General features: G+C 39.4%; 4 protein-coding genes and 1 long non-coding RNA gene across 6 annotated transcripts; 2 read left to right on the top strand and 3 right to left on the bottom strand.

The window, feature by feature from the left end:
• Nucleotides 1-7,346: 7,346 nt before the first annotated feature.
• Nucleotides 7,347-63,315, top strand: LOC124277333 (monocarboxylate transporter 2-like). Its single transcript, XM_046712986.1, has 7 exons — nt 7,347-7,413; nt 18,953-19,049; nt 21,957-22,181; nt 57,133-57,276; nt 57,787-58,575; nt 59,497-59,547; nt 62,450-63,315. The coding sequence occupies exons 3-7, from the start codon at nt 21,977-21,979 to the stop codon at nt 62,596-62,598; spliced, it is 1,338 nt and encodes a 445-aa protein (XP_046568942.1). The 5' UTR covers nt 7,347-7,413; nt 18,953-19,049; nt 21,957-21,976; the 3' UTR covers nt 62,599-63,315.
• Nucleotides 63,316-66,765: 3,450 nt separating this feature from the next.
• LOC124277331 (solute carrier family 22 member 15-like) lies at nt 66,766-77,843 on the bottom strand. Its single transcript, XM_046712985.1, has 9 exons — nt 77,760-77,843; nt 76,241-76,536; nt 74,624-75,045; nt 73,923-74,162; nt 71,769-71,903; nt 70,379-70,461; nt 69,810-69,930; nt 68,723-68,795; nt 66,766-67,520 (listed from the first exon to the last, which is right to left on the bottom strand). The coding sequence occupies exons 2-9, from the start codon at nt 76,517-76,519 to the stop codon at nt 67,338-67,340; spliced, it is 1,536 nt and encodes a 511-aa protein (XP_046568941.1). The 5' UTR covers nt 76,520-76,536; nt 77,760-77,843; the 3' UTR covers nt 66,766-67,337.
• Nucleotides 68,802-69,709, top strand: LOC124277332. Its single transcript, XR_006898800.1, has 2 exons — nt 68,802-68,983; nt 69,072-69,709. It is a non-coding gene; the product is annotated as an uncharacterized LOC124277332 (long non-coding RNA).
• A 7,254-nt stretch (nt 77,844-85,097) lies between the features above and the next one.
• Nucleotides 85,098-95,427, bottom strand: LOC124277329 (solute carrier family 22 member 15-like). Its single transcript, XM_046712984.1, has 9 exons — nt 95,329-95,427; nt 94,115-94,416; nt 93,162-93,583; nt 91,361-91,600; nt 90,869-91,003; nt 87,770-87,852; nt 87,315-87,435; nt 86,709-86,781; nt 85,098-85,684 (listed from the first exon to the last, which is right to left on the bottom strand). The coding sequence occupies exons 2-9, from the start codon at nt 94,391-94,393 to the stop codon at nt 85,496-85,498; spliced, it is 1,542 nt and encodes a 513-aa protein (XP_046568940.1). The 5' UTR covers nt 94,394-94,416; nt 95,329-95,427; the 3' UTR covers nt 85,098-85,495.
• An 11,543-nt stretch (nt 95,428-106,970) lies between these two features.
• Nucleotides 106,971-114,512, bottom strand: LOC124277235 (organic cation transporter protein-like). 2 transcript variants are annotated; one of them, XM_046712884.1, is made up of 9 exons: nt 114,369-114,512; nt 113,929-114,233; nt 113,079-113,500; nt 112,451-112,690; nt 111,013-111,147; nt 110,626-110,709; nt 109,106-109,226; nt 108,374-108,446; nt 106,971-107,304 (listed from the first exon to the last, which is right to left on the bottom strand). In XM_046712884.1, exons 2-7 carry the CDS (start codon nt 114,211-114,213, stop codon nt 109,196-109,198), a joined length of 1,197 nt encoding a protein of 398 aa, XP_046568840.1. In that variant the 5' UTR covers nt 114,214-114,233; nt 114,369-114,512; the 3' UTR covers nt 106,971-107,304; nt 108,374-108,446; nt 109,106-109,195. The 2 variants fall into 2 exon arrangements, with proteins under 2 accessions (XP_046568840.1, XP_046568841.1); XM_046712885.1 differs by having other exon boundaries at nt 113,929-114,239; nt 114,373-114,512.
• Between the last annotated feature and the right edge of the window lie 7,725 nt (nt 114,513-122,237).

The following is a 122,237-nucleotide window of genomic DNA, read 5'->3' as shown; positions in this document are numbered from 1 at the left end:
GCCACCCCTAAACACAACGCATGGGATGCACGTGCATTAACGTAGTAGCCCCATACACGTGCATGGGGTATCATATTTTCGATATTTCACTGCAGACCATTGATTTTGACAATCATCTTGCTGTTGATCACACAGTCGTTAGTGTTTGTTTCCTAGGTATTTTTGAATTTGCAATGCGGCCTATGCAACGTGGCATTGTTACGTTACCAAATACCGGCCTCCCCTCCGACATCAGCTATGACATACTCATGAAGCACTGCCTGTGAGGCCCGTTGCATGTCAGACAGATATCACCTGGGCTACAACAGACAAGCATGCAGTCATTACATCAGCTTTAACTGTTAACAGGAATCAGTCAACATCAGGATGTCAGACTGAACTAACACAAACAATATCTCCTGCCATGAAAATTCCATGCCATAATGTAGATCACAGCCTAAAGTCTGAAAGACTACCAAAGTATTTCCGACTCCTATAACATGAATCATAACTTCCTAATTTAGTGGAATTGCAGAGGACCTAGGAACAATTTTAATGAAGTACAATTACTAGCACAAGACTTCAGACCATCAACATTCAGTTTACAAGAAGCAGATTTGAAACGAAGTGATAAGTTTGAATTGCGTCAATACCATTCATATCGTTCCTTTTCACATGCAGATGATAAAGCCCCTGGTGGATCTTCTACTTTGGTGAGACATAGCACTATCCACAGACCTGTCCCTCTTAAATGCAACCATTCAAGATGTGGCTATCTGTCTTACTTTACATAAAGCAATCACTCTCTGTTCTTTGCATATTTCTCCATCTCTATACATACATACTCGACGATGGTCCCAACACATATTTACATCCTGCAACGGGAACATATTCTGCAGCAGACCAGTCAATCACTGATTCTAACGTAAAGAATGGTCAGTCCATGATGACGTTTGTGGAAATAACCATTTTCCCTCAGCAAAATACATCGCATGTGATCCACCTTCAACTAGATTAAATTTGTCTAAGACCACTTACAAGTGCGTTATTTCAGGCCCCTGCCTCTACAAATTGCAATTAGACCTTTTTATGGATGTTCCTGACCAATTCAGATGTCTTCTGAAAAACTGAAACATATACCCGATGAAACCATTCTTAGGTCCTCTGTAAACCCTAACATACGTAAACCACGGTTTAACGACGAATGCAAACAGGCTAGGAAAAGTAGGAAGAAGGCAGTAAAATATTTCGCCGCCATCCTACTGCCATTCAACTTAGTATGTAACACGAGTTCTGATTGGCCAATGCTATAGAATTTCCGACCGCATAATCAGCATATGCGGTCGCAATTTGAAAACCGATTCACCAAAACCTTTGAATGTATCCCTACACTATTTGGGGTAACGTTGTTTTTTAGGGCATTGTCATTTACAGAAGCCCTAGATCAGTTTAACTCCCCTATCCCGCTAAAATGGATGGAATTTGTGTTAAAAAAGGCAAAACAGTATCATAAATTGAGTTGCTTGTTCAAAAAACTTACTCGCAACGGGCTGTTGACCCAACACTGTTAGATCATGAAACAAGATTTATGACGTCATTAGGGAGCGTGACGTCACCTGCTGTGATTTGACAACAGAACAGATAGTGGCCCGTAGTTGAGGAATCACCGGGCCATTATCATTTCTGATAACTAGAGGGCGATTTCATGATAATTCCGTCCATTTAAGCCATAACAACAATAATTTATTCATCATTGTCAGATATAGTCAGTGTACACATAATAAACGTGTTGAAGTTTGAAAAGGGAACTACTTTTTCTGGCGATGGTGTAAGTTCAAGAAGTGATATGATTGACATAGAGGATCTTTGACCTGGTTTAAATAATGAATTTCTTTCACGAAAAAACAGCGTAAAACGAGTTGAATTATAATGGGGATAACTGTACTGTGTTTGACTATATAACCACTATATATCCCCAATTCGTCAAACGCAGTAGTTATCCACTAAATGTAAACATCAGTTTTGCTAAGGCTAGACGAACGATTGGCCACGTTAAACGTCTTACATGGAAACATTATGTTTCCCAAAGAATTTCACGTACGCCTATGTCAATATGATACAGGATCTAAACAATTAAAGACCAGGGTTTCTAGATCTTGTTGTACTCAGCATCTTAAAGATGAAAATAATTAACTGACTAAAAAAAATCTGGTATTGCAAAGAAGCTTGCAAATTCTAGCTAAACGTCTAATTCGTCTTCCTCAACTTAGAATCCATAATTTCAGGGTTAAACAAATAACAAGACAATAAGAAGAGTGAATTTTTATTATGATAATGGTGAAGATTATAATCGGGAATTTTCATTGCATGAACTTTGCACTGACTTATCACAAGTCCTTGATACTGCAATGGGAGCTGATGATATTCACTATCAACACTTGCCTAAATATCGTCTATTGTAAGTCCCCATGATTCCCAGTCAGGTGGTCTAGCTTGGTAGCTGGTGGTCTATAGCCCGCATTTTAATCATATTAAATGTCATATGTAATCTTTGTGCTGAATAGAATATTTAATTATTTTATTATATTTTATTATAATTTTTCAAATATTTAACAGAACTCTTCTCCTCACTATATGGCTGAACTATTGCAAATATGACATAAACGTGTAACTCACCCATTCACACAGACACACGCACTCACACACAGACTTTCACTCTCAAACACGTGTTTTTCACGTTTTTTACGCATACACAGACATATGATCAGAAACAGACTTGCAAATACAGAACCAGGCATATGCACAGACACAGAGAGAAATACAGGCACAGACAGACACAGACGTAGATACCTGACATACGTATAGACACAGACGCGGCTACCTGACATGCGTACAGACACACACGCTCATACCTGACATGTGTACAGACACAGACGCGCATACCTGACAACGGTACAGACACAGACGCGGCTACCTGACATGTGTACAGACACAGACGGTGATACCTGACATACGAAGAGACACAGACACGGCTACATGGCATATGTACAGACACAGACGCGGCTACATGGCATATGTACAGACACAGACGCGGGTACATGGCATATGTACAGACACAGACGCGGCTACATGACATACGAACACACACAGACGCGGCTAGGTGGAAAAAGTACAGACACAGGCGCGGCTACATGGCATACGAACAGACACAGACGCGGCTACATGACATACGAACACACACAGACGCGGCTACATGGCATAAGTATAGACACAGACGCGGCTACATGGCATACGAACACACACAGACGCGGCTACATGGCATAAGTATAGACACAGACGCGGATACATGACATACGTACAGACACAGACACGGATACCTGACATACGTACAGACACAGACGCGGCTACATGACATACGAACACACACAGACGCGGCTACATGACATACGTACCGACACAGACGCGGCTACACAACATATTACAGACATGTACGCAGACGCGGCTACATGGCATACGAACAGACACAGACGCGGCTACATGACATACGAACAGACACAGACGCGGCTACATGACATACGAACACACACAGACGCGGCTACATGGCATACGAAAAGACACAGACGCGGCTACATGACATACGTACAGACACAGACGCTGATACCTGACATAAATACAGACACAGACACGGCTACATGACATACGAACACACACAGACGCGGCTACATGACATATGTACAGACACAGACGCGGCTACATGACATATGTACAGACACAGACACGGCTACATGGCATACGAACAGACACACACGCGGCTACATGGCATATGTACAGACACAGACGGCTTCATGACATACGAACACACACAGACGCGGCTACATGGCATAAGTACAGACAGAGACGCGGCTACATGACATACGAACAGACACAGACGCGGCTACATGGCATATGTACAGACACAGACACGGCTACATGACATACGTACCGACACAGACACGGATACCTGACATACGTACAGACACAGACGCGGTTACATGACATACGAACACACAGCGTCGCGGCTACATGGCATACGTACAGACACAGACGCGGCTACATGGCATACGAACAGAAACAGACGCGGCTACATGGCATATGTACAGACACAGACGCGGCTACATGACATATGTACACACACAGACGCGGCTACATGGCATACGAACAGACACAGACGCGGCTACATGACATACGAACACACACAGACGCGGCTACATGGCATACGTACAGACACAGACGCGGCTACATGATATATGTCCAGACACAGATGCGGCTACACAACATATTACAGACATGTACACAGACGCGGCTACATGGCATACGAACAGACACAGACGCGGCTACATGGCATACGAACAGACACAGACGTGCCTACATGACATATGAATAGACACAGACGCGGCTACATGACATAAATACAGATACAGACGCGACTACATGACATGCGTATAGACACAGACGCTGATACCTGACATACATACAGACACAGACACGGCAACATGACATACGAACACACACAGACGCGGCTACATGACATATGTACAGACACAGACGCGTCTACATGACATATGTACAGACACAGACACGGCTACATGGCATACGAACAGACACAGACGCGGCTACATGGCATATGTACAGACACAGACGGCTTCATGACATACGAACACACACAGACGCGGCTACATGGCATAAGTACAGACACAGACGCGGCTACATGACATACGAACACACACAGACGCGGCTACATGGCATATGTACAGACACAGACGCGGCTACATGACATACGTACAGACACAGACACGGATACCTGACATACGTACAGACACAGACGCGGCTACATGACATACGAACACACACAGACGCGGCTACATGGCATACGTACAGACACAGACGCGGCTACATGACATACGAAAAGACACAGACGCGGATACCTGACATACGTACAGACACAGACGCGGCTACATGACATACGAACACACACAGACGCGGCTACATGGCATACGTACAGACACAGACGCGGCTACATGGCATACGAACAGAAACAGACGCGTCTACATGGCATATGTACAGACACAGACGCGGCTACATGACATATGTACACACACAGATGCGGCTACATGGCATACGAACAGACACAGACGCGGCTACATGACATTCGAACACACACAGACGCGGCTACATGGCATACGTACAGACACAGGCGCGGCTATATGGCATACGAACAGACACAGACGCGGCTACATGGCATATGTACAGACACAGACGCGGCTACATGACATACGAACAGACACAGACGCGGCTACATGACATACGAACACACACAGACGCGTCTACATGGCATACGTCCAGACACAGACGCGGCTACATGACATACGTACAGACACAGACGCTGATACCTGACACACATACAGACACAGACGCGGCTACATGGCATACGAACACACACAGACGCGGCTACATGATATATGTACAGACACAGACGCGGCTACACAACATATTACAGACATGTACACAGACGCGGCTACATGGCATACGAACAGACACAGACGCGGCTACATGGCATACGAACAGACACAGACGCGGCTACATGACATATGAACAGACACAGACGCGGCTACATGACATATGTACAGACACAGACGCGACTACATGACATGCGTACAGACACAGACGCTGATACCTGACATGCATACAGACACAGACACGGCTACATGACATACGAACACACACAGACGCGGCTACATGATATATGTACAGACACAGATGCGGCTACACAACATATTACAGACATGTACACACACGCGGCTACATGGCATACGAACAGACACAGACGCGGCTACATGGCATACGAACAGACACAGACGTGGCTACATGACATATGAATAGACACAGACGCGGCTACATGACATAAATACAGATACAGACGCGACTACATGACATGCGTATAGACACAGACGCTGATACCTGACATACATACAGACACAGACACGGCTACATGACATACGAACACACACAGACGCGGCTATATGATATATGTACAGACACAGACGCGGCTACATGACATATGTACAGACACAGACACGGCTACATGGCATACGAACAGACACAGACGCGGCTACATGGCATATGTACAGACACAGACGGCTTCATGACATACGAACACACACAGACGCGGCTACATGGCATAAGTACAGACACAGACGCGGCTACATGACATACGAACACACACAGACGCGGCTACATGGCATATGTACAGACACAGACGCGGCTACATGACATACGTACCGACACAGACACGGATACCTGACATACGTACAGACACAGACGCGGCTACATGACATACGAACACACACAGACGCGGCTACATGGCATACGTACAGACACAGACGCGGCTACATGACATACGAAAAGACACAGACGCGGATACCTGACATACGTACAGACACAGACGCGGCTACATGACATACGAACACACACAGACGCGGCTACATGGCATACGTACAGACACAGACGCGGCTACATGACATATGTACAGACACAGACGCGGCTACATGGCATACGAACAGACACAGACGCGGCTACATGGCATACGTACACACACAGACACGGCAAAATGACCTGCGTACAAACACAGTCGCGGCTACATGGCATACGAACACACACAGACGCGGCTACATGTGATATGAACAGACACAGACACGGCTACATGACAGATGTACAGAAAGAGACGCGGATACCTGACATACATACAGACACAGACGCGGCTACATGGCATATGTACAGACACAGACGCGGATACATGACATATGTACAGACACAGACACGGCTACATGACATACGAACACACACAGACGCGGCTACATGACATACGTACAGACACAGACGCGGATACATGACATACGTACAGACACAGACGAGGCTACATGACATACGAACAAACACAGACGCGGATACTTGATATACGCACAGACACAGACACGGACGCAGATGCATGACATATGCTGACACCGATAAGGACATACACAGATAGACACACATACAAAGCAAAAGACAAGAACAGACTCAGACACAGACAAGTTTTCTACATAGAAACAGACACACACGCAGACACAAGCGTACCTTACACGCCACTGTCACAAGACAACATATTCACACTACTGCGCATGTACACGATCATTTGTATTAAGTGCAAGTATGCGCGGCACAAAGCCCGCAGAAAACAATCAAACTATAGCTCCGCACTGTCTATTAACGGTTTACCTGGGAACTGTTCTCACCATGCGACACAGCTGAAGCTGCCCATGTTTTGGAATGAACATTGACGTTTTGCGTGCTACGAGGAACCCGTATTCGGGGGCCACTGTGAAAACAAATTCTCACACTCCTTATGGTATACGTGAGGTACGTAAACAAATCTATATTCACTACCGCATGTAATATACGATTCACACACTATGCCTGAGGGACAGAGAAGGAGAGTGAGAGAGAGATGAGTGGACAGAGAGTGTACAGGTGTTCATTTATCAGAGCTGACTATATATGTGTCTAACAGAGGTAACTATACAGGTGTTTATCTACCAGAGCTGACTATATAGGTCTAACAGAGGTAACTATACATGTGTCTATCTACCAGAGGTGACAATATAGGTGTCTAACAGAGGTAACTATACAGGTGTCTATCTACCACAGCTGACTATATAGGTCTAACAGAGGTAACTACACAGGTGTCTATCTACCAGAGCTGACTATATGTCTATCTACCAGGGTGTCATAGGTGTCTAACAGTGGTAACTATACAGGTGTCTGTCTGCCAGAGCTGACTATATAGGTGTCTAACAGAGGTAACCATACAGGTGTCTATCTACCACAGCTGACTATATAGGTCTAACAGAGGTAACTATACAGGTGTCTATCTACCAGAGCTGACTATATAGGTGTCTAACAGAGGTAACTACACAGGTGTCTATCTACCCGAGGTGACAATGTAGGTGTCTAACAGAGGTAACTACACAGGTGTCTATCTACCACAGCTGACTATATAGGTGTCTAACAGAGGTAACTATACAGGTGTCTATCTACCAGAGCTGACTATATAGGTGTCTAACAGAGGTAACTATACAGGTGTCTATCTACCACAGCTGACTATATAGGTCTAACAGAGGTAACTATACAGGTGTCTATCTACCAGAGCTGACTATATATAGGTGTCTAACAGAGGTAACAGAGGTACTACACAGGTGTCTATCTACCAGAGCTGACTATATAGGTGTCTAACAGAGGTAACTATACAGGTGTCTATCTACCAGAGCTGACTATATAGGTCTAACAGAGGTAACTATACAGGTGTCTATCTACCAGAGCTGACTATATAGGTGTCTAACAGAGGTAACTATACAGGTGTCTATCTACCAGAGTTGACTATATAGGTGTCTAACAGAGGTAACTATACAGGTGTCTATCTACCCGAGGTGACATTGTAGGTGTCTAACAGAGGTAACTACACAGGTGTCTATCTACCAGAGCTGACTATATAGATGTCTAACAGAGGTAACTATACAGGTGTATATCTACGAGAGCTGACTATTTTTCTGTTAAAAGTTATTTAAACATCCAAACGGAAACCTGACTGGAATCCTTGAATCTGAATTCTAACACTTATGTTCAGTTTTAAGAATTATTCATGAACTATCGCAGGTCATATCGACTGGCATTTTGTACTTACATCAACACAAGAGACATACATTCGGTAGCCATATCATGCAGCTGCCTCTTTGCATTACACTTGAATTACGGTACTGACTGTATATACACTTGCATTGATATTTTGGTTGTTGAGGCAACCAAACGGAAATTTCATATGAATCCCTAACTCGGGACACTGAATAGAATACAGATGTGCAGTTTATAAACATCGTCTTGACATATCACTATCGCGGATGACATCGATTGACACTCCCCTCATTTACGTCAATACATTCTCATATTCAGTGTTAGTTTTGTGATTAGTAACTCCTTGGTTTTGTTGTAGAGCAGTATGTTTCTACTTCCACGTAGATAATGAATAATATACTTAGATGAAAATATTACGCATCCAGATGTGAATTGTATTATTTACATTGGCGAAAGAATCATGTACAAAGAGGCACTGGGATATGTACTGTTTGCTATTGGTTTATTGTCCCTTGCCCATCGTGCAAGTGACGATATGTGCAGTACGGTGCGGCAACCGAGTGAAACAACAGCTGTGATAAGCATCAGTCGTTTTTTCTGTGTTGCGATGAGGCAAACCATACCGTTGCGTGTACATTTACATGACTGCTTACACTCTTCACGAACATCCCAGATTTTCAATCTTCCATTATACTTTTTACTGCTATTACCAACACTTTTTCCTATTTTCAAATTTATGTATAAATAATGAAGCACACACTAACAACGCCATGCTGTTATAGAGAGAGACGTTTCGATGTAAAAGTGTTTGATAACGGTGTAAGAATGTACATGGAATTGCCGCTCTATACGATAAACCAGAAAGACGTTTGGTCCACACGGTCGTATGTTACTATTGGAGATTTTCTTTCCAATTTCCAACAACATAATCCGTGAACAATATTTCTAAACTGCGTTCATTTTCCCCATGTTAATAGTATCCCCTTGTTTTTATAAAATTTCGCCTCGACACATGAAGCATGAAAGTGTATAAAAACAACGTATCACCAATTAAGCTACACATGTTCCTTAATTCCATTAACTCTTCAGGCACACCAAATTTTACCTGACTAAGTACTTATACCTGTGTTCATTTGATAGATTTAAATACAAGAACAACTACAAAATACACCAATTTGTTTTCACCATACTTCTGTGCTTCTGTTTAGCATGAAGTTGTTAACTTGTATGATAATGCATATCATTTTCTGACTTACTATTTGTATTATATGATGTATGAGAGCAGTGTTGATATAAACTATAACATCTTGTTCACCAATCCCTATTCATTATTAAAATGCACATTTGTATTTTCCGGAGCAGAACTTTAAAACCGTTCAATATTTCTTCACCAAACCTGGCACATAGATAGGTCTGGTGGTGTACTGGTGCCTTTTGGTAGTTTCGGAATTCTGAATAAAATAGTTTTTTTGCGTTTCCATGGCAACAAGTTTGACTTTGACTGACATTGGTGATGGTGCTCTTTTCCGGAGCTGAACTTTAAAACCGTTCAATAGTTCTTCACCAAACCTGGCACCTAGATAGGTCTGGTGCTGTACTGGTGCCTTTTGGTAGGTATGGATTTCTAAATAAAACATACTTTGCGTTTCCATGGCAACAGGTTTGACTTGATGGTAGTGCTCTTTTCCGGAACAGAACTTAAAAACCTTTCAGTACTCTCCTTCAACTTTGCAATATAGTCACTGACTTGGTTGACACATACCAATAGTGTAGATCGATGCTCATGCTGTTGATCATAGGATTATCTGGTCCAGATTCTATTATCTACAGACCGCTGCCATATAGCTGGAATATTGCTGAGTGCGGCATACAACTAAACTCACTCACTGCTATATACTCTCCAAAAGATTTGACATAATCATAACTAACTGACATATTTATGAAGAGTATTTTGCCATTGCTGGGTACATTGATGCCTTTGTCTTCTTGTTTCTGTTTAATTGGCATTTTAGAAGTTGATGAATAACCTATCCATAAAGTATCATACCGGTCCCTATTCAGTTTTTTATTCAAATACGATTAAACCATAAATGATTTTTACAGGGTACACAGCCCCTAGAGTTTTCCGAGATAGACGCGTACGGTATATAAAACTTCCAAAGCAATTTACCATCGGGTACAATACGTTCTTCAATATGTTTATTCCTAAGATTCCCGTTGTAATGATCAAACTTAAATGTTTGTGGCATTTAACTCATGTTATATCAGCAACTTTCATTTGTAAAGCAGGTTTTGTACTGGGGTTTATAATTCCTTTGAAAACAAGATTGTTTCCGGGGATATTTTTGTAGATTAAAACGAACTTGGCATGTATCTACCCATTTCGAAATCTTTTTTAATACAAGGTTTAAGTCAGATTTGGAGCCTTCGGTTACTACCCAGTTTACGGTTTTGTGGGTAATTGTTAAACCATTTCATGTACATTTCCACTTATACCATACGCCTTAAGTTCAACTAAACATCCTTTATGCCATACTTTATCAAGGGTTTAACCTACATCACAGAATACCATATTTACCTTTTATCGAGCGTACTTGCAATAAAACATATAAGTATGTCAATTGATAAACAGTATAATTACCTGGCATAAAACCAGACTGTAAAATTTTATGAAAGTCTTTTGTTATCACTAAGATAATTCAAAACGTGCTTAAAAAGACACTTTTCAAAAAGTTAGAAATACAGCTTGTAAGTGCGACAGGTCTAGTTTTTGCAGCCATTGATACTACATCTCTAATGGGTAGAAATGACGGAAGCCTCTTTCAACATGTCAGAAATAGTATGACGCTTAAAAGCTCCTTCACGCTTATTTCGAATTGACAGGAATCAAGGAGAATCACCCAGAATTTTTTTTAAAAAATTCGAACCGCATTCAGGAGAGAATGTCAAAATAAACACTTTTTTCAAGCTTTGTTAGAATGCTGTTGGAATACTTAGAACGCACTTCGAACAAGCCTCGAATGTTTCTTATTCATTCCAAATGTCACGAATGCGGCCCGAATGAATCGGAATACTGTAGGAATAATTAGGATGCCGTTAGAATATACTAAGAATACTTAAAATGAATTTCGACTGCCGTACGAGTCCGGTTCGATTGCTGCGTGAATAGCACTCGAATTTCAGTTGGAACGTACCCCGATTGCTGTACGAATTTACATAGAATGCATTCAGAACGCTCTTGTAATGAACCCTGAATATGGATCCAAAGTTAAAGAATTAAAACAGAATGCAGTTCGAATATTTCTGATGTTCTTCAAATGCACTTAGAATGTAACACGATTGTCCGAAACGCATCAAGAATGCTGCCGGAATGTTCCACGAAGGGGTATAAAAACCTGTTGAATCTGTACTATTCATCAGTTTCTACCCAACTTCTATACAGTATGGACCCCTGGACCAGATTGCTGTCCTCAAGCAAGATCTGATTGAAAGAAATGTGGAGAAGACCAGGAGGAGATCCCGGAGATTCCAGACCAGACCATGGCTGACAGAGGAAAGGAGGAGGCTGTATGGACATTACACAAGACTAATGGAGGAGCTCAGAGTTGAGGACACGCAGTCATTCTTTAACTACCTTAGCATGGAACCTGCCATGTTTGATGAGTTTGTGCAGAGCGTGGGACCAAGAATACAGAAGCAGAATACATATTATATGAGACAGGCGCTACCTCCAGGCTTGAAGCTAGCCATCACATTGAGGTTCCTGGCTCCAGGTGATAGATACCCCAGCATCATGTACAGCTTCCGCGTGGCAAGGAACGCAATCAGCCGGATCATCCGAGAAGTATGTCAGGTCATTGTAGAGGAATACAAGGATGAGGTTACCATCATCCCTCCCACTCCAGAAGAATGGGCACCCATTAAAGAGCTATTCAGAAACAGGTGGAATATTCCTCATGCCGTAGGAGCTATTCGGCTAGGTATGTTTCTGTCACACATATTCCTTAGGCATGCAGAACTAAAGTACTGTCGGAAATAGAAAACAACTGAATTTTGGCTGTTACTCTGTATACCTAAAATTTACACACTTGCATAGCATATGTCAAAATAACCCACATCGGCCTAACTGGGCGTTCAGTGGGATGCGTAATGGGATATCCAGAGAAACGTGTTTACTCGTAAAATCGGGCAATTAGGTCGCTCAGCCAGGTATGACGGAACGTCGACACACCTTCGATGAAATGTTCGTGCTACCTACAGGCACAAGGGGTCATCTCAAAGATATTATAAGCGTTTTCTTGTGTGTTGAATATGTCTCACATGTTGATTAACATCTAACGTTCCCTCTTTCATAAAGTTGATGTTGAGATATGTAAAATAGTGTATGTCTCAAAATATATAGGTAGCATGGCCAGTGGCGGATCCAGTAGGGGGTTCGAACCCCCCCTTTTGAAAATAACTAAAGACCACGGAACATTGAAGTTAATGCTTTGCAATGGCGGAGCCAAGGTGGCGTTCAGGGTTGGAACCCCCTGAACGCCCCCCTTTGAAAATTTCTAGATCCGCCTACGATGGCCACCCGAAGATCGACAGGACTGGATTTTATTTGTAAATTGTTACTTGCCCAGTTTAATTCCCCTAAAGGATTATCTTATCTTAGCTGATATCTCAATCCCCCAGCCCGACCCCAACCACCTTCTGCGACACCCGACCTGGTTTTAATTTTGAGACGACCCCCATGTCTGTTTGTTTTGATAGTGGTAGTGAGACTCCATGGCAGCTACATCCTTAAGAGTTTCACAAATAAAAATATGTTTTTGTACGTCAGCTAACGTTTATAATGAAGCTAAGTCTAACTTCAAAATGGGGATTTAAAAAGTGTCTTTTGTAATACAATATCATCGCACACTAATTTGCATAAAGCCAAGGTCTGTTCCAAATAAGTCGACTTGGACTTAGAAAAAAACACATTGTTCATTTCTGCACTAATCTCTCCTCAGTAAAGTCCTGTTTTAACGTTTCCTACCTCCCTACCACTGAGACTGTAATTAGGCCGAACTTGGTTTAACAGATATTTCACACTTTCCCATATTACCTACATAAATTGTGGATATAAATGTGACAAAAACTTCTTTTTTTTCTATTTCCGACAGTCATTTTAATTTGTCTACATCACCGTTATCAATAATACTATTCCAGTTTATACCTGATACGTCATCCTTGTTTTTCGCATATATATGTCCCAGGGTGTTTTTGTGTGCTTTGTTTGTTGGTTTTCTGTTGTTTTCTTTGATTAGGAGGGTGGGGGTGTGGGTTGGAAAGAGATGAGTATGACATCTTTTATAGCATAGAGTGGTAAATTGTCACTACAAAACGATATCTATATCGGAAACCCGTAGTGGGTCAGTGTACTTGAACGTAGCGATATCAAACCATATTTCGCCATCAACTGATCTATTATTTGTCTGTTGTCATTTGTCATATCATATCAAGTCACCAACAATAACAGTGCTTACATGCATATTCAATCAACCTTTATTCAGTACTTATATAGGTCGCAGGCATGTAGTACATTATAGGTTTACATGAGTAGTTAGATGTCATTTCCAATTCTTTTCTATAACAATCCTTTTTCTTAAACTCATAACGAAATAGCTGTACATTGCCAGATTCTGTAATAATATTGTGGTAGTATCTGTTAACAAGGACATTAATGTTCTTACATTTGGATGCTTATAATAGTATGGCTTTAGGTATTTCGTTCGAAGAGTTATATGCATATCAATAGCATTGCCAACCGACGGTTCAATAACATGGCAGTACGGCTGGATTTTATCAGCCGCACAGTAGAAAGTACCTTTTACATGTTGTCTGTGTTTGCAACTGATATGGACCCATATTGCCGCAAGCTCAACTATATCTAATTGATCCATTTGGTGTACACATAGTATATCCGTGACATAATTGAAAACGCCTCCGCTCCTCCTACCCTATCTTTCCTGGAAGGTAGGAGGAACCATGCATAGAACTAGTATTGTTAAAGCACCATTATGTTACCATATTACATCATATGAACAATCTTAATGTCAACATCATTTGAGTCTAGTTCTGCTTTTCCTAAGTCTACTTTATCTTTTATGCTGCGCACGTTGAACAATCTTAATGTCAACATCATATGAGTCTAGTTTTGCTTTACCTAGGTCTACTTTATCTTTTATACTGCGCATGTTGAACGATCTTAATGTCAACATCATATGAGTCTAGTTCTGCTTTACCTAAGTCTACTTTATCTTTTATACTGCGCACGTTGAACGATCTTAATGTCAACATCATATGAGTCTAGTTCTGCTTTACCTAAGTCTACTTTATCTTTTATACTGCGCATGTTGAACGATCTTAATGTCAACATCATATGAGTCTAGTTCTGCTTTACCTAAGTCTACTTTATCTTTTATACTGCGCACATTGAACAATCTTAATGTCAACATCATATGAGTCTAGTTCTGATTTTTAGTCAAAGTCTACTTTATCTTTTATCTTTTATACTGCGCACGTTGAACAATCTTAATGTCAACATCATATGAGTCTAGTTCTGCTTTACCTAAGTCGACTTTATCTTTTATACTGCGCACGTTGAACAATCTTAATGTCAACATCATATGACCCTAGTTCTGCTTTACCTAAGTCTACTTTATCTTAAACTGCGCACATTCAACAATCTTAATGTCAACATCATATGAGTCTATTTTTGCTTTAACTAAGTCGACTTTATTTTTTAAACTGCGCACAATCTTAATCTCAACTGTGCCTGGATTTGGCACAACACCACAGCATAATAGCAGAACAAGAAAAGTTATTTGCATATCATAATATACACAGTTTCTGAAGAGCGTATGTAACCAGCAGTATATTTAGTAGACAATCTAGCTATAAACAGTCAGGCTATATTGTGTCACATCAACCGGCATCAAAGATCAATATAGAAGAGATATAAATGAAGCTGACGGTAGTCCACTAGGAAAGGGGCAGCACGCCGACACTCGTGACTGCGCCCATGTGAGTGAGTGAAGTTTTGTTACCATTATTCCAGAAATATCACGGTTGGCGGACATCAGAAATGGGCTGCACACATTGTACCCATATTGGGAATCGAACCCGGATCTTCGGAGTGACAAGTGAACGCTTTAACCATTAGGCTACCCAACCGTCCCTCGCAAAGTGAAGACGCTGGTTTATCTTTTGTTATCCTGTACAGTAGGCATGATTAAAAAGAGAAACAAATGTTAAATAAATTAACCCTCTGTTTTGTATCTTCTTTGACTCAGAGGCATATAATTTAGTGAAAAATTCTGGAATGGTTTCTGGATTGAACCCCCTTGACTATATAGGCATTGGTTTCAAGGTCTGCTGTAGGAGTCAGAGTTGTTTTACAATTGAAAGGATGTTTTCCTTTATCAGAATACGATAATATTAGCTCCCGACAGATTAATCATCTTGACCCATATATAAATTATTGTCATGAACTCTTTGAATTAATAACTAAAGATCTACTTTGAATGGCATTTTACATGTTAAAGACACAAAGATGGTGATAAATCAAGATATTTTATGAATGACAGCTTCCTTGTCCTGTAATGAGGCGACCTTTTGGAATCCCTGTTGTCAAGACTGAAGTAAGGCATGGCAGACTTGTACACATCTAAAAAAGGATCAACAAAAACAACATGCACGAAAGGCATTTTCAACACCAACAAAGTATCTGGTAGACTGAATATCAACGGAAAAAAGTCAGCTGAACATGACGAGTTACAAACATGTAGTGATTATAGGATTGATTTAAGATGATAGCTGGAGTCTTTTTGTTGTTTCATCGATTCAAGACATGTGAGCGTATCCTGTTCCACCACTGGCATCCGTTACAAACATACGCAAAGGCAAATTAATTGTTCGTCTGAAAAAGGCACACGGGAACATATGGTACAAGTCAAAATAAGGTATTTTGTCACTGGACATGACCTCAATGTCTCTGCAATAAAATCATTAGAAAGCCCCCTCAAGACCTTGGGTGTTTTCACTTTGATCAAGCAGCGTTTCAGCAAGGGTAGAAGAAAGAGCATGCTCTCGTGTACCAATGGCGACATAAAGGGGAGGTGGAGAATAGGGACCTGAAGCATAGCCAATCATATTGCGCATTATGACTTATTGATTTATGACTTATTAATTGTCGTTTTCATTTTTTGTCAACCCACTTCGCCTTATCTTCTTGTCTATAAGTTACAGATAATATACTAGTATATTATATTAACATGTCACATAGGATGCATAAAACAATGTTGCATTCAGGGGCGTAGCTACCATTATAAAAAAGCCCGGGCTTACACATGAATGTTGAACAAGCCCTCACCATTATCTAAATACAAACCTTACACGAAGTAAATGGCTTGCTACGCGCCTGGTATTGTACAAAACGTTTACTATCAAAATGCAATTGCATTCTAGGCTATAAGGCCGAATTACTGAATAAATATATCTCTCTATCTCTAAAATATGAGTCATTATATGAGCTACGGAATAAAATATACTGGCTTATGAGACAATATGTTTTAAGTACACGTATGTGAGAATACGTTTTAGTGAGTGAGTGAGTTTAGTTTTACACCGCACTCAGCAATATTCCAGCTATATGGCGGCGGTCTGTAAATAATCGAGTCTGGACCAGACAATCAAGTGATCAACAGCATGAGCATCGATCTGCGCAATTGGGAATCGATGACATGTGTCAACCAAGTCAGCAAGCCTGACCACCCGATCCCCTTAGTCGCCTCATACGACAAGCAGGGATTACTGAAGGCACATTCTAACCCGGACCTTCACGGGTGAGAATACGTTTTACATATTTGTATTCATAAAAAACCGTCTGTGTATCTAAGTATCTATAGTAATATGAATTTGATTGGACAGTTAAAGTATAAAACAGGGGCGGATACAGCTTTTTGAGAAAGGGGGTGGGTGCACATTTTCACGGGTCATATAATAAACTTTCAGGACAAAAGACACACACACACACACACACACACACACACACACACACACACACTGGATCCGACTATGTTTTATAGTATGTTAGTTATACTGTTGAACGTATGCAGCTGATGGTTGACATGAATCCTCAGTTCACATATAGATGTTAACCATTCAATAGGAAACATCGAAGTGAATAGGGGAAATCTAAGCCAAATAGACACAGCCTCTAGTCTGAATGACGCTCACGTGAATTAAGAACATTGCTATTCTTCCTCATTAACAGAGCAGGGGAAGATACGTATCTAAAGGAGTTTTTCGGACCAGAGGAGCTGTCTAGTTCTACTTTGGAGGACGTGGGCCATATCTGAATTCTGCCAGTAGACTTTGTTTTAATCTCTCCCTAATAGCTAGTGCGTACTCGGGGACACTTTAATAATCTATATGTTCTATCTTTATTTAATTAACCATTTGTGAGTACAGTATCCGTAAACAACTGATTGAACCAACACGATCTCTGAATTCAAGCGTACTTTTAACGATTAAAGGTAGCAAATTTACCTAAAACCTATTGTACCAATCCAAGTAAAGCCAAATTCAAACTCTTCAATCATCATCACATTGTAACCTTATCAATATTTTAGCAAGCTCTATTTATTATGCAATGTATCTAAGCTGTTAATATTATTAATTTGTACTGTACACACCATGTACAATGTAACCTCTGTAGTTATGAGCCGATGGTCTACACGTCTGTAATAAGGAATTGAATCGAAACAAATGTTGAAATGGTAACTGTAAATCATTTAAGCCTCTACAGGGAGTAGTATCCAAGACTATGATATTCTACCTGGCTCAGACCAATGTCATCTTTTCAAAAATTGTGCAACCTCAATCATAAGTCAAATTCTAATGATACTAGGTGTTTGCGAAAATATGAGCGTATCCTGCCACTGACTGACTGACTGAGTATGGTTTTACGCCGCTTTTAGCAATATTCCAGCAACATCACGGCGGGGGACACCAGAAATGGGCTTCACACATTGTACCCATGTGGGGATTCGAACCCGGGTGTTCGGCGTGACGAGCCAACGCTCGTTTCCTGCCAACAAGTGGAACGATCAGAAAAAATGTCAAAACAACTTTCGAACCCACTGTATATTGTACAGATGTATAACACATAAAATCTGACATAAAATCGAAAACAGATTATTGCAGTCATAACTTAATCGATCTGCCCCATATTCAGATACACACGCACGCTGAACCAGCGGTTACCCTTGGCGATCACGTGACGTATTACATCCGATGTGAGACTTCCCTGTCAATCGAAACCTTCTCTCGAGGTAAGCAACTCTATCTGTCTTCTGAATAGAAGATGAGAGAGCCATATATATATTAGAAGCGTAGAACACACGTTTGACAATCTGCCAACAGCAGGGTTCACTGAAACAAACGGTTCCTTTTGGAATGCGGCCTGTACATGATAACATATATGAGCTGTCTGGACGGGCCGAGGAAGAACATTAAGGGCTGCTAGCCCAACGTTTGTGTGTACTTCACACTGCTCGATGAACCATAGTCGCTGGGATCTGTGGTCTGCCTTCCACACATCCATATAGTTCCGTGTTCGATCAATTCCTTCGCTTGTGCTAAATATAGGAATTTTCTCTATTTTCCATTCAATGGTATAACACGAAATATTCTTTTTCCCTAGGCCTTGTAGCCGAATTTGCCGATAGCAGGTGATCGAAATGTATTAAGTCGTTAAGAAAATGTAACATAAATATTCAAAATATATGTGTAACACCTTTCCCTTGACGAACACACTAAATTAGGTCATGAGTGCTGGCTTGCCGCCATACATGACCTGGCGCTATGGTGAATTCGCATAAGTCTGAGGCGTTCAGGACAATAAGCCTCAAAGGTGTAACACATATGTGCTTTATGAATGTAACATTTAATCCAGCGAAGAAGGGCTTATTTCGCCATGGCGTTACAGCGATATAAATATACATGCTGCCAATCTGTTTGTCACTACGGAATTCGTCACAGGATATGCTTTCATGATGAAGGTATAAACTAAGGCTGTATATGCCAATGTTTGTATTTATATATGTTATGGATTATTTCATATTATTGCTAAATATCAATTTCATTATATTCATAGACCCATTCATATAAATTCCATTGCTTGTTAGCCTTTCACATCCAATAAATTTGTTCTGTATGATAATAATATAAATATATTTATATTTGTTTAAACTGACGCTCTATTTATATTTACTGAAATTATTTTGTCGCTTTTGTTTATATTAACTGACCTGTGAGGGATATCAGTCAAATCTGTAAATATTAAATTTACTATAGATTGTGTCAGGATACATGTCCCTATTCTGGTCAGGGGGAGTTTATAAACACTCCCCCCGTCTTCAACTCCACACACGCAAACAAAGTAACCCAATATTCGCGACCCACAAAAATACTCAATGACGACCTCAAACTTCTCTGTAAACATATTTTTGCAGTGGCTAAGCAAATACTGTGTTGTGTGGAAGTGCGATTGTGTAAGTAGCCTCTCTCCGTATATTGACAAGGTACCGAGATCGCTGACCTCGGCAGGTCGAATAAAGGGAATGGGTTAAGCATCCCTCCATACGTGATGTCGTTGCCACAGACAACCATTTCTGTAACTTAAAGCAATTTTATTGTATACGGTACTCCTCACAGATGCATTTCTAAAGGTGTATCCGATATCGCCTTTAGAATCTCTCCGACACTTTTTCAGATAGCTCTGGTGTGTGTACATACAGATGAATTAATATTTTATAATGTACTGTTCAACCACGAGCTCGTGTGGCGCGCGCTGGGGTGACGACCCACTTGACGGGGTAAGTTGCCAACTCTCGTCACACTCTGTTAACTGAATCACAGCAACACGCTACAGGCAATATCGGGGTGCCTTACAGTGGCTTCCTACTGTAATAAAAGAGACAGAACATTCTTTCATATCCATTACAAAACATTAACCCAACTCAGTGAGGCGAGTAAAAGTAGAGGGTCGACGAAGATAATCAGTGAAGGGAGTTCTTACGCATCTCGCAGTGGCTGTTTGTAACCCTATACTGCCCCTATTAAATCAATTGTTCTTACTCCCTCTATTGCTAATGTAAATTTGTGTGATGTGACAGTTATATAAAATTATGAATAGCAGCTTTATATGGACAATCTAGGGATTGAAACCGTAATTAAGAGCAAAGTTTCTTTTCCAGAAAAATTCAAACTTACCCTATGTTATGCTTTTGATAATGTCAATCATAGTTGTGTTTTTTAATTTAAGCAAGGAAAGAAAGAAATCATGTAATTGTATTATTTCCGAAATATATCATCAAGAACTAATTAACTTATTTGCTTAAATTAAATATTAACAAAACTTTTGCTATACATATAAATCGACATTACGTTTGTATAAAACAAGATGAAACAATACAATTCCATTACTTATTGACTACATTTAGACAAAGCAATGTGTTTTACCCACAGTCAATGCTATATCTTTGTCAAGATACTGTAAATACTCCTGATTTGGCTATAGGCTTTATAAAACACGGAGTGATGATAATATTTCAATGAAATCAACGATCATGGGTATGTTACTGGTTCAAGAATTGATCTTCAGTAACCCATGCTTGTCATAAGAGGCGACTAACGGGATCAGGTGGTCAGGCTCGCTGACTTGGTGAACACATGTCATCGTATCCCAGCTGCGTAGATCGATGATCATGATGTCAATCCCTGGATTGTCTGGTCTAGACTCGATTATTTACAGACCGCCGCCATATAGCTGGAATACTGATGAGTGCGGTGTTGACAAACAAACAAACAAATGGTACTAATAATAAAAATATAATTAATCAGAGTAAATTTGTGATTCGAATAACTGATGATCTGATCTGATATGAATGCCAGACACACTACACTACGAGCACCGAATAGCCCCGGCTCACAGAATGTCCCGTCTATGACCGGATCAGCTTCTAATACCAGGTAGAGTAAGTGGATAGTAACGACTGGGGGATGCTCGATCGATACCGCCACATCACGCAGCGTCGCGATATTCTCATTTCATGTTTGGCTATTTCAGGATGTCACTGTAGATGTGGGCGTATCTGTGGTGGAGGTAAGGGTTGCATTCAATTAGGTTGTTATCTCGCCCACGGGCCCATATTCTACTTGGCAATGTGCTGTTTCAGGGGTGGTCGTTGTGGTCAAGATGATGGAAAAGGATGGCGATGTCCAGAAACAAGGCTGGTATTCCTACTTCATTATCGCCCTGTCGTTCATGACGTTGTTCTTCAACTCAAGTCTCAGTTATGCCTCTGGAGTGTTCCATGTAGCGTTACTGGAGGCGTACCGCGCTGATGTTGACGCTACGGTCTGGCTTGGTTCGTTATTCTTCAGCATGTCCTCTCTTGCAGGTTTGTTTGTTTGTTTGAGTTCATTACATGTTTTTTTTATATCTGGTTCTTTAACGTTAGCTTTATTCTGGCCATACGATGGCTGATTGTAAGCAGACAATCCACTATTTGACAACACGAGCAACGATCTGCGCCACTGGAATATGATGATCTGACTCATTAACCAAGTCCACCCGATCCCGTCGGTCGCCATACGCGACAAGGAACATCAACTCTAACCAGATCCTCACGAGGATGCAGATTTGGAATAATCTTTTTTAACTTCCGTTGGGTTGAGTTTGCTGTGGAAGGTTGCGTCCGTTGGTCACACCCAAAATGCCTCGATTATGATTTCCAGGTTTGTCTTCACGGGCCGTGCTCATGGTGTTCATGCTGTAAACATCTGAGACTTCCATCACACTCGTTCAGTTAGCACCCGCCTTTTTAACCGGAATACGTTCACAAACCCGTTAAACCCCACTTACTAATACGTTTGGAGCGTGTGTGTTCGCGTAAATAGTGCGTTCTACATGTGACTGCCCAGATGTTAAAGCTGAAAACTCGTTCTAGCATAAACAGAACAGAATTAACAGGTGTTCCTTTTTCGTTATGGATGTTGACGTCGATGAATAATTTATTCGTTAGAATTCCAAGCTAAATAATGAATACAGAGACAATTTTGATTGTGAAAATCTCGTGACTTGAAGCCATGTTCGGCTGAATACAACACTACAAACAGGCGAATGTTCGTAGGCGCTAAAAACCAACTAAAACCTTATTGTAACATATTTGAATATTTGCTACTACCATTCTTAGAAAAGGTTATAAATTAATTAATACTGATAATTCTAAACATTTCCACATGACTGAGTTAGGAATACTGATAATTTTAACTGTAAGAATAACAGAACCATTAGTTAGCATTACAGTATGAAGTGGCGACAGCACTGAAACGTCAGTGCTTCCAGTAGATAGAGATGCATTCCTGACAACATATTATTGTTTAAACACACTGTTATGGCCTTCTATTGAATGATAACAATACCAATAAAATACAATCAGGTAACCATCTTCAGAAATATTACACTGCAATAAACACTCTCCTTCAGACAAAGGAAGTGTGAACGTTTGCTGCTAATGTCTGGTCAAAATCTGATAAGTATGTTATATACTAGGAAACATTCCACGTTCTAAACATAAGGGTTGTATGTATCAGCGCGAATCATATTTGCGGTCACAACACATCACATTCAAGCGAAGTACGGTAAACAGAAATAAACATTAAACGTGATCATTATGAGATAGTCATAAACATATCTAGTCACGTTTGCAGTTGGCACTGATCATATTCAAACTACTCGTACCAATGATGAGTGAGTGAGTGAGTGAGTTCAGTTTTACGCCGCTTTTAGCAATATTCCAGCAATATCACGGTGGGGGACACCAGAAATGGGCTTCACATATTGTACCGATGTGGGGAATCGAACCCGGGTCTTCGGCGTGACGAGCGAACGCTTTAACTACTAGGCTACCCCACCGCCCCTGCCATTGATGAACCAGTGATGTTTTTGCATTAAATATGATTGTATGGGTCCAATTTCCGTGAATACTGACTCCAGCGCATTAGGCGCTGTATATTATCTTCATTTTATGCAAGAGTAAGTTTCTTTATTATTGTAATAACTTATCTGACAATGTCAAATGTTGGTGAAATATAACAAACATGATGAGAAAGGCCTGATTCACTTTCTCCTGTACCAATGTCACTGCCAATCGGCCAAACTTTTTACCCTGTTGCCAAGGTAACTTGTGGAGAGGTTGCTAAATGACATATATTGATTTAAAAACGTTTGAGCGTTCCTGATCCCAAATGGCAAAACTTTGTTTTGTAAATTCCATCTGAAAGCCCGTTGGCACGCTCTGTAAGTGGGATGTGCCGAGGCCTCTTCATTAGTCCACACTTGTCACTTGATCTATTCTGTCTGTATAGGATCAACAACTACCGGTACCACCACACAAAATGACTATATTACCCAAATTTACTAACGTTAGGAAATATACGTTTCATCCGGCGTCCATATGAACAAACGTTTGAAATCTACGTATCATCTGGCTGTCAGATTTACACACGTTTAAAGGGATGTTAAAATAAACGAACACTCAATTCTGTCTTTACATGTATTTCACAGGTGTGTAAATCTGCCCATTGTTTTCATGTGTTTTCTAGCATGTGTAACATATGTAAATGCTGTGATTGTAGGACATTCAATTTAATACCTTTGAAATCCCGTATGACCAGGGTTGGGTTTGTCATATATTTAGTACACGCGTAAATGGTTGGTAATTGGTAAATATAGTTTTACAAGATTAACACTACTTTAACATGTATTTCAATGCTTCTGTAATGTAACTGTCACATCGGGTTCGTTAGCGCGTTGGACTACGCCATAATGCACGGAGATCATTAGCAACACATGGCGAAGTGATAGCCATCACTGAGCACCACTATTAACGTGCCTGCCTTTCTTGACACATGATGTCTGTTTAAAAGGTTCCAATATTGGGTCTATGGACCAGAGCGATATGTATGTTAGGGAGTGTGTGCACGTGTGTGCATGTGTGTGGGTGGGAGAGGGTGTGGGATAGGGTAGGCATAGGGTGGTGTGGTGGCAGTGGGGTACTGATAAGCCTTTCTGATCGGTAGGTAATACCGTTTATACTTTTTGCAATGGAAATTACATTATAGTTTAAATTTATCTGACCTTAGGTACACTTCCTATATATGACATACAAGGAGAGACTGCTTATTGCAATAAAACACAGACAGGTGTGTTCACACATACATGAACCGGTAGGTCCCTTATTTTAGTGCACACTTGTCATACTCATGATCATAACTATCTATACTTTCAAAAAGGATGATTACAATGCATTACTGATTCCCGATGTAAATTTCTGTAACAGTTGTAAATGTGTTAATATGCACATACTTGGTATTAGAGCTGTGTTTCGTAGCCTAAGCGGGGAGACGATATATCCTGATACCAGTTTAATGAGGCGAGACGATATATCATGAGTGAGTGAGTGAGTGAGTGAGTTAAAGTTTATAGTCATAGTGGCAATATTTCAGCCATATCGTGACTTAAAATAGTTATAAATTCATTAAAACCTGTGTTACACTCACACACACACACACACTTAAAAAGTTGTTGAGCTAATATAATTTCAGCATTTCATGTTGAAGAAGGTTCAGTCAAACATGGTCAGCACTCCTGAAAATGAATTTGAAACTGAAGTTTCCTTTGGGAAGTTGTGTTTCTACACCAATTCTTTCACAAACAATTCAATGTAATTTATATCAGAATCACTGAAAAAAACTCTTTAGTCTGCTGTCTAAATTGTATCTTATCTTTGTTCTCTTTCTTAACAAAGGTAAGACACCATTCATAGTTGTGAATAGATGGTGTTATGTGTCAAACAACTAAAACATATTTCAATTACATGAAGACAAGTATTGTACAGTTCTCAGAGTTTGAAACATGTTCACACTCTTTCACTTCTACACCAACTCCTTTGTTCATGTAACAGATACAAACAAATTCCTATAAGGTTCAATTTGTTTTTAAATTTCAGAAGGATTTCAAAGAGACTCCCTTCCTATTCCTAATGCAATACTCCTTACAACTTTAAGTAGTACTTAAGTAGTATCGGGATATATCGTCTCTTGTGGCGATACATCGATGTATCATGAACCCTCGCGATATAAATATCCTGATGTATTGCCTAAATGTGTTTTGTATTGATGCATTCGTATCGCATAGCTGACTATGCAAACATCGATACTATCGATGAATCGTTACACCACTACTTGGGATGGCCTCTTTTTGATTCGGAATACAGATATTGTCCCATACGGACGTTTTCTCAAATTTCAGTTACCCGACGGAATATACTGTACACCTATTTTGAGTCCATCTCTGGGGTAGATTATAGAAAACTTTAGTGACTGCAATTAGTTCATAAAGTTAGATAGCTAAGCAGTTTCTGTAATTATTGAAAGCTTACTACCTGACATCATTTATGTTGCTCATGCGTTTTTAATTTTTGCTTTTTGCTGTCTGATTTGTTATACATTATATACTAATGTTAATCATTTTGACATCCCAATATCATGAAATGTAATGTAAACTTATTAACCTATCAAAGTACCGAAACGTATTATCTGTATGCTTTACTGTTATTGGGTGAAACTGTTAAATGCACCTCCGTACAAAATTTCCAGAAAATAGTAGAAACTGAAAATTGCTAAATAAATGGAAAACTAAACTGGGTAAAGATTGCAAACAGTTAGTATTTATATACCTGTTTTAAATTATAAGTGTGCAGATCATGTCACAAACATAAAAACCGAAGGATGGGTGTGGAAAGAGTGGGGGAAAAAACGTGCAAAGTCTCTGAGTCAACTGAGATTATGCTTCAAAAACATCATATGCACATTTAACAATCACTTATCATTAAGTGCAACCAAAGCATTACAAAAACGCTATATTTCCAGACAGTATAACATCACCTTGGGCCGGAGTTCCAAATATTTGATACCGAAAGCCTGTCAGTTAACTCAAAGAAAATAACCTTAATCATAGTCACAATGAAGGATAGGTTGCCATGTGTTTTCCAATATGATTAAGTCAGTGAAATGCTAATATTTACCAAACAAAATTCTAAAGGAGCCTTTCTTCAAGCAGTGACTTGAAGCCATACATAGCTAGACTTGCTTAGATTATAGACTTCATATAAGGCATCATAGATATTTCACAATCATGGTATAGAACCCTTAGCCTCATTAGCGTATTGCCTCACCACTTGCGAATTAAGCGTTGGCAGATGTAAATGTTACTGAAGATGTTGGTCCCCGCCGGCCATGGGTGTTTGGTATGTTTACTCTGTAACCCGAACCCTGCAGTGAGTTTTCCTGCAGATTATAACAAACGTTGAACCTGGGAATATGTAGATATGCCTCATTTAGGGTGTAAGCATTACAGTAAGGGCTGGGCGGAAGGGGAAATAATATCGTTCTGTGACTATGATACAGCAGAGACCATATAATAAACTATTATATGGTCTCTGGATACAGATTGTGACAAGATATGGAAAACAAAATATTTTGACAACAGACTATTGTTTGGGTCTTCTAATTGTAAATATGATTCAAATAACTTAACCTAGATTTAAATATCCTTCAAATGTACATTTGGTTGAAACTGGAAAGTATACATTTATAAGAACAAATGTTTACGTATAATTCAAAAGTATAACGGCACGAGTATCCATTTTGTCTTTTGTCTTCTACCCGTCCCTACATACGCTCAATCACATGTGTCTCCAGGTCACGGAGCATCAGTGGTTTAGGGGCCCCGTATTGTAATTCTCGTGCGTTTGCATGTGTTGTTGACGCGGCATGGACGCCTTGTAACATCACTATTTCATTATGATTCACAAACACATGCCCATGATATGGTTGGAATCGTGCCACGGATTAGCAGATATTTATCATGAAGGTTTTTTTTATGTGAGTGGCCTGAAATTCGCTTTTACAAAGGCCTATAGGTTCGATCACATAAATGTTCGTTTTACAGCTTCTTTTCTCTTGACATGCTCACGTCAAAACTGATTTAAATTCTGATCGCAGATAAAAGAATAAGACAATAAATGGTATGCCAAATTATCGTTACCATGACAACCCTGTGATATTTCACCATATGTAAGAGAGTAATAAATACGATGCTAGGTATGGCAGTACTACTGCAGATGATAGTGTATGTCGTAAATTTCATTACGTTGCTGCAGTGCTATCCCTAATCACTGGGTATCTATACAATTATATGTGGGATGGTGGAGAACATGCGGTGCTACTTTTCTCAATAATCTGAATACATGGATGTAGCGTGAAACCGGCAGATGCCTATAGGAGAAGGTGTTTGCCCTACCTGTAACAACCATGTACTGTGTCTATGAAGGGGATATAATGTGGGAATGAATGACACGTACTTTTATCTGGGCCCGTTTATGATCATACATATTGCGATCTTTCACAATAATCTCACTGGCTATCAGATGGAGGGTACTTTTCAAACATAACCGGTATTTCTATTATTGTATTTATACAGCAACATTCTTCGAACTTTCTCCATGTACGTCTGCCAGATACATCGCACAGTACCCCTTTTGTCTCTTGATCTTCTCAAACGACTGTTGCAAGTTCGAAGAATCCTGGTCAAAGTAGAAAAAGTCTTAAGACTATCCCCTACAAATCTGTAGCATACACATTGTACCCTAAATGGGTAGAGCTTCCGTTCGGGGGAATATCAGACAGACAGACAGACAGACAGACAGACAGACAGACAGTTTTATTCAGTAAAAGGCCACTGGCCCATAATACAGTCAAATGCGTGATCACACATCACATGAATGGTACACAATGATTTGTAAAAATGTTCTGCTCTTCATTCTAATTTGTACATTATATAAGAATAAAGAAACTTTCTTAATCATATCGACATTTGCAGATTGCATAATATGGATAAAGTTGTTTATCGTCGGCGGCTTACTTAAATATTTCCCAATATATTTCCCTCGAATATCAGAGAAACATTCACAAATATTCAAAATATGCCACTCATCTTCAACAACATTAATACCTTTGGATTTACAAAATAAACAATATCAGAAGGACAGCGATACCATTCTCTCCAACGTTGTAGAAAGCACTCAACTTACTTACCCACTGAGATATTGCATTCTTGTTGGAATCACAATTTTCGGCACCTGTCAGATCTGAACTTGAACATGCGAGGTGTACGTCTATGTCAGGCTAAAGGTCTGCAAGATGTTTAGCAACACTGAGGCGTAATAGTCATAGGCCTGCTCCAAACAACGGAATATATATCTTGTTAGAAGGACTCCTCCGACAGGGAAAATTACAGCAGTGCAACATCACATTTACTTGTGTGACATTTGCTTTCGGAATCTGGGTTTATGGATCGTCAAGTTAAACAGGACAATCAAGACGAATTTCACAAAAGGTACAGGGGTCCAACATGCCAATGGTATACTCAGAGAACGCACCCGCCTGTGCTATCCGGTCATAATCGCTACACGATAAAAGCTATTTTTCATTCCATGTCTCACAGAATATATAATTTGATATGGCAATGTTTGTTATGATATGCGTTTGTGTTAATGAAACAAATGTGGACAACTTTAAGTTCATGTATGGCGTTATTACAGCAAAGGCTGAGCGGAAGGAGAAAAAAACATGGTTCAGGCACTGTGAGAGTAATAAGACAGGTCACATGCAGTGCAATAATATTCCAATTATGTACTGCCAAAAACGAATTTACAGTACTGATACGCGAGCTGAAGAGACTTAAGAAATTTCGAGTTGGTTCGTGTAGCGTATTTGGCCGCGCTCCAAGAGAGATAAAGTGCTATTCTGTTGGGACAGCTAGGGACACCTGTAAGGACAAAGGGACAGCTCATCGCCCTTTTGTTCACCACTCACAAGATTTGCCAACACCGCAGACAAAGCGTAACTGATACTGGTAGCAAGAGCGAGTGCAGCTAAATAAGCCACGTTAGCTTGCGTAATATTCCTTTCTTAGACAGGCTCTTTTGATGATAAGAATAATGAGGTCACGTGAACGTTGATTTCAAACGTACTAAAACGTGTGAAAATGAAATTACATGAACAAAGTAATTCACATGATGGAAACAAATGGTCATCTTGCTTGAGCACAGGTAACATGAAGGTGTATGAACCGTTCATATACATACCCCTGAAATCCGGTATGATGCATAAATATCTAAGGTGTGTAAACATTTGCAAATTTGAAAAGGACAAGGTATGATAAGGGTGGTTTTTGGCCCACAAACAGAATTGACTGAACACATGTTATTTGTTTAGAGACAGGATTGCTTTGCATAAAAATGCTATTTTTTAGATGATCTGAGGCGTAATTTCAATGCAGAGGGGCCAAAAATGGGTTTTATCAGTTCCCATGAAAAATAACAAGAAGTCTGAAATATCAGTGAACCATAATGACTTAGTTACAACTATCATTTTATTTACATACAAATAACATCAGTTTTACAACAGGTATTCATGATGAAAAACATGTCAACATCAATCACAAGGTTTTAACTTCAAGGGGCCCAATTACGGTTGCAATACATTGTGGACAGTAATTCAATTACTTGCCAGTTGTTGACCAAAACACTCATTATTCACAACTTTCTTTGCAAATATAAACTATAGGTCAATTTTACAACATGAACTAATGATAACCAATCATGTCGCACTAAAATCACAGGGGCCCGTTTAGGGTCTAATTACATTTTGGGCATAGCTTCATTTTAACAAGAAAGTGTTAAAAGTCAGTATTTACAACTAGTTTTAGCAAATATACAGTAAACATCTCATTCAGAACATGTTATTACAATAACAAGTCATGTTGCACTAAAATCACAAGTCTTGACCTCAAAGGGGCCTATTTCAGGTGAAATTACATTCTTGGCAAACCTTGATTTTAACACCAAGTAAGTGTTAAAAGTCAGTATTGACAACCATTCTTGCAAATATACAGTACACATCTCATTTACAACATGTTGCTACAATGTAATAACCAGTCATGTTGCACTAAAAATCACAAGTCTTGACCTCAAAGTGGCCTATTTCAGGTGAAATTACATTCTTGGCACAGCTTGATTTTAACACCAAGTAAGTATTAAAAGTCAGTATTCACAACCAGTTTTAGCATACAGTAAACATTTCATTCACAACATGTTATTACAATAATCAGTCATGTTGCACTGAAAATCACAAGTCTTCACCTCAAAGGGGGCCACTTTGGGTGAAATTACATTCTTGGCACAGCTTGATTTTAACACCATGTAAGTGCTAAAAGTCAGTATTTACAACCATTCTTCCAAATATACAGTACACATCTCATTCACAACATGTTCTTACAATAACCAGTCATGTTGCACTAAAAATCACAAGTCTTGACCTCAAAGAGGCCTATTTCAGGTGAAATTACATTCTTCGCACAGCTTGATTTTAACACCAACTAAGTATTAAAAGTCAGTATTCACAACCAGTTTTAGCGTACAGTAAACATTTCATTCACAACATGTTGTTACAATAACCAGTCATGTTGCACTAAAAGTCACAAGTCTTGACCTCTAAGAGGCCTATTTCAGGTGAAATTACATTCTTGGCACAGCTTGATTTTAACACGAAGTAAGTGTTAAATGTCAGTATTGACAACCATTCTTTCAAATATACAGTACACATCTCATTCACAACATGTTGTTACAATAACCAGTCATGGCACCTATTTGACCTGAAATTCGGGTGAAATTACATTCTTGGCACAGTTTGATTTTAACACCACGTAAGTGTTAAAAGTCAGTATTCACAACCAGTTTTAGCGTACAGTAAACATTTCATTCACAACATGTCGTTACAATAACCAGTCATGTTGCACTAAAAATCACAAGTTTTGACCTCAAAGAGGCCTATTTCGGGTGAAATTACATTCTTGGCACAGTTTGATTTTAACACCACGTAAGTGTTAAAAGTCAGTATTCACAACCAGTTTTAGCGTACAGTAAACATCTCATTCACAACATGTTATTACAATAACCAGTCATGTTGCACTGAAAATCACAAGTCTTCACCTCAAACGGGCCACACTGGGTGAAATTACATTCTTGCCACAGCTTGATTTTAACACCATGTAAGTGCTAAAAGTCAGTATTTACAACCAATTCTTCCAAATATACAGTACACATCTCATTCACAACATGTTGTTACAATAACCAGTCATGTTGCACTAAAAATCACAAGTCTTGACCTCAAAGAGGCCTATTTCAGGTGAAATTACATTCTTGGCACAGCTTGATTTTAACACCAAGTAAGTGTTAAATGTCAGTATTCACAACCAGTTTTAGCGTACAGTAAACATTTCATTCACAACATGTCGTTACAATAACCAGTCATGTTGCACTAAAATCACAAGTCTTGACCTCTAAGAGGCCTATTTCAGGTGAAATTACATTCTTGGCACAGCTTGATTTTAACACCAAGTAAGTGTTAAATGTCAGTATTGACAACCATTCTTTCAAATATACAGTACACATCTCATTCACAACATGTTGTTACAATAACCAGTCATGTTGCACTAAAAATCACAAGTTTTGACCTCAAAGAGGCCTATTTCGGGTGAAATTGCATTCTTGGCACAGTTTGATTTTAACACCATGTAAGTGTTAAAAGTCAGTATTCACAACCAGTTTTAGCGTACAGTAAACATCTCATTCACAACATGTTATTACAATCACCAGTCATGTTGCACTGAAAATCACAAGTCTTCACCTCAAAGGGGGCCACATTGGGTGAAAATACATTCTTGGCACAGCTTGATTTTAACACCATGTAAGTATTAAAAGTCAGTATTCACAACCAGTTTTAGCGTACAGTAAACATTTCATTCACATTATGTCGTTACAATAACCAGTCATGTTGCACTAATAATCACAATTCTTCACCCCAGAGGGGCCTATTTCAGGTGAAATTACATTCTTGGCACAGCTTGATTTTAACACCAAGTAAGTGTTAAAAGTCAGTATTCACAACCAGTTTTAGCATACAGTAAACATCTCATTCACAACATGTCGTTACAATAACCAATCATGTTGCACTAAAAATCAAAGGTTTTGACCTCGAAGTGGCCTAATTCAGGTGAAATTGCATTCTTCGCACAGCTTGATTTTAACACCATGTAAGTGTTAAAAGTCAGCATTCACAACCAGTTTTAGCGTACAGTAAACATTTCATTCACAACATGTTATAACAATAACCAGTCATGTTGCACTAAAAATAACAAGTCTTCACCTCAAAGTGGGCCACTTTGGGTGAAATTACATTCTTGGCACAGCTTGATTTTAACACTATGTAAGTGCTAAAAGTCAGTGTTCACAACCATTCTTCCAAATATACAGTACACATCTCATTCACAACATGTCGTTACAATAACCAGTGATGTTGCACTAAAAATCAAAGGTCTTGACCTCAAAGTGGCTTATTTCAGGTGAAATTACATTCTTGGCACAGCTTGATTTTAACACCATGTAAGTGTTAAAAGTCAGTGTTTACAACCACTCTTGCAAATATACAGTACACATCTCATTCACAACAAGTTCTTACAATAACCAGTCATGTTGCACTAAAAATCACAAGTCTTGACCTCAAAGGGGCATATTTCGGGTGAAATTACATTCTTCGCACAGCTTGATTTTAACACCAAGTAAGAATTGAAAGTCAGTATTCACAACCAGTTTTAGCATACAGTAAACAACGTATTCGCAACATGTTATTACAATAACCAATCATGTTGCACTAATAATCACAATTCTTGACCTCAAAGGGGCATATTTTGGTGAAATTACATTCTTGGCACAGCTTGATTTTAACACCATGTAAGTGTTAAAAGTCAGTATTTACAACCACTCTTTCAAATATACAGTACACATCTCATTCACAACATGTTCTTACAATAACCAGTCATGTTGCACTAAAAGTCACAAATATTGACCTCAAAGGGGCCTATTTTGGGTGAAATTACATTCTTGGCACAGCTTGATTTTAACACCAAATAAGTATTAAAAGTAAGTATTCACAACCAGTTTTAGCATACAGTAGACATCTCATTCACAACATGTCGTTACAATAACCAGTCATGTTGCACTAAAAATCACAAGTCTTCACCTCAAAGTGGCTTATTTTGGGTGAAATAACATTCTTGGCACAGCTTGATTTTAACACCATGTAAGTGTTAAAAGTCAGTATTCACAACCAGTTTTAACATACAGTAAACAACTCATTTGCAACATGTTATTACAATAACCAATCATGTTGCACTAAAAATCACAAGTCTTGACCTCAAAGGGGCATATTTTGGGTGAAATGACATGCTTGGCACAGCTTGATTTTAACACCAGGTAAGTATTAAAAGTCAGTACTCATAACCAGTTTTAGCATACAGTAAACATGTCATTCACAACATGTTATTACAATAACCAGTCATGTTGCACTAAAAATCACAAGTATGGACCTCAAAGGGGCATATTTTGGGTGAAATTACATTCTTGGCACAGCTTGATTTTAACACCATGTAAGTGTTAAAAGTCAGTATTTACAACCACTCTTGTAAATATACAGTACACATCTCATTCACATTATGTCGTTACAATAACCAGTCATGTTGCACTAAAAATCACAACTCTTAACCTCATAGTGGCATATTTTGGTGAAATTACATTCTTGGCACAGCTTGATTTTAACACCATGTAAGTGTTAAAAGTCAGTATTTACAACCACTCTTGCAAAAATACAGTACACATCCTATTCACAACATGTTCCTACAATAACCAGTCATGTTGCACTAAAAATCACAAGTCTTGACCTCAAAGGGGCCTATTTCAGGTGAAATTACATTCTTGGCACAGCTTGATTTTAACACCATGTAAGTATTAAAGGTCAGTATTTACAACCACTCTTGCAAATATACAGTACACATCTCATTCACAACATGTTGTTACAATAACCAGTCATGTTGCACTAAAAATCACAAGTCTTGACCTCAAAGGGGCATATTTTTGGTGAAATTACATTCTTGGCACAGCTTGATTTTAACACCAAGTAAGTATTAAAAGCCAGTATTCACAACCAGTTTTAGCATACAGTAAACATCTCATTCACAACATGTCGTTACAATAACCAATCATGTTGCACTAAAAATCACAAGTCTTGACCTCAAAGTGGCTCATTTCGGGTGAAATTACATTCTTGGCACAGCTTGATTTTAACACCATGTAAGTGTTAAAAGTCAGTATTCACAACCAGTTTTAGCATACAGTAAACATCTCATTCACAACATGTTATTACAATAACCAGTCATGTTGCGCTAATAATCACAATTCTTGACCTCAAAGGGGCATATTTTGGTGAAATTACATTCTTGGCACAGCTTGATTTTAACACCATGTAAGTGTTAAAAGTCAGCATTCACAACCAGTTTTAGCGTACAGTAAACATTTCATTCACAACATGTTATAACAATAACCAGTCATGTTGCACTAAGAGTCACAAGTCTTGACCTCAAAGGGGCAAATTTCAGTTGAAATTACATTCTTGGCACAGCTTGATTTTAGCACCAAGTAAGTATTAAAAGCCAGTATTCACAACCAGTTTTAGCATACAGTAAACATCTCATTCACAACATGTCGTTACAATAACCAGTCATGTTGCACTAAAAATCAAAGGTCTTGACCTCAAAGTGGCTTATTTCAGGTGAAATTACATTCTTGGCACAGCTTGATTTTAACACCATGTAAGTGTTAAAAGTCAGTATTTACAACCACTCTTGCAAAAATACAGTACACATCTCATTCACAACATGTTCTTACAATAACCAGTCATGTTGCACTAAAAGTCACAAGTCTTGACCTCAAAGGGACATATTTTGGTTGAAATTACATTCTTGGCACAGCTTGATTTTAGCACCAAGTAAGTATTAAAAGCCAGTATTCACAACCAGTTTTAGTATACAGTAAACATTTCATTCACAACATGTCGTTACAATAACCAGTCATGTTGCACTAAAAATCAAAGGTCTTCACCTCAAAGTGGTTTATTTCAGGTGAAATTACATTCTTGGCACAGCTTGATTTTAACACCATGTAAGTGTTAAAAGTCAGTATTCACAACCAGTTTTAGCATACAGTAAACAACTCATTCGCAACATGTTGTTACAATAAGTCAATCATGTTGCACTAAAAGTCACAAGTCTTGACCTGAAAGGGCCACATTTTTGGTGAAATTACATTCTTGGCACAGTTGATTTTAACACCAAGTAAGTATTAAAAGTCAGTATTCACAACCAGTTTTAGGGGTTATAGCTGAAACGGCCCCACAGCAGAACGGCCCCAAGACGAAACGGCCCCAAATTGGCTATAACGGCCCCAAATGCTTTGGCTGAAATGGCCCCGTGACTAAACGGCCCCAAGTAAAAACGGCCCCATATTTCCCAAAACGGCCCCAAAATAATCAGTTTTATTTCAATGTGTGTCCTTAGTCATAAATGATAGATCAAAACGCATATTTTTCAATTACTTATTAAATTAATTAACTTTGACATTTTCATCATGATTTTATTCTGTTTAAATGGCCATGAGGCCAGTAATACATGTGAATCAAACTGAATATTGTACAGATCATCTAACAATATTCACTAAAATTTAAGTTTGACAAATAAAACATTACATTTCAGAATCAGAATTCAAATTGTTAAAACCACATCCATACCATGAAGTCACACATACAGTCATTAAAACAACATTGAAGTAGCAGTTGCTCTGTGTCGAGTTAATCCTGACAGAGCTGGTGTTTTGACAAATATTAGCAATAGTACTTTAATGAATCTGTGTTGTTATTTTGTTTAATACCCATTATGTAACTTCAGATTACACTAAAATTGAAAACAAATACATCGTCAAGCACGTTAGTGGTACTGCTGTGTGTGCTGCAAGGAGTGTATTACGATTTTTTTTCTGGTTTCAATATATGTTACATGTCAATATAAATGCTGAAATATATTTCACGTCTTTTTTTTTTTTGCAATTGTATGGAGTCATTTCAAGCAACATAGTTGATAGCAACATCGGGGCCGTTTTACGTCGGGGCCGTTTTAGCCAATTTGGGGCCGTTTTAGCCAAGCAAAATTGGGGCCGTTTTGTCATGGGGCCGTTTTTGCCTGATCCCAGTTTTAGCATACAGTAAACATCTCATTCACAACATGTCGTTACAATAACCAGTCATGTTGCACTAAAAATCACAAGTCTTGACCTCAAAATGGCTTATTTCAGGTGAAATTACATTCTTGGCACAGCTTGATTTTAACACCATGTAAGTGTTAAAAGTCAGTATTCACAACCAGTTTTAGCATACAGTAAACATCTCATTCACAACATGTCGTTACAATAACCAGTCATGTTGCACTAAAAGTCACAAGTCATGACCTCAAAGTGGCATATTTTGGTGAAATTACATTCTTGGCACAGCTTGATTTTAACACCATGTAAGTGTTAAAAGTCAGTATTTACAAGCACTCTTGCAAATATACAGTACACATGTCATTCACAACATGTTCTTACAATAACCAGTCATGTTGCACTAAAAGTCACAAGTCTTGACCTCAAAGGGGCCTATTTCAGGTGAAATTACATTCTTGGCACAGCTTAATTTTAACACCAAGTAAGTGTTAAAAGACAGTATTGACAACCATTCTTTCAAATATACCGTACACATCTCATTCACAACATGTTATTACAATAACCAGTCATGTTGCTCTAAAAATCACAAGTCTTGACCTCAAAGGGCCATATTTCTCGTGAAATTACATTCTTGGCACAGCTTGATTTTAACACCATGTAAGTATTAAAAGTCAGTACTCACAACCAGTTTTAGCATACAGTAAACATGTCATTCACAACATGTTGTTACAATAACCAGTCATGTTGCACTAAAAATCACAAGTCTGGACCTCAAAGGGGCATATTTTTGGTGAAATTACATTCTTGGCACAGCTTGATTTTAACACCAAGTAAGTATTAAAAGTCAGTATTCACAACCAGTTTTAGCATACAGTAAACATCTCATTCACAACATGTTCACAACATGTTACAATAACCAGTCATGTTGCACTTAAAATCACAAGTCTTGACCTCAAAGGGGCCTATTTCAGGTGAAATTACATTCTTGGCACAGCTTGATTTTAACACCATGTAAGTGTTAAAAGTCAGTATTCACAACCACTCTTGTAAATATACAGTACACATCTCATTCACATTATGTCGTTACAATAACCAGTCATGTTGCACTAAAAATCACAACTCTTAACCTCATAGTGGCATATTTTGGTGAAATTACATTCTTGGCACAGCTTGATTTTAACACCATGTAAGTGTTAAAAGTCAGTATTTACAACCACTCTTGCAAAAATACAGTACACATCTCATTCACAACATGTTATTACAATAACCAGTCATGTTGCACTAAAAGTCACAAGTCTTGACCTCAAAGGGGCCTATTTCAGTTGAAATTGCATTCTTGGCACAGCTTGATTTTAACACCAAGTAAGTATTAAAAGCCAGTATTCACAACCAGTTTTAGTATACAGTAAACATTTCATTCACAACATGTCGTTACAATAACCAGTCATGTTGCACTAAAAATCAAAGGTCTTGACCTCAAAGTGGTTTATTTCAGGTGAAATTACATTCTTGGCACAGCTTGATTTTAACACCATGTCAGTGTTAAAAGTCAGTATTCACAACCAGTTTTAGCATACAGTAAACAACTCATTCTCAACATGTTGTTACAATAAGCCAATCATGTTGCACTAAAAGTCACAAGTCTTGACCTCAAAGGGGCCTATTTCGGGTGCAATTACATTCTTGGCACAGCTTGATTTTAACACCATGTAAGTGCTAAAAGTCAGTATTTACAACCATTCTTCCAAATATACAGTAAACATCTCATTCACAACATGTTATTACAATAACCAGTCATGTTGCACTAAAAATCACAAGTCTTGACCTCAAAGAGGCCTATTTCAGGTGAAATTACATTCTTGGCACAGCTTGATTTTAACACCATGTAAGTGTTAAAAGTCAGTATTCACAACCAGTTTTAGCATACAGTAAACATCTCATTCACAACATGTTGTTACAATAACCAGTCATGTTGCACTAAAAGTCACAAGTCTTGACCTCAAAGGGGCATATTTTGGGTGAAATTACATTCTTGGCACAGCTTGATTTTAACACCATGTAAGTGTTAAAAGTCAGTATTCACAACCAGTTTTAGCATACAGTAAGCAACTCATTCGCAACATGTTATTACAATAACCAGTCATGTTGCACTTAAAATCACAAGTCTTGACCTCAAAGGGGCCTATTTCAGGTGAAATTACATTCTTGGCACAGCTTGATTTTAACACCATGTAAGTGTTAAAAGTCAGTATTCACAACCAGTTTTAGCGTACAGTAAACATTTCATTCACAATATGTCGTTACAATAACCAGTCATGTTGCACTAAAAGTCACAAGTCTTGACCTCAAAGGGGCCTATTTCGGGTGAAATTACATTCTTGGCACAGCTTGATTTTAACACCATGTAAGTGTTAAAAGACAGTATTGACAACCATTCTTTCAAATATACAGTACACATCTCATTCACAACATGTTATTACAATAACCAGTCATGTTGCACTAAAAATCACAAGTCTTGACCTCAAAGGGCCATATTTCTCGTGAAATTACATTCTTGGCACAGCTTGATTTTAACACCAAGTAAGTATTAAAAGTCAGTATTCACAACCAGTTTTAGCATACAGTAAACATCTCATTCACAACATGTTGTTACAATAACCAGTCATGTTGCACTAAAAATCACAAGTCTTGACCTCAAAGGGGCATATTTTGGGTGAAATTACATTCTTCGCACAGCTTGATTTTAACACCAAGTAAGTATTAAAAGTCAGTATTCACAACCAGTTTTAGCATACAGTAAACATCTCATTCACAACATGTCGTTACAATAACCAGTCATGTTGCACTAAAAATCACAAGTCTTGACCTCAAAGTGGCTTATTTCAGGTGAAATTACATTCTTGGCACAGCTTGATTTTAACACCATGTAAGTGTTAAAAGTCAGTATTCACAACCAGTTTTAGCATACAGTAAACATCTCATTCACAACATGTTATTACAATAACCAGTCATGTTGCACTAAAAATCACAAGTCTTGACCTCAAAGGGGCCTATTTCGGGTGAAATTACATTCTTGGCACAGCTTGATTTTAACACCATGTAAGTGTTAAAAGTCAGTATTGACAACCATTCTTTCAAATATACAGTACACATCTCATTCACAACATGTTATTACAATAACCAGTCATGTTGCACTAAAAATCACAAGTCTTGACCTCAAAGGGGCATATTTTTGGGTGAAATTACATTCTTGGCACAGCTTGATTTTAACACCAAGTAAGTATTAAAAGTCAGTATTCACAACCAGTTTTAGCATACAGTAAACATCTCATTCACAACATGTCGTTACAATAACCAGTCATGTTGCACTAAAAATCACAAGTCTTGACCTCAAAGGGGCATATTTTGGGTGAAATTACATTCTTGGCACAGCTTGATTTTAACACCATGTAAGTGTTAAAAGTCAGTATTCACAACCAGTTTTAGCATACAGTAAACATCTCATTCACAACATGTCGTTACAATAACCAGTCATGTTGCACTAAAAATCACAAGTCTGGACCTCAAAGGGGCCTATTTCAGGTGAAATTACATTCTTGGCACAGCTTGATTTTAACACCATGTAAGTGGTAAAGGTCAGTATTCACAACCAGTTTTAGCATACAGTAAACATCTCATTCACAACATCTTATTATAATAACCAATCATGTTGCACTAAAAATCACAAGTCTTGACCTCAAAGGGGTCTATTTCAGGTGAAATTACATTCTTGGTACAGCTTGAGTTTAACACCATGTAAGTGTTAAAAGTCAGTATTCACAAACAGTTTTAGCATACAGTAAACATCTCATTCACAACATGTTGTTACAATAACCAATCATGTTGCACTGAAAATCACAAGTCTTGACCTCAAAGGGGCATATTTCGGGTGAAATTACATTCTTGGCACAGATTGATTTTAACACCATGTAAGTGTTAAAAGTCAGTATTTACAACCACTCTTCCAAATATACAGTACACATCTCATTCACAACATGTTGTTACAATAACCAGTCATGTTGCACTAAAATCACAAGTCTTGACCTCAAAGGGGCATATTTTGGGTGAAATTACATTCTTGGCACAGCTTGATTTTAACACCATGTAAGTGTTAAAAGTCAGTATTCACAACCAGTTTTAGCATACAGTAAACATCTCATTCACAACATGTTATTACAATAACCAGTCATGTTGCACTGAAAATCACAAGTCTTGACCTCAAAGGGGCCTATTTTGGGTGAAATTACATTCTTGGCACAGCTTGATTTTAACACCATGTAAGTGTTAAAAGTCAGTATTTACAACCATTCTTCCAAATATACAGTAAACATCTCATTCACAACATGTTGTTACAATAACCAGTCATGTTGCACTAAAAATCACAAGTCTTGACCTCAAAGGGGCCTATTTCAGGTGAAATTACATTCTTGGCACAGCTTGATTTTAACACCATGTAAGTGTTAAAAGTCAGTATTCACAACCAGTTTTGCAAATATACAGTAAACATCTCATTCACAACATGTCGTTACAATAACCAGTCATGTTGCACTAAAAATCACAAGTCTTGACCTCAAAGGGGCTTATTTCAGGTGAAATTACATTCTTGGCACAGCTTGATTTTAACACCATGTAAGTGTTAAAAGTCAGTATTCACAACCATTCTTTCAAAGCATACAGTAAACATCTCATTCACAACATGTTATTACAATAACCAGTCATGTTGCACTAAAAATCACAAGTCTTGACCTCAAAGGGGCCTATTTCAGGTGAAATTACATTCTTGGCACAGCTTGATTTTAACACCATGTAAGTGTTAAAAGTCAGTATTCACAACCAGTTTTAATATACAGTAAACATCTCATTCACAACATGTCGTTACAATAACCAGTCATGTTGCACTAAAAATCACAAGTCTTGACCTCAAAGGGGGCCTATTTCAGGTGAAATTACATTCTTGGCACAGCTTGATTTTAACACCATGTAAGTGTTAAAAGTCAGTATTCACAACCAGTTTCAAGCATACAGTAAACATCTCATTCACAACATGTCGTTACAATAACCAGTCATGTTGCACTAAAAATCACAAGTCTTGACCTCAAAGGGGCCTATTTCGGGTGAAATTACATTCTTGGCACAGCTTGATTTTAACACCATGTAAGTGTTAAAAGTCAGTATTCACAACCAGTTTTAGCATACAGTAAACATCTCATTCACAACATGTTCGTTACAATAACCAGTCATGTTGCACTAAAAAATCACAAGTCTTGACCTCAAAGGGGCATATTTTGGGTGAAATTACATTCTTGGCACAGCTTGATTTTAACACCATGTAAGTGTTAAAAGTCAGTATTGACAACCATTCTTTCAAATATACAGTACACATCTCATTCACAACATGTTGTTACAATAACCAGTCATGTTGCACTAAAAATCACAAGTCTTGACCTCAAAGGGGCATATTTTGGGTGAAATTACATTCTTGGCACAGCTTGATTTTAACACCAAGTAAGTATTAAAAGTCAGTATTCACAACCAGTTTTAGCATACAGTAAACATCTCATTCACAACATGTCGTTACAATAACCAGTCATGTTGCACTAAAAATCACAAGTCTTGACCTCAAAGGGGCCTATTTCAGGTGAAATTACATTCTTGGCACAGCTTGATTTTAACACCATGTAAGTGTTAAAAGTCAGTATTCACAACCAGTTTTAGCATACAGTAAACATCTCATTCACAACATGTCGTTACAATAACCAGTCATGTTGCACTAAAAATCACAAGTCTTGACCTCAAAGGGGCCTATTTCAGGTGAAATTACATTCTTGGCACAGCTTGATTTTAACACCATGTAAGTGTTAAAAGTCAGTATTCACAACCAGTTTTAGCATACAGTAAACATCTCATTCACAACATGTTATTACAATAACCAATCATGTTGCACTGAAAATCACAAGTCTTGACCTCAAAGGGGCATATTTCGGGTGAAATTACATTCTTGGCACAGCTTGATTTTAACACCATGTAAGTGTTAAAAGTCAGTATTTACAACCACTCTTCCAAATATACAGTACACATCTCATTCACAACATGTTGTTACAATAACCAGTCATGTTGCACTAAAAGTCACAAGTCTTGACCTCAAAGGGGCATATTTTGGGTGAAATTACATTCTTGGCACAGCTTGATTTTAACACCATGTAAGTGTTAAAAGTCAGTATTCACAACCAGTTTTAGCGTTAAGCAAACATTTCATTCACAACATGTTATTACAATAACCAGTCATGTTGCAATGAAAATCACAGGTCTTCACCTCAAAGGGGGCCACTTTGGGGGAAATTACATTCTTGGTACAGCTTGATTTTAACACCATGTAAGTGTTAAAAGTCAGTATTTACTACCATTCTTCCAAATATACCTTAAACATCTCATTCGCAACATGTTGTTACAATAACCAGTCATGTTGCACTAAAAATCACAAGTCTGGACCTCAAAGGGGCATATTTTGGGTGAAATTACATTCTTGGCACAGCTTGATTTTAACACCATGTACGTGTTAAAAGTCAGTATTCACAACCAGTTTTAGCGTACAGTAAACATTTCATTCACATTATGTCGTTACAATAACCAGTCATGTTGCACTAAAAATCACAAGTCATGACCTCAAAGAGGCCTATTTCAGGTGAAATTACATTCTTGGCACAGCTTGATTTTAACACCATGTAAGTGTTAAAAGTCAGTATTCACAACCAGTTTTAGCATTACAGTAAACATCTCATTCACAACATGTTATTACAATAACCAGTCATGTTGCACTAAAAATCACAAGTCTTGACCTCAAAGAGGCCTATTTCGGGTGAAATTACATTCTTGGCACAGCTTAATTTTAACACCATGTAAGTGTTAAAAGTCAGTATTCACAACCAGTTTTAGCGTTAAGCAAACATTTGATTCACAACATGTTATTACAATAACCAGTCATGTTGCACTGAAAATCACAGGTCTTCACCTCAAAGGGGGCCACTTTGGAGGAAATTACATTCTTGGCACAGCTTGATTTTAACACCGTGTAAGTGCTAAAAGTCAGTATTTACAACCACTCTTACACATATACAGTACACATCTCATTAACAACATGTTGTCACAATAACCAGTCATGTTGCACTAAAAGTCACAAGTCTTGACCTCACAGGGGCATATTTTGGGTGAAATTACATTCTTCACACAGCTTGATTTTAAGACCAAGTAAGTATTAAAAGTCAGTATTCACAACCAGTTTTCGCATACAGTAAACATCTCATTCACAACATGTTGTTGCAATAACCAGTCATCTTGCACTAAAAATCTCAAGTCTTGACCTCAAAGTGGCTTATTTCAGGTGAAATTACATTATTGGCACAGCTTGATTTTAAAACCATGTAAGTGTTAAAAGTCAGTATTCACAACCAGTTTTAGCATACAGTAAACATCTCATTCACAACATGCTATTACAATAACCAGTCATGTTGCACTAAAAATCACAAGTCTTGACCTCAAAGTGGCCTAATTCGGGTGAAATTACATTCTTGGCACAGCTTGATTTTAACACCATGTAAGTGTTAAAAGTCAGTATTGACAACCATTCTTTCAAATATAGAGTACACATCTCATTCACAACATGTTGTTACAATAACCAGGCATGTTGCACTAAAAATCACAAGTCTTGACCTCAAATTGGCCTATTTCAGATGAAATTACATTCTTGGCACAGTTTGATTTTAACACCATGTAAGTGTTAAATGTCAGTATTGACAACCATTCTTTCAAACATACAGTCAACATCTCATTCACAACATGTTGTTACAATAACCAGTCACGTTGTTCTAAAAATCACAAGTCTTGACCTCAAAGAGACCTATTTCAGGTGAAATTACATTCTCGGCACAGCTTGATTTTAACACCAGGTAAGTGTTAAAAGTCAGTATTCACAACCAGTTTTAGCGTACAGTAAACATTTCATTCACATTATGTCGTTACAATATCCAGTCATGCTGCACTAAAAATAACAAGTCATGACCTCAAAGAGGCCTATTTCAGGTGAAATTACATTCTTGGCACAGCTTGATTTTAACACCATGTAAGTATTAAAAGTCAGTATTCACAACCAGTTTTAACGTACAGTAAACATTTCATTCACATTATGTCGTTACAATAACCAGTCATGTTGCACTAAAAATCACAAGTCTTGACCTTAAAGTGGCCTATTTCGGGTGAAATTACATTCTTGACTCAGCTTGATTTGAACAGCAAGTAAGTATTAAAAGTCAGTATTCACATCCTGTTTTAGCATACAGTAAACATCTCATTCACAACATGTTGTTGCAATAACCAGTCATGTTGCACTAAAAATCTCAAGTCTTGAACTCAAAGTGGCTTATTTCAGGTGAAATTACATTATTGGCACAGCTTGATTTTAACACCATGTAAGTGGTAAAAGTCAGTATTCACAACTAGTTTTAGCATACAGTAAACATCTCATTCACAACATCTTATTACAATAACCAATCACGTTGCACTAATAATCTCAAGTCTTGACCTCAAAGGGACTTTTTCAGGTGAAATTGCATTCTTGACACAGCTTGATTTTAACACCATGTAAGTGTTAAAAGTCAGTGTTTACAAACACTCTTGCAAATATACAGTACACATCTCATTCACAGCATGTTTTTACAATAACCAATCATGTTGCAATGAAAATCACAAGTTTTGACATCAAAGTGGCCTATTTCAGGTGAAATTACATTCTTGGCACAGCTTGATTTTAACACCAAGTAAGTATTAAAAGTCAGTATTGACAACCAGTTTTAGCATACAGTAAACACCTCATTCACAACATGTCGTTACAATAACCTATCATGTTGTACTAAAAATCACAAGTCTTGACCTCAAAGTGGCTTATTTCAGGTGAAATTACATTCTTGGCACAGCTTGATTTTAACACCATGTAAGTGTTAAAAGTCAGTATTTACAACCAGTTTTAGCATACAGTAAACATTTCATTCGCAACATATTATTACAATAACCAATCATGCTGCTCTAAAAATCACAAGTCTTGTCCTAAAAGGGGCCTATTTCAGGTGAAATTACATTCTTGGCACAGCTTGATTTTAACACCATGTAAGTGTTAACAGTCAGTATTTACAACCACTCCTGCAAATATACAGTACACATCTCATTCACAACATGTTGTTACAATAACCAGTCATGTTGCACTAAAAATCACAAGTCTTGACCTCAAAGGGGCCTATTTCGGGTGAAATTACATTCTTCGCACAGCTTGATTTTAACACCATGTAAGTCTTAAATGTCAGTATTGACAACCATTCTTTCAAATATACAGTACAAATCTCATTCAAAAGATGTTGTTACAATAACCAGTCATGTTGCACTAAAAATCACAAGTCTTGAACTCAAAGTGGCCTATTTCAGGTGAAATTACATTCTTGGCACAGCTTGATTTTAACACCATGTAAGTGTTAAAAGTCAGTATTTACAACCAGTTTTAGCATACAGTAAACATCTCATTCACAACATGTTATTACAATAACCAATCATGCTGCTCTAAAAATCACAAGTCTTGTCCTAAAAGGGGCCTATTTCAGGTGAAATTACATTCTTGGCACAGCTTGATTTTAACACCATGTAAGTGTTAAAAGTCAGTATTTACAACCACTCCTGCAAATATACAGTACACATCTCATTCAAAACATGTTGTTACAGTAACCAGTCATGTTGCACTAAAAATCACAAGTCTTGAACTCAAAGTGGCCTATTTCAGGTGAAATTACATTCTTGGCACAGCTTGATTTTAACACCATGTAAGTGTTAAAGGTCAGTATTGACAACCATTCTTTCAAATATACAGTACAAATCTCATTCAAAACATGTTGTTACAATAACCAGTCATGTTGCACTAAAAATCACAAGTCTTGAACTCAAAGGGGCCTATTTCGGGTGAAATTACATTCTTGGCACAGCTTGATTTTAACACCATGTAAGTGTTAAAAGTTAGTATTCACAACCAGGTTTAACGTACAGTAAACATTTCATTCACATTATGTTGTTACAATAACCAGTCATGTTGCACTAAAAATCACAAGTCTTGACCTCAAAGTGGTCTATTTCAGGTGAAATTACATTCTTGGCACAGCTTGATTTTAACACCATGTAAGTGTTAAAAGTCAGTATTCACAACCAGTTTCAACGTACAGTAAACATTTCATTCACATTATGTCGTTACAATAACCAGTCATGTTGCAATGAAAATCACAAGTCTTGACCTCAAAGGGGCCTATTTCAGGTGAAACTACATTCTTCGCACAGCTTGATTTTAACACCATGTAAGTGTTAAATGTCAGTATTGACAACCACTCTTGCAAATATACAGTACACATCTAAATCACAACATCTAATTACAATAACCAGTCATGTTGCACTAAAAATCACAAGTCTTGACCTCAAAGGGGCCTATTTCAGGTGAAATTACATTCTTGGCACAGCTTGATTTTAACACCATGTAAGTGGTAAAAGTCAGTATTTACAACCAGTTTCAGCGTACAGTAACCATTTCATTTACAACATGTTATTACAATAACCAGTCATGTTGCAATGAAAAACACAAGTCTTGACCTCAAAGGGGCAGTATTTTGGGTGAAATTACATTCTTGGCACAGCAGATTTTAACACCCAATCACCAAAGTGTTAAAAGTCAGTATTCACAACCAGTTTTAGCGTACAGTAAACATTTCATTCACATTATGTCGTTACAATAACCAGTCATGTTGCACTAAAATCACAAGTCTTGACCTCAAAGGGGGCCACTTTGGGGGAAATTACATTCTTGGCACAGCTTGATTTTAACACCATGTAAGTGTTAAAAGTCAGTATTCACAACCAGTTTTAACGTACAGTAAACATTTCATTCACATTATGTCGTTACAATAACCAGTCATGTTGCACTAAAAATCACAAGTCTTGACCTCAAAGTGGTCTATTTCAGGTGAAATTACATTCTTGGCACAGCTTGATTTTAACACCATGTAAGTGTTAAATGTCAGTATTGACAACCACTCTTGCAAATATACAGTACACATCTCAATCACAACATCTAATTACAATAACCAGTCATGTTGCACTAAAAATCACAAGTCTTGACCTCAAAGGGGCCTATTTCAGGTGAAATTACATTCTTGGTACAGCTTGATTTTAACACCATGTAAGTGTTAAAACTCAGTATTTACAACCACTCTTGCAAATATACAGTAGAGATCTCATTCACAACATGTTGTTACAATAACCTGTCATGTTGCACTAAAAAAAACAAGTTTTAACCTCAAAGAGGCCTATTTCGGGTGAAATTACATTTCTTGGCACAGCTTGATTTTAACACCATGTAAGTGTTAAAAGTGAGTATTCACAACCAGTTTTAGCGTACAGTAAACATTTCATTCACAACATGTTATTACAATAACCAATCATGTTGCACTGAAAATCACAGGTCTTCACCTCAAAGGGGGCCACTTTGGGGGAAATTACATTCTTGGCACAGCTTGATTTTAACACCATGTAAGTATTAAAAGTCAGTATTTAGAACCATTCTTTCAAATATACAGTAAACATCTCATTCACAACATGTTATTACAATAACCAGTCATGTTGCACTAAAAATCACAAGTCTTGACCTCAAAGGGGCATATTTTGAGTGAAATTACATTCTTGGCACAGCTTGATTTTAAAACCATGTAAGTATTAAAAGTCAGTATTCACAACCAGTTTTAGAGTACAGTAAACATTTCATTCACATTATGTCGTTACAATAACCAATCATGTTGCACTAAAAATCACAAGTCTTGATCTAAAAGGGGCCTATTTCAGGTGAAATTACATTCTTGGCACAGCTTGATTTTAACACCAAATAAGTGTTAAATGTCAGTATGGACAACCATTCTTTCAAATATACAGTACACATCTCATTCACAACATGTTATTACAATAACCAGTCATGTTGCACTAAAAATCACAAGTCTTGACCTCAAAGGGGCATATTTTGGGTGAAATTACATTCTTGGCACAGCTTGATTTTAACACCAAGTAAGTATTAAAAGTCAGTATTCACAACCAGTTTTAGCATACAGTAAACATCTCATTCACAACATGTTATTACAATAACCACTCATGTTGCACTAAAAATCACAAGTCTTGACCTCAAAGTGGCCTATTTCAGGTGAAATTACATTCTTGGCACAGCTTGATTTTAACACCATGTAAGTGTTAAAAGTCAGTGTTTACAACCACTCTTCCAAATATACAGTACACATCTCATTCACAACATGTTGTTACAATAACCTGTCATGTTGCACTAAAGATCACAAGTTTTGACCTCAAAGAGGCCTATTTCAGGTGAAATTACATTCTTGGCACAGCTTGATTTTAAAACCATGTAAGTGTTAAATGTCAGTATTGACAGCCATTCTTTCAAATATACAGTACACATCTCATTCACAACATATTATTACAATAACCAATCATGTTGCACTAAAAATCACAAGTCTTGACCTAAAAGGGGCCTATTTCAGGTGAAATTACATTCTTGGCACAGCTTGATTTTAACACCATGTAAGTGTTAAAAGTCAGTATTTACAACCACTCTTGCAAATATACAGTACACATCTCATTCACAACATGTTGTTACAATAACCTGTCATGTTGCACTAAAAATCACAGGTCTTCACCTCAAAGGGGGCTACTTTGGGGGAAATTTCATTCTTGGCACAGCTTGATTTTAACACCAAGTAAGTGTTAAATGTCAGTATTTACAACCATTCTTCCAAATATACAGTAAACATCTCATTCACAACATGTTATTACAATAACCAGTCATGTTGCAATACTTAGTAAAAATCAAGGTCTTGACCTCAAAGGGGCCTATTTCAGGTGAAATTTCATTCTTGGCACAGCTTGATTTTAACACCATGTAAGTGTTAAAGGTGAGTATTCACAACCAGTTTTAGCATACAGTAAACATCTCATTCACAACATGTTATTACAATAACCAATCATGTTGCACTAATAATCACAAGTCTTGACCTCAAAGGGGCCTATTTCAGGTGAAATTACATTCTTGGCACAGCTTGATTTTAACACCAAGTAAGTGTTAAATATCAGTATTGATAGCCATTCTTTCAAATATACAGTACACATCTTATTCACAACATGTTGTTACAATAACAACTCATGTTGCACTAAAAATCACAAGTCTTGACCTCAAAGGGGCATATTTCAGGTGAAATTACATTCTTGGCACAGTTTGATTTTAACACCATGTAAGTGTTAAATGTCAGTATTGACAACCATTCTTTCAAATATACAGTAAACATCTCATTCACAACATGATGTTACAATAACCAGTCATGTTGCACTAAAAATCACAAGTCTTGACCTCAAAGTGGCTTATTTCAGGTGAAATTACATTCTTGGCACAGCTTGATTTTAACACCATGTAAGTGTTAAAAGTCAGTATTTACAACCAGTTTTCGCATACGGTAAACATCTCATTCACAACATATTATTACAATTACCAATCATGTTGCACTAAAAATCACAAGTCTTGACCTAAAAGGAGCCTATTTCAGGTGAAATTACATTCTTGGCACAGCTTGATTTTAACACCATGTAAGTGTTAAAAGTCAGTATTTACAACCACTCTTGCAAATATACAGTACACATCTCATTCACAACATGTTGTTACAATAACCAGTCATGTTGCACTAAACATCACAGGTCTTGACCTCAAAGGGGCTACTTTAGGTGAAATTACATTCTTGGCACAGCTTGATTTTAACACCATGTAAGTGCTAAAAGTCAGTATTTACAACCATTCTTCCAAATATACAGTAAACATCTCATTCACAACATGTTATTACAGTAACCAGTCATGTTGCAATACTTAGTAAAAATCAAAGGTCTTGACCTCAAAGGGGCCCATTGCAGGTGAAATTTCACTCTTGGCACAGCTTGATTTTAACACCATGTAAGTGTTAAAAGTCAGTATTCAAAAATCTTAACAAAGTAATTATTTACAACTCATTCACTGCAAAGATATAAAACATACACTTTTACTCTTCACCCACAAAATCATCAATCTCAGTTTCTGAATCACTGTCAAGAACTGCAGCATTCAAGAGTGTATCACTAGTTTTGCTGGAAACTCGCATCTTGTCTTGGTGTCTGACATACCCAAGGTACCAAATGACACTTGCTATGTGTGCACAGCATCCAACAACTCTAGCACCCACTTTGCAAGTGCAGTACCATCCTGTCACCTTAACCTCAGTGAACTGAACCCACAAAGTGTGCAAGAGTGAGCCGACATGCCGAGACATTCCTTACACAGGAAAAGCTGATAGGCATTGTCACTATCGACATGATTTGCAACATATGCTGGTGCCAACTTTAGTTGATAAACACCCATTGTTATATCCCTAAGTTCATCCAGTGAAAGCACTGGAAAGCTTACATCATCAGCTTCAGTTATTGGAATGTATACATTCCTCCTTCTAAGAAGGTTTTCTCTTTCAACCAGTTCTTTGACTGGGTTGCCCTGCCGACTCCTCTCTAGCATCAACGATGCAACTCTCTCGCCTTCTGGATCCTGGGATGCCAGTGCTGGCGGGTACTTGTTGCATAGCGCACACACAATACACACAAAATCCCCGATATGGGGTACATAATGATTTGAAACAACTTTATCCAAAAATCGCCTCTGCTTAATTCTTCCGTTGCACGATTCGACAACCCACCGCACTTTAGTAATTAGTCTTGAAACGTTAGCATCTTCTACTTCATGTTGTCTTTCCCCTTTTCCGGGTAAGCTGGCATTTCTACATGAAACCATGATTTTCACGAAAATTTATTGAGTCTCTAAAGCCTCTATCCACAATGAAAACATCATCTTCTTCCAACCAATTATTAATATCATCAGAATTTGTTGAAAGCATATGTTTAGTAATGGATGCATATTATTCTTCCCATTAGCTGCATGTGGACCAAGCACACTAAGAATATATCCATCGGTGCCAACTACCATCATGGGTTTAACTAAAGGTCTATGCTTATGCATGCTGTAGGATAGCTTCTGAAATTGGTGGTCAGCCCCTTTCTGAAAGTAGATATATGTCCCATCCAAAACAAGAATAGCAACACTGACTTTGTCATTGGTGAAAAGTTTTTTGGCAACTGGAGTGGTATGATTTTGCACAAACTCATCATCTTGAATATGCCCAAAACCTAAATTATTGGGTACAAAATGTAACATGAGACATTCCCTTGCACAATGAATTGCTCGCTGTACCTGTGACTTTGTAAGTTTAAACAAGGTACCAAGAAGGTTGTTCGACAGTCCAGTCCTGAGTTTACAAGAATTAGTGCAACACATGTTCTGACTGATCTAACACTTAAGCCACGCAAAGACTGTGTATGTGACACAACATCATCAAATTGATCTCTTGTGATGCCTGTAAGTTTAATATATTCATCATCACTAAGAAATGCAGGGTCATCAAAATTCAAAGTCCCATATCTAGTGAGGGTACTTCTGGCAGTAGCAAGGAGGTTAATAATTTCTGTTCTGTTGAAACATGTTTAATCTTTCTTTCCTTCAACCTGAATGAGTGCTTCCCTGGTAAAAAGTCTACATGATAAATGCTTTACACAACATCGATTTCCAGCAGGAATAATGACACCTTGAAAGATAAAAACTTGATTTCTTGCATCATTCGGAATGACAATAAATGGATTTCGTGCTGAACTCACTTTCTTACAAACAGTACAAACTCGATGAATTGATGAAGTTGATGATATTTTTAGTTCAATATTTTTAGGACTCGTATATATTAATGACTGATCAGAGTTTTCCGGTTCTGTTGATTTTATCTTCCTCCTGACATGAGTTCTACATTTTTCACATATAATACAATCTTTAGTAATTGTCTGTTTTATTTCTTTCTCTAAATGCTGTCTGAAAGTGTCATCTGTTAACTTTCTTCTCAAATGTGGCTTGATATTACACTTTTTACACCACACACATTGTGAAAATTTCATCTTCAATCTGAAAAAACAAAACAAAGCTAAATGTTATTTGGACTTAAATTAGTAACACAATAGGTTTTGTGTCGGAAGGGCAGAATCACAAAATCATTGGACATTTTGGTATTTATTATACCAGCAGCATATAATGTTGATGATATGCCATTATGGATGTTGTACAGTGTGTTTAAAAACTTAAAAGCTATCAGGAAATTGTGTTTACTCAGTTTAGTCAATCATTTTCTTCAATTATTATCTACCCAGGTTGAATTCCTTTGTCAAAGTAAATGAGTTTTAACCATATTGGTATTTTAACTCTGTGAATGATTAATCTTTGTAGAAATATACATGAATTACCCAGATCTGAATGTTATTTGAATAGATTTGTAACATTTACAAGGTGTATGAAGTTTACCTTCAGCATGCTGTTAAAGTACTTGTTTATGATCTTCACAAAACCTATCTCAATATCACTCTTGGGCAGTCTTGTCTCAGTCCCAGATCTTCTCTCAACTGAAATACAGATGACTTTATATCAATAGAAAATTCTGTTTTAAAAAGCCGTGATAATCTATTCAAGGGTAACATTTCTTTTTTCAAATGTCATTAGTCTAGCTTTGAAGGTTTATGCAGATTTAATCACCCCTGAAGCATCAGGTTTTCTGATTTTCTGTCACATTAAATTCGAAAATTAAATTAAAAAACATTTAGAAACATATCTTTTAACTCATATTATGCTTACCTTCAACCTCAAGTTTTAAGTTGTCATCTTCATGAAATGACACTCCTGAAATCAATCCAAGACTATTTCTCTTATCTGAAACCAAATATTTGAAATTATAGAAGGATTATCATAATGTTCAAGAAATTGGTGCTTCCTAACTTTTCTAATGCTAAATATGTCAATAGAATAGTTATATATGGAAGGGAATTGACCTCCAACAGCATAATCAATTATTGAGGCCACTTTTCGATCAATTATAGATATAAGATAAAAACAACTGTCAGAGCACATGAAAACACAGGTAATCAATCCTCAGTTTCCATATGACTTTTGAAACCCATAGTCAATGATTCTGTGAACACATTTTTAAGAAAATCTAGTGAATGCTTCAATTGGTTATGTGGTTTGGATATCGGTAATTGACTGGCAGCCCACAAAAAATCCATAAACCAATTATTTGATTGATCAGTACACCACTGATTAAGAGCTATGGGCAATTTGTAAATATTTACTTAAAGAAGGTACCACAATAACATTTTGAAACAATGCTTACCTTCTCAATGTTCTTTATTGTGTTGGGAACAAAGGCAACGAGACAGTGTTGAAAGGTCAGTGTCTTCAGGCTTAAAAAAGATTTACATGATGTTAATTAAAGTTTGTTTGAACAGTGTAACATAGATTACCAAACTTAAGAAAAAAATTATAATATTTGGATTTGATGTGAACAAGTTAAGCTAAACATTGTAAATTGGATGACCAAACTTTGTAAAAAAAAGAAGAAAGAAATAAAAAATACAGGAATTGAACCTGCATGTCTGATAATAGAGAAAAACGACAGGCCAGCACAGTAACCACTAGGCTACATATTCTTCAGATCCTTGCGGTTTATTTAAGGTTATATATTACACCTTACAACAATGTGTCACTTGACGTCTGCTTGTGTTCATCATCTGCTGCACCTTGATACAATATTCTTATTCTAAGAAGAAAATTTTCATACAGTTAAGTATAGTCATTTTGGTTAAATGTAATATAATATATCATAGAAAACATCAAGGTACATTGTTTCTTGGAAAATGTGTATGTTTATACATGGCAACATCCTGTTGAATGACAGTGTTATTTTGACAGTGACAGGTGACTCAGAGGTGTTTGATAAACAGATGCTATAACAACTATGATAAAATTCTAACATAATTACAAAGATTCTCACCGTTAGAATGCTGCCAGGTCATATTCTGAAAACTCTTCTGATGTCTTCTTATTTTGCCAGCAGTGATCAACAGGGTCTCCAAAAATCTATCCCTGGCTTACATCAAAGTCATCCGCCTTGCGAGTCCCTTATGATATAGAACATTTTAATAAAGATGTTTGATAAGTTCATTTTAGAGCCCAAAAACATTCCAAATAATAATGAATCATGATATAGTCGTGTAAATGTGATGGATAGTTTTTAAAGATATTACTTTACGTCAATGTTTATTTTTGAGATATTGCATGGGGCAATTTCATATAACAGAAAAAAATTACATTTTTTAACATTTTGATATGAGCAAAAGCGTGACCAACAACAATTTTTTAGGTGTGCATTCTAATTTACTCTCTTTACGTGTGGTGAAAAAATTGGGATGGGTCATGATTTTGCTCATACTTTTTTATCACTCAGAAAATGTAGGTTTTTAGAAGATATTGTAAAATAGGTTAACTTTGAGGTCTTCAAAGAGGAAAAATAACAGCACTAAAAACATAAAAAAGCAATTGGAGGTAACTTCAACAATTAATTTAGCCTTTTTTATGCTAAAATTATCATTTTGTACAATTTTGAATATCATTAAATTTTGTGGTCCAATAAGGGCCTTTATCATACCTTGTCCTTTACATGTGTTTCCCCACCTACGTAAATTTACATGTTTCCAACCTGAGTAAACTTAAAACGAACTCGGAAATGTCAGCACCCATTGCAATTCAAAGGAATGCATCGGAAATACTGTATGATCATGTATTTACTGGGGTATCTGTTTTGCAATTCATGTTTGGAAATACTTGACAATCCGGTCATGGCATACATGAACGAGGTCCTTGTGCATACGAAAATTTACGATGAGCATATGTTTCAAAGGTATAGATTCATATGAAATATATGCCCGAAGTTGGGAAATCCCTGGAAACATACGTAAATCCGGTCATGGCATATATTTCCTACTGTATTTACGTTTATTTCAATGGTTTACTATCCGGTGTTTAGTCCTGTGTACCATCCAGGTCCGGCACAGGAATCCAAAATAGGCCTAGGATGGAAAATTCAGGGAGAAAAGAAGTATGTTCGTGGAACCGCTGGTGGTGACGTAATGCGAGATGAGAGATGTTTGCCCACTTATATGGTCTGAATAATTCAATATAATGCTAGATTAAATCTACAGTGTTCTGGATAATTTCGGATTACATGTGCATGCCTGCCAACTCTCACACCTTTGGCTTGTGACTCACGATGTTTTTATTCATCTCACGACAAAACTGAAAAGTCTCACGCCAAACTGGGTTACAAAGATCGGAATATATCTGAGAAAGAAATATATGAAGCACCTACCAGGGCCCACCCCACCCACCAGGGCCTGCACCCCTTGGACCACGGCATCTGAACCTTTCGTCTCTCTTCACGTTGGAAGCCCTGCATTTAACTCCAACAGCACCATACCCGTGAAGATCCGGGTTAGAATTGATATTCAGTAACCCATGCTTGTCGTTAGAGGCGACTAACGGGATCAGGTGGTCAGGCTCATATGTCATCGTATCCCAGTTGTGTAGATAGATGCTCATGTTGTTTATCACTTCATTGTCTTGTCCAGACTCGTTTATATACAGACCGCCGCCATATATGTGGAATATTGCTGGGTGCGGCGTAAATCTATACTCCAAAATATAACTTCCCGCAACTGCTTACATAAACAGTAATACATCCCTAACAACTAATTATGGTTATGAACTATTTACGTTAGAAAGGTTTCCAGACTCTCACTACCATTCATGTAATATATTTACTACAACAATACATTGGCATAAAACAAATATTAGAAATTTGACAGACAATATACACTGATAAATTTCAATATTATCAGTATTAGAACTATGACACAGTAAGGGAGAAATGCAATGTTTAAGACTATTTCTAATTTGGTATATTCCTTTTTTTCGCAGGTCCAGTGGCAAGCTTCGTCATCAACATGACAGACTGTCGCACCTGTGTGGTCATATCTGGGATACTAGGCCTTGTAGGTTTCTCTGCAAATATGTTCATAAACGACATCAAGTGGCTTTTTGTAACCTATGCCCTACTTGCAGGTAGGTATAGCAAGGGGAATGGGTGTTGTATAACGCTAACGCTGGTGCTATATTCCATATATTGTCATCCCAACATAGTCAGTTGTGAGTTAGAATTTAGAGTTGCATAGCTGTCATTTCAGCCTAACAGCGACGAGACCACGTTTCACTAAAAAAAAACATTTTAACATTAAAATATTTTCAATTCCAAACACGGACAATAACTGCAGTCTACACAGTCAAGCGAAATAGGGCCCCTACATAACCTAATTCTAATTCTGGACAACTGAAACCATAACCAGACAGTCGAACACCGTTGTGTCAAAGTTGAACGTAAATACTTCGAGTTATTCAAGGTTCGATACAACCGTAAACTGGTGTCTTCAGAAGGAAAAGACAAGCACTCAGCTCTTACTTCGAGACAATCGTAGGTTCGACTCATCAAAGTTGGGTGTTTCACTGTATATTTCATCACTGCAAAATATGTTTCAGAAATTTTCGTATATGACGTGAAACCTTTATCTTTTTCAGGACTCGCAACCAGCTTGTCTCACACGAGTGCTGTAGTTGTTCTCGGTTACCATTTCAAACACAACATGAGCCTGGTGTGCGGAATAGCGGTGTGTGGGATGGCCATTGGGGTGTTTGTCCATCCGCCCTTATGCCAGTTCCTCATAGATACGTACGGACTGCGCCAAGCCTTCCTCATCGTTGGAGCAATAGCATTCAATTCGTGTGTTTTTGGGATGCTTATGAAGCCGACCAGATTCGAAAGGGAACGCCGTGCCAAGATATTCAGTGGTCGACCAACATGTCTTACATTGTTGATGGCGTTGTGTGGTGATTGTTCTGGTTATGCCAAGGTTTTCAGGAACAAATCATTTGTGTTCTTTCTTTTGTGTGGTTGTTCATTCGGCATGGGCACATCGGCCATGTATTTGTACCTCCCAGACTTTTTAAGGAAACAAGGAATATCTCTTCAAGCAGCATCTTTCAGTGTCTCTACTTCCGGCATAGGTGGCGTACTGTCGCGTTTTCTCACAGGATTTGCAGCACAAGATCCAGGCGTAGGCAGTGGACTGATATTTGCGTCCCTGAACGGCCTTATGGGGGTGTTATCGTTCCTGATCCCCCTATTTACATCTACCTCAGTGACAGTGTGTGTGTATGGCTTCTTTGTTGGTATCTACACTGGTAGCAGCTGGGCTCTGTTCAATCCAATTACATTTGAAATTCTTGGAGTGGAACTCATGGCAACCGGCTTTGGAGCTCTGATGGGTTCTTGTGGTATCGGATTTCTTATTGGCCCGCCTTTAGCAGGTACAACATTATAATCGTTTGATAAATAACAAACGAAAAGTTGTTTTAAAACCATGTTTAAGTTACATCATGGGTAGAATATTTTGACGGTAAATCAGTACTTGATTGACTGCCCAGGCACCAATGTACTGTAAACTGCACTGTAAACTGCACTATAAAAGGTACCCGTTTATAACGAACTGACTGATAAAACGAGCTAGGTTTTCTGTTCTACTTACTGTATATGTTAACCGAAATGACAAACTACGATTATAACGAACTAACATTTGTGCTACCTTTGAGTTCGTAGTTTATTGTACAGCACACAGGCCTAATAACGAAATCCTCAACAGTTAGCCCTTGGGGTAAGCAAGGGCTTCTGAGGATTACTCTATGAGTATGTCTTGAATGACTTCGATCCTCAGGAGTTAGCCCTTGGGGTAAGCACGGGCTTCTGAGGATTACTCTATGAGTATGTCTTGAATGACTTCGATCCTCAACAGTCAGCCCCTGGGGTAAGCACGGGCTTCTAAGGATTACTCTATGAGTATGTCTTGAATGACTTCGATCCTCTGAAGTTAGCCCTTGGGGTAAGCACTGGCTACAGAGGATTATTCTGTGAGTATAACTTGAATGGCCAATACGACATCGTCGCATTATGACCTTTTCAAATCTGGACTGACGACCCAAATAAGTGAAACCGATAGTATAATCCTTAGTCGGTTTAATTTCATGTAACGGACCGATACCTACTTGGGTGTAACACTTCATTTGTATTGTATCTCAATTGTAACATCTAACATCTATTGGTTTATAGCTCGTGTAGGGGATTAGACGTGGTTTCACATACTTGTTGAGTGCTGCTTAGCATCAGCAGCAACCGTGATACACCATTCCTTAACGTCCGCACCAATACATTACATTCATTTTTCTGTCTTCCAGGATATGTCTTCAAAATATTCCAGGAATATTATGGTGTCTACATATTTGCAGGTACGTTGTGTAGTGGAGATAAACCATAGACCAAGACTATTGAACTGTTTTAAAACTTTTCAGATTGATCAACTGTTGTCAATCAGGTACATGTGAGTAAACCGGAAGTGATGTTTAGAAATCCCAGTTAGACCAGTGAAGATCCGGGTTAGAATTGGTCTTCAACAACCCATGCTTGTCGTTAGGGGATCGGGTGATCAGGCTCGCTGACTTGGTTGACACATGTCATCGTATCCCAGTTGCATAGATCGATGCTGATAATGCCACTCACTGGATTGTCTGTTCCAGACACGACAATGTACAGATCAATGTTGTTCTGTCCCTGAGAGCGACAAAAGGTCACCGAGAAGGTCACGTGTTCAGTGGGGTTAAAGTTATGAGTGCTGGCCATGCAAAGACATGTCATAGCATATGGCATGGCATGGCATGTGATGTGATGAGTACATACATATTAAGAGATGACGTGCTGCCCAACACGATGTAACCGCATCCGTGGTGTAGTGGTTAGACTGTGGTTTAAAACAACAAACTGACTGACTGAGTTTGGTTTTACGCCGCTTTTAGCAATATTACAGCAACATCAGGGCGGGGGACACCAAAAATGGGCTTCACTCATTGTGCCCATGTGGGGATTCGAACCCGGGTCTTCGGCGTGACGAGCCAACGCTTTAACCATTGGGCTACCCCACGGCCCCTGTAGTGGTTAGAGCGTCCGCCCGGAGAGCGGAAGGTCGCGGGTTCGATCCCCGATCGCGTCATACCAAAAAACGTTAAAATATGGTACTTTTTGGTCCCTGCCTGGCGCTCGGCATTAATGGGTACAAGGACTGGTCGGCTCGGAGTCAGTACAATGTGTCTGAGTGGGGTATTCATGCTTCACTGCGGCATGGTATCTCAGTGGGCTAGCACTATAAAACCAGCTTAAGTCTGGGCTAGTACAAACAGCCGCACATACACATACACACGCATGCACGTCGTCATATGAGCGAAATATTCTAAAGCACGACGATAAACCCAATTTTACCTCACCTCACCCAACACGATGTGCACTGGCGTTGTATCGGTAGTAATAGCCAGTTACTCTGCCAATGGAAAGTTTTGAGCGCAGTTCGGCCAGTCATTGGGATGCCGCCCCATACTATAACTGACCCAAACCTGAAACGATTATGTTGTACAACGTTAACGCCCATGAAAACGTCCCGAAACCCCAAAACGATTCCTTAGGTCAAAGGAGTCGTAAGTCGATTCTTCAGAATACGTGAAATTAGCAAAACGTCTAAGTGTTATCCCAGTGTTGAAGTTCCCTACACCACATGTGCTTCAAAGTTGAAGGATGCATTGTAAAACAAATTCGTAACGTTGAAAAGATTATTATCATGAGTTCAATAAATGATGAAACTCGGTGAAAATTGGCAAATTCTTAACAAAACTTAACGCAGATGTTCACATGTACGATATGTGCACATGCTTTTCAGCAATTTGATGGATGATCCTCGTGCAATTCATCTGCATAAGGTCTGCAGTTGGTTCCCCAAGTTAGTGGCGAAATACATCTTCGATGTAACCATATGTTTATACATAACATATAGTGACTGCTTTAAGTGAGTCTAAACTTTTGATGGGTAGTATATTTGTGCTGCCTTTTACACGTCTGATGCTGTATATGGGAGTAGCCCAACTAATGGTCATTTACCATGACGCCCTCTGCACATTGTGGGTTGTGCATCTGGGCCAAATCCACAAGCATGGCAAAGACGGTAATACAAGGAACCAGCCACTGGTTTCAGGTCACTTAAGATGACTTGGTGAAGACACTGGGTATTCACTGACAAGGTGTTGCACAGTCTCGGTACATTCATCACATAATCTACATTTCATATTAACGTTTTTATGCCAAATCATACACTGACAGCTACGACACCGGACCTGAACAGCAAACAGAAAACGTTTTGTTTCACTTTTCAGGCCAGCCGTCTTAACCCAAACGAAGTATAGTGCATGGTCGCTCTGCTTTTCACCACACTGCATATAAACTCGTGTGCCCTACATTTCCTGTTTGATAAAATCAACAACGCCAAAAGAATGAGAGAGAATGGGCACAACATAACTATTTGTGGCTTTGACTTTATTGCGTGTTGTCAGCTCTTGTTCAAGAGTTTCACTTTGTAATCTGCCCACGCTTGTCCTATATAAGGACATTTTGTAACCTGTGTGTGTCCCTCAGTCAGGTCTGACCATCCAAGAAATGGTCAATGACTCCTCTCCCAAGTAAACTAAATGATCCTCCCTATTAATGTTGCATTTGTCTGGCTCGTGTGACGTGTGATACCGTTGCAATGATTCACTCACTCACTCACCTTTCTGACAATGCTTTCATCAAATTGATAAACGCCCGCATCATGTCGGAATGTCACCATTCATAACGGTGACACGCCGTGATAGAACTGGAATACTGTTCACTCACACACTCACACTCACTCACTCACCCACCCACTTACACCCTCCCTCACTCACTCACTCACCCACCGGCCCACTCACTCACTTACCCACCCACTCACACCCTCACTCACTCACCCACCCACCGACCTACTCACTCACTTACACACCCACTCACTCACTCACCCACTCACACCCTCACTCACTCACTCACTCACCCACCGACCCACTCACCCAACCACCCACTCACTCACTCACCCACCCACTCACACCCTCACTCACTCACTCACCCAGCCACCGACCTACTCCCTCACTCACTCACCCAGCCACCGGCGCACTCACTCACTCACCCACTCACACCCTCACTCACTCACTCACCCACCCACTCACACCCTCACTCACTCACCCATCGACGCACTCACCCACCGACCCACTCACTCACTCACTGTGCCTCTTGTTCCATCAGGTGTGATGTTCCTCTCTTGCACCGTCTGTGGATTCCTCTCTACAACCTTCAGAAAGTCACCGAAGACTCTCCATGACACTGCGGACCCAAGTGAAGTTGAAGCCATTGCCCTAGAAGAGCGCAAATCAAAGGACGACATCATGCTGTGATAGTTTGTTACCATTGTTATTGTTTTGTTAGAAGACAGTTAAAACAGACGGGCCTTAATCACTTGGACCTTAAATGACTGTGACCAACTCATGCATAAATATTATTGGTCAAAAGTCTGCCCTTTGAGGCAAATAGTGAACTATCTTCTCTTGGCATTGATAAATCTACCAAACCATCCCAACCAGTGATTGTTATTGTGATCAAGAATCGGGACGTGGGGCTTCCTCAAGTTAAGCTTGCACTGCATAACACTGATGACACGACGTCTCCCATCTAAGCTATTTATGCCATCTGTAATTCTTACAAAAAGAAATCAAAGTTTACTATTAGTTAGTAAGTATAATATTTTAGTAAGACCTGGTGTCAATGAACTGTTGCCAATCTTAATAACATATCGGTATCTTTACAACCATTAAGTAATATAGTACTTGTTGACGACCGTGCTGTAGATTAAGTATACTTTTACGAACACTCCTCTCCCGTCAGTGCTGACGTCTGTATACGCTTGCATTTATAGTACGCTTCATACAATAAGACTACTTACCTACGTCTACCATCCTTATTGTTTAAAACTTGCAACTAAAGATTACCAATTGAGAGGGATAAGACGTATTACTGTCGGGTATATAGTAAAACCCGATGTTAATGAGTTGAAATCTATTTGAACAGATGTGTATTAGAATGAAATATTATAACAAACCACAATACTTCGAAATCCAATGAAAACATATATTGTGGTGGCATATAAATAGCACCTGTTGATGTTGATCAAGTAGACTATTGTGTACACACCTTCACATCCAATACAATCGTTGATGAAAATGTGTATTTATTGTAAAGTATACCAAATTAAGGAAAGAAGACATTGTAATGCTTCAGCTATAATGGTATATCATCTGTAAAGTTTTGAACAAATATAATCAAAAACTGCTATTTCGGAGGAGTAGATGGATGAGGCACATTCATGATAAGTACGTACATGTATTAAGGCCCTTTATATATTAGCCAGACATCATCTTGAACATTAATATTACATACACAAATTGTAAGTGAAAGTATTGTTGTACTGCTATTACTTTAAAAAATATTATTTGACATCACTCTCTAATAACCAGTGCCTAATAACCTGATTAAATAGGCTCACCAGTGAGGTGAGGTGAGGTGAATTGGGTTTAACGTCGTGCTTTAGAATATTTCGCTCATATGACGACGTGCATGTGCGGCTGCTTGTACTAGCCCAGACTTAAGCTGGTTTTATAGTGCTAGCCCACTGAGATACCATGCCGCAGTGAAGCATGAATACCCCACTCAGACACATTATACTGATTCCGAGCCGACCAGTACCGATTAATGTCGAGCGCCGGGTAGGGACCAACAAGTACCATATTTTAACGTTTTTTTTTAATGACGCGGCCGGGGATCGAACCCGCGACCTTCCGCTCTCCAGGCGGACGCTGTACCCACTACACCACGGAGGCGGTCTCTCACCAGTGAGTGCCATCCTCAATATTAATCAGTGCCATGTGTAAGGTTCATATATCTTTGTATGATCTGAAGCTGTAATAGTGCGAATGTGATTTAAGCTGAGTTGCCATTCATAGCCTGTCGGAGACCTTCCCGCTGTCTCTTTGGGGCTTACGAACTGAAAGATTAAAATGAATTTGTAATAAAATTAAATAAACCCTTTGTCAGATTTCATTATGAATACATTCAGGCGTCAGATCAATGTTCCACAATTCATCTAAAATAGTAAACATACGAATACGGACAGTTAGTCAAGCTCAATAATACTGTTTGGCCACTATCTTATGACATGTGTGCCAGATTCCAAGATGAACATTCCAGAAATATCCTTTCCTTTAAGAGATATTTGATGATAATGACAGATAATGATAATGACAGATAATGATGTGTCCAGTGTTCAGTTATTCCATAGCCCGTGTCCTCAAGCTTCGTGTCAAAAAGGTTGAATCTACACAGATCAGCCGATAAGGCGTATAACCTCCATTGGCACTTAGGCATGCACATGAACGTGAGGCTGACGGCTGCTGGAATCCGGCGCTATTCCTCAACCTTGTTGTTTTGCTTGTTTTGTTTTGTTTTTTGTTGTTTAACACCGCAATATTCCAGCTATATGGCGGCGGTCTGTAAATAATCGAGTCTGGACCAGACAATCCAGTGATCAACATCATAAGCATCAATCTACGCAATTGGGATACGATGACATGTTTTAACCAAGTCAGCGAGCCTGACCACCCAATCTCGCTAGTCGCCTTTTACGACAAGTAGGGGTTGGTGAAGACCAATTCGATCTCGGATCTTCACGGGTAAGATGGCGTTGATGAGAAGGATCTGTTAGTTGAACATGTTTCCTTTAACACTCAATGGCTCCGTGCCATGCCATACATGTATGTCATACATATATTCAACACGATAAAACCGTGGTTTTGTGGCCCCGTGGTTAGGGGTTCGCTCGTCATACCAACAACCCAGATTCGATTCCCTGCATTGGTACAATGAATGAGGCTCGTTTCTGGTGTCTCCATCATGATAGTAGTGACACATTGCTAGAAGAGGCGTTAAAACCACACTCACTCACACCAAGTAGACAAAACTCGTAGGAACTGACTGACGTCTGTCTTAAGTTATTTTTTAACTCACGTCATAGGTACGATACAGATAGGGGCTACCCATTGCCATGGATGTGTCAACATGCTCTGGTTGTAGTCACCAGAGTTTTTACTAAACTTGACCTTCAACCATGTCCCCCTAAAGCATCTGAGAACCATTCTGGACAGCCGGATCGCAGTTCTACACAAGTTCGCTTTGTGCAGGCATTAGTTGATTCCCGGATTGCAGTAGTTCTCATCAGTTAGTTCGGGTAACTATATAGTTCTCGACTCACAAGAGAAGGCCCTGCTCAGGCAATGGTTGAGGGATGGTGCTGGATTGTACTAGTTCTCATCAGAACCCTAACGTTGTTAGTTCGGGTAACTATATAGTTCTCGACTCACAAGAGAAGGCCCTGCTCAGGCAATGGTTGAGGGATGGTGCTGGATTGCAGTAGTTCTCGTCAGAACCCTAACGTTGTTAGTTCGGGTAACTATATAGTTCTCGACTCACAAGAGAAGGCCCTGCTCAGGCAATGGTTGAGGGATGGTGCTGGATTGCAGTAGTTCTCGTCAGAACCCTAACGTTGTTAGTTCGGGTAACTATATAGTTCTCGACTCACAAGAGAAGGCCCTGCTCAGGCAATGGTTGAGGGATGGTGCTGGATTGCAGTAGTTCTCGTCAGAACCCTAACGTTGTTAGTTCGGGTAACTATATAGTTCTCGACTCACAAGAGAAGGCCCTGCTCAGGCAATGGTTGAGGGATGGTGCTGGATTGGAGTAGTTCACGTCAAAAGCTTAACGTTGTTAGTTCGGGTAACTATATATATAGTTATCCACTCACAAGAATTCCAGCAGCCGTCAGCCTAACGTTCATGTGCATGCCATCGTATCCCAATTGCGTAGATTGATGCTTATGATGTTGATCACTGGATTGTCTGGTCAAGACTAGATTATTTACAGACCGCCGCCATATAGCTGGAATATTGCGGTGTTAAACAACAAAAAACAAAACAAAACAAGCAAAACAACAAGGTTGAGGAATAGCGCCGGATTCCAGCAGCCGTCAGCCTCACGTTCATGTGCATGCCTATGTGCCAATGGGGGTTATACGCCTTATCGACTGATCTGTGTAGATTCAGCCTATTTGACACGAAGGTTGAGTACACGAGCTATGGAATAACTGAACACTCGACACATCATTATCTGTCATTTTCATTATCTGTCATTATCATCAATTATCTGTTATTACTGTGCGCACACCACATAATCATGTGGAATTATTTTGTTTTGTATTCTTTGTCATCTTTTCAGAAAGTTTATGTTTAGGATCATTCTTTCGCCCGTCAGTGTCTCCATTTCATACTTTCAACGTGTGGTCAAGTACCTAAGAAGAATGAACGAGGAAGACAAAGGAGATAAACGTACAGCAATATGTGGAAACTACTTCTGGTTGTTGATGATAATGATATGATGATGATGATGATTTAGAGATTGTACGTGCTCCTTCCGCAATGGTGCTTTACTTCTGGAGCAATAGAGAGTGAGTGAGTGAGTTTAGTTTTAGGCCGCACTCCACAATAGAGAGGTTTATTATGCAAAGATTAAACTTTTCGAGGTTACATGAAGTTGACCAATGGAAGCTACCTGATAATAGCTCTGAATATTGCTTTTATAAAACCTGTTTGTCGCTTGTCACAAAAGTGATAAAATAACAAAAGTTGACATTTAACAAGGGAAACGCTAGTAGCTAATTGGCTCTGATTGGTGATGGCAATGGATAAATAGAAGCCAGGAGCCAGACGCATGCATCTTATCACTGTTGTTATTTTCACTTGTACACATATCACTATCCGTCATGTTCCTCATTTTACAGAAACTGGCATCCAGAAAATTCCCCTTTTATGTGTATCACTTCTGAATGCCATTTAAAGACAAGCTTTTGGAGGCGATGGGTTCAGGTACTGTGCTGGAGTCAATCACTGTCGCCTATGGTCACAGAATCCATCCAAGAACTGGTACATGACGTGTCGATGCTGTCCCCTGGGGTACTGGGTACTGAAAGTCTATATATTTTCCTAATGATTCTGTCCATAAGCTGTTGTTCAATGTATAGGAGCCAGTACTGTTACAACTTGGTCTTTTCCACATCCGCTGCTGAGACCACGTCCCCACAGGAGTTCACTTGGCCCCCAATGGAGTCAGCCAGGGGTTGACCCCTCGTCTCCTTCAGGACCAGAGATAGCACTCCACAGGCGGCCATTGTCGACCCAACGATGACGAAAGGTACCACGAGGTCACCATCTGCTCCCTGTAGAAATTATCAAGGATTCATTTAACAGTTCAACAACACAACTCTCACTCTATAAAACTGCTGTTGAGCACTGGATTGTCGTGTCCAGACTCGATTAATTACAGACCGCCGCCTTATAGCTGGAATATTCCTGAAAGCGGCGTTAAACAGTTAACCACCAAGCAAACCAAAACTATAAAACTCATGGCAGTAGCATTTCTTTTAATACAGTTCATACGTAGGATAGGGAACGGATCTCGAGCTGCGTGTGCGTTTGTGGTAATGACACACCTTAGTGAAGGTGAAAGGTCTTATGCTCGTATGTTTGACGTGATATTTATTATGATGAAGTATGAAATTATACACAAAGTGAACATTGATATAACAAGTCATACAACGTTATTGTATTATACACCCGTCTCACCTGCCATACTGCCGTACAATCACATGTGACACATGTGGTCTCACCCTAGGAAAGTGAGTGTGTTCAATAACTGCCTCTGTTCACCCAGCAGTGAATGGGTACCCGGTGGGATAAGTGACTGTTAACCTACAAACTCTTTACATGCAGCTTGGGTTTACAGGTGTAATAGTATGAACAAGAGCGTGGATACGGGTGCTGTATAAATTACCAGTATTATTTTATCATATTAGAATCATGTGAAAGTTAGGGTCAACCGATTCCCCACCTTTTCCATAATGCCACGAAATCCTTCTTCCAGAGCTTGTATTATTAACCATTTTCACTTTAACAAATCGAGAAATAGCTCAACTGACCAATATCTTCCTACATTCATCCATAATCCCCACTCTTGCCTTATGAATACATTGTGTCACATACAGCTAACACATAACGCATTTGAATTAGCTCTAGTTCAATGGCTAAGGGGACGGTGGGGTAGCCTAGTGGTTAAAGCGTTTGCTCGTCACACCGAAGACCCAGGTTCGATCCCACACATGAGTACAACGTGCGAAGCCCATTTCTGGTGTCCCCCGCCGTGATATTGCTGGAATATTGCTAAAAGCGGGCGTAAAACCAATCTCACTTACTCACTCAATGGCTAAATGTATTACTGTAAACGTTATGTGCCCTGACTCCGGCTTAACACACAACACCTTTTTCATAAAGTTGATAGCAAATACTCGTTTCAATTAATGCCTACATTCCCATCTCACCACATTAATTAACTAACTAATATATCTCACTCCAATGAACTTACCGTTGCAAATATGTATGGAGCAAGTATTCCCCCAATGCGAGCTGCTGTATTAGCTGCACCATAGCCCAAATTTCTGAATTAAAAAACAACAAATAAAACAGAAACGTAAAAGCTATGTACTAAATTAATAACTGCAATTTACATTCTTGCACTTGTGCAACTTGTGTAACTGTCAAGAGTCAAGTCTTCCTCTCACCATCATTGCTTTGTTACATTTTGATAAGCTATCGTGACATACTTTTACTTGTGAGAGATGAATAAGTTGCATTATAGTACTTTTATACCATTATTGCCTTGTTATATTTTGATAGGCTATCGTGACATACTGTTTCTTGTGAGAAATGAATAGGTTGCATTACAGTACTTTTATCCCATCATTGCCTTGTTAAATTTTGATAGGCTATCGTGACATACTGTTACTTGTGGGACATGATTAAGTTGCATTATAGTACTTTTATTCGATCATTTCTTTGTTACATTTTGATAGGCTATCGTGACATACTGTTACTTGTGAGAAATGAATAGGTTGCATTTTAGTACTTTTATCCCATCATTGCCTTGTTAAATTTTGATAGGCTATCGTGACATACTGTTACTTGTGGGACATGATTAAGTTGCATTATAGTACTTTTATTCGATCATTTCTTTGTTACATTTTGATAGGCTATCGTGACATACTGTTACTTGTGAGAAATGAATAGGTTGCATTATAGTACTTTTATCCCATCATTGCTTTGTTACATTTGAATAGGCTATCGTGACATACTGTTACTTGTGGGACATGATTAAGTTGCATTATAGTACTTTTATCCCATCATTGCCTTGTAACATTTTGATAGGCTATCGTGACATACTGTTACTTGTGAGAAATGAATAGGTTGCATTACAGTAATTTTACCCCATCATTGCCTTGTTAAATTTTGATAGGCTATCGTGACATACTGTTACTTGTGAGAGATGAATAGGTTGCATTATAGTACTTTTATCCCAGTATTGCTTTGTTACATTTTGATATGCTATCGTGACATACTGTTACTTGTCAGGGTGGGGTAAGTCGCTACAATGTTCTTGCTTGGGTCCAGTATACCTTGTGACAGTTGGGTACGTCTCACTTGACAACAACTGCATCACACACCAAGCCGCACCAACCCCAAGTTTGGCCACCATAGCCAAGACGTTGACAATGATTCCTTGTTCATCCTCAGCGACTGAAAAACATACACTGCGCTGACAGCAACGAACACCAGTTCATGTTCTAGTTTTTACATCCCAAGGGAGAAATACTTCAATATTAAAACAGGAAGGAACTTGTAGTCAAGTTAATTTTCATTAAAAATTGCGGTTTTTAAAAGAATAGATCTCATTCATAAATATTGATGTACAAAGTGATTTTAAAATCAGTAAAATATGATCGTTAACTGATATATAATTGTTTGTTTTCTGCGCCTGAACTAGCGTGAAATTATTGTCTCTCTAAAAGGGAGCGTAAGACCAACTCGTTCAAAGTAGATTTATATCTATTTCATGCACCTACAAATCAGTAATTTAGCTTGGGCGGGCGCGAAGTCCCCGTAGTGTAAACCTGATGCTTCAGAAGGGTCGTAGGATAGCCACGCGGACACGTATGGTATCGGAGTGAAAGGATCAGATACACACCTGTTTTAGCGACAATGCAAATACCAAAGGAGCCCGCAGTGGATGTAACAAAGAACAGAAAAGCCGCCCATCTTCTGCCGATCCTGTACAGATAAACTAAAACGTTATTCAAGAGAGACAGAAGGATACAAATATACATACAAATATCCGACACACCAACTATATCCTGTGGTCTGTATATTACACTGTTACATATGCACTGCTGTTGTACACGTCTATGATATACATCACATGGGGATGCCTTGTCATATTAATTATTTCGATATTACTTTAAACTTTCAAACGATGTATTAGATGGTTGACTAACTTTCTCATCTTGCGGAGTTGACTGATATGTTTTGGTTTATTAAGTGTTAGAAATTGAAATAGTGTAAATCTCGAAAAAGACTCGTTATTTTCATATAAATGAGAAACGTGACAGCACATTGAAGGTGAAGATCGATCTTGCAAACCCGGAACTACGGAAATACCTGAGTCTAAATCCAGTGAATTATAACAATTTTACGCTTGAATTACCATTAGCATAGTACTTAAATAATTATCTCACACGTTGCTACTGTTGTGCACACTTGATTAATGTACATGCTGGTGATGTTCACAATGCACACACCTGGCCATACGTCGATATTTATTTGCAACATGTTTTGGTCTGGTCTTTTGAACCGACGGAAACTATGTTCCAATTATGCCAAATTGTTTCATATGCGAACTTGTATACTGACTGCCTTTTAATTGGGCGGCACGTTTGCTGTGTCTGTGTTAACTATATAAGAGATTACCACCTGCAAAAATTGTTAAAGGTCACATGCAACCAAAAAATCAAGCATAATTAAAACACAATTATCACTTTTTCATCGCGTTATTTTTCAACTTTATAATTTGAATTTGCATTTTTGATGATTTGTATCTGTAAGTCCATACCGAAAGGTATCAGAATCTGCAAAGTTGTTTTTTACGTTGCATGTGACCTTTAAGCAAAATGGTTTTACAAGGTAATTATATTTTTAACACAAGTTAACTAAGAACAATTTGTCTTGAGATACACACAATAACAACGCTGACATAAAAGTAGATAACTAATGGTGTCATTTTATCAGTGGTCAAAATGGCCATATGAGAACAGTCCAGTGCTCTGCTTGTTTCTTAGTCTGTCAGCTCAGCTTACCGAAGTGAACAACATTTTAAAAGTACCATCGTGAATCAGCTAAATCAGATCAACGAATTTGGACAAGAGGAACACTGTGAAGTATGGTTTTATTAGTTTTGGGGGCCCCAAATGTGGGTATACGCTATCTTGGTACCCGACTGGACCCCTCAGTGTCGGTGGCCCCGGTTATAGGCGTTAGCCTTGGTTGTCCCTTAATCGCACGCCCCGCTGTTTGAAACATACTTGTTGGTCAGGAAGAACGTCATCAGCGTGGCTGGCACCTCCACCACCGACAGTAGGAAGATGTTAAGGTAGAGATTCCCTGCAAGTCTCCCTGCACCGAATGATATCCCATAGTACACCAGCGACATGCACATCCTGCCGACGAAACAATGAACATTGGTCATTTCATCTAACAAAAGATGAATGACCGAAAAAACACCTGTGTATCGATTTTACAGAGCTAAATGCAGATGCACAATCATAAAGAGAAAGTGACACGGAAAAAAATAAACACATTTGCGCTTTTGTGGATAACAGCTAAAACATTATAACACAATCTAAAACGGTAGTTAAGAACATGCTAGCGGTAAATATAACATCGTTCTATCATGCAGTCAATATCAATTTTTAAAACACAGAACAAGTAGGATGCAGACTGAGTGAAGTTATACTAATGTATATAATTGTTTCCTAGTTAATCACAGAGGACGGGGAATAGAAAACACTTACTTTAAACATTATCCCAACTTATAAATATGTATGCAAGTGTATGTAATACGTAAACATCAGACATTAAAGACATACGATCTGGGTAATGTTTGAGTCACTTTTCCTGTTGCTCTTGGGACTGAACCGTAACGAATAGCATTGCCACAATAGTCCCGGTTAGAAGAGCAGTCTGTTTGTCTCTAATGTTCAGCAGTTAACAAAGTCGAGGTCACCCCGCCCCGCCAGTGGGACTCGCAACAAACTTCGTCCTTGGACCAAAGCAAGAACAATGTCCATCTTGTAGAATCTCTCAGCAGCAGTAAAAGTGTCAGTAAACAATCTTTAGAGTAACTCCCCTTTATTACATTGGTCATAACTGATTGAAATATACTAACGGAAAAAAGAAACTGTGTATAACACAACACTGAAAGAAATAGAAGTTACTAGCATTTGAAAAGTTATAAAAATAACCCTAAATGAACATGTACAAAGCATTTTGCATAAAATTTATTGTCACGTAAGGCGCATTGCAAGATTTTTGACACCTAACGTTCAAACAGCTGACATTGAAAATTGAAGATCGGTTGAATATAGTCTCTGGTGTCTGAATGTTAGGGAAAACACGTTAATTTCAACCCAAAATGCGCGTTGGTTTAAGTTGTTAACGGTCCGGGCCAATTCGGACCGATCAGTGACTAAACACTACTGACTGAGGCTATGCTGGGAATGGAGAGGGAGAAGGGCTTCACTTTAGCGGACCAGTTATCTTTGCAGGTGGTATTTTGTAACATCACAAAATGATATTTTGGTAGATATAATACCAACACGTCACAATTTAATTCTGGACTCACAAAAGTCAAGAAACTCTACGCACTACGGCCACTTACTGACAAGGGATTTGACAAAATTAAGCATGCAGTTGTCATGAATATAAAAAGATGGAAAAAAAAATTAAATTCGAAAACTCAAAATTTAAACTCGCTCACCCATGGGTTGTAAATGAATGAATGTATGTTTATAAGTATCATAATTTACAGCGAGATTAACATATCTCGCCTATGGGCGAGAATATTTACTTTTGCTCAAAATACATGTTTTGTTTAATGTTTTGAGGTTGTAGGTGAATAAAGGTATGTTTATAAGTATCATGACAAATAATGATATCACTTGGACTTTAGAGCGTTATTAAGAAATCCCATGGGCGAAACACGATTTGATGCATGGGTGAGAATATTTACTTTTGCTCAAAATACATGTTTTTTTATGTTTTTGAGGTTGTAAATGAATGAAAGTATGTTTATAAGTATCATGACAAAATAAATCAAATGTTTTTCGACCATGTGCAGGTAACATTTGAAGTTAGATTAACAGTACTTCGTTTCCTGTTACCTTCATCGGCCATAACGCTCATGTTGAAGCCATCACAAGTTGACTCTACTCCGCCTTTTTGTGAGATTAATCTCATCTAAATAAACCAGTATAAAATTGGAACCTCTGAGGTCTATTGACCAACAGTGCGTCACATTTTTGAAACTTTTGCCATCCTTTCTGCACCAAGAGTATTCTTCCCATTCCTCGCTCAATCTCAACATAATCAACACAACTCACATGACAAAAACAAGCCGGATTCAACGGATATGCAGGACAGGAGCTTCTTCCTCCATAGACTTCCACTTCTGTACTCACCAAATGAACTGTATGATGAGAGACTTCCAGCACATGCTCCAGGGCCTGAAAACATCCAGGTAGGTGTACTTGCTGCCAGACGCCCTCAGTTTCTTCTCCTCTTCCGCCACCTGTTTCAGCAGCAGCAGTGTGTTTGCGGGCTTCTCTCTCTTGTTGTATCGGCTCATCTGATCCACAACCTTCTCAGCGTCTTCAGTCCGACCCTTCACAGCCAGCCAGCGAAGACTCTCTGGGACAAAGCTGGCAGCGTTGATGGAAGTAGACAGATAAAAGGTTGAATATGTAAGTTAGATTTGCAGTTGAATTCCAAGCTGGCAGCGTTGATGGAAGTAGACAGATAAGAGGTTAAATATGTAAGTTAGATTTGCAGTTGAATTCCAAAAGACACTGATTTCGCACCCACATAGATAATAACTGTAGAGTAGGATAATTTCAAAGACCGTCAATCGATTCTTACTGAGATGTTTGGTCAGGTTTTCAAGATGCAGAACCATTCTCAAGGGGTTTTGTGGTGGGTTCCAAACCCGGGGCAGGATGCGCATATAAGTTAATATATATGTTAATGCAGTGATTCTCAGAAACATGTCAGCACCATTGTGGACATTTTCAGTCCACATAAAATTTGTAATAACTATGGTTAAAATTCTAATGCAAGACTTTGGTGAGTTCCTAATATCTTGGTTTGATTTGTTTATACTTACAACCATCCCGCGAAGAAGGGCAGATGAAGTGCAGCTACGACGATGTGTTGATGCGACCAGTCAGGTCTCAGATAGCTGGACAGAGCAAATGCACATACACCCGTCACCCAGATAGGCATTGATGATGCCAGGGGACGCCATTTCTTTCCAACGAACTCCATAAAATACGGGTAGCTTACCACCAGCAGAGAGCCAATCATCACCCCGATTAGAAAACGTAAGGCTGCAAACATCTGCCAGTTAACAGAGAACGCTGCAACCAGGTTCAATCCACCTTGAAGGACCAGACAGATGTAGTAAGTCCACTTCCGGCCGATGGTGTCAGCAGATTGTCCACCAATCAATGCCCCGGTGAACACTCCGGCCATTTGCACGGATGTGATAACGGATTGTAAAATAGCCTGGTCACATACAAGATCCCACTGCAAAAAAGCAATTCGCTTTGTTGAAAGGGTGATGACATTAGATGACTGTTATGAGTTGATAAACTAGCCCAAGGTGAAAACACGCTTTTCTTTGTAAGTGAGTGAATGAGTATGGTTTTACGCCGCTATATTCCAGCAATATAACGACAGTTGGACACAAGAAATTGGCTTCGCATTTGGCGCTCATGTGGGTAATTGATTTTCTCTTTAATGTGGGGCTTTGTAGTGTGCAGATTGTCTAAAAGAACAGACCAATGAAGTGCGAGACAAAAGACTAAGCAAGTTTGCTGTGATAACCAATGGTACGAATTACAAACTTAAACAGAGAAGTATTGATACGCACCTTTCGTTGATGGCACTACGGGAACATTTGTCACTTTCATAATCACTTGTAAAACAATTGTTTACGTAAACACAAACTCTCAATCGAATCGAGCTTGTCTCTATATCACGTGATATGACACCAGTCCTCATTGGACATCTGAGTTAGCTTCTGCTTTTTGTGGACTATGTCGAGCCAGATTGCTTCAGATGGTTTCAAGGGGCAACGTTAACTGTGCAGGCCCAGGTAATATGATGTTTGTGTCACTGATCATGATGGAACTGACTCCCCTGACCTTGGCTGTATGAAAACCAGGAGTTAAAGACAACTTCAAAGTATTACATCTCAGCAATACCGGCTCCTTGTTTGTCCATGGACTCGATGGTCCTACCCATTTGTCGATGGTGACAGACGTTACACAAGATCTGCCCGTTCCTGTCACTTCATGGCAACATGGTGACAGACGTGCGTAGTTACACAAGATCTACCCGTTCCTGTCACTTCAGGGCAACATGATAACAGTCGTGCGTTGTTAAACAAGATCCACCCGTTGCTGTCCCTTCATGGCAACATGATAACAGTCGTGCGTTGTTACACACGATCTACCCGTTCCTGTCATTTCATGGCTACATCGTGACAGACGTGCGTAGTTACACAAGATATACCCGTTCCTGTCACTTCAGGGCAACATGACAACAGTCGTGCGTTGTTACACACGACCCACCCGTTCCTGTCACTTCATGGCAACATGGTAACAGTCGAATATGGGCTGCTATCTTGTCTGCTACATTAATGTGGATGCATCCCTATCATTGTGTAACTGGTCTCATCATTCCGGGTTGCATTCATTCCTGGATCAATGTCACTTACCTCGCTGACGATCGTGTGCTTGTCCTGACTGTACAGTTTCCCACAGGTGATGTTGTCCGAGGTGGGACACAATTTGAAGGTGACGTTGTTCATGGATTGTGTTTCATCAACAGGGGACACAGATGTTGGGACACACCACCAATCTGGAGTCGTCCCTGCAAACGACATCATCAACATCCCCCACGCCATCAACGTCTTTGGACCGAATATGAACACAACCATGAGGATCTGGAACCAGGACATGCCTCCGACGGCCTCGATGATGTCGTCCGTGTACATCGTTGTTACCGTGGCGTCTACAATGTTGAAAAAGAAACAATAAGGGTGCCATGTATTCAGGCAAATCACTCGTGCAATAGTCCCATGCGTACGGGATAACTTCAAAATATAAAAAGAAAAATCAGAAATACACCTTCAATGTTCTCGATGACGAACGTTTCTCTTTGTTTGGTTGTGATTTAACGCCGCACTCAGCAATATTCCAGCTATATGGCGGCGGTCTGTAAATAATTTGGTCTGGACCAGACAATCCAGTAATCAACAGCATGAGCAACCATCTACGCAATTGGTATACGATGCCACGTGTCAACCAAGTCAGCGAGCCTGACCACCCGATCCCGTAAGTCGCCCCTTACGACAAGCATGGGTTACTGAAGACCAATTCTAACGCGGATCTTCTCGGGTCGCAAACGTTACTGTGATCTAAAGGTTCTCTTTTCTCTTGAACATGCCTTTTTCGATCGCAATGTCATAAACCTTTACTTATATCCAGAACGACCCACTGCTTAATGCAGTAAACACCATGAAATGTCCTCCCCGTTCAAAGATCAAGCTTCATTATATTGCGTACATTTCACCATCTATAACGCTTTGCGAAGATATATAACGTCAACAACTTATATTTAACTTTAGGTTGTGTACAAAACAATTTTTAAAGCAGACGAAGCTTTTAAGGCAGCTTGATATTCTTAATGCGTAGTACACGCCTTGAAATGTCATTCCGTTCAAACAGACATTTCGCTGTCATTTCATGCATCACTAAAAGCTAACACACCGTGAAAACGCCCACGTAACTTGAAATCAGGAGACAAAGACCAGTGTTCTGTAAGACAGTACCGGATACCTGCAGCCAGTGCTGTTACAATTTTATGGAAAAGGAGGTATTGTCAATTTACCTCAAGTACTACTGTAACAAATTTTTGAAAACGAAATTACCTGATATTCAGTGTTGCATAGTCTTCTGCAAAGTATCCGAATTGTTTCATGTAACGAAAGCTAAAATATGAGGGCAAGAGCAACATAATCACTTGACCGTGTGATCGCTAAAATACATGTGCCTGAGGTTTTGTGTTAGACACACGCTAGGGAACTGCAATCTCATGTCTCTACAAGATGCATATTTAATACAAATGTATCGCAAAGCTTACAAGTGCAAGAAAATTCGGACAAAATTGATTTGGACACAAATGACACTGACAGACTCTAATAGGTAAAGGTTTCTCCCATGAAGCTCACGTACCTGTTGTCAGTCCTGCTGTGGAGTGGGCCCAGACCGGTGTGCAATGATAACAGTGTTCTCCTGTCGCCCCCAGCCCAGGCTCGGATGTCCTTGGTTTTAAATACATAGCTTTCAACTTCACAACAGTGTGTGTGTTGTGTCAACACCGTTCCATCTCTAGATCGTTCAGCTGGTTTCATAAGTGTTATTGTGCTGAATCTCATATAAGTTATCGTGTATGTACCAAATATGGTTAACTTATACAATTTACAAAATGCCTATTTCAGGAATTGACTGAAAAATCAATTAACAATTTGACAAAATGCCTATTTCAGGAATCGCCTGAAAATCAATTGATTAAAAAGTGTTATGATGTTAACAAGGGCTGTGGACATCACAACAGATTAATTAATATGCTCGCAATTTGATTGAAAGCCAAAATATCACAAAATATACTAATGCATTGTTTTAGTTTAATCCTATCATTTTCAGTGACAGGATGAGTTATCTGAACATCAAAATGTTTGGAATACTTTATCACAATAAAATAAAAGGCCAGTTTTTACAATCAATTTGTAAAATGACTCAAATATTTTGGCTTCAGTAAATGGTTTAAGTAGCCATATGAGTCATTTTACACACGATAATGCAGATATTATGTTTATAAATAACCGTTGTCATGAAGTATGTATATTGCACCATATTACACATAATAAAGTGTCAGAGAAAGGAAACTTATTATGTAACTGCCATTTTCTTATAAGAAACAAAAGTGGTATTCTCATGTTTAAAGGCTAATATCTGGCTAATATCTGCGTATCAGTGAATCCTGTGGCTGGGTTTGTTCCGATTGTGGTTGCAAGTTTGGTGAAACCGTCGGCACAGTTACTGACAAAGCGGTACACACATGACACCTGTGTCACTTCATACCTCCTCTAACAGTAAGCTGACAAGCCGTGAAATGACCTGAGTTCTGTTAAGAGCGGAGTTTAACCCAGTTACATCACCCTTGTCACATCAGTCGCTGAGACATGACAGCATACACAGTATCACTTGGAAATACGCCCCTTCGTTTCTGTGAAATTCATATAAACTAGTACTCTATTTCAATAGAGAATTCAGTTCTACAGCAAATGTACACCATTTCATTTTCATACAGTGTCGAAAGTACCGTTTTACTGACACTGAAAGACATGTGGTATCATAGTCTGAATTTTTACAGAAATCAACAAGGCGTTTTTTTCTGGAAAATGTCATCAAATGTTGTTTCAATAGTGAGTATGACCACCATTGGCTTCAATACACGCCATACAACGTCGACGCAAGATGACGTAAGACGACGAATGACGTTAGGCGCGATCCTTTGCCATTTCTGTAGGATACATAGTTTCAGTTGTTGAGCGATGACAGGTGACGCTGGAAGTCTTCTGATTTGTCGATCCAGGTAGGTCCACATAAGTGTTCTATCGGATTCTGGCAACGGCAAAACAACGATGTTAGCGTTGTGCAGAATGTCGTCTGTCAGTCTTGTTGAACGACACCTATCGTGTTAGTACACAATGTCGCGTGGTTGATGCTGGATAAATGGCAACACAACTGGTCGCAAAACTTCATCCCTGTATCTTCGAGCATTCAGGTTGCTATGAATAACCAAAAGTCTCGTTTTGAGACCTGAGGTTCTGGCATTGACAGTGTGGTTAGCTACTTGTTGGACCACCCCGACAGCTAGCTCTCTCTCTGTCTTGCTCCAAACGTGGCATATCTTTTGTGTTCCTTCCACTACTGTGCTGCTCACGTGTCGCGTAGGTTGTTTTATATCGTGAGTATGCACGTGCATTTCGTGTCACATCAGAAAAGTCGTTTTGAATCTTTTGCGACGTTTATGCGATTAGTTAACTTGATTCGCCGTTTGTTCCTGGAAAGGATGGATCTGTACGTGTGTGACATACCTCAGTATGGTTTTATTAATTCATTTTTATTTTTTGTGAATTTTATGTAATGTTTTGAGGTAAATACTTTCTTTTGAAAACTAGTCTGTTTTGTTTTCAGGTATTTGAATATTCAACTTATTTAATTATCTGTATTTTAACCCCGTAAACGCGGATATGTATATTTTAGGAAAGACACACAGACATCCGGGTCAGGGGCCTCGGTTTGGTCGGAAAGGGAGTAAAGGCCTTGCCATCCTCCAATCCGAAACCCTCCGTCCTACTGACCCCTCACCCCTGTCCTCCCAAACACAATGGGTTGTAGTTTAGGACAGTAAGGGTAGAGTGGCCATTCAGCACACACGTGACTTCTCACCCGTTCTCGGTTACTCTTGGTCAATATTGTATGTTTGCTTACTACAACCTCAAACCGTATCTTATTCCAGGCTGAGAATCTGTTTCATAACCCCTACCCACCCCACCCCCACCCCCAAAATAAGTGGTTCTTCAAAAGAGAGGCGGCAGAGGTTACCCCCAAAAGGGTCTGGATATATCTAAGGAATAGGATACATGCGCCCGCGCGTCTGTGTTTGTGTGACTGTGTGTGTTTGTACATGCGTGTGTGTAGGTCTGACTGTATTTGAGTGTTTTGCGTGTACATGTGTTTGAATGTGTATGTATGCATGTGTGTGTATATATATGTGTGTACATGTATGTGTATTAGGGCTGGCTACAATGATCGATAATCGGAAATATCGTTGATAGGAACAATTAGTAATGATTATTAATATGAACATTATGTTATCGATAATATCTTTCCTGACATTTTGTGATAGAAAAAAGTATTAATTTTCTCACACAATATACAAAGGGCGGACTTAATGCGTGGTTTGCTTCCAAATTATGTTCAGGGCGCTGTATTGTTAGTAATCCATTCGAAAACAATTGATATGACATATATTCATTTTTTCAGACTTTTTTACATTTTCGCTCAAAGTTACTTCGATCGATAGCCAGTCCTTATGTGCATGTGTTTAGATCATGGAGAACAAGGTCAAAGTGAACTAAGGAAATGGTCGACTATCCGTTTGAATTTTGACTTTATCCGATATCAGTGAGCTGGAACCTTTAGGAGAATGCTGTGATCAACATAATGGTCAGATGTGTTCGTGTCATTAAAATTAAAAATGTCTTTAAGAACCACTATGATCAGAAAGCGAAATTTTTATTTGCGGTAAATCTTGAAGCAAGACACAAAGAGCTGATATTTATGAATCATTAGCAGCACGACATTTGGATTCAGAGTTCCGTTAATGCATTAATATTATAGTTATGGAAATATCAATCTGGTCGATCTCCACTCACATTTAGACAACACTTCGGAAACCGTTTTTCTTTCTTTAGAAATGCAGTATTTATGAACCTGACTTGTATTACAACGTTGATCTGCAACGTTGTTCCGTAGTGCACTGTCATCAAACCCACTCCACAGACCAAGCCCGGCCCCATGACATAGCCCCTCCACCCTTGCATGATGGGCCATCGCAGCATACAGCCGTCAACTCCCCTTTAATTTTCTCAGTATTGAATCCGAGTTCCTTAGTCTCGTCTTCAGCAACATATGCTTGTCAAAGCAGAAAAAAGGTTTCGAGTGTCTAGTCTTGGTGACTTTGTTACCTGTCAACGCATCACAACTATTCTAGCCAATGCTCATTCATAACATCAGTCACCAAATCATCTGGTCCAGACTCGATTATGCACAGACCGTCATATCGCAGGGATATTTAACATACTTCACATTTCGAATTTATCAGGTGAGCAACAGTACCTCAGAGTATGTTTCTTTCCCTCCATTTGATGTATGGCTATGTTTCAACGCCATGCCCTTAAGGTGTATAAAGGTGGTCTCGTTTATTTCGTTAGGGGCTTGCGCAGTTATATATGCTTCACAACTCGTACTTCACAAGTGTCAGGTTTTGTAAATGTACAAACGATGACATAGCAAGAAGACACCTTGACCCTGTGACAGGTAGTTTTTAAGGGTTTCTTTTAATGTATGTATGTATGTATGTATGTATGTATGTATGTATGTATGTATGTATGTATGTATGTATGTATGTATGTATGTATGTATGTATGTATGTATGTATGTATATGTGTGTGTGTGTGTGTGTGCGTGCGGGCGTGCGCGCGCGCGCGCACACACACATTTGTGACTGCATGCGTGATTGTCTGCACAGTGTTTAAACAGTGATTGAAATTTGCATGGCGTTAAACTAACACCCTTAAGCTTACGCAAACACACTGCGTAGAAACATGCAAAACAACACACTGTACACATACAGGCAGGATAACACGCTGCACAAAAACATGTAAGACGACATTCAATCGTCCGTAATACATTCCCATGTCGAGAATAAGCAGCTGGTGTTACGTTGTTAAGAGGTCAAGTCACCCTAACCCTCTCCATCGCGACTCACATTCACTAACGCCCCAGTCTAAGTAAACTTAGGCTCAGTATTATTCGTTACACTGCTATACTGAGTCTAACAAAACCTTGTGGAAGGTCGCGTCAAGTAACCTTTGAGCGACCTATGACCGTCTAATCAAACGCGAGACGGCCGAACAGACAACGGCTACTATTAAGGGTTCGGCGGGACTTACAAAATGGATTTTCTCTTCCCCGGTCACCAACACTGATCTCACAACAAATGAAAACCCGCATAAAACACAGATATGTGACCTGCAGAATATACGCTATTGGGTTTCTGTTGACATGGTTATCATTAGTTAATATTTCCGCAAGCTGACACACTTGAATACTGACAAAACGCTATTTTCTGCGACTGTTTACTCACTGTTGTGGCGTGCTCCATATGCATCACTCGGAAGCGATCGTACGGAAAATAGCATTCGGAATCGTTCGGGAAAAAACCTTTTTCGAGGTAAAAGTTCAAAAGGTATGTGCGAATGTCAACTTTCGCGATTTGGTAAGCTGTGTTCTGATTGGTCAATTGAAAAGGTTACCTGACGCGACCTTCCATAAGGTTTTGTTAGACTCAGTATAGCAGTGTAACGAATAATACTGAGCCTAAGTTTACTTAGACTGCTAACTCCCGGTACTGAAAGACATTTCAATGTGCATTATGTTGTCATGGTATCCTATTGTTTAATAGCGTCATGACACAGGTCTCCTGCTTTCCTGGCTAGAGGGGAGGATGTAGCATTGTGGTAATAATGCGTTCGCTTATTAAGCCGAAGCTCCGCTTTCGATTCCCCAGTATGGCTACAGTGTGTTGAGCCAATTTCTGGCGTTCGCCGTCTGACGAAAGGCAGGAGGCCACCGTGGCCCTGTCGATGTTCATCTTCTGTGGTTTTATGTTATATCAAAACACTAATAGTTAATGGTTTCCTCCCTGGCGTGAAACTACATTCCTGAAGCCAATCAGGGACAGTAGGGTAGCCTAGTGGTTAAAGCGTTCGCTCGTCACACCGAAGACCCGGGTTCAATTCCCCACATTGGTACAATGTGTGAAGTCCATTTTGGTGTCCCCCGCCGTGATATTGCTGGAATATTGCTAAACGCGGCGTAAAACTAAACTCACACTCCAGACAGACAGACAGTTTATTTGCGTAATATCGGCCTAGTGGCCTATAATACAGTTATACAGTTGTATAAATCGATGTACAGTGGTCAAATGGATCCAGCTCTTGTTTGGAATACATTATGCAGAAATAAAGCAGTGAAATATATTACCTGGCTGTTTCTTGATTTGAAAATAGATTCTAAAGTTAGTGGACCTTTATACACTTTTCGAAGTTGTACCAAATATTTTTCTCGCCAACATTCGTAATATTTACATTAAAAAAAGACATGATTCTCGTCTTCAACTTCCAATGCATTACATACAGTGCACAAATATCCTGTTATGGGGATATCTTTTTTACATCTAAATTTGTTTATCTTCAGATTGTTATGGAAAATTCGAAATTTGCAGTACGCACGTATTAAGTATTTGTTTTTCAATTCAGTGATGTACGGTTCCAAGTGAAGGTCATATTTAAATTGTGAATAGTGGCTGAGAAACGTTGAGCTGCAAATATCATTATGCCAAGTCTGGTAGGCTATATCTTTGATGCGTTGTTCGAAGGTTAAGATGAATAGCTGCACATCGCCAACACCTTGGTTTAACCATACATGTGAAAATCCGTTTTGAATAAAATAGATCTCACACTTGACACCCAATTAATTTTGCCCATATCGTCAAAAGTTTTAAGCATCTTATAACACTGTATGGGATAACGTTGTTGATTCATGTGTAACAGTTTAAACCAAAACTTAATTGCTTTGATCTGGCTGAAAACATACATTGGATAACGTCCAAGTTCACCGAGGATAGCCTTGTTAGAAGCAATTTTTCCAATTTTGAGAAATCTTTTAAAATACGTCATTTGAATCCTTTCAATTGAATCTGAATATTTGTGTCCCCAAATTTCAGCTCCGTAGAGTAGTATTGGTGATATCTTCCTATCAAAAATAATCCGTGCCGTAGAGTATGTAATTTCCTGGTTTTTCTTTAAGATTCTAAACACTGAAAGACAGGCTTTGTTTGCTTGTTGTGCAAGAGTTTCACACGCCTTTGTCCATATTTATCTTGATGAAAACACGATACCAAGATATTTATAGTAAGTTACAACCTCCATAGGCTGATTACCGAAGAACAATTTATCCGATTCCGCCAGAATTCCACCATTTCGAAAACGATGATATTTGACTTTCTTAAATTCAACTCCAGTCCCCAATTTAAACAGAATGTCTCCAGGAGCCTTAGTTGTCGTTGAAGACCAATAACACTAGTGGCAAAAAGAACGATGTCATCGGCAAACATTAGTAGCAGCAGATCTTGTATATCCTGGGTAACGAACACTCCACTGTTACAAGACATATACAGTCAGTCAGTGGCAAATTCACTCCACGGGAGGTATCAAACGCTACTGTAACATAAAATTACATATGTATAAAATACTGCCGTAAAAATATTACACTGCAGTATCTTACACGGGCGAGTAATAAATCATATTATATTCGCATGTTACATTTACAGGTATGGTAGCGTGCAGACAAAATATATGTGTAAAGCATAATACAGTTACGGTTGGTAGCAGAAAGAAATGAAGTGTCAAATCTGAGCAATGCTATTTGCTAATACCTCGAACTTCAGGTAGTTCTAGCCCAGTCGTGATGACTCTACATACGACATATTTGAAAATGCCAAATCATGCAAAATATTACATATTGCTTCATGCATGTTACAAAGGATGTCTCTTAAGAAATTGCTCTTTTGGATTTATAGAATAATACACTGTTGTCAGTACAGTTACCGAGGTGCAAAGGACATCAAGCAACGAGCCAAACCTGTATACCAGATACTGGAAGTATTAACGTTTATAGACAATATATTGACAAACACTCCGCATGTGGTTTGTTACGATGAAGTACTTCATTCTTTAGATCATAAGTAGTTTTATAACCATATTGTCATCACGCAGTCATACAATGACATATCTTTTATTATTGGTCATAAACCTTTACAAGAAATATTGTTACGAACAGATATAGACACCAATGACCACTAGTTGATACAGACACTCCAGTCTTCGTGCAATCAATGGATACAGGCAGTAACATCCTCGTGCCATTAATGGCTATAGACACTACAATCCTTGTACCACAGATCCTTATGACACTAAAATGTTTATCCTAGTTATTGACACCTCAAAGACCCCTCGGTCTACAACTGCCTGACTAATTCATTCCAAACACACTGGTCAAAACTTCGTTTTCTCCGTGACCATTGGAGTCGCCGCCATCATCGCATCGTCCCACGTGTTCTCCTGACCCTTCATTGTATCGGCCATGGGCTGCCCATTCGTGTCCTTCAGGACAACAGTTAACACTCCACAGGCGGTCATTATCGAGCCAACGATGACGAAAGGTACCACGAGGTCATCACCTCCCTGTTGAAATGAAATGTTATGTCAAAACACCAATAATCCAAACTGAAACATACAGTTTTATGGATGACAACTTCTTCTTTATTGCATAAGGTGACAGGTCGATGTAGATTCTTACATCTTTATCAAGCTAAACGTGACTACAACCAAATATATAACAACTGGTCTCTTCTAAAAATTACCAATTGCTATTCATTTACATGCTGCTGTTAAATGTTGTCATAACATACCATGTATATATGCTTCTCACCATTTGGTTGTAGTCATTTTTAGCTTGAATCTACATCGAAACGTCGCTCTGTGCAATAAACAAGAAGCTGTCATCCATAAGTTGTATGCTTCATTTTTGACTCACCAACTTCTAGAATGTCGATCAAAGAATTAACATCAATAGTCCTTGAAGGTTTCATCCTTGGCGTGAGACACTATGGTTGGTATACTGCATTCCTGACACCAATGTAGCTATATTGTGTCTCATGGGCTGTAAGTGGAGAACTGTCTAGAAGTGACAAAGCGGATTTAATCCTGCATAATAGTATGTACTACATATCAATACTGTTTTGTTTATATACTTTTCAAAATAAAGGAGCAGAATGAAGTGTAAGTATCACTACAAAGTATCAGAACACAAAAAAACAGTTTTGCCATTTTTTAGTTATTTCCGAGAATACACTGAAGAGTATAATCATATTATCGATACTGCTGTTTATGATTATATTTAGTCTGCAGCCTAGTCATACGCTGGTGTCAGGCATGCTGAGGAACCTGTAAACAAAATCACAGCATCGTGGAAATCGAAGCGACAAAACACTTCTACGCATATTTGTGTTAAATGTTACCAAACTCACGTTGTTAAGTACCGATCACAACTGATTGGGAAGCGAGCGACAGGGATTTACGCCATTCCAATGCTCGAGGAAAAGATAATTTGACACAGCTGATAAGAATATCCGACAATCTGGGCCAGGGAATAGTCTAAAGATAACTGTCAAATGACTTCGTTTTTATCTTCAAACAATCAACATACCATTGCAAAGACGTATGGAGCTATCGTGCCCCCAAGTCGGGCTGCGGTACTAGCTGCTCCGTAACCAAGGTTTCTGTAGAAAATGAAAACAACTTAGTCAAAAAGACTACAACATTTTGAGAAATCACGACGATTGCATGTGTGGGCAAAGATCTTGCTGACCACTTGAAAGTCCAATATGTCCCATCTTGCAGCCAGTGAACACACACTGGAGTGAATCACTATATGTACTATATCTTATGACAGTGGGGCACGTCTCACTATACAACCAGTGAACACACACTGGAGTGAATCACTATATGTACTATATCTTATGACAGTGGGGCACGTCTCACTATCCAGCCAGTGAACACACACTGGAGTGAATCACTATATGTACTATATCTTATGACAGTGGGTTACGTCTTACTATCCCGCCAGTGAACACACACTGGAGTGAATCACTATGTGTACTATATCTTATGACAATGGGGTACGTCTCACTATTCAGCCAGTGAACACACACTGGAGTGAATCACTATATGTACTATATCTTATGACAGTGGGTTACGTCTCACTATCCAGCCAGTGAACACACACTGTTGTGAATCCTTAAGTGTACTGTACCTTATGACAGTGGGGTACGTCTCACTCGCCAGTACACCGTGGGCACACCAAGCAGCACCAACTCCAAGTTTGGTCAACAGAGCCAAGACGTTGATGATGGTTCCTTGTTCGTCTTCCGACACTACAACATATTTACTGCATTAAATCAAGTTGGTACCGCAACTAGAACACTACGTTACATTCACAGTACCGATCATGTTAATATCACTTCCAAATCAAACATCCGTGATAGATCCGTCTAAGAAGTGGCCTTCAGCAACCAATGCTTGTCGTAAGAGGAGACTAACGGGTGGTCGGGACTTGTGGCTCGCCGACTTGGTTGACACATGTCATCGTATCCCAATTGTGTAGATTGATGATCATGACTGACTGAAAGGTATCAGCTTGACATGCACTAACATTCATACCATACGCAAGAAGAAATACAAATGAGCTTTGTCGTTACAAACACCCACCTGTTTTCGTAATGACTGCAACTCCAAAGGCACCTGCAGCTGCAATACCAAAGAACGCGACCGCTGTCCACTTTCTACCAAATCTGCAAATGTAAGCATGGAGGTTAATCACTGAAAGGGTTATAACGTAACGCCGTATCGACATTATCTAACACGTCTAGCGAAATGGGGTTAACCTAACACGCGGTCAACTTGTGAATATTTTCTGTACATACTTGAACTGGATTCATTACGAAATACACAAGAATGGGTTACGTCAAGCGCAATGAAGGAGTACATCTGTACTGCCGTACTGATTTGAATCAGAAAGTGCTGGAAGGGTATTGAACTCAGGACAGTTTCAGAAATAGTTCATCCTCCTGTGAAACTGTAGGTGTGTGGAGGACGACATGCTAAACCCATTATCATCGCTGATTTTCAATTATCTCTTCGAGTGACTGTACTTTTGGCGACCATTATGCCTCTCCGTCTTTGTGAATAATCTAGACTGGACGTTTTCTGGCGTTTACGTTTTGCATTTGCAGTTGGGGAGAACTCAGCCTCAAGTGGACGCCGTAATGATTCTCATACGTAATAAATGCCGAGAATAAATATGTTGTATACCACACTTCACTTCAATAAAATGGTTGCTGATCGAACCGTGAAAGCTAAAATCGCCTTTGTAACCTAGAACTGTTATATTTAATATCAATATTATGATGTAGTAATTGTCAACATCAATTAGAAAATGACACCTAATGTATTCTAGAAAACCCTTAATTTTGGTGTTTCAAAGTATTGATTGGGACTGAAGGAACTTCGAAATCAATGTCAATCTGCCGACACAAGATACGAGTGAGTTTGGCCAATAACCCATTTGGAGAGTTTTCTAGCTATAGCATGGTGTTACCTTAATGTGGGAGAGTTTTCTAGCTATAGCATGGTGTTACCTTAATGTGGGAGAGTTTTCTAGCTATAGCATGGTGTTACCTTAATGTGGGAGAGTTTTCTAGCTATAGCATGGTGTTACCTTAATGTGGGAGAGTTTTCTAGCTATAGCATGGTGTTTCCTTAAAGTGGGAGAGTTTCCTAGCTATAGCATGGTGTTACCTTAATGTGGGAGAGTTTCCTAGCTATAGCATGGTGTTACCTTAATGTGGGAGAGTTTTCTAGCTATAGCATGGTGTTACCTTAATGTGGGAGAGTTTTCCAGCTATAGCATGGTATTACCTTAATGTGGGAGAGTTTTCTAGCTATAGCATGGTGTTTCCTTAATGTGGGAGAGTTTCCTAGCTATAGCATGGTGTTACCTTAATGTGGGAGAGTTTTCTAGCTATAGCATGGTGTTACCTTAATGTGGGAGAGTTTTCTAGCTATAGCATGGTGTTACCTTAATGTGGGAGAGTTTTCTAGCTATAGCATGGTGTTACCTTAATGTGGGAGAGTTTTCTAGCTATAGCATGGTGTTGCCTTAATGTGGGAGAGTTTTCTAGCTATAGCATGGTGTTGCCTTAATGTGGGAGAAAACACAATATGATGCCGACGTTCACCATTTTGGTGAAACTCACGGATGTGGTCCTGACAAACCTAGACACATTAGGGATTCGAACCCAATATCCTGGATTCTGGCGTGTCAAACGGAAGCAAGTTGCCATTCGTGCCTCTGACACGATACAACCATTCTCATATGTTTCTCATGCTGAATATGCACGACGGTAAATGGCAATGAAATCATTAGAGATTATTACATCGTCAGTTGGTTGAATTTGAGGGACGTGAGTAAACAAAATCCGTAGTTTTACTGGTGATTTGTCAGGTATGAACCGGAGTTGGAAATTAACGTCGGTCCTTAGGCCTGAAGCCGACTGAAAACCACTCAGACCCACAGCTTTTGTTTTCTACAGGTACTTATGGCCGACAGCTTTTTCATCCCTAACCCTAACCCTAACTAAGGGTATTATTTTTCAGAGAATATTATTCAGTAATTTCTATTTTTATCTCGATCAGCATTCTGTTGTCCGTAAGTGAAACAGCCATCAGTTTCGAGGAAGCAATTTAGATTACTGAGATATGATCTTTTAACCTCGAACACGTTATCCGAATGCATTGTAAACTCCATGCACTGATCGCTTTTAATTCATTTACAATTCTAGACGATATATGGTGGTGTGCAAAACCTTTGACCGCTTAGCATTGTTCTACGAAATCAACCTTTTGTTTCAAGCCCGGAGAGTGGAAGGTCGCGGGTTCGATCCCCGACCGCGTCATACCAAAAGACGTTAAAATATGGTACTTGTTGGTCCCTGTCTGGCGCTCGGCATTAATGGGTACAATAAGGACTGGTCGGCTCGGAGTCAGTATAAAGTGTCTGAGTGGGGTATTCATGCTTCACTGCGGCATGATATCTCAGTGGGCTAGCACTATAAAACCAGCTTAAGTTTGGGCTAGTACAAGCAGCCGGCTAGTACAAGCAGCCGCACATACACATACACACGCATGCACGTCGTCATATGAGCGAAATATTCTCAAGCACGACGTTAAACCCAATTTCACCTAACCTCACCTTTGTTTCAAGCGGCCTTGTCCATAAGCTGAACTAATTACAATTCAACAACATGTAGCAATGCTATTCTTCTGATAGCTATATGACAACATTAAAATGTACATCCCCTTCACACTACATCAGATGTATGAACGAAGGTAATTTTATCCTCTTTGATAAAAAAAGGTTTATCATGTGAAATTGCGAGTGGGGAGACAGTTTTAGTATAAATTGTTTTACGGGCGGCTGAATGACTCCAGGGGTGACGCTGCTTGACTTAGTGACGAGGGTGTCATCGCACCACCACGGTGTGGACCAATGCTTATAATATACTATTGTCATCTAATCCAATGAACGGTTGGGTAGCCGAGTGGTTAAAGCGTTGGCTCGTCTCGCCGAAAGCCCGGGTTCGATTCCCAACATGGTTTACAACGTGTGAAGCCCGTTTCCGCCGTGATATTGCTGGAAACGCGGTATGAAACTAAACTCACTCACTCATGGGCCAAAGTCGATGCACTTGCCATATAGCAGAATACTAATGAAAGTAGCGTTATATAACATGCGAGCTATGATATTACTTGTTGTTTGTGAAGAAAGTCAATACACTGGTTGGCACCTCCACCACGGCCAGTAGAAAGATGTTCAGGTACAGGTTCCCCGAGAGTCTTCCTGCGCCGAACGATATCCCATAGTACACCAGGGACATACCCGCCCTGAAAGACAATATTTGATATCCCCTGTAATAACTGTTTTTGTCAATGACGACTACCAAAGTAGACTTTTAAATTCTGTCACTGAACAGTGATACTTGTGTTGAGAAATCAGAAAACTTTAATGCTCTATTAAACTTGAGGATCAAGAAGTCGTATCCCTTTGTTACGGCAGGATGCGCCCACCATGGAATCTAATCCTAAATTATATCAAATTACCGCTCTAGGTTCGTCAACGCCAAAGCCGTGCCGATAGACACGAAAGAGAGACGTGACACATGCAAGTTACATATGGTCCCTAATATCATTGGAGTACTTTCAAAGAGCCTCAAACCCAACTCACTCACTCACTCTACTAACCATACAAACTGTATGATGAGAGACTTCCAGCACATGCTCCAGGGCCTGTATATATCCAGGTAGGTGTACTTGCTGCCAGACGCTCTCAGTTTCTTCTCCTCTTCCGCCACCTGTTTCAGCAGCAGCAGTGTGTTTGCGGGCTTCTCTCTCTTGTTGTAACGGCTCATCTGATCCACAACCTTCTCAGCGTCTTCAGTCCGACCCTTCACAGCCAGCCAGCGAAGACTCTCTGGGACAAAGCTGGCAGCGTTGGTGGACAAAGATGGGGAAAACTTCATGGCGTTTCGTTTTATTTCCATGATCGCTTATTTACTTAGAATACTTAATTTATAGTGCAACATTGCATAACAACATTTAACCCATTGCTGATTCTGGTGGAGAGGTCAAGTCAAAACATTGAATACACAACAGTCACGTTTCCTGCTGACTGGGTTCCGTCCTATTGCGCAGCTTAGTACAATAACGAGTCCAGAATTTTGAGACCAACTCATTCAACTGGATATATAAATATTAATCAGTATTATTTGATACATAATCACTTGTATATTGCAACACTACGCTCCTTCTTATCCTTGCAAACACGTCGTGCAGAGTGCTTTGTCGCACAGCGTGCTCTGACAAACGGAAATCTGGAAATCTCAAAACGAGGCCCGGCCGCTAGAAAAGTTTGGCGGTCTGGTACGGAAATGATATTATATCAATCACATTGTACGTTACCAAAATACACTTTATACGCGAACAGAACACATAACAGGTGTAACCAGTGAGCATGACGAAACTGTGAATCATTGTACGACCTCTTCAAACAGTGGCAGTCTGTGACGTCTTAGTTACTGCAAAGACCTCGACATACAATAAAGAAATACGATTTTTGTAAGCTTTAAAATTAAAATTAATCTGTAAATACCATTTTCTTATGAAACAAGGAATTGAAATTTAGTGTAACCACAGTTGTTTGTAGTGTCTCTTTCACACGAGAAAATTTGGATCGGCTGAAAAGTAGGTCGTAATGAGGTTAATGAGATTGGTTAATGAGATTCATGTTTCGGTTTGCTTTTTTAGTCTGTATGTATGGTACCGTAAGGAGGTGAAATGAAATTAGTCGATTGCTAAGTTATTGCACTTCTATGGCGGCATGCATGCAAATAAGACTAATCGGTGTGTCGTGAGATTGTAACGCCTTGTTTGACCTTAAGATGCTTCTCACAAGTAACTTGGTGCGTTGTAAATGCACTACATAAATATGTAAGTAGGGCATTAAAGAAAGACGACTATATGTGTTTGCATGTGCAGGTGGCTGTGTATGTGTCAAGTATCCATGTATGCATGTGCGTGTGTGTGCGTACTTACGCATGTGTGGCATATTGTACTAGTTCAGATTAAAGGCGCATCTTCTGTGCTTGCCAATTAGTCATTGGGCCAGATCAACTAGTGATCATGAGCATCTATTTGCGCAGTTAAGATACAATGTCATGCATCGGCCAAGTCGGCAAGCCTGACCAGCTGTGATGACAAGCATGGATTGATGAAGATTAATATAATCCGGATTTTAAATGGTGTGGCATTCAGCTGACTTTGACTACGCAGTAGAAACATACTTGCATGTCTTAAAGGCAGTATAGGTAAAACAATAGCTATATGCTCACATTAAACTGTTTATTTAAAAACGGTATGATTGTATGGTATGAAACGTTTGACATATTTAGGATACTGGTGTTGCAAGGTTTGATAAGTCAACCATGGGTTGACGGGTTGAAAGGAAGCCATGGAAAAGTGTTCACTTTTTACTTAAGATACTTACAACCATCCCGCGAAGAAGGGCAGATGAAGTGCAGCTACGATGATGTGTTGATGCGACCAGTCAGGTCTCAGCCAGATGGACAGAGCAAATATACAGACACCTGTCACCCAGATAGGTATTGATGAGGCCAGGGGGCGCCATTTCCTACCGAGAAACTCCATAAAATACGGGTAGCTTACCACCTGGAGAGAGCCAATCATCACCCCGATTAGAAAACGTAAGGCTGCAAACATTTGCCAGTTAACAGAGAACGCTGCAACCAGATTAAATCCACCTTGAAGGACCAGACAGACGTAGTAAGTCCACTTCCGGCCGATGACGTCAGCGAATTGTCCACCAACAAATGCTCCCACGAATACCCCGCCCATTTGTATTGATGTGACAAGGGGATTGAGCATTTTTTCATCACAGGTTAAATCCCACTGAAATACAGAAATCATATATATTGTAGGTGCAGTTTCCAGTCATTATGATAGCTGACATGATCCACCAATGTCTCCTGCTTGAACATTCGTGAACTACTGGTTCAAGTAAACCATACACCCATGTTTCGTGTTGGATATAGATATTGCTATTAGGGAATGGATATTCACTGATGGTGTGTTTGATAGGAATATAACTTTGGTGTTTGTGGCCTGTTTGCGCTGTTTCGGAGACTGATTCATCCTGGTAAGGTCTCAAAGACGTTTGTATTGTTTCGGTAAATGTGTCCATTATTTGTGGCTAATGTGTAAAGTTTCGTTACAAGTTGTAGGATGAAAGTCATGTAGCACAGTGAGTTCGGATTTCCTTTGCTAAGTTCTATTTGTGAGTGAGTGAGTGAGTTAGACATTGAGCGAGTGAGTGAAACGTTTAGCTGGAATATTGCATATTGCGGCGTAACCCATATCCCAACTATACATTCTTCACTTTAACACAATACTATGACAGGAGACTGAATCCAGTCTACATACCTGACTGACGATGGTGCTTTTATCCTGACTGAACACAATCTGGCAGGTGATGTTGTCCGAGGTGGGACACAATTTGAAAGTTTCGTTGTTTCTGAAATAGGTCTCATCAACAGAAGACGCTGTGGTTGGGACACACCACCAATCTGGAGTTGTCCCTGCAAACGACATCATCAACATCCCCCACGCTGTCAATATCTTTGGACCGAATATGAACACAACTATGAGGATCTGGAACCAGGACATGCCTCCGACGGCCTCGATGATGTCGTCCGTATGCATCGTTGTCACGTCTACTGCTCCTTCTTTGAAACAAGGAAAACTTTGAGTTAGTGAGTGAGTGATGATTGTTTACGCCGCGATGAACAGCATGTCAGTTACATCACGTATCATCTTTACGAGTGAAGAAAGCGATGTGTATCTAATACGTTACCGGTCTTGTACTGTTGTACTGACAAACCCAGAAAGGTAATACTGCGCAGCAATATTGGATCCCACGATCAAATTCTCCTGGCGTGGCTAAGGGACGTAAATCTGTACAACGAATTTCGGCACCTAGGGTCAGCCGTGCACAATATAAGACCAGAGCCATTTGTTAAAGCATATCAGCATATCAGTTGGTAAAGAAATAAATAAATGATTACTGGTTGCAATAATTCGGACATTTGTTTTTATGACAAATAAACATTGTACATATACGTAGAGGAAACGTCTTTAATCACCTTTCTACATTTTCACATTTCAGCATTGCTAAGTGATGGACTGAAGTGGTTCCGGTTTCTTGACTGACCCTGATATAGAGCCCCGGACCCCGGACCTCGGACCATGTTGGGGTTGTTTCCAGATACACCGTAGTTTGTACAAACTATACTTGGATTGTCCTTTTCCTCACGCATAGATCTCCACACCCCCTTAACTAAAGAGCTCCATACCCTTACTTTGTCCTTACATTTTAATCTCCATACTCCTCGCCTACAGATCTCAGCCCTTTTGATGTATAGATGTCAGCCCTCCTTATCTCTAGATCCCCACTCCTTACATCTTAACCTCCATACTCCTGGCCTACAGACCTCAGCCCTCCTTACCCGTTAGATCTCCCCACTCCATACATCTTAATCAACACACTCCTCGCCTATAGATATCAGCCCTCTTTACCTTTAGATCTCCCCACTCCTTACATCTTAATCAACAAACTCCTCGCATACAGACCTCCTTACCTTTAGATCTCCACACTCCTTACGTCTAAATCAATACACTTCACACCTTTAGTTCACCACGTTCCATACCGTCTGGTCCCCGCAATCGTCAACTTTGCTGTATGCACTCTAAGATATGCAAAATAAGGCCAGCTCCCTCTGTCTAAGAGGTACGTCATGTGTGTTCAGTTTCAAATTAAACACGACTGTGTTGTTTATCATGGGATCTTGTATGTCCAACCAAAGACATTCCCTTAAAGGGATATGCCACTGAAATTTCAAACTGATAAAAATTATAATTATATACGTCATGGCATCCAAACTCCTGTCTCATAAACACCTGTCGTAGATCAATGTTGTGAAAGTACCATTTTACTTGCAATGTGTAGACTTGAAAATTGTTTCCGTAACTAATCCATATCCAATGTACCTTCGTTAATTTTTTGTTGAAAAGGAAAGTGCTATGAGGATGTGTTTTAGTTAATAATGTCACATTAATTAACTTTTAGTTATTTTGGGTCACAGAAGTTTAAAACGCTCAGTGTGGGTTTGAACTCGCACCTTGGACTTTGGCTGTGTGTTTTCACCTGTTGAGAGTGGGCTTGCGACTTACCTGCCTTTTGTTTGCTTTGCTTCCGGTCGGATTGTGGAAGGTGTGAGAAGGTGTGAGAAGCTGTGAGTAATTTCTACATGATTCTGGCGTGGCGTGGCGTGGCTTCTGCTAGAAAGTCTAGAACTGTATAATAGGTATATAATAGGACGGTTGTTGAGATGTATGACGGGGACTACTACTGCCTTGGATTTACGCTCATCTGTCTGCTAACGTCGACGTTTCACCACTCAAGAGTCCTACCACTCGTCTACATTGATCATTCAACAGCTATCAACAGTCTTCAATGACTTCATCTGTTTACCAGAATTTTATCAAGACTTTGGTGAGTTAATATTATAGATTTGTGACACAATTGTATTGTATTTCAAACCTGTATTGTCATTCATTGTAACCTTGTTTTTATTCAGTATGTAATAGAATAGTATAGACTTGTGTGTGTTGAATTTTCCTGGTTTAAAGGGGACACACAAGCCTTGAATCTCAGTAATTTCTAAACCGTAACAAAAGACAATTTGTTAACACATAAAGTGCACATACAACACCAGACTAGTAGACCAGAGAATAAGTCCAGCCATGGAGGCTCCTAGATCAGATGTAGCTATCGATTTCAGCTGTCATATCGCTGCCTCGGGGACCATGACGAGTGCATGTCGTCGTTTTCAAGTGGGTTACTCGATGCCCATAATATCAAAATCTGGACTGTCCGATTCATATTCGACTATGGACAGCCCGACGACATGATGCTTAAATAATCATAATGGAGACTTGTTTCATGAAGTAGTGAGCTCGATTAACACTAATAAGCAACAAATATAAATCAGCTGACGAATCATCATCTTACGTATTTCTGAAGCTAATAAATTTATGTAATTTCTAATTTATCATATAAAAACTTCATGAAAGTATTGTTTAAAAATTCCAGCTGAAAGAAAAAGTTGTCACAACAAAATGCCGTCAAGTCACCTACTGAACATTTTTTGATTTCTTTATTTCGTAATGGAATGGATGCTATTGCCGCTTTGTACTACATCAAGAAATATAGAAGATGAAAATCGTTAGTAACAGAATCATTAATGCATGAGACCTGTAAAGTATTAGTTTAAAAATAACGGATGAGTGGTTTGCAGTTCTCCGTTTACGATGCAAGACCATGGGACCATGTAATGATGTAACCATGAAAGAATAGTAATGTTGTATCTTGACATGTGACAAGGGCGGAGCAGGCTAGAACACTTTAAAAATGACACCGTCAACACTAGCAAGGTGGCGCGGGTCGCAAAGTCAGCAGAACGTTCGAATCTCGATCGTTGCCGTTTCACATGTGGTAAAGAGTCTGCCCTGTCCTGTCCAGTCCGAGTCACCTTGTAATGAATAGAGGAACTGAGTACCATACGGTGTGAGAAGGTGTGAGAAGCTGTGAGTAATTTCTACATGATTCTGGCGTGGCGTGGCGTGGCTTCTGCTAGAAAGTCTAGAACTGTATAATAGGTATATAATAGGACGGTTGTTGAGATGTATGACGGGGACTACTACTGCCTTGGATTTACGCTCATCTGTCTGCTAACGTCGACGTTTCACCACTCAAGAGTCCTACCACTCGTCTACATTGATCATTCAACAGCTATCAACAGTCTTCAATGACTTCATCTGTTTACCAGAATTTTATCAAGACTTTGGTGAGTTAATATTATAGATTTGTGACACAATTGTATTGTATTTCAAACCTGTATTGTCATTCATTGTAACCTTGTTTTATTCAGTATGTAATAGAATAGTATAGACTTGTGTGTGTTGAATTTTCCTGGTTTAAAGGGGACACACAAGCCTTGAATCTCAGTAATTTCTAAACCGTAACAAAAGACAATTTGTTAACACATAAAGTGCACATACAACACCAGACTAGTAGACCAGAGAATAAGTCCAGCCATGGAGGCTCCTAGATCAGATGTAGCTATCGATTTCAGCTGTCATATCGCTGCCTCGGGGACCATGACGAGTGCATGTCGTCGTTTTCAAGTGGGTTACTCGATGCCCATAATATCAAAATCTGGACTGTCCGATTCATATTCGACTATGGACAGCCCGACGACATGATGCTTAAATAATCATAATGGAGACTTGTTTCATGAAGTAGTGAGCTCGATTAACACTAATAAGCAACAAATATAAATCAGCTGACGAATCATCATCTTACGTATTTCTGAAGCTAATAAATTTATGTAATTTCTAATTTATCATATAAAAACTTCATGAAAGTATTGTTTAAAAATTCCAGCTGAAAGAAAAAGTTGTCACAACAAAATGCCGTCAAGTCACCTACTGAACATTTTTTGATTTCTTTATTTCGTAATGGAATGGATGCTATTGCCGCTTTGTACTACATCAAGAAATATAGAAGATGAAAATCGTTAGTAACAGAATCATTAATGCATGAGACCTGTAAAGTATTAGTTTAAAAATAACGGATGAGTGGTTTGCAGTTCTCCGTTTACGATGCAAGACCATGGGACCATGTAATGATGTAACCATGAAAGAATAGTAATGTTGTATCTTGACATGTGACAAGGGCGGAGCAGGCTAGAACACTTTAAAAATGACACCGTCAACACTAGCAAGGTGGCGCGGGTCGCAAAGTCAGCAGAACGTTCGAATCTCGATCGTTGCCGTTTCACATGTGGTAAAGAGTCTGCCCTGTCCTGTCCAGTCCGAGTCACCTTGTAATGAATAGAGGAACTGAGTACCATTTACAGACGGCAGGGTTATGTCGGGACGTCGCCCCTGAGTCACGGAACGGCAATAAGTTAACACATGTTATATTTGGAATTACGTTAGGTAACTGTCGCGTGGTTATAATAATACTAACAATTACAATTCATTTATATAGCACCTAGCATCCATCTGTCTAGTTGTTCGCTGGACGCTGAAATCAGATTCTGATTATCATTAACCCGGATAACACAAGCAGTCTGTGAGGCGCTAGAAGGTTAATAGTCACATGGCATGACTTATCCCACCGGGTACCCATTTTCTGCTGGGTGAACTGAGGCAATTTTGAACAAACTCACTTTCCTAAGGTGGCACCACATGTGTAACATGTGTTTCATTGTTGCACCGGACAAAACGTTCAACAAACTCCCAGAAGTCAAGCTGCCAAACACGGTCACCCATCCAACGACTCTCCGCGCTCAACGTTGTTTATCTTCAACTGATTTGTGACCTGAGCTCTATGCACTGGGCCACACACCACCACAAGTTACAGCCTTCCCAACCCTAGTTACAGCCACAATGAAACGGACCCCAAACGCAGTTACGAAATCATGAACGATTATGTTATGGCTTCTTTAAGAGGCATTTTAGAAGTTGAAAAGATGAAGGAAAAACAGGTTCTATGGATAGTTAACTTCTTTTGTTGCAATGAGTGCACGGCGTATAACGTCTTAGAGAGGCATTTTAGAAGTTGTAAAGATGAAGGAAAACCAAGTTCTATGGATATTCAACTTGCTTATTGCAATGGTTATGTCATGTTTCCTTAGTATTTGATGTTGCACTGTCTGTTACTAGAATATGACGAAAGCCGTCGTAGGCCGTGACTATCTCTCCAGGCTGGAGGTGGAAGGTTTTGTGGTGAGGATTATACCGTCACATTAACATCGGTCTCCCAATGAAATACAAAGCCAAAGTTTGGATACCCCAAACAGGTTACTAGAAGTCCTTGTTTTATCACCAAAATGTCTCGAGTTACAAGCATGATACCGACCAGTACCATCTTTTAGGACGATCCATCGACATTCTGCTCCACCAAAAGACAATCTTTCCAGCAGACCATTGAGACTGTTGCAAGAGTGGAACCGCGCCATTTGGCATGCTGTCACTAACGCTTTAATGACTAAACAATCCTACCCTCATATTCAGAGAACACCGTGGTGTGTAAAGCAGTTCCACAACATATATAATTCATCTGGATAAGTAGCCAACAGTTTAAAATGTCAACAAAATCCGCTATATAAACAAGAGCAGCAAAATCCTTCCATATTCATATGAAGTCTCTGTTGATAGTTGAGTATATTGACAGTAATATGAATAGCTTTGAAATAGAGATGACAAGAGGAGTTGAGGAACGGGTGAGTGGACCTTGTCCCACGTGGTCCTGGCGACCAACACAAGCAAACACAAGTAAATTATTCACTTGAAGACGGGGAACATATAGCAGCTAAGCTGAACTCCTGGCTTCATATGCCTTCGACCCTGACCTTTAGGATGGGCTGTTCTTGTTTGACCACTGCTGACTTTATGAAAGGCTGTTCATGCCTGTCTACTGCTGACTTAATGAAGTCCCCGTTTTCTGACCTGTCACCGAACCCAACCCACTCACCAACCAACTTCAATATTTACACAAAGTAAAGTGTCAAAGTAAACATAAACAAAGATACATGCAGACAATAATGTGTACTGTGGCTGGAGATTATCGCAACTTCAATATTTGGGTGTTATAAGAGGGCTCCGGTTAGGTGTCAGGTGTCACTGTATTGTGTAAGCTTGTTTTCATTGTTTGGGGGTTTTTGTGGGGTTGGGGGTTAAGGCGAAACTCAGCAATAGGCCAGGTATAGACGGGATTCTATAAATAATCGACTCTGGATCAGACAATCCAGTGACTGGCATTATGAACATCGACCGATGCAGTTGGGATGCAATCCCATGCATCAACCAAGTATGTTAACCTTACAACCCGAACCCGTTAGTTGCCTCTCACCGCAAGCATTGGTTGCTTCAATTTGTATTATGTCCAATTTACATTCCAACGTTTAAAATCAAACGCTCTGGAAATAACGATAATCAGTGATGACGTGTAAATTCAACTACAGAACACTTATCAGAAATGTGCAATTGATGTATCTGAGCTCCCATACATCTACGTAAAACGAGAGCTGCACTTTATAGTGAGAGAGGCTTTTGGTGCATTGATGACGTGAACGATGTATCCGCTCTGGGATTGTATTTCAGACATTTTCGTGTTCAGTTCAATAAATAATCTGTGTTTGAATGACTTCTATGTAAGAATTGACTCCCGTATTAGTTATGAAAGTATAAATATCGTTTTTACATTTTACCTCCACACATGAAAAAAATAATATTAAAGTCAACTTTCAATGTTTCTACAAAGCAATTTGCATGATTGAGAGGGAAATCAATGTTTGATGGCATGAGCAACGATGCACGGTATACATCATGACGTAAAAGGACCCCGAGGATGGGTTGACACAGTTGGCGGTGGTATATATTGTGTCAGTGATAATATAAATAGACAAGTATGTTACTAAGGAGACATAGTCCCCCGCCCCAAATTATCAAATCAAACTTACAAAGTTATGAAAGTGAAGGTCGTAGTTTAAGATGTAGTTAAATGTCAACAAAAACATGACCAGTCAACCTCTCTTGATATCTTGTTGTTCAAACACACAAATAGTTTCAAGACTCACTTTGACCATGACATAAATTTCATTATGTATGAAATATGCAAGAATAGTAATCAACAGTAATAGTAAAAAAAATATTTAAAAGAAGTCCTGAAAGTCTATGAAGAAAATCCAATTAACTGTTCTTGAGATATCTTGCTGACAATCTCAACATGCAGGTTAACATGCTGAAACCTTCAAAGTGTCACCGTGACCTTGAAAATAACTTGAATGTCATCATAACCGCCCGGACCCTGCGCCTTTCCTAGGTGAAGCTTGGTGGCAAATATGAAGAAAATCCAGTGAATGGTTCTTGAGATAGGGTAATAATAATAATAAGTCATCTTCTATAGCGCACAGTCTCCAAACACCAAGTGATTGCTCGCGGCAATCGTACGTACGAATTATAAAAATTAAACATTTTCTACGAATGTTCCAAACAATAGCTCTGTGGATTTCATAATAGAGCGTAGATTGGAATGGAGTACGGCAGGAGAAATAGAAGGATTTTGTGTTCTTGTTTAGGAATATTCCCGATATTTGACAAATATGTATATATATTTTCGTTCGTCAGGAACATGGACACATCACAGAGTCTGACTGTTCGATCCCAAGTCGCTAAGTACAACCGGAGTAGATTACTGGACGATATAGTTACACCTGTGGCATTAAACGTGGACTCATTTAACTAGTTTTATGTTCAATGTGGGTCGTATTTCATCCCACTGACAATTTCGCCGCCAGCAGGACATTAACTGTCTCTAACCCACGTGTCACGCATATTTGCATGAGCTGGACAAACAAGAGCTGTAGCTAGATCCAGGTCGGCGTTGTAGCTGGATCAAGGTCGGCGTTGTAGCTGGATTCTGATAGGAAAAACAGAGCATTGTCCAGACAGTCCACCTTGGCATTTATAAGCGCGGCTATATTTGCCAACCGGGTAAACACTAGTTAATTTTCAAAGCACCGTAATAGATAACCCTCTTTTTACGTCCTGTTTTACAGTTTCGTTGTAAAATGAAGCATGTTGTGTGCAGTGTAAGTTAGGTTAATGTATCGGAAGAAACTTAGCCAGCATTGTTAGGTGACCAAGTCGTAATTCGCGTGCCAGAAACTTTCTTCCCCAAACGGTTACGCCCTGATATAACTGAGGCGTTAAAAGAGGTGTGTTAAACCAAAGTCACTCACACTTTCACATCAATGTCGGATCCTCGGGACTTAAAGCTTGGCCAAAGTGATGCTTTGGGGGGAAAACAAACCCGACATCGATGAGGTACACGGGAAAGCTAGTACAGACTGCCACTCACACACATGCATGTACGTCTCTATATGAGTAGTAAAACATGGGAACATGGTAGAGAATAGGTCCTCAGAACAGGTGAGGTGAAAGTGGGTTTTACGTCGTGCTTGAGAATATTTCGCTCATATGACGACGTGCATGCGTGTGTATGTGTAGGTGCGGCTGCTTGTACGATCGCCCAGACTTAAGCTGGTTATATAGTGCTAGCCCACTGAGATACCATGCCGCAGTGAAGCATGAATACCCAACTCAGACACATTATACTGACTCCGAGCCGACCAGTCCTTATTGTACCCATTAATGCCGAGCGCCAGACAGGGACCAACAAGTACCATATTTTAACGTCTTTTGGTATGACGCGGTCGGGGATCGAACCCGCGACCTTCCACTCTCCGGGCGGACGCTCTAACCACTACACCACGGAGGCGGTCTCCTCAGAACAGGATGGAAGAAGTACGAAGGGACTCGGCTTAGTGACATGACTGGTTGTTATTCAGCTCCCCATTTTACAAAACAATCGCAGCGCTAAGGTGATCGTAACTCCCATACTTTAACATAGACTTACAACAATTGTAGCGCTACGATCGCTTCGTGAAACGAGCCCCTGTTATCCAGGAGACTCGAGCCACTGGTCATAGTATCAGCCATGTATCTGCTGGTTCAAACTGCTGTTGGACATGGATTGTATACGGGAGAGATTGCAGACCTAGACACTTAATGTATTATGACTTTTTTAACTTATTACTGCACGTTTCACTCTTAAGTCAAACCCAAACAATTTTTCCAATCACCTAAAATTCTATAAAGAATTACATGCTCTCTTCGTTTCCTAATGAGATGATATAGGCCATGCTGACGTCTTCCACTGCATTTCGTGATATGTATTGCTTTGTGGCCCAATGTGGGGAGCCCAGTGGTGTAGGTCGCACAAATACATATTCCCCACTTGAGGTGCAATATACATGAATACACACCGGTTTCTAACGTTTCTTATGTGTGCATCCCCGGCAGCTGAGTCTATTTACCGATAACAAAAATATGAATGTTTATATATTCAGTCATAAGGGCCACCAACGTGTCTACGTAAACACTCGTGTTGATAATGACATAACTGACGTAAACCTATATCCTAAGTGTTTACCTTGTAAACTGTGAAAACGTACATTTGTACGGATAACAATGTCTGGTTTATTCCATTAGCGTCGTACACACGGACACACGCACGTACAAACGGATATGACATACAAGTCACAAACATCGTGTGTGTGTTTGCAAAACGCCACAGATTTCGTATCCTAATGTAGCGTTGGCAGCCACAGGCCCTCGTGTCTATGTGAGGATTTAAGATTAAAAATGAAAAAAAAATCTTTATTGGAGATGGCCCCGCGACTCGAAATGCTTCACACCTACCAATTCTTTATTGTTATTTCTGCAAGTCGATTAAAAGCCAATTTTGACCCTCAACTAAACGATCTAGACGCAAATGGATGACGATAGGTCCGCACAAAATGGAGGTGTGGTCGACGTTTGTTAAGGAGACATTTACAGCCGATGCTCTCTTTTAAGAAGCTTTTGCTGGAAAATATATTCTTAAAGTCAAAGAGGCGATGAAATTGAAAATTCCCGGGAATTTATAAAGAATGTACGGATTTACAAGCGTCAAACAATCAGAGGCCTTGCTCCGACCACACACCAATCTTGCGCGATCGGCAAAGCAGGTGGACGGGGTGCACCGAAGTGTCCGGCCTTATCGTGATGCATTGTACCGAGAAGCATTTCAAATTGAATAAATCTTTAATCCTCGCAGAGACACGAGGGCCTGTGTTGTTAGCCCCTTACGTTCCTCGCCTTACTATATGCTGACGATGTAATATGTTTTCCTATACAGTCAATGGTTTACAGCAACAACTTAATGTTCTGCATCAATTTTGTATAACTTGGAGTTTGAGTGTTAATATTGAGAAAACTAATATTACTGTGTTCAGAAATGGAGGTGTGTTAAATAAGGATGAGGTATGGTATTATGGTAATACAAGGCTGAAATGTGTTTCGTATTATAAATATTTGGGTTTAATATTCTCATCCAGACTTCAATTGGTCAACAGCCTGTAAAAGTTTATCTGTTCAAGCATCAAAGGCTATGCAATCTGTACACCAGTTATTCAAAAAGAATTCTTTTATTTCTTTCAAAACTGCTTGTACCATCTTTGATTGTAAGGTTTTACCGATTCTTTTATATGGATCCGAAATTTGGGGAACTAAATATTTTCACTGTATAGAAAAGGTTCATGCATCATATTTTAAATGTTTCTAAATTTGGGAAAGTATGCTTCAAATAAGGCTGTATTAGGGGAAACTAGGCGTTGCAATATATTTTTACTCCCCAGATGAAGAGTAATAAAATTTTGGCTGAAATTATTAAAAATGGATTCTTATAGGTACCCTAGGCAAAGTTGTATTTTCCTAAAACTACAAGATGCTATTGGCAAGCTTAATTGGGCATCAGAGGCTAGACAGTTACTTTTTTCGACTGGATTTTCTCATGTAAGGATTTCACAAAAGGTTGGAAATGAATGTAATGTTTAATATGTTCTTAAGCAACGTCTTCAGGACATTTTCTTCCAAGAATGGTCTATGTCTATAAAACATTCTAGTGTTTTAGAACACTATTCTTCTCATAAATCTTTGCTAGAACCGGAGTTTTATACTATGAATCTACAAGACAAATCGTTAATACGGGCGTTGTGTAAATTTAGAATTGGCTTTCATGATTTTAGAATTCACTATTTACGCAAGTGATGTAAATGCATCCATCTGTAAAAATTGTAATACAGTTAATATTGAAAGTGAATTTCATTTGTTATTTATGTGTACCAAGTATTCAGATTTACGAAGTAAGTATTTATCATTTATATCAGCACCTGTAAGAGATAAACAAATATTGTCTAGTCTGATAAATTCTAAAAATATTGATATAATCAAATCTATTGCAATTTATAAAAATGTCTTCAATGCAAGAAATATCACCACCACCACGTGCATTTAATGGTAGCAAGTGTATTCGCACTATAGGCCTTCAGGCCCGAAATACTGAATAAAAACTGAATCTGAATCTGTTCCTCGCCCAACATGGACGATTCAGTCGATGTTGGATGGTTCATCACATGCCAAGTCATCTAACACCGTTATCAAGCAAGTCATGACTTGCTTGATAACGGTGTTAGTACCTACACCCAAGCGTCGCACTCATTGCAATAAAGAAGACTATCCATAGAACTTGGTTTTCCTTCATTTATACAACTTCTAAAAAGCCTCTCAAAGAAATTATATGCAATAAAACCAACTATCGGTTACACCTACTTGGGCCGTCAGTCCAGATTTTAAGAGGTCATGATTTGGCCACAGCAAACATACTCATGAATATTTATTGAAAGGTGCGGATCCTCCGTTTTGCATCGCTTGTGACGTGGGACGTGTTAAAGGTGTCACCGACAGGACGTGTTACAGGTGTCACAGGCAGGACGTGTTACAGGCGTCACAGGCAGGACGTGTTACAGGTGTCACCGGCAGGATGTGTTACAGGTGTCACCGGCAGGACGTGTTACAGGTGTCACCGGCAGGACGTGTTTCAGGTGTCACCGGCAGGACGTGTTACAGGTGTCACTGGCAGGACGTGTTTCAGGTGTCACCGACAGGACGTGTTACAGGTGTCACCGACAGGATGTGTTACAGGTGTCATCGACAGGACGTGTTACAGGTGTCACCGACCGGATGTGTTACAGGTGTCACCGGCAGGATGTGTTACAGGTGTCACCGGCAGGACGTGTTTCAGGTGTCACCGGCAGGACGTGTTACAGGTGTCACTGGCAGGACGTGTTTCAGGTGTCACCGACAGGACGTGTTACAGGTGTCACCGACAGGATGTGTTACAGGTGTCATCGACAGGACGTGTTACAGGTGTCACCGACCGGATGTGTTACAGGTGTCACCGGCAGGATGTGTTACAGGTGTCACCGGCAGGACGTGTTACAGGTGTCTCCGGCAGGACGTGTTAAAGGTGTCACCAGCAGGACGTGTTACAGGTGTCACCGACAGGACGTGTTACAGGTGTCACCGGCAGGATATGTTATAGGTGTCGCCGGCAGGACGTGTTACAGGTGTCACCGGCAGGACGTGTTACACTCACATTTTCACGACCGCCTATTAACACTATATTATATTGATCATAATATTCATGATAAAGTCGGAATCGTAAATCGAGTCATCTCTTGGCAGACATTTCTTATTGATGTGGAAAGGGTTTTCATAGCTTTTTATTATAACCATCATAAAATATATTGATCAATGTATCAATTTCTTTGTGCTGTGGTCATAAAGATTCCGTGTAACTATGTCTTTGTAGGCATGTCCGCGCCTTCACGAATAAACGTCGACTGATATCTTAATCACGACTGAACCTTTGTCTTTTCCTTCTCAGAGGGCGCCACTGGGGCGAGTCCACGTGGCTTGTTGTTACTGATGGTGTCGGGCAGGGGTAGGCCCTTTGTCTCCGGCAAAAGAAGAGGTAACACTGCACAGAGAGACATGGTCGAGCCAACGATGATGAATGGCACCAAGACGTCATCACCTTCCTGTAGAAATGGCGTTACATTAACATTAGCTTGTTTTATTGTTTGTTCGTATTGTAACGGTCCGGGGAGATCCGGGCTAGAAATAATCAATAATCAACGTGGTAGCAATCACTGATGTAATGTCATCGTATCCTAATTGCTAAGGATCTGTCAAGATCCGGGATACAATTGGTCTTGAGCAACCCATGTTTGTCATAAAAGGGATCGGGTGGTCAGGCTCGCTGACTTCGTTGACACATGTTATCGTATCCCAGTTATGTAGATCGATGTTCATGCTGTTGATCACTGGGTTGTCCAGACTCGATTATTTACAGGTGGGAGTCATATAGCCGGAATATTGATGAATACGGCGTTACACAATAAACAAATAGACAACCCTAAATGACTGCCTGGTCGCCTCTTATATACGCGTAGATTGTGGGATTATTCATAACGCCGACTATTTTACAAATTCTACTGCATCCATCATAATGTTTCACAAATCACACACACACACCGCTATATAGCTGGAATATTGCTGAGTGCGGCGTAAAACTCACTCACTCACAAAACACACAGGTTTATAGGAGATATTGCGAAGATAATTGTGACAACAGAATACTGTCGTTCTCGTGTATATTCCCATTTTTGACAATCTCATAACCTTGTAGCAAGCATTTTATAAAAGGATCTTCTGAACGTTCTCAAGTCGTAATATTTCACGATCAAATGTATAGCACGTTACATTGGGAATTCAGAGAGAATCTATAATTTTGGTCATCTTGTCATACACTTTTTTGCGATATGGAATTCATTCCTTTCTGTTTGTAAAAGCAATATGAAGGTGACAAAAATGACGAAAGGATCTGATCAAGCAGAACTTACCATAGACTAACAACTAGTCTCTGAAATGAACATATTTTACTGAAAAAAGTTCATAGTAAAAAAATATATATATAATAAAAAGGAGCCCTGAGACTTTCTTCATTTTCCTGAAACTGAGGAAATCTAGACTTGCCACATTTTCTAGACTTGTGTGGGCTTTCTTGGATATATTTGCTTCAGGGTCTGTACGAGAGACTAAACTTACCATGGCAAAAATGAAGGGCGCGATTATGCCGCCAATTCGGGCCGTCGTGTTGCATGCTCCATACCCGAGATTTCTGAAACACATCCAGAGATAAAGATTAGTATCTATATAATCAACTACGTTTCATACGTTCTGCATGTACGCTACGTACGAAAGTGGTATATTTAGCTATACTTTGCTATGAGAAATCTGTACATGCCACTATACATTCTCTGCTATGTGAGAGGGATATATACAGCTTCTCTCAAAGCTGTGTATAGCACTGTACCATCTCTGCCCATTAAACAATGTATGTCGCACAATGTTCTACCACATCACACAGAGCTATAACGTTTCTTATTATATACCCAGCATAGTAATACAGGGGTGCAATACGGATGACTAGGTCAAATTCCGTATTGAACCCCAGATTCCGCATTGAACCCCAGATTCCGCATTGAACCCCAGATTCCGTATTGAACCCCAGATTCCGCATTGAACCCCTGCCGGTTCTACTTTCTCCAAAATTCGTTTTGTTTTATTAAGTAACAGATTAATGCAAGATAAGAGGGTATATAATAACCATAGAACGCCACACTAGTGCATTTGGATGTTTTGTATTGCTAGATGTCATGGGAACAGAGAATCAACTCGTGCTTAGAACTCGTTGTTTCTCTGTTCCCATGACATCTTCTCGTCAAAACATACAAAACATGCAAATGCACTAGCATGACGTTCTATATATGTATCTACCTTGTGACTGTGGGGTATATCTCACTCGACAGCAGCTGAACGCTACACCAAGCAGCACCAACTGCAACTTTGGTTCCCATCGCCAAGACGTTAATGATAACTCCTTGGTTCTCCACAGAGGCTGAAACAATAACAAACAATATCACATTATCAAGATATGGACGAACAGAACTACATGGTAACATATGTGCAAATAATATTGCGTGTCAAGATACGTATGAACAATGTTAGATGTCAAGATGTGTATGAACAGTGTTACATGTCAATATGTGTATCAGCAATGTTACATGTTAAGATGTGTATGAACAATGTTACATGTTAAGATGTGTATGAACAATGTTACACGTAAGATGTGTGTGAACAATGTTACATGTCAAGATGTGTATGAACAATGTTACATGTCAAGATGTGTGTGAACAATGTTACATGTCAAGATGTGTATGAACAATGTTACATGTTAAGATGTGTATGAACAATGTTACATGTCAAAATGTGTATGAACAATGTTACATGTCAAGATGTGTGTGAACAATGTTACATGTCAAGATGTGTATGTACAGTGTTACATGTCAAGATGTGTATGAACAATGTTATATGTCAAGATGTGTATGAAGGAAGAAAACCATTGCATTGAATATTTTAGGTTCATGATAACAATGAGATGAAAGATAATACAACTATATTCAAATCGAAATACGAGACAGTTACGATGGCCACACAACAAGTAATATTATCTGGCTTACGACTTTCATAACATTCAGCATTATTCCAGCTTTAGTGTGTGTGTGTGTGTGTGTGTGTGTGTGTAGTTTCACCATTGCTGGTCGGCTGTTTCTAGAGCACTGCCTATTTCGAAACTCAAAACGAAGGGGGATGGGGGTAGGGCAAGGGTGGGGTGACCTGTGGTTCAAGGGTATTAGAGAATAGATACATGATATAATATAATACTTAAAGAAACGAGTAGTAAGTGACGATTGGTTCAATGGTAATTACAATAATACGTTGGCCATATAAGATACTCGATATCCGCTGTGTTATTGGCACATATAAGCATCTGCGTGCGAATGATTCTAGGACATATATGACAAGAAAGTTGAGGGTAGATTGCTTATTGCAATTTGGCCGCTATTCGCAAAATGGTATTGGCTTTACATTATATCAAACACTGTAAGGATGAGAAAGTGGAGATACAAATGAGTGCATTGAAAATCAGTACAAATCAATTAATGGGGATTGTGTCAAGGGCGGTTTGGGGGTATTTCTCATAACAGAAGTAAGACATAATACACTATTCGTAGTTGCCTTAATAGTACATGAAGTATACATTCATGTTGAATGGTGACTAAAATTAAAATAAAGTGATAAGGTAATGGTGATACGGGTTTCACTGTAGTGTTTCGGTGGTTTTGGTAGCCTGGAAACGTCTTGATAACGGCTAAGATTTTTGTCAAGTCTAATTTTCAAGAGTATACTTTCCTTTCCCTGACAGTTTACATAGCGAAGTAGCAATGAATCCAAACCTGTTCTTGTTGTAATGGCTACGCCAAATGAACAGGTCAGTGCGCCGACAAAAAAAAGTGAATGAGGTCCATCTTCGGCCCAATCTTCAATGAATAAGAAAATAAATAAGAAAAATCGTCATGAATCATAAATTAGATTGGAGTGTATTGGTGTTCGGTTTGACCAACACTTGATCCAGAAAAGGCTTTCTGAACTAATTTACAGTATAAAAAAATTAATATCTGCTTACCAGTTTTTGTTCGTAGTATAACTTTTGTGTAAACATTTCAGTCAAAATTATGGCTACAACAATGCTGGTAATATTTCCATGCACCCTGGATATCTTGTCCTATCCCAAACCCATGCTTCTATTTAATTCATGCATGAAATATAGGGCGTCCACTCACTTGTTGTTCATGAAGAAAGTACCCACAGCAGCTGGGATCTCCACAACTGACAGTAGAAAGATGTTCAGATATAAGTTGCCTGAGAGTTTTCCAACTCCAAATGATATCCCATAGTACACCATCGACAGACACATCCTGTAAAACATGTTTTAAAATGTCGCCCGACAGATCTCCTGAGTATATCATTAAAATTTGAGTTGTATCTGTGATAATCTAGTTGTATTATTGTACACGTTTGTATAATTTATTATGAATCTATAACTAGTTTTACTCGCGATTTGGGTGAAACACTTTCTCAAATATGCTGATTTGGCAAATCAACTGATCAACTCAGCTCTGTTCAATATAATTTGGGACAACCTTGTGACATTGGTTCAAATCTCATTTCTGTGGTGAGCTTCCCAACATATAAGTAATTCATACTATTCTGCAGTGTTGATAACATCGACACTTATGGTCTGCCGAGACGGATTCCATCGGGCATAAAAGGCAAACCAGCGTTGAACGCAATGAATGTGGATGATGTCAAAATAAGTGGAACAGTTGTCTTTCATCCGAAATTGAAGACATAGGCATCACTATCCCAAGGTACACACTCAGATAGTAATGACATGTGATTATGTTAATGTAATACACAGAGAACACACCGACAGACTACTACAGTCCGTTTGAGTCAGAAACGGACCGATGAATTGCAAATTTTATCATTGTACAAAATTGCCACATAAATATAAATAGTACACGTTTATCATTTACTAATACCCAACAGCTTTCTTATATTTGAAAATTTCCGGACTCCACCAAAAACGTTATTTAAGAAACTATCATTAAAATTTTGACACAGTTCACTATTTGGTACAAGGGAGGAGTGCAGAGAAAGGGACAGCCAGGTGTTAGAGAAGCACGTGCACAAGTGCCCACCAAGTTATTGATTCATTAACCTGTGTTGTGCCGTCTCCATCCTTTCTCGCACACCTGGCAGTCCCTTTCTCTGCACTCCTCCCTCGTAACAAAAAGTGAAAATGAAACCAGCCGCTCAACCTTTTCACCATCCACCAAATCTATATAGAGGAAGGTGTCACATAATCATTGGTTCGTAGTTTCCAGTAACCCTTCCTTGAAGTTTCCCATTTAATAAACATTCAGCGAGCTTGACAACCCGATCACGTTAGTGACCTCTTCTGACAAGCATGGGTCCCTGAAGACCAATTCTAACCCAGATCTCACAGGTACCTCTTGTATATGTGTGTCTAACAGTCCAATCACTTCTGTTCAATGGCACATTAGAATCCCCGATACTCGCCAGACGACACACTTCCGAATTGACCAAGTAGCTGACACTATTCACATCTAGGTCAAGGTGTCAATGTTTCGGCTTCTATTTCCGTTCGACATAACACAAACACTGTACTTACATCTGCCCCAGCTGTGTACTCACCAGAGAAACTGTACGATCAGAGACTTCCGGCAGATGCGCCACTCCCTGTAGATGTCCAGGTAGGTGTACTTCTTCCCAGATGCTCTCTGCATCTCCTCCTCGTCCGCCACCTCCTTCAGCAGCTGTGACGTGTTGGAGGGTTTCGGTCTTTTGTTGTATCGACTCATCTGATCCACCACCTTCTCGGCCTCCTCCAGACGTCTTTTCACAGCCAGCCAACGGAGACTTTCTGGGATTATGCTTTGCAAAGGAAAATATAATCACATGAATAATTGTTTCAGTTGAAAGTCATAGTCTGTATGTCTCGTACGTGGCGGTACGTTTCGGACAGGTTATGTACGCGGGGCATGAATGGGTTAAGCGGTCACACACATCCGAGTGACTGATTTGGGATTGCCCTCTTTCACCAGTGTGACTTTCAGTTTGGGAAACTAACGTGCACAGATATAGTGCTGAAAAGACAGAAATATGATTCGGACGAATTCGAACATGGATTCCGAACCCAGTATCATAAGATTCTGGGGTGCTGAGGGGGCTATTTGCATGTCAAATAGTGTCGCTATACATCACTGGTTGGTTATTACTTATCAAACTATCTTACTCACAAACCACCGTGGCAGATACTTACAACCAGCCTGTGAAGAACGGTACATGAAGTGCAGCCAGTATGATGTGTTGATGCGACCAGTCAGGTCTCAGCCAGCTGGACAGAGCAAATATACATACACCCGTCATCCAAACTGGACTTGCGGAGGAGATAGGTCGCCACTTTGTCCCCAGAAACTCCAAGAAATATGGATAATGGACCACCAACAAGGAGCCAATCATCGACCCGATTAGAAAACGCATTGCTGCAAACATCTGCCAGCTCGTGGAGAACGCCGCCACCAGGTTGAAACCAGCGTGGAGGACCAGGCTGATGTAGAAAGTCCACTTCCGTCCGAGGACGTCAGCGGACTGTCCACCGAAGAAGGCCCCGATCAGCACCCCGCCCATCTGTATGGACGTGATAAGGGGCCTGAACAGGCTTCTCTCACAGATAAGATCCCACTGAAACATACATACATTCTATTTTTGTAAATGTGGGGAGATCACATTAGAACTGTATTTCCAATTATTGAAATAGTTTCATAGTTTTCACGTTTTTAAATGTTAACGTTTAATGTATTACCTGTTACTCAAGCCTTATTTGATAAATGGTCACAAGCACAATGATTTTCAGCCAGCCACAATTCTTTCAATTTGTTTTGGTTATCTTTAAACCCACACTCCAGCTACAAGCCGGAGTGCAAATAATGGAGTCCAGTGAATGGCATCATGAGCATCGACCTACGCAACTGCGATACGATGACACGTATCAACCAAGTCAGCGTATCTGACTACCAAATACCTTTAGTCGCCTGTTACCAAAAGCATTGATAGCATCAGACCAATCTTAACACGGATCTCCACAGTTCTGGAAAGGTAGATCATCATACCTCGTTGGTAACTGTGTTTCTGTCCTGGCTGTAGACAAAGTGACAGGTGATGTTGCCGGAGGGGGGACAGAAGCTGGAGGTGACATTGTTCATGTAGTTGACCGATGTCCCATTCACAGACGGATCTCGTTCTGGAACACACCACCAATCCGGAGCAGTGCCCGCAAACGACATCATCAGCATGGCCCAGGCCATCAGCATCTGGGATCCGAACACGTACGACATCATCACGAACTGGAACAGGTCCAAGCTGCCCACAGCCTGGATTATATCGTCCGTTTGCATGTTGGTCACAATGTGGTTGTCTACTTCTGTATAATAAAAAAAACAAGCAGGTGTATCTATTGAATAAGATTCGTGTACTTTGTACCTCTAGTTGGTGTTGCTCTGCTGTATTCATACTTTAACAGTAAGAAATGTTGCCATTCACATTTTAATACTCACATTTCAAAAGCGTCAGAAGATCCAGTGTTCACAAAGACTTAGTCCTATCTGTATTCGAGCAAAGATGTATAACAGCAGTAGCATATGTAACACATAACAAATGAAGACGACAGGAGAAAACACTAACGCCCACATTCCGTGACCTAACAAATTCCCTCCGCCACAAGCAGCCCTGATCATGTTCCTGGACTGCATAACATTTGCATCGCTCTCCTTTAAATCAGTCAGGTTCCCCTTAAGCATTGTAGCTGAGAATACAATAGGTCCCCAGTTACCTGCACATGTCATATGCATGAACTATATCTCAAGTCTCGATTGAATACATACCTGAAAAGTAGTTTAGCACCCCTTAATATGTTGACTGAAACGTCGTGTATACAATAAGAAGAAGTTGACATCCATAACATTTTGTCTTACACTTGAATACCAACTTCCATATGCCGTAGGATGACATTTGATGATAATGTTTATTTAAGAATTACACACATTGAGGAGCATGTAGAAGCAAACCCACGAATATTGTGGACATGTCGGCATTAAAACGGCTGGGTTACAATGTTCAATCATTTTTTTCAGCCACTGTGGTACGAAGACGATGATCTGATGGCTGGAGATGGCAAAGCAATTGGTCGGGAAATGAATGTCCACCGCGCTGTTGTCAGTCGTTGGGTCAGAAAATACAATGAAAACACTGAGGTGACGGATCGCTCACGTTCTGGACGACCCAAGGTGATTACAATTGTGGTTGTTGCAGGATACGCTCACCTTTTCACGAACACCTGCTATCATCACTGTTTCATAGTGATTCATAAACATACGCTGTCATCATATCGCATGGTGACAATCACTGAATTGCCTGGTCCAGACTCGGTTGCTACAAACAACATCGATATCATACAGCTGTATTGCTGACAACAAATACATGCTCATGATACAGTCGCAATTGTACAATCTTATCGAGCTTTCTTATGAATGTGGAAAGGGTTTTGTCGCTCCTATTGTAATCTCACATATGTTGTAAGTTTCAATTATTGCGATTGATATTGCACTGAGCAACTATCACATCGTCTGTACTTTTCAGACCGTTAACCTCGTCAGCAAGCATGAACAGCCATTAACGTGCACACCATTGGGGAAGGAGGTACACACTGTGAGTGAGTGAGTAGATCGATGTTCGTGATGGATTGTCTGGTCCAGACCCGAATATTTACAGACCTCCACCTACACCTGGAACATCGCTGTGTGCGGCGTTAAACAAAAAACAAGAAAACAAACAAGAAGAAAATACATCAGGAAAAACATGCTTAGTGGCATCATCTGGAGTGGCATCATCTGGAGTGGCATCATCTGGAGACAAACCAACTTCTATAGCCACACGAAATCTCAGTTGAGCAAACATTTGATTTGAGTAAACAGAGACTCTGCTTAAGATATTGTCTGTGTGTTGTGTTTATGGATAACCTCGATATATGTTTGTATTACATGTTGACGCAACGGTTTATGGAAATGTATAATGTAGAGCATGTCTGGCCTGATGTGAACATCCAAACGAATCGAGTGACATACATGACCTTCAGCTAGGCAGTCCCCGGGCTGCTTTCTACAGTGAGTTTCACTTATATGATGGGTATCCGCTTGATGTGGGTCATCTGCATATCATTGTTGCCATATAAGGTAGCGGTGGTGACCTCATGAATAATATTTATCTCCCCGGGAATACCAAAAGTTGTAATTCCAAAAAGGACACAAAACGTTAAATGATCCATGCTCACTGAAAACGATTTTGCACAATCTAAATAGAAATTTAGAAACGATTTTAATAGACTGCTGTACACATAATTAATTATTAATATTATCACATCATTTCAAATACTATTTTGCATTGAAATATGGTTGAAATCATTCAAAATAAAATCATACATTAAACCATATACACAAATATTAAGATATTCATGATGAAAATGATATATTCTTTTATGATAATAAATTTTCTGAAATACTATTCTTCTTTTTTGTTCATATATGTTTTTTTTAACTTTTAATTTGTTTGCAATTTTTTGGCAGGATTATAGTAGACCTAAAAGAAAGTTGAATTTTTCTGCCAAGGTATGAAGACAATATGATCCCAGTAATTTACAACGTGAATTTGCTGCCAACCAGATTAGGACGTCAGTTTACTCCAGTATGGAGTTCCAGAATCAACTCTCCGGATCAGGACCAGGGGGAATGTTCCTGTTGATGTAAAGCCGGGTGGAGATACCCTACTCTCCCACGAAGACGAAAAACAGTTAGTTGATCATGTCAAATACATGTCTTCCACAGGTTAATCTAACTGCAGACTTTGCTTCCAGTTACTGGAAAAACCCACCAAGTGACAATTGGTTTTATGATTTTATGATTTCTTGTGACACTGGCCCGACTAGAAATTGGCGAAACCCCCAAAACTCTCAATATTGCGTGCTCAGTATGCGTGCTAAGTCCTCTCTGCATACTTCAGACGCTTCATGGTTGACATGACAAGCCTGAACGTGTCTGTAACTTGGATGAAACAGGTGTGGCACCTCGTATGTGATGTTACATGTCAACCACAAGATCTGCAGGTAGCAAAACTACTTTAAGTCCCCATGGTCCCGAGTATGGTGATCTACCCTCAGTTCCTAGCGATCTATAGCCCGTTGTTAAATTGTATTGTTGTCTGTAGTGATATGTTTGAAAAATAACATTCTAGTTTTACCTTACTTTCTGTGATATTCTAACAGTTATACTGTCCATCGACGACATGTTTTTAATCTTCAAAATCTTTTAATTCATAAATTGTTCTCGTCACGGTGTGGCTGAGATGTTGCGGATGTGGTGACAAATATTCACTCACTCAGCACTCAGTAATTTAGAAACATACTGTAGAGATAATTTAGTGAGTGAGTGAGTTTAGTTTTACGCCGCACAATATTCCAGCTATATGGCGGCGGTCTGTAAATAATCGAGTCTGGACCAGACAATCCAGTGATCAACAGAATGAGCATCGATCTGCGCAATTGGGAACCGATGACATGTGTCAACCAAGTCAGGGAGCCTGACCACCCGATCCCGTTAGTCGCCTTTTACAGAGATAATTTAAGACGGCAAAGATTTAGCGATGGCTCATTCGCCTCTGCATATAAGCTATGAATCAGTGATGTACTGAAGGCTCAGTGATGGATTGGACCTAATAATTTCAAATTGCTTTTACATGCGCCACTTTAAATGAGCCGTAGTCAATTTTGAAGTCGATGAGTGCTCTATTTAGTTAGAGGGGGTGGGGTGGGGGTGAGGGGTTGGGTTTCTTATCTCATCCCCACTTTGAGTTTGCAACAACTTTTAATATATCCAGCGCCCGCCCGCACAAACGCAAGCCTGCACACGCCCACGCACGCACGCACACACACACACATACATACATACAGTACCATTAAAAGACAAAGCTATGAGATAAGGTTAAACTCTACATAACATATACTTTCAATGCATCTGTTACTCGTTAAGTATTTCTTTTCTCCCTTAGATCGGTCCAGATATAGTCTAACACATATCTGACGGTGATTTGGCCAAGTACATTGTACCTTCACGTACATGGAGATAGAATACGGCTGCGACAAGTCGTACACCATCAATTCCAGAAAAGAAGAATTGTTGCCCCGTCTAAGGAGTAAAATTGGTTTAAAAGGATTATTCAAGCGTCTTTCGATGAGGAATTAGACATGAGAGGTACCAACAGACGCAGGCAGTTTGGAAATCGTAATGCAGCCAAAGAATCCTGTAAAATTGAACTGGTTTGGATCCATAAGACGGTTAAGGCAACAAATTTTCAAATGCGGACTAAGAAAGGAGGTGAAACCAGAAAACTGAATATGAGGAAAGATGCTAAGAAAGCTGAAATCATGACAGAGGCATGTTTTTCCCGAAAGGAGTTTCCAGCAAAGGTCCTGTTAGTGATTACAGGTTTGAGTTTTGGAACTGCAGTGAAAATACTGTGTCTGAAGATCAGACAATAAGAGATATGTATAAACTCACAAAAAAATGCCTTTGTTGCGCTTTTATTTGGCGTCAAAAAGAAAAGGCATCCAATGACAAATCTGACAGTGATCTCCCTGTTATGGTCACAAAATCTAGAACCAGAAGACGTCTGTCACGTGTACAATCGCCACCAGAACAACGATCTAGCAACGCTACTGTTGGACTTTCTTTTGAGAATTATTCCCTCCCAGATTTGTCTTTTTACGAAACTGAAAGCGCACCAGAGGCTCCATTTGACCCAAATCGGCCACCAATGCATTCTGATCTGCTATCAACAGCTATGGATTTAGCAGGTATATAAACTGGTGGACGTACCAAATCGTCGAAACGTGATAAATCACCTACAAAGGAACACAAAATAAAACTACATAGGGGACAGGTTCTTAAGGAACTCATTGATAACTTCAAGTGTGTTAACCCATGCAAGGATCTTGTGTCCATTCAGATGATCAACACAAATAGTAAACCTGAGTTGGCAGCGGACGGAGGGGGGGTGTTACGCGGGATGCCTTGTCTGAATTCTGGGATGAGTTTTATCAAAAGTGCACTCTCGGAAACACAGTCAAAGTGCCTTACATTAGGCACGACTACGGCTTTGAAGAATGGCAGTCTGTTGCCAATATAATTGTGTTTGGCTGGATAGCAATGCAGTTATGTCCCTATTCAGATATCACCAGCTTTTCTGGAACAGTGTATCTGTGGAAGGTCATCCAGGGATCTGAAAAAAGAATTTCTATATCACAGAAAATGATTCTCAAGTTCTAACCGCAGCATGAGCTGATATACATTCTGTTGACAACGATGATATAATCGATGTGCTTAACCATCATGTGAAAATATTGACAACACAAGAAAACCTGAACAATAACATTCTTGAAATTGCGCTTTAAGAAATAATTCAAGCCAATATGTTTGTCGTAAATTGTTGGCATCCAACTCTGCGGCCTCTTAGGATAAGCAAAGACCTTTTCGATTCGCTGTACATGGATATGCTGCCAACCACAGGCCCTCGTGTCTTTGAGAGGGGATTAAAGATTTAAAAACTATATTTTGTGATGACCCCCGACTCGAAATGCTGCACAGTACAATACATCTTGACAAGGCCATAGGGGCGTGTCTCGCTTAGAAACAGCGTTAGAAAAACATATAGGTGTATAGACCCTACCCTATTAATATATAAAAGGAAAGGGATGTAACGACGAAACCATCTCTCCTCAATCAAAGTTAGATTTCGCTACGTAAAATATTTTTAAGGCCCCGCCGAGCCCTACGGATCGAGTTAGTGAGTGAGTTAATATTTATCGTCACATCGGCAATATTTCAGCCATATCGTGACGAGAACATTTTATAATTATATTAAAGATGAATAAAGTTAGAAATTAAAAAAGCTGTTTACGAAGAACAGTAAAACTACTAGTGTATCACAGATATCCATTTAAAACTAGCAATTAAATCTAAAATATTGGAACTATAAATGACAATACAATATATAAACAGGCTGTAGATGCTAACGACTGAAGGTAGATCACCATACTAGGGACCATAGGGACTTACAGTACATTTGCTTCCTGCATGGACCCTAGCTGGATTTACACCATCCTTTCAGCTGTCATCAAGTTTAGACAATTTAGCCATAAGTTAAAATAACACATATTCTACGCTTAAAAATAATGGTATGTTTAAATTTTCTTTGAATGTTTTGGGACTTACGTACCCCCACAGGCGGACAATAATTTTACAATGCTTCAACCCCCTGTGAGGATGCAGCCACTAACAATCTCAGCTGCTCAACTAAACTACCAATGTTAAAATATTTATCTATTTACAATTCATTCAACAAATCTAATTCTTTTAAAAATGCAATAACTAAATGAGAACTGATATTACTAAAAAGATCCTTCATCGTTCGTGATTTGAAATAGTTATTCCTTGTGATGGAATATTCAATACAGTCAAGCAGGACATGCTTGACCGTGATTCTTTCATCACAAGGGATGCAAAACGGAGGATCCTCACCTGTTAACAGGTATTCATGAGTATATCTAGTATGGCCAATACGACATCGTCGTATGATGGCCTCTTCAAATCTGGACTGACAACCCAAGTAGGTATAACCAACATAAGGTTTTAGTGCATGTAATTTATTAAGTCCCACTTGAGTGTCCCACTTCTTCTGCATCAGATCGCGGATATAACATCTAATGACGGCTTTATAATCAGAGTATGGACTAAGAAGTGGTGTCACAGATTTGTTGAGTGCTGCCTTGGCAGCACGATCGGCCATTGTATTCCCAGAAATGCCAACATGGCTGGGAAACCAACAAAAGACGATGTCGTATTGGCCAGTAGCAAGCTCATTATATAATTCAATAATTTCTATTAAAAGTGGATGTTTACAAGAAAGATTTTTTATAGCCTGAAGGTAAGAAAGACAAGAAAGAGAGTCAGAAAAGATTATATATTGTTTATGTTTAGGGTGTCTTTGAATATATTTAAGAGCTGTTAGTATTGCATTTGCTTCTGGTGTGAAAATTGAACTGTCATTGGGTAATCTGGAAGATATTGTTTTAGACCCAATGACAGTGGCACAAGCTACTGCGCCACCATCCTTGGACCCATCTGTAAATAAGGATTTATATGAATTGTATTTACTTTTTAATTGATTATATTCTTGTTTATATTGTAATTCGTTAGTTTCTGATTTTTTAAATGTAGTAAGTGTTAGGTCGAGTTGTGGCCTCACCAATTGCCAAGGAGGAGAAGAGTGAAGACGTGAAGGAGATATATTTTCCAGCTCAATGCCGGCAGCAGTAATGAATGGCTTAATCCTGAGCCCAAGAGGCGGAACAAGAGAAGATTCCTTGTTGTACAAATCCTCATAAAGAGGTTTAAAAATACACTGAAATGCAGGATTAGACTCGTTAGAATATAGTTTGGTAATATATTGTAATGATAATTTTATACGGCGTTGTGCAAGAGAAGGCTCATCGGCCTCGACGTAGAGACTGTCAACAGGAGATGTTCTGAATGATCCAAGACAAAGTCTCAGACCTTGGTGGTGGACAGAATCTAATAGCTTTAAGTTGCTTTTGCAGGCTCCACCATATACGATGGAGCCATAATCAAGCTTCGAGCGGACCAATGATCTATACAGGTGTAGTAGGGTAGTTTGGTCCCTTCCCCACTTTGAACTAGAAACGACTTTCAATAAATCGAGTGCCTTCAGGCATTTAGTTTTTAGGGATTTGATATGCGGAAGAAGGGTTAAATTGGAGTCAAATATATCAGACCTAAGAACTTGGCATCCTTTACAACTTTGATGGGAGTGCCATTGATAAACAGTTCAGGGTCTTTATGCGGTTTATATTTTCTACAAAAATGTATACAATTAGTTTTGGATTTAGAAAATTTAAAGCCGTTTTCAAGACACCATTTATTTATTTTGTTTAAACATAACTGCAGTTGCCGTTCAATAGTATGCATATTTTTACCACGACATGAAATATTGAAATCATCCACAAATAATTATCCATCAATTGAATCATTTAAAACCGTTGATAAAATATTGATCTTGATGCTAAACAGTGTGATAGACAAAATACTGCCTTGTGGGACACCCTGATCCTGATTATAATGATCAGACAGGGTTGAACCCACTCGGACTTGAAATTGCCTGTCTTTTAAAAACTGTAATATAAAAAGAGGCAAACGGCCTCTCAAACCAAAATCATGTAAATCCTTCAAAATGCCATGCTTTCAGGTCGTATCATAAGCTTTCTCAAGATCAAAGAAAATTGATACAGCATGTTGTT

This window comes from Haliotis rubra, unplaced genomic scaffold, assembly GCF_003918875.1.
Source record: "Haliotis rubra isolate DU_JTF1 unplaced genomic scaffold, ASM391887v1 Scf22, whole genome shotgun sequence".
Lineage (NCBI taxonomy): Eukaryota > Metazoa > Mollusca > Gastropoda > Lepetellida > Haliotidae > Haliotis > Haliotis rubra.
This window is presented reverse-complemented; position numbering and strand designations above follow the sequence as displayed.

Excerpts from the sequence above, each read along its gene's own strand:
- LOC124277333 (XM_046712986.1), top strand. The coding sequence starts at position 21,977 with ATGATGGAAAAGGATGGCGATGTCCAGAAACAAGGCTGGTATTCCTAC. Across the intron at positions 58,576-59,496 it reads TATTGGCCCGCCTTTAGCAG|GATATGTCTTCAAAATATTC; the intron begins GTACAACATTAT and ends TCTGTCTTCCAG. Across the intron at positions 59,548-62,449 it reads TGGTGTCTACATATTTGCAG|GTGTGATGTTCCTCTCTTGC; the intron begins GTACGTTGTGTA and ends TTGTTCCATCAG.
- LOC124277331 (XM_046712985.1), bottom strand. The coding sequence starts at position 76,519 with ATGTACACGGACGACATCATCGAGGCCGTCGGAGGCATGTCCTGGTTC. Across the intron at positions 71,904-73,922 it reads CTCATCATACAGTTCATTTG|GATGTGCATGTCGCTGGTGT; the intron begins GTGAGTACAGAA and ends TTTCGTCGGCAG. Across the intron at positions 67,521-68,722 it reads CTCCATACATATTTGCAACG|GGAGCAGATGGTGACCTCGT; the intron begins GTAAGTTCATTG and ends TAATTTCTACAG.
- LOC124277329 (XM_046712984.1), bottom strand. The coding sequence starts at position 94,393 with ATGCATACGGACGACATCATCGAGGCCGTCGGAGGCATGTCCTGGTTC. Across the intron at positions 91,601-93,161 it reads CCCTTCTTCGCGGGATGGTT|CTTTGTCCCAGAGAGTCTTC; the intron begins GTAAGTATCTTA and ends CAACGCTGCCAG. Across the intron at positions 86,782-87,314 it reads ACGTACCCCACTGTCATAAG|AAACCTTGGTTACGGAGCAG; the intron begins GTACAGTACACT and ends CATTTTCTACAG.
- LOC124277235 (XM_046712884.1), bottom strand. The coding sequence starts at position 114,213 with ATGCAAACGGACGATATAATCCAGGCTGTGGGCAGCTTGGACCTGTTC. Across the intron at positions 113,501-113,928 it reads GAAACACAGTTACCAACGAG|TGGGATCTTATCTGTGAGAG; the intron begins GTATGATGATCT and ends TGTATGTTTCAG. Across the intron at positions 112,691-113,078 it reads CCGTTCTTCACAGGCTGGTT|CATAATCCCAGAAAGTCTCC; the intron begins GTAAGTATCTGC and ends TCCTTTGCAAAG.